At 39.4% G+C, this 144,179-nt stretch overlaps 1 protein-coding gene across 6 annotated transcripts; it reads left to right on the top strand.

The window, feature by feature from the left end:
• Positions 1–46,677: 46,677 nt before the first annotated feature.
• Positions 46,678–134,731, top strand: fhod1 (formin homology 2 domain containing 1). 6 transcript variants are annotated; one of them, XM_041783703.1, is made up of 28 exons: positions 46,678–46,958; positions 60,566–60,672; positions 70,876–70,940; positions 97,653–97,720; positions 97,851–97,956; positions 100,268–100,362; positions 102,251–102,362; positions 102,801–102,895; positions 105,305–105,448; positions 105,524–106,038; positions 107,444–107,551; positions 108,831–108,923; positions 111,513–111,539; positions 114,523–114,573; positions 116,072–116,226; positions 116,401–116,457; positions 119,909–120,061; positions 120,312–120,484; positions 120,863–121,486; positions 121,580–121,735; positions 121,850–122,032; positions 124,097–124,216; positions 128,285–128,446; positions 128,530–128,720; positions 129,574–129,766; positions 130,132–130,303; positions 130,997–131,173; positions 133,924–134,731. In XM_041783703.1, exons 1-28 carry the CDS (start codon positions 46,794–46,796, stop codon positions 134,004–134,006), a joined length of 4,350 nt encoding a protein of 1,449 aa, XP_041639637.1. In that variant the 5' UTR covers positions 46,678–46,793; the 3' UTR covers positions 134,007–134,731. The 6 variants fall into 6 exon arrangements, with proteins under 6 accessions (XP_041639637.1, XP_041639651.1, XP_041639644.1 ...); XM_041783717.1 differs by lacking the exon at positions 107,444–107,551; XM_041783710.1 differs by lacking the exons at positions 111,513–111,539; positions 114,523–114,573.
• The last annotated feature ends 9,448 nt before the right edge of the window (positions 134,732–144,179 follow it).

Genomic DNA, 144,179 nt, shown 5'->3' with positions numbered 1-144,179 from the left:
GAACTTTTTTAAGTATGCAACAGGACTTTTTCAGTTCTCCTGATTTTATTTTTTAATCAAATGACAGATTTGAAAATCCAAAAATAATCAACTTTAAAGCTTTGTATTTCTTGACAGTTATATTTATACAGGCCCAATGATGCATAGATTCAGGGGCGTAGCTAGGGAGAGAATATAACACAGGGCCCCCCTTGACTGGATTGCCAAGCAACAAATGCTGTGCCTTTTTTTTTTTTTTTTTACAAATATCTCTGCGTTTTAATGTATTTTTGAACCATAATTTCCCCATTTATGAGCAGTTATTTTACTATGGTTAAATTAAATTTGCAAGCATCATTTTGCAGTGCTGGCTATTTGGACATTTTAAGGGAGGAGCAAGGCCCCCCAGTACTTTATTTTACACTATTTAATATAAATTTCAGTCTGTTGACTGATTCATTTATTTGCTTTTGATTCAATACTGACACTATTTATAAAAATACACTTTTTATTGCAGGCTTCTCAAGGGCCCCTCCCTACTGTGGGCCCAGGTAATCAGTACCCTTTCCCCCCCTGTGCTACACCCATGCATAGAGTGAAGCATGTCCTGCTTTTTTCTCCTTTTCTCCATTCCTTACTCACTCCTGGGTTACTCTCTGAGGGTCAGACACACCAGGAGCTCTTTACTGCAGCACTGGCGGACCCTCGCGCTCACGTTAAAGGCAGCTGGGCTTCATTCACACAGACAGTTTAGAGGAAGTTTAGAAGGAGTTACAAGCAACTTGACTTGCTTGATATAGGGAAAGTGTTGTTTTCAGATGAAATAAAGTTAGCAGATGTTTTTTCTTGATAAAAGTGTGACAGTGCCTGGTTTTGAATGAGCCGTTTGGCATCAACACAACTCTGACCAAAATATAAACATTTATGACTGGGGTGGCCAGGCTTAGGTCTGGGGTGGACGCAGCCACCCTCAAACCCACATATGGAAAAACCTTGAACTGGATTTTTAAATTTTAAACCTGTAAATTTTTAAACCTTTTAAACAAAATCATGACTAAAACGACATAACATTTTTATAAAAAGAGTAAGGATACGTTCAAAATAAACACTGTTAACAAAAATGTATTTACTTCTAGTAGAAGTTTTTATTAAAAACCCAGGCAGACTGAGTAGATCACATGTTATCCTGACAGACACAGAGTTGCGCCTCTCTGCTTGTCAGGACTTTTGTGATCCACGTAACCGCCTGTTACAGCCTCCAGGAGCCTGGAGAGGCCTGACTGAGGCGTCTCTCTCCTGGTCCTGGTGCTGCTGCTGCCGCCTCTTCTGGAGTTTATATTCACGGCGCCATGATGGAGTTAGGGCCTTCTTCAGTTTCCTCCACGTAGAAACATTTTCCTCTGCTTCTCTTTGGAGGTCGCCTACTTCCTTCCGCAGCACCATGCAGGAGGTCGTCTGCTCCTCCAGCTGCTGGCGGTTCAACAAGGCCTCATCCTGCAGGTCCTTCACCTTCTGCTCCATGGTGCGATCTCTGTCTGCCGCCTCAAGAAGTTGACCTTTGACCTTCTGCAACTCTTTCTCCACAGAGTCAGTCCTGAGTTTTTCACACTGCAGGTGGTCATTCTGGGATGCAATTATCTCAGTTGCGTTTTGGACTTCCCTTTCCAGAGTCTGATTTCTCTCTCTCTCCACCTGGAGTTTGGACTCCAGTTTGTGGATGCTGCTGTTCTTGAGCAGCAGCTGATCGTTTAATTCCTCTACTTTCAGGAGGGTAGAGGTGTTGCGGGAGGCTTTTACCTGCAGGTCCCATATCTCCTGCCTTTGGGAATCAATCTCTGCAGTCACTCTCTGCCGGACTTCCTGGACCTCTTTTGGAGAGAGTTAGACCTCTTCATTTCCTCCTGCAGACGGTCGTTTTGACAGGAAACTAGATCTAAGAGCTCTCTAATCTGTGCAGTGTTATTTGGCTCTTCTTGGACCTCTTCAGGAGTCTCTTTAGGAGCTTTTTGAGGATTGTCAGTGAGAGCCATGCTGGGACTCTGCTTTTGAAGCTGCTTTCGGAGTGCTTGCATCTCACTTTTGATCACTAGACTGGCCTCCTCCTTAGCTTAGAGTTTGGCTGTCTGTTTCTGCAGCTCAGTCTTTAATGCTTCCAGTTGCGTGGTACTGACCTCTTCCTGAATGGTCGAGCTCTGCTCACTGGTGGATGGACTCAGGCGCTCCAGTTTTTCTTCTAGCAACCTGATGTGCCGCTCTCCTGCTAGTCTCTTGTCCTGCTCTGCCATCATCGTCTGCAGAAGATCATAGATTTTTTTTCACAGACGTCATTGTTGTTCTCCGCCTCGATCCTCAAGGCTTTCTCCTCCCTGAGTTGAAGTGACACGTCCTTTAGTTGCAGGAGCTCGTCTCTTAGATGACTTTTGAGATAAGTTTTTTCCTGAAGATGAATGCAGTTCTGCAGTAGCTCGTAGCACCAAATCTGAGCACTCAACCTCAATTTCATTCTACTTGTATAATGACAATAAAGATATTCTGGTTCTGATAAAGATTTTCTGTAACAGGACTCACCTGGGCAACAAAACACACCTGTCAGTCACATGATCCAATACTGTTACTCGCATGAAAAATGTTTAGCTTCAAACAAAAGGTGCTATCTTCTACGCAGTGAATCAGATCCAGGAAGCAAAAGCTGAAATGTTGATCTCTTGTCTCATAATTATCTTTTGATGTCAAACACAAATGTTTTCAGTCTACAGCAGAAATAAAGGAATTGGCCTCACTGTTCCAATAATTCTGGAGGGAGTGAAGATTGTCATTGTTACTGTCTGGATCCTCTGGTTTGCTGCAAAAGTCTTTTTGTATTTCATAGACAAAAATTCATGATAATGGGCTATCAAATGATTAAAGGGATATTTAGGTATTTTTTAAGTTGTATTATTTTAAGTACATGGCAATTAGGCTCTTGTGATTTCAGTTAGCATTGTCCCTTTGTGAATGACTCTCGGGTCAGAGAACAAGGAGGCCATTGAAATCAGGAAGCGGAGAAACAACACCATAAACCGGGATGAGGGAGCTTTCAGGCTCTCCCACACCTGGGACTCTCTTCTCCAGAGACCATCGGGCGGCGGGGGGCATGGCCAGCCTGATAGACCTGTCAGGTCCGTCGGGCTGACCACGCCTCAGAAGAACAGCATATAAGGACACATCACAGCGGCAGCTGATGCTTCTGAGGAAGACTGCAGATGACAGTCGAAACATGTCAAGGTAAAAACATCTCCTACAATAAATTGTCTGAAAAAAAGAAACCCAAGTAGATTATTCAGACTAAGAAGACAAAATGAACTTGCTGGATTTAAAAAACAATGTTGGCTCAATTGTATACTATAGTAAAAAAATTTCAAGCATTTTACTTGTCACCCAGAAAGCCTCTGTGTTTGGCACTAATCTGCAATGCAAGCTTCAGCTACCAGCTATGTGCTCCTCAGCCTCAGCATATCTGATCAGCTGTTTGGGTCTGCAGGCTTTGATAGAGGAAACAGCAAACTAAACTAAAACAAAACTGAAATGGACAACTTCAACTCGAGAGACAATGATGCACTGTGGAACTGTGAAATGCATTAAAATCATGCAGAGTGACTTTACCCGTCTGTAGTGCTGTTTAGCCTAGCTTCTCCATCTGAAGGGGAAACGCTCTGAAATCTCTGCAGGCAGATGCCTCTACTGTCACCAAGCACCTTATGCAATCCAATCTAAAAAAATACTGACATGTCCCTGTAAAATTCTTAGAGCAGTTCATCTCAGAATTTGAATTGCAATTAATTGCATGCTTTTTATTGCATTAAAAATGTTTTTTTGCATGTTTCACTTTGTATTTTTCTACTGTCTTAATAAAATTTGATGCAGCAGCACTCCTTCTGCTATATGGTACCGGCTTACTTTCACCTGGGCTATAATGCATGGACAGCTGAAGGGTGGGTGTGTGCACCCCAGCTGTAAAGAAATGGTTCCACCTCCAATAAAACAACGGTTCTGTTCGGAATAAAAATCCCCTGCAAACATTCATGACTGGTTTGGCCAATGGACTGGCCAGGCTAAAGTCTAGGGTGGTCTCAGCCAACCCCTGTTACCCCTTAAATCCACATATGATTGGGGTTGTAAATCCAGGTTTTTAACAGGGGCTGTGTGTGAGACTTCAGTGCTTCTGTTGCACTTCCACACTGGCTTCATCTTTCAACCACAGAGGTTGTGTCTTAGTTAAAATAGTCTTATTTACAGCTAAATGCATCCTTCTATTTACATCATTTTATCAGTGCAAACCATTTTCTTAGAGAAAAGCAACTTGAGCTTCATAAAAGGTGCTGAAAAAAATGTATTGTAATTATAACCATTATTATTCAAATCAAACACATCAAGCTTAGAAAATGTCACATTCTTCCAGCTGCACAGAAACCAGCAGAGAGGAGAGCAAGATGCAGTTTCATTCATTTTTCATGGGTATCCTATTTTTCACAGCCTAACATGATTGATCTGGTTTGTTTATGTCTGTAGGAGCTCATTATTGAGCTTATCATAAGAACTAATGGGCTGCAAAGAGCATATAGTATCAGCTAAACCTGGGTTAGTGTGGTCTGCTCGGTTACCATCATTGATTAATTGATTGATAGTTCAGAGGGGAAAAAAACACAACGCTGCCTGAGTTTATCAGTTCAACCAAAGTCCTCTGTCTGTGTGAGTGTATGCGTTTCAGCATGTTTCATCACTTTCTTATGCAATCACAGTGCAAGCTCTCAGCACCCGGAACGTAGAGAAACATCGCCCCCTGCTGGACAACGCTGGAACTAAAGCAACACAAGGTCACAGTTGATAAAGGTTTTAATATTCTATGATAGATATACAGTAGCTGAAAGAGCCGATATGAAATGAACTTTAAAATATAAACCCTCAGCGTTTGCAGACAAACGAGTCATCTACATTTTCAAACACTGCACATGATCAGATCATTAGTTCTGATCAAAAACTGACCTCAAATTAAAGGCTACCATAAAATCCAAACCCACACCACCCATTTGCAATCATGTGTTCATTTGCATCGTTGTTGTTTGTAACAGGAGTTTGCATTGTGAGTCTGCATGCATGTTAAAGCTGTTTATTCATGATGTCTGTACTTTCTCTGCATGCTGTATGCTCCCTCTGGAGCATGTTGGTAAGTGTGATGGTTCTGCATTAGATTTGTTTATTTTCTGTGTTGTTTCTGCCCCCCCACCCCCCTCCTTTTCTGTCTTCTCCTTCTCTTCAGAAGGAACTCAGGCTTCTTCTGCTGCAGCACCAAAGGCACACCTTTCTTCAATCAGCTCATCACAAATAATTAGAATAACATCGAAAAAGGGTGATTTTTCCTGTGATTCAATCCAAGAACTGAAACATCCATGTATTTTAGATTAATCAATTCAAAATGAAATATTTTGTTTTAATCTTGATTATGGGGAATGGGATTGGTTCGACACAATGTTTTGTGGGAGATCCTCCATGTTGGTTGCTACCACGGTTCGTCCTTGCCATTAGCAGTGAACTGGCAATAGCAAGTTTTCTCTCTGTTGGCATTACTTTTTTTTCTCATGTTTTGAATTCCCAGGAAGGGTAAGGCATTGTTGTGTGACAGGGTGTACACATGACTGAGATATTTAAAAAAAAAAACAGTTACTGTCTTCTGTCCACGTTAATAAATACATGAATATTTTTTTGTCTTTCTTTCATTAGTGTAAGAAAAATGTTAAACATGCTTGCACTGATGTGTATCCATTTATAGCCTCACTTTACATTTTGATGGATGTTATGTGTAAATAGAAATTGTGTTTGAAATAGAACAAAGTGGAAATAAATTAATATTCAAATATGACAAGTTATTAATGTTACAATTAATCGTGCTAAGCAGATAGATACGCCCATTTCTGTGTTTCACCGGTGAATCCATCTTGCAAAGCTCCCATCTGAACAGTTTTGGCCCGGTCAGAGAGTGATAGGACCAATCAGCATTGAGGGGCAGTACTTTTGGGCGCAGCTGAGTCGAGACGTAAACAATCAGCAACAAGAGGCCGGTGCAATTATGGTGGAAGAGATTAGTGTGGATGCTGCTAAAGCGTCAGTTTTATCAGAACTTGACGATATTTCTTCATTAAAAGAAGAACAAAGAACAGCAGTGAGTTGTTTTCTTTTCAATAATGACAAAAGTCGCGTACTGACATGTCTGCAGTTCTTTATGGAGTTTACTACTCGGTAGCGGCTACGTCAGTGTTTTGTTGCTCTGATTGGCCCGTAAAGATGTGACAGGCAGAACGTTCATCCAATCACCCACTGAGTTTTTTTTCAAAGGCTCTGCAATGATCTGAAATAAAATCCTTAAACAAAGATTAAATAATAAATATGTCTATGCACTTAAAAACATTATACAGGATAATATCACCTTAAAGAACTGTGGCCTGACTGATGCAGAAGTTTGTTTTGTTGTTCTTATTTATCTGAAAATATATCAGCAGAAATTCTTTGTGGTGAATTATTGAATTATTCATCAAAGCTAGCTATGGACTTCTGCAAGGCTCTGTGCTTGGACAGATTCTTTTCCCTGTGTATATAATTATGTATGTATATATATGTAGATGTACATATAAATGTCTCTCCTATCCAATCTCTGATACATTCAACATGTACATAACAGCTGTAAATAGTATTTATATTTTTTATTTGAAAGTTACATTTCTATATTTTCTATTTTGTATTTATTCATTGTACTAACTGAATGCTCTTTTTACTCTCATGTGCTTTGTTTACTCCACTCTTGCTGCTGTAAATTTGGAATTACCCCTTGTGGGATTAATAAAGGAATATCTTATCTTATCTTGTATGCTTTTCCTTCACTAGCTAAGGTTTGGTTTAGCCCTAGTTATTCTGCTATAAGCTCAGACAATTTTCAAATCTGAAATGATTTTTAAAAATCATCAAATCTGGCCTGAAATCAGGCTTAAAATCCTGTAGGGTGTGGCCGGCCTAGACTGCTGGGGATTTTGGCACACTGAGCTTCTGTTCATTTTAATGAACATTTATCTCCCATTTCTTATATGTTTTTCTGGATTGTTGGTGTGGATGACCTGCTGCCAAGCCAACAGCTGCAACCATTAACATCAACCTCCTTTTACCATCATCAATAATGCTAAAGTCATTTTTAAAGCTTCTGGACTCCAACTGCTAGAATAAATATTATCAATCCTCTCACCATCATTATAGTTATTAGACCTGATGATCAGTCTGATTTTATTGTAAATACTGTGCTATCTGTGCTAATATTCTGCAAACTTTTAGCATTATGAAAGGCATCATAACAACAACTCTGATGTTGGTGAGGAATTTGCACAAAACAAATGATAAAAACTGATCAACTCATTAATGGTGCTGCAGCTTTGGCTTTCAGGTACTTATTTTATCTCATCTTGATGTGATTCATGTCACTTTAATGACAAAATAAGCACTTCCCTCCAAAATGTTTGGATTTCAACACAATCCCAAATGCAATGTATAAATTGAAAATCTGTACTTTTGAAAATGTGTCAGGTATATATAACTGTTATATTTATGCAGTTTAACAGTGGTGATAAGCCTGCATTAGCCAATTGTATTGAAGAATTTTTAAGTTGGTATTGGCCGTTATTGTTCCATTCATTATTTGTAATGTTCACATTTAAGTTGAACTTCCATGTCTCAAGTTTGGGTACTGAGGATTCATTCGAACCAGACATAAGCCAGCTGTATATTCATGAGATCAAACCATGGCTTTTGCAGTCTTTGATCATAATTTCTTCTAAGGCAGTAAGAGCTGCAATTGTTAGATTGGTTTTGCATCAAAAATATGAACTCTTTTGTTTTTTAAAACTACTTTCATTCTACTTTTCTTAAACTAGACGATTACTATCGTATTTAATTTAAACCCGCCACCATCCTCCCACAAATAACTATTTCAGTGAAAAAACCTTGAATGTTTTTAGTTTTAATATCAAAACTACTTTTATTCTATCTTTAAATTATTTAACTGGACGATGATTATTTTTTATAATCTAAACCTGCCACCACCCCCCCTCATCGGAGGACAAATAACTTTATTATAGGGGGAAAAAAGGAAAATGTTTTTATTTTTAGAACTACTTTTATTCTATTCTTAAATAACTTAACTATTTGATTAATATCTTTTATGATCTGAACCCGTCATCACTCCTCCTCAGAGGACAAATACTTTATTCTCATGGAAACGAAGCAATATTTTAATATTAAATCATTTTAAAACAAATTATATTTTTAAACTATTAATCAAACAATTATTATCTTTAAAAATCTAAACCCGCCACCACCTTCCTCATCGGAAGACAAATAACTTTATTTTAGTGGAAAAATGTAATAATGTACATTTTTTAATTTTTAAAAACCTAATGTCTTCTATTTTCTAATTATTAAACTAGACAATCATTCTCTTTTATAATCTAAACCCACCACCACCCCCTCATCGGAGGACAAATAACTTTATTATAGTGAAAAAAATACATCTATATGTGTGTTTTCATTTTTTTTAAAACTACTTTTATTCTATTTTTTAAATTATTAAACCAGACAATCATCATTTTTTCTAATCTAAACTCACCACTACCACCCTCATTGGAGGACAAATAACTTTATTTTGGAGAAAAAACACATAAATATACGTGTTTTCATTTCTAAAACTACTTTTACTCTAAAAATATCTACCTTTTATAATGTGTTTATATATATTAGAACTGCTTTTATTCTGTTTTTAAATTATTTAACTACTTGATTATTATTTTTGATGATCTAAACCCACCACCACCCCTCATCAGAGGACAAATAACTTGATTATAGTGGGAAAAAAGCAAAATATATTTTATTTTAATTTTTAGAACTACTTTTATTTACTTATTATTTACTTTTACTACTTTTATTTTTATTTGTCCGTGCAAGCTGTTTTTAGATCGGCGCTGCTGAGTTCGATGGTATTTTTTGCTTTTCCTCATCAAACTCATCAAATACACAATCCAACAACTCCATCACGCTCTCGTGGACAAGTTGTGACCTGCACATTCACCACGCCATGAAATAATCATGGAACATTACGAGAGGGAGATGTTTTAAGGTTAAATACAAAGCCGGAACTACACTCCAGACATGGCTGCTGCACTGCGTCACTCCGCCCAGTGGTTTACTCAAGAAATCATTCCGAGTGTTTGCTTCATGTGTCATAATGTTACATAATTACATGTTATTTTTTCATAGCGTGGTGAATGTGCAGGTCACAACTTGACCACAAGAGCATTTTGGAGTTGTTGGATTGTGTATTTGATGAGGAAAAGCCAAAAATACCGTCTGTCTCCATTGAGTTGGCACAGCAGCTCCAAACTCGGCAGCACCGATCTAAACATAGCTTGCATGGACAACTAAAGGTAACAAACCTATTACTAAGACTATAGGAATTATGGCAATGGGCAAATTTGCCAAAATGTTGAAGTATCTCTCTAACGACATCAAATAAAATCATAATGTAAATAGAATTAGTAGGTATTAGTTTGGCTTTACAGATTTATTATAATGTGGGATTAAATCAGGCTGGACATTGAATTGAGTTGCTCACCAAAGCGAGATACAATGTCTGTGTTTGTGGTTGAGGGACAATTACACAGGGAAAGTGTTAGTTATCCTGAGAGCAGCTGTTTTAATCCCACTCAGGGGAAGAAGTTTGGTTCAACAAGGCAAAAACTTCTGGATTTGACTTTTGTCAAGGCTGTGCAAGAAACTAATCAGAGGTGTGGACAGGAGAAGACTCTGAGAGAGCAGAGGTGATGCTGCAGCTGCGCTCTTTTTAACGATGTTCCTCCCTGCTCTAAATGTTAAGCTATGAATAATTTTCTTTGTCCTGGGGAGTGGCAAAAACACAAGTGAGCTATAACTGTAGAAAAACAAACCTAGGCAAATTCTTGGGGCCCCCCCTTATGGACGAGGCCCCAAGCAGTTGCCTACCTTTGCCTGATGGTAAAACCACCTATGGGCATTGTTGAATAATGGAGAACAATGTTTCCCCATCGCTCATCCTGGGTATGTCCAGCTTCTTGTAACTCAGATGAAGGTCTTTCTTTTTTTAAGGTCCCTATCCCACAGTCCAAAGCCACACTGACAGAGAAAACAATCAACCAGCATCCAGCACAAACCTATCTCATAAACATGCATGAGAATCGAACTCGCTGTGGTTGATGGGCGTCAGGGAGTTTCCACTTTGAGTTGGTCCTGTACGCCACATCTCTGGGGACCACTGCTGCTCCGAGATCCCCTGCAGTTCAGCCTGGGACTGTGACAGACCCAGTTTCCATGTGTGGCCACGAGGAGGCACTACAGAAGTCTTGGTGGTGGACAGTCTGTCTACTATAAGAGGAGGAGTCTACAACTATCACCTCCTCTTTTTTCAGTCTGTATTTAGAAGACTAGCCATTAGCAGCTGCTGTTAGCAGACAGACAGAAATGGAGGACAAGACTAGAAAATACTGACTGAAGACTAGAGGACAGCAGCAGACGCTCCACACACCCTGTGTGCATGCACACCCACACACACACGCAGACAACACGCAGACAACATGCAGACAACACGCAGACAACACACAGACAACAAACAGACAACACAGAGACAACATACAGACAACATGTAGACAACACGCAGACAACACGCAGACAACATGCAGACAACATGTAAACAACACAGAGACAGCATACAGACAACATGTAGACAACAGAGAGACAACATGCAGACAACACACAGACAACACGCAGACAACACGCAGACAACATGCAGACAACACACAGACAACATGCAGACAACACACAGACAACATGCAGACAACATGCAGACAACACGCAGACAACACGCAGACAACATGCAGACAACACCCAGACAACATGTAGACAACACTGAGACAACATGTAGACAACACCCAGACAACACGCAGACAACACACAGACAACACGCAGACAACATGCAGACAACACGTAGACAACACGCAGACAACACGCAGACAACACTCAGACAACACGCAGACAACACGCAGACAACACGCAGACAACATGCAGACAACTCAGAAACAACATGCAGACAACACGCAGACAACACGCAGACAACTTGCAGAAAACACGCAGACAACATGCAGACAACATGTAGACAACACGCGGACAACACACAGACAACACACAAACAACATGCAGACAACATACAGACAACACGCAGACAACATGCAGACAACACACAGACAACACGCAGACAACATGCAGACAACACGTAGACAACACGCAGACAACACGCAGACAACACGCAGACAACATGCAGACAAAACGCAGACAACATGCAGACAACACGCAGACAACATGCAGACAACACGCAGACAACACGCAGACAACATGCAGACAAATCGCAGACAACATGCAGACAACACAAAGACAACATGCAGACAACATGTAAACAACACACAGACAACACGCAGACAACATGCAGACAACACGTAGACAACACGCAGACAACACGTAGACAACACACGGACAACACGCAGACAACACACAGACAACATGCAGACAACATGCAGACAACACAGAGACAACATGCAGACAACACGCAAACAACACGCAGACAACATGCAGACAACACGCAGACAACATGCAGACAACATGCAGACAACATGTAGACAACACGCAGACAACACGCAGACAACACACAGACAACACAAAGACAACATGCAGACAACATGTAAACAACACAGAGACAACACGTAGACAACAAGCGGGCAACACGTAGACAACACACGGACAACACGCAGACAACACACAGACAACACGCAGACAACACGCAGACAACACACAGACAACACACAGACAACATACAGACAACACACAGACAACACGCAGACAACATGCAAGACAACATGTAGACAACACAGAGGCAACATGCAGACAACACAACACAACAAATAATGACAAAACAGCAAATGAATGGACAAAACATGCAACTTTTTTTTATGAAATCACAACACAACACATCACAACACAACACAACACAGCACAACACAACACAACACAACACAACACATTGCATCAAATTAAAACATACTTTTTTTTGTTTTTTGTGGGTTTTTTTTTTTTTTTGGCTATTTTTGTTTGTTTTTTCACAACACAACACGGCACAAGACATCAAATAACACCAAAGCACACTAAATAACATTAAATAAACTCTAAATAACATTAAATAAAACTTAATATTTTCTTATAACATTAAATAACTTCTACAAACATCTAATAACTATTAATGACATCAAATAACTTATAATAACATCTAATAACTATAAATAACATCAAATAACTTCTACAAAAATCTAATAATATCAAAAAATATCTAACTACATCTAATATATATACAAACCACATCAAACAGGGTTAACTGTTTGCATTGCGTTTCTTTGGTGCGCCATCTTCTCGCTCTTCAGCAGCTCTTTTCTGTCCACGCCCTTGGTTTCTCATCTTCAACAGTGCCCGAATTTTCTTGGCCCACTTGGGCACTGGAGCAGGTGGGACTAGACTGCATGGACCCTGCCGTGGAACAGGGTGTGTCTCCTCTCCTTTGACCTCTGGCTGGCTCGTCCTCTTCACCCTTTTAAAAACAATCCTGTTAAGCTCACTATGAGGAACACAGGTCCAGAGCTCATCTTCTGACTCAGGAGGGTGCAGTCCTGGAGGAGAGCTAAGGGAGCTAAACAGGCTTGAGGAAGAGGAGGAAGAAAAACTAAGGGATGAGGGAACAAATTTAGAAGAGGAGGAGGAGGAAGAAGAGGAGGAGGAGGAGGAGGAGGAGGATGAAGAAGAGGAGGAGATGGTCACAGAGAGTGTGTCAGGGGCACCCTTGGGCTCTTCAGCAGCTGTTTTAGGCCCACACAGCTGGCCAGGCTTGCTTGGCATCTTCACCCTTTTAAGGATGACCCTGTTGAGCTCAGAGTGTGGAACACAGATCCAGTGCTCTTCTCCTGGCACTAGAGGGCGTAGTCCTGCAGGAGACCTGAGGGAGCTGGAGAAGCTTTGAGATAAGTTAGAAGAAGAATTTATGTTTGAGGAAGAAAAGGAGGTGGAGGAAGAGGAGTCAAAAGAAGAGGAAGAAGAGAAGGAGGAGGAAGAAGAGGAGGAGGAGGAGGAGGAGGAGGAAGATGAGGAGGAGGAGGAAGAAGAGGAGGAGGAGGAGGAGGAAGATGAGGAGGAGGAGGAAGAAGAGGAAGAGGAGGAGGAGGAAGATGAGGAGGAGGAGGAAGAAGAAGAGGAGGAGGAGGAGGATGAGGAGGAGGAGGAAGAAGAGGAAGAGGAGGAGGAGGAAGATGAGGAGGAGAAGGAAGAAGAAGAGGAGTAGGAGGAGGTCACGGGAGGTTTGTCAGAGGAGAACATGCGTTCATTCCATCGCTGTCGTAGGGTCGGGATGTCCAGGCCGTCGTCTTCCAGGAGTAGTGCTGGTGCTGATGTAGGGCTCCTCGGGAACTGAAAACAGAAACAAACCCAACGTGTGAAAATCTGCTTGTCAACTGACCAACCCACCAGCTGAATATCAGTCAGCTCAGGCAGACATATGAAGTGATACCCATGACACCCATTTTTCCTCATAGCAAAATTATGGCGGGGCATTACACAGATTCAGTAGACCATGAACAACACATTTCTGACTTAAAAAATACACCCATCTCTAATGCAAGCATAGGAAATGTTACTCATATGTCACAATTGACTTTTGTGGTTAATTTATTATCATCTATTACTGGAAAAATAATACAACATAAGTCAAAATCAATTGTATTTAACAACAAAAATCATTTTCAGGAGCTTTTTTCAACAAAAAACTGGTGAATGGACCTCCACAGCCATGATTTATTGATGACATCAATGCATGTGTGCTGGATCGGCAAAATAGTAGCTTTTTAACCCCTTTTCACCACTGTTTCTGTTCATTTATGCCACTTTTTCCCACTCTTTGCCCATTATTTCCACTTTTATTCACTTTTGAACCCCATTTTCCTTCTTTCTCAAGCCAATTTTTGCAACTTAATTCCGCTTTATACCCTTTTTGCCACTTTAATAGCTTTTCACCATTTTGGCACCATTTTTGCATTGCTGTAAGTCATTTTTGACACTTTTCCCCATTTTTGTCTATTTGAAAAAAACATTCTGCAATTGTAGTTCACTTTTAGACATTTTTCCCCACTTGTTCACCAGTTTTTGACATTTTTTTACAAGTTTATCTGGCTATTCTTTTTTTTTTTTCTTTTTTTTACCAGTTTTTGCCTCTTCAAAAATTTTTTTTTTTTTTTTTTTTTTTTTTTTTTTTTTTGCTTTTAACCACTTTTCTCAATATTCTTCAATTTTTTCTCTTGATGTATATATTATTATTATTATCATCATTATTATTATTATTATTATTATTATTTTCCCATTTTATCCCATTTTTGCCTTTTTTGAACCCTTTCCACTGTTGCTTTCACAAGTTATGACACTTTTTTTTACACCTATTTCAGTTTTTTCTACTTTTAAATTATTCAACCAATCACCTGACCACATCAGAAAGTTCAGTGTGCTTCTTTATTAGTTTAAGTGAAGAAAAAAGCTCTGCATGGTCTCTAACAGGACATTTAAAGGTCATCTGACACCTGTGTTACAGTGGGTCCTCATGGGTTAAATTAAAAAGGCCTCTGTCAGTGTGCAGTCTCTTCTTCAGTGGAGAAAATGGAGAGAGAGGAATTACACAAGTCAGCTGGAAACCTCCCATGAAATGAAAACTGCAGTCAGACTTCAGTTTGATGTCTCTGACACATTATAATATCCTGATGGCCATATTACAACAATACTCTGATTTTAGTCATTCAAACATGTTCAAGACTTTCAGATCCAGATGTTAAAGTGACTCTTTGTCAATTATGGTCTGTCTCTTAGCCCAGACAGTCTTTAAATTGTAATTAAGATTCAATCATTTCCAGCCCATAATAACTGAAAACCAGCCTTTTCCTGACTGATCTGACTCTGACATCATAGTGTCTGAAATAATAACCCTTCTGCTAAGAAAATATTCTTGTCACTGATGGATTTTTGCCGTGGCTCTTTTTAAATAAATCAAGTCATTTGCTGAGCATTGCCATGATAAACAGCTTTCTTTCCTTCTATCAGTAGTAACCCTTCTTTAATAATTATTTGAAGAGCTTTGCAGTTCTCATACATGTCTATAAATGATGCTAGCTCACACACTGAGCTCATTTCACCTTGTCTTACACCATTAATGCATTAAAGCTTTGGGGGGTTATTTTTAGGACATTTTGTTAAAAGATTTTGCATTTAAAGGGTGAAATATTGATTATAACATACTGCTGAAGGAGAAATGCAGAAATATCCCTGTATAGCCAAAGAAGCAGTGCATGGTATCAAACACGTGGACCTGAAAGGAGCTTCAGTTTGACTCAATGTAATACTTCTTGTTCAAATGTGGATTATTCTCTCAATATTCTGCTACAACTGTGTAGAGTTTGTCAAATGTCTGTCAAATATGATGAGTTCAGCATGAAAATGTCATTTTTCAGACTTTATTCTCATTGTCAGTAACATCGTTCAGTGAGGACTTTTGACGCCTCACGAGGCTCAACATCAAATCAGATGTCTTACATTTGTCCAGCAGAAATCCAGTTTGTCCATGGTGCTGGTCGATGATCGTCTGTGGAGGTCGCTGTTGTACAAATCTTGCAGTAGAGAGGTCTGCTGTCGCTCAAATCGCTCGTCAAAACTTCGTGACTTTTCTCAGATAACTCCGAGTTTGTTTACGTTCAAATAATCTCATGGCTGTGATCGTCACTCTCTTCCAGACGTCACAGGTTGCCACAGCGACCACATCATCGACGTCACTCACCTGCTGCTCCGTTGCACGTGCATTGACATCAAATTCTCATCAAAATCACGAGGAACAAATAAAGTCACCAGTAGACTGATGCTTAGTTTAGGATCAACGTTTTCAAAGCTGTTTTAATGCATCAAGCAGCCTTCAGATAGACTCATCAGCTCAGTTTTATTCCATTAAGATGAAGTGAAACAGAATCATATCTACAGGTGCATCTAAAAAAAATTAGAATATCATGAAAAAGTTCAATATTTTTGTCACTCTTTTCTGAAAGTGAAACCCATATATTATATAGACTTGTTACACATAGAGTGAAATATTTTAAGCCTTTATTTCTTGAAATGTTGATGATTATGGCTTACAGATAAGAAAACCCAGAATTCAGTGACTCAATTAGAATATTATATAAAATATTCTGTCCATAGATGAAACCAAAATTGAGTTGTTTGGAAGGAACACACAACGCTATGTGTGGAGAAAAAAAGGCACAGCACACCAACAAAACCTCATCCCAACTGTGAAATATGGTGGAGGGGCCATCATGGTTTGGGGCTGCTTTGCTGCCTCAGGGCCTGGACGGATTGCTGTCATTGATGCAAAAATGAATTCCCAATTTTATCAAGACATTTTGCAGGAAAACTTAAGACCATCTGTCCACCAACTGAAGCTCAACAGAGGATGGCTGATGCAACAGGATAATGACCCAAAGCATAGAAGTAAATCAACAACAGAATGGCTTCAACAGAAGAAAATACGCCTTCTGGAGTGGCCCAGTCAGAGTCCTGACCTCAACTCGATTGAGATGCTGTGGCATGACCTCAAGAGAGCGATGCACACCAGACATCCCAAGAATATTGCTGAACTGAAACAGTTTTGTAAAAAGGAATGGTCCAAAATTCCTCCTGACCGTTGTGCAGGTCTGATCTGCAACTACAGGAAACGTTTGGTTGAGGTTATTGCTGCCAAAGGAGGGTCAACCAGTCATTAGCCTAGGGGTTCACATACTTTTCCACCCTGCACTGTGAGTGTTTACATGTTTTGTTCAATAAAAACATGAAAACATATCATTTTTGTGCAGTATTAGTTTAAGCAGACTGTGTTTGTCTTTTGTTGTGACTTCGATGAAGATCAGAACACATTTGAAGACCAATTTATGCAGAAATCCCAGAAATCTCAAAGGGTTCACATACTTTTTCTAGCGACTGTATATCTAATATTTGGACTTTTATCTTATGTTTTGAGCTTTAATATTTATTATTTTGACTTTTTATCCCATATTTTGGCCTTTTACATTTATTATTGGGAATTTTAGCTAACATTTAGGCCTTTTCAATTTATTATTTTTATTTTTATCTCATATTTTGACTGACAATTTATAATTTTGACTTTAGTCTAATATTTTGGCTTTTTTCTATCTATAATTGACTTTTTATCATATTTTGACCTTTTAGGTTCACAGTTTTAAATTTCAGTTTATATTTTGGCCTTAAAAACATGATTGTGACTTTCTGTTTTTGTCTTTTAAAAGCATGATCTTAAGATCTAATTTTGTGTCTTGACCTTTTGCACTAAGTTTGACTTTTTATCTCAGATTTTGAGCCTTTAAACATCATTTTGACTTTATAAATCTCAAAATCATTTATCATCAGTGCTTATTTTTTCCATACAATGTATTACCAGCAAAAATGAGGTTGACAGTTTGGTTTAATGTGGACCCTGTTAGACCTTAATTCAGACTCCAGCCCTTTCTTTGATTGAGTTTGACACCCCTGCCCTAGGTGGACACACATCTACACACATGGACAAAATTGTTGGTACTATTCTGTTAAAGAAAGACACACCCACAATGGTCACTGAAATAAACTCAAATGGACAAAAGTAATAACGAATACAAATGTACTGACAATTTATTCATGAAAATCAGACATTGCTTTTAAATTGTGCTTCAACAGGAAATTTTTTAAAATGGACTCATGAAACTGGCCCAGACAAATAAAAGACAGTACCCCTAGAAAAGACAGGAAAGATAGGGACATGTTAAACTAAGGTGTAAGTAGTCACTGTGCTGTTTGGTATCATGGTGTGTGCCACACTGAACATGGAGCACAGAAAGCTAAGGAGACAGTTTTCCCAGGAGATTAGAAAGAACAAGCATGTTAAAGGTAAAGGCTATAAGACCATCTCCAAGCAGCTTGATGTTCCTCTGACTACAGTTGACTTTTTATTCAGAAGTTTAAGGTTCACTGGACTGTAGCCGACCTCCCTGGATGTGAAGAGGAAAATTGATGACAAATTGAACAGACAGATTACACAAACGGTAACCTAAGAGCCCAGAACAACTTCCAAAGAAATTAGAGGTGAACTCCAAGGTCAAGGTTCATCGTGTCAGAACACACCATCCGTCGCTGTTTGAGCCAAAGTGGAATTAATGGTAGAGGACCAAGGAAAGCAAATCATTAAAAAGCCAGACTGGAATTAGCAAAACTGCATACTGACAAGCCACAAAGCTTCTGAGAGAATGTCCTATGTCCTTTGGCTCTGTTATGTTCTTGGGCTGCTTTGCTGCATCTGGCACAGAGGGCCTTAAATCTTCAGGGCACAATGAAATCTCAAGACTATCAAAGTATTATGGAGTGAGATGTGCTCCCCAGTGTCAGAGAGCTTGGTCTCAGTCACAGGTCATGGGTCCTCCAACAGGATAATAACCCAAAACACAGCTAAAAACAGCCAAGAATGGCTGAGAACAAAACTATTCTGAAGTGGCCTTCTATGAGCCCTGATCTAAACCCTATTGAACATCAGTGGAGGGAGCTGAAACATGCACCCTGGAGAAGGCGACCTTCAAACCTGAGACAGCTGGAGCTGTTTGCTCACAAGGAGTGGGCCAAAATACCTGGGGCAGGTACCGAGTTGTTAAATGTTATTTTAAGACGTATGTCGGACTTGATGTGATTTTTTGTTATTCAAACCTGAAATAGTCTTGTTTATTTCAGTTTCATGGTGCTCCATGATGTGAAAATTCTTCTGTGAAGATTAGTAGACTTTGTTGTGGACATCACTGTGAATTGTGGACTCTTAACAGACCAGCAGGTACAGTATACTCTTATCCAACACACACTGACAAATATAATAGCTGTCTGTGACTTCAGGCCAGTCAGGCCAGGTCCAAGTAGATTTGCCTGTAGCCCCATCTTGTGGATTTACAGAAAAGGTGTGGAGGATTGCAACAGCGTATTCTCAGCAAATGTATACTGTATACTGACATGAATTATGTTTGAATACATATGTATTATTATCACCTTCATAATGAGGAAAAATCATGTGAAAGAGAACTTTGAACAGAGATTACAAGTCTTCTTGTTTTTGCTCTTTCTTATAAATTGAGACCAAGATTTAAAATTTCCCTCCACATGTTAAGTACATAATCATGTAAGTAAGTGTCGGCTTAACACTGAACTTTTTGATAGGTTTTAGAGTTAGGACTGGCTTAGACTTGGACCAGCTTTTAGTTCAAGGCCCATTATAGTGTCATTCTGGACACATGAAAAACAAGACTAGACTCAGGTCCAGGAGTGTGTTAAAAAGGACAGGTGTTCAGTTTAAGTCACTATCACCCATACAAATGAAACAAAAACAGGATCAAAGCTGTTAACACTATCTTAAAGATATGTTTTAGAGAGTTATGCTGCTACAGGCTTGGGCTGCAAGGGGAACTGGCACTAAGCTGGCTGGCTTAAAGGTGTTTTATTTAGACAGGTTAAAAGTGAGTTAGGATGGTCCAAACAAGAGGAAATGAATGCATGAATAATCATCTCCATCTGAGCTGTGGAAACAGACTGAAGTGATGACTCTAAGAGACTTTTAAAAATGTATGCATAAGAAATTAAAGATGTAAATTTAGCCTTTAAAGTTGTAATCTACAAGATTAAAAAACAGGCTTAAAGCGGGCAATTCCGTTATTCTCCGTTATTCCGTTTTTGCTTTAACAAAAATTAGAAAAAAGGAGGAAACAAGATAATTTCATAATAATCCAAGTTTATATGAGTTTATCTATAGAGACTAAATGCCAGGCCTCCTGTTCAAAGATTCTGAAATTATGTTTAAGAAAGTTTTCGTCACACATATGCCCAGGTGTCTCACTTTAACAGTTTATTGGAAGATTAATATTAAAATTAGTGTTTACTAGTTCATACATTGTTGTCCTTCTGTACTTGTAGATTCCTTGGCATTATTAATCCTGATAACAGTAAAAACTACATATCAAAATTTCCCAAGAAGCACAAATTAAAAGCTGTTTAAAATCATAAGCAGATTTGATAGACAGAGCTCTGTGTGTCTGCAGGTACAGGAGAACAAGGGGTTAAAATAATACTGAAAACAGTCAAATAAAAACAGCTTTCTAAACATTAACTTTATTCTGTCATAATTCCTCTTAATGTGAGTATTTAGTCTTCATGTTACTAAAACATTTTTATCTCCTCTCTCTGTGTGTCTGACCGTTCTTGACTGTTTTGGTTCTTGAATTCATTCACTGAGATCAGCTGATCTCCAGCTCAGTGAAGTCCTCTCTGTTTAACATCATATCAGCTGGATCAGACGTATTGATTATGTCAGCTAATCAATCACTCTGATTAACCCCAGTTTTAACTCAGAAAAGCGTTTATGTTCAGGTCTGTTTGTGCAACGTTTAGCGTTAGCATCTTAGCTAAACTTTAGCACCGCCGTCTCAAGATTTATGAGCTGCCGTGGTTCTTAATGGCTTTTCTCCAGAGCGTACAGACGGGCAGGCATTTTGAAAGTTATCCCTCCTTCATATTTAGTCCACATGATTCTGAGGTGCAGAACTGTAACTGAAAGACGCTTCAGTGATGATTGGTCAAACACATCCAGCTACCTAGCTAGCACCTACAGTGAATGGAACTCCCATTTAAAGGTCAAAGGTCACAGTGGGTCATGTGAGAGAGAGAGGAAAGACTCTGAGCCAGAGCATGGCGGAGTGGGCTATGATAACAAGCTGCAGAGCCTCAGTGACCTGATCTCTAACGTTAAACTAGGGCTGGGTGATTATGGCAAAAATCTAAATCATGATTAATTGGGCTTTTAACCTTGATTACGATTAATGAATGATTATTCCACCCCCAGCCTCTGGTCAATGTGCAGGTCACAACTTGTCCAAGAGAGCGTTTTGGAGTTGTTGGATTGTGTATTTCATGAGTTTGATGAGGGAAAGCAAAAATTCCATCTGCTAATATAACGCTCATGGTGCAGCTGGTTTAACGGTCCCCCCAGACGTAGAAACAGCGTGCACCAACAACAAAAGGAAACTGACCTATTACTAAGACTGTAGGAATTATGGCAATGGGCGAATTTGCCAAAATGTTGAAGTATCCCTTTAAGATTCCCTCCTGTCATTGTAGAAAGATAGATGTCCAATATTAGATATGAACCTCTCCTATGAAACTATGAAACTCTCCTTTTATTGCAATATTTAGTACAGCTCAGTAACACAGTCTGTTTCACCTCTAATCACTGACTGCTTTAGCTTTTACACCACTGTTAGCAAACGAAGACTTCTACTACACTGAAAGTCTAGTTAAGTCCCATCTATCTCTCTTTGGCTTCAAGATGTCTCATTGTTCTTGGAACTAGAAAAGATAAAGGCTATTCAGAGGTGTTTTTGGAAAAATGGCAACCGTTCCTGATGTTTTTGAACTCCTTACAGACTTTACCACCAGGCTGAACAAAAACTGACACCCTCTTTTTATTAGCCCTCTCCTATCCTTTATTCTCCTTCTTCCCCTTAAATTGTTATATTTTTTATTTTATTTCTCCTTTTCATCACAGTTATTTCCTTAACAGAATCATCTTAGTGTTTTTTGTGTAATATTTTTATGTATATTTTTATATTTATCTTTATTTTTTGTGTAGAGATGTGGCTCCTCCAAAATAATAATGAAAATAATAAATAGTGAGAGTAGCAATATTTATTTATTTTTTCTTTCTCAACTGTGTTTGATCATTTCTATATTTCATAATGTCAAGAAGATCAAAATGTAAACAGTGAATGTTGAATAAAACTGAATAAAACTTGCGCTCTTCAATAAAGGAATGTGAACCGGTACCTGTAAACCGATACCGGTACACAACGGTACCCATTTTCGGTACTTTTGAGTGTGAATAATATGCAATAATAAATGTTAGATAACCTCAAAACTTCTGGATTTTTAATCAAAACACTATCAAATATCAGTGTTTTTTTTTAAATACTCCAACATGGAAAACCTAAACTACTATAAGTACCATTATTTTTTCTTTATATTGCACAAATTAAAACCCAGCCCACTGACTCCTATTCCTCTAATTTCCCCTCTTGGAAAAATGTGTGTTGGGGTCCATGGAGGTTTAAAACAAATGGAAAATAGAGAATGAAGTCCAAATAAATAAAAGTATAAAATTTTACCACCTACCATATATTTGTAATGAGTGTAGTAATCCAGCAAAGGATAAACAGTTGATGAATGTAGCACAGCCAGCTCTGTTTCCACTGCTGTATATCCCATAGGACTACAAGGTGTGACTCACTTTATTTGGCCTGTGACTGACCTACCTTTAAATTCTCACCAACCAAGGAGTCCTAGGAACAAAATGCAGCAAAAATCTGCATGATGGCATCAGAAGGGATTAAGAAGTATACTAGAGACTTAACGGTAATTCATGGGTTTACTCCATATACCTGTGTGTACCCTGCACTAGAACAAGGGTTTCAGCTAATAAACAAGACACTTAGCTTTTTAAAAAAGGAAGTTTGTGTCAGACTCCCATCTTCAATCAACACAATAGTACATTATGCACAAAACGAGCCACGCTCTGCCCTTTGCCATGCTCTCTTTGTGTTAGGTTGGTATTTGGGGAATTTTTAAAAATAGATTAGCTGAATAAATTAATAAATGAATAAATAAACAGCTGTATGCGCTGGCACACTCCAAAAAGAATTTGGCAAGCTCTGCGCATGCAGTTTTCTAAAATCTCACTCTTAACTTTTCTGGAAAGTTGGCAGCCGTGGTTCTCGCTGCCACTAGAGGTCGCTATCCTCCCACCTCCTCATCTCTCAGGACCTTAAACTGGTAAAAACCCTGGACTGTGGTGCTGTGGATGTCTGATGTCTTCCTCGTGTGTTGTTTTTAGCTGACAAAGAGCAGGTCTCTGAGCCGAGCTGTAAACTGACCTCAGAACAGCTGCAGCCTCACACTGTTTCCATACGTCTCTTCATTATGTCATTCCCAATGTATTTTCATGCTGGACTGAAATGACGTCACGTGGAACGTCCACAGTCAAATTAGCGCACGTCAAAGCGGACGGCCTGTGCCTCTCCTTCAAAATAAAAGTATGGTTATCATTTTATTTCTTAATATCTTTTAAAATACACAATAACAACAACTCAGACAATTAAAGTTGAGTTAAAACCTAATTTTATCACTTACTGAGAGAGTTGTAGATCACTGTAGCAAGAAGAAATAGAACAAGTTCTAAACCTTAAAAGTATTTTCAAGATTTTGGTAGCTTTTTGTAAAAAAACAGTTAAACAGTTACACTTAAAAAATCTGTCATCATCATCATCAGTGGAGTTTCTCCTTCCCTCTGCCAAATCAGGATAAACATACTACCACTAGATGTGCATTTAACAACAGCAAAGCTGTTGAGAAGCTTTAAATTTGATAAATAAGTCTTGGTCAGAAAGGTTTATTTATCTGTTTATTTATTCATTTCAAGGGCATAAAAATAGGAGATTTTTTTTTTAAATTTGCCCACTAACATTACTTATATTTATGTTTTCAATCAACTTTTCAGGCGTCCTTTATATCCAGCTTTTAGTTTAGTAGGCATCCTGAGTGTTTAAATCAAGTTACTGCCCAACTGCCCACCATAAAATTATATAATGTACAGGCTACATAAATATTTTAACTTTTTATATTGCTTTTCAAAAATTTAAATTAGATCGGATTTTATTTTTTATTTTATAACAATATTTAATTTTTTGGTTGTATTCTATTTTAGGTTCATTAAAAGTTAGAGAAGAAAGTTTCATTGCCTGAAATAAGCTTTTAACGGAGCGTAACGTTTTGGTTTGTTTTTAGAACAGAAGCCTAAAATCTTTAATATCATTGAAAACCACAGTGATCAATGTCTGTTTGTAGGGTCAATTATTTTGTGTTTTATATCATCAAGGATTTAGAATAATAGGGGAAATGCCATATGACCAGTTAACCGACTTATTTTGAAAGGCATCATCGGATGTGCACGTGCATACGTACAGTATCTTCAGTACCTGGACCCTCATGTTTTGAATTCCCAGGAAGGGTAAGGCATTGTTGTGTGACAGGGTGTACACATGATTGAGATATTTAAAAAAAAAAAAAAAAAAACAGTTACTGTCTTCTGTCCACGTTAATAAATACATGAATATTTTTCTGTCTTTCTTTCATTAGTGTAAGAAAAATGTTAAACATGCTTGCACTGATGTGTATCCATTTATAGCCTCACTTTACATTTTGATGGATGTTATGTGTAAATAGAAATTGTGTTTGAAATAGAACAAAGTGGAAATAAATTAATATTCAAATATGACAAGTTATTAATGTTACAATTAATCGTGCAAAGCAGATGGATACGCCCATTTCCGTGTTTCACCGGTGAATCCATCTTGCAAAGCTCCCATCTGAACAGTTTTGGCCCGGTGAGAGAGTGATAGGACCAATCAGCGTTGAGGGGCAGTACTTTTGGGCGCAGCTGAGTCGAGACGTAAACAATCAGCAACAAGAGGCCGGTGCAATTATGGTGGAAGAGATTAGTGTGGATGCTGCTAAAGCGTCAGTTTTATCAGAACTTGACGATATTTCTTCATTAAAAGAAGAACAAAGAACAGCAGTGAGTTGTTTTCTTTTCAATAATCACAAAAGTCGCGTACTGACATGTCTGCAGTTCTTTATGGAGTTTACTACTTGGTAGCGGCTACGTCGGTGTTTTGTTGCTCTGATTGGCCCGTAAAGATGTGACAGGCAGAACGTTCATCCAATCATCCACTGAGTTTTTTTTTCAAAGGCTCTGCCCTTTCCCAAACGCCGTCTATGAGAGGTTTACCAGATAGATGTGTGAAACACATCCATCTGGCGTGTCAGGTTATGTTAAAATACATTTGCAACTTAAATGATAACAAAGCAAGAAAAGACGCAAGATAATACTTCACTGACAAACGTTTTCCAGATGTTTTCAACTCCAATCTTTAGAGCTCATGGTTTTAGCTGACCTCAGGTATTCCTGAAAATGGTGGGGAGGATGAAAACAAAATGCTGCCTCTCCTTCTGCCGAACAAAGATGCTTACCTGTGAGCTGCAATGATCTGAAATAAAATCCTTAAACAAAGATTAAATAATAAATATGTCTATGCACTTAAAAACATTATACAGGATAATATCACCTTAAAGAACTGTGGCCTGACTGATGCAGAAGTTTGTTTTCTTGTTCTTATTTAACTGAAAAAATATCAGCAGAAATTCTTTGTGGTGAATTATTGATCAGACTACAGATTGTGAAAAAGAAACTCAATCATCACCTAATAACAGATCTGTGTTAGTCAAAGAAGCACTAGAAGGTCAGGCACCTTAGCTAAGTATAGACCTATATCTAAACTATTTAGCTGCAAAGATCCATGGGAAAGTCGTGCTCAGCAGCTCTGTGACTGTCTTGAAATGAACCCTGCATTAGAGTCTGGATTTAGACTCCAGCTCAGCACAGTGGTTAAAGTCACTAAAGATCTACAGTTAGCTGCAGACGGAGCTCTTTTCTCTCAGCTTGTTTCATTACATCTTAGCGCTGCTTTCAAACACTGACCGTTTAATCTGATTACACAGACTACAACAATAAGGTGACAGTGCAGGAGCTGCTTAAAACCATTTCCATCTGATCCATCTCACTTAGCAGAAGTTCATGATGAGTTCTCTACACACGTCAAAGCTAGCTATGGACTTCTGCAAGGCTCTGTGCTTGGACAGATTCTTTTCCCTGTGTATATAATTATGTATGTATATATACGTAGATGTACATATAAATGTCTCTCCTATCCAATCTCTGATACATTCAACATGTACATAACAGCTGTAAATAGTATTTATATTTTTTATTTGTAAGTTACATTTCTATATTTTCTATTTTGTATTTATTCATTGTACTAACTGAATGCTCTTTTTACTCTCATGTGCTTTGTTTACTCCACTCTTGCTGCTGTAAATTTGGAATCTCCCCTTGCGGGATTAATAAAGGAATATCTTATCTTATCTTGTATGCTTTTCCTTCACTAGCTAAGGTTTGGTTCAGCCCTAGTTATTCTGCTATAAGCTCAGACAATTTTCAAATCTGAAATGATTTTTAAAAATCATCAAATCTGGCCTGAAATCAGGCTTAAAATCCTCTAGGGTGTGGCCGGCCTAGACTGCTGGGGATTTTGGCACACTGAGCTTCTGTTCATTTTAATGAACATTTATCTCCCATTTCTTATATGTTTTTCTGGATTGTTGGTGTGGATGACCTGCTGCCAAGCCAACAGCTGCAACCATTAACATCAACCTCCTTTTACCATCATCAATAATGCTAAAGTCATTTTTAAAACTTCTGGACTCCAACTGCTAGAATAAATATTATCAATCCTCTCACCATCATTATAGTTTTTAGACCTGATGATCAGTCTGATTTTATTGTAAATACTGTGCTATCTGTGCTAATATTCTGCAAACTTTTAGCATTATGAAAGGCATCATAACAACAACTCTGATGTTGGTGAGGAATTTGCACAAAACGAATGATATAAAAACTGATCAACTCATTAATGGTGCTGCAGCTTTGGCTTTCAGGTACTTATTTTATCTCATCTTGATGTGATTCATGTCACTTCAATGACAAAATAAGCACTTCCCTCCAAAATGTTTGGATTTCAACACAATCCCAAATGCAATGTATAAATGTTCCTTGAAAATCTGTATTTTTGAAAATGTGTCAGGTATATAACTGTTATATTTATGCAGTTTAACAGTGGTGATAAGCCTGCATTAGCCAATTGTATTGAAGAATTTTTAAGTTGGTATTGGCCGTTATTGTTCCATTCATTATTTGTAATGTTCACATTTAAGTTGAACTTCCATGTCTCAAGTTTGGGTACTGAGGATTCATTCGAACCAGACATAAGCCAGCTGTATATTCATGAGATCAAACCATGGCTTTTGCAGTCTTTGATCATAATTTCTTCTAAGGCAGTAAGAGCTGCAATTGTTAGATTGGTTTTGCATCAAAAATATGAACTCTTTTGTTTTTTAAAACTACTTTCATTCTACTTTTGAGTTGTTAAACTAGACGATTACTATCCTATTTAATTTAAACCCGCCACCATCCTCCCACAAATAACTATTTCAGTGAAAAAACCTTGAATGTTTTTAGTTTTAATATCAAAACTACTTTTATTCTATCTTTAAACTATTAAAGTGGACGATGATTATTTTTTATAATCTAAACCCGCCACCACCCCCCCTCATCGGAGGACAAATAACTTTATTATAGTGGAAAAAAGGAAAATGTTTTTATTTTTAGAACTACTTTTATTCTATTTTTAAATAACTTAACTATTTGATTAATATCTTTTATGATCTAAACCCGTCATCACTCCCCCTCCTCAGAGGACAAATACTTTATTCTCATGGAAACGAAGCAATATTTTAATATTAAATCATTTTAAAACAAATTATATTTTTAAACTATTAATCAAACAATTATTATCTTTAAAAATCTAAACCCGCCACCACCTTCCTCATCGGAAGACAAATAACTTTATTTTAGTGGAAAAATGTAATAATGTACATTTTTTAATTTTTAAAAACCTAATGTCTTCTATTTTCTAATTATTAAACTAGACAATCATTCTCTTTTATAATCTAAACCCACCACCACCCCCTCATCGGAGGACAAATACCTTTATTATAGTGAAAAAAATACATCTATATGTGTGTTTTCATTTTTTTTAAAATTACTTTTATTCTATTTTTTAAATTATTAAACCAGACAATCATCATTTTTTCTAATCTAAACTCACCACTACCACCCTCATTGGAGGACAAATAACTTTATTTTGGAGAAAAAACACATAAATATACGTGTTTTCATTTCTAAAACTACTTTTACTCTAAAAATATCTACCTTTTATAATGTGTTTATATATATTAGAACTGCTTTATCCTGTTTTTAAATTATTTAACTACTTGATTATTATTTTTGATGATCTAAACCCACCACCACCCCTCATCAGAGGACAAATAACTTGATTATAGTGGGAAAAAAGCAAAATATATTTTATTTTTAATTTTTAGAACTACTTTTATTTACTTATTATTTACTTTTACTACTTTTATTTTTATTTGTCCGTGCAAGCTGTTTTTAGATCGGCGCTGCTGAGTTCGATGGTATTTTTTGCTTTTCCTCATCAAACTCATCAAATACACAATCCAACAACTCCATCACGCTCTTGTGGACAAGTTGTGACCTGCACATTCACCACGCCATGAAATAATCATGGAACATTACGAGACGGAGATGTTTTAAGGTTAAATACAAAGCCGGAACTACACTCCAGACATGGCTGCTGCACTGCGTCACTCCGCCCAGTGGTTTACTCAAGAAATCATTCCGAGTATTTGCTTCATGTGTCATAATGTTATATAATTACATGTTATTTTTTCATAGCGTGGTGAATGTGCAGGTCACAACTTGACCACAAGAGCTTTTTGGAGTTGTTGGATTGTGTATTTGATGAGGAAAAGCCAAAAATACCATCTGTCTCCATTGAGTTGGCACAGCAGCTCCAAACTCGGCAGCACCGATCTAAAAATAGCTTGCATGGACAACTAAAGGTAACGAACCTATTACTAAGACTATAGGAATTATGGCAATGGGCAAATTTGCCAAAATGTTGAAGTATCTCTCTAACGACATCAAATAAAATCATAATGTAAATAGAATTAGTAGGTATTAGTTTGGCTTTACAGATTTATTATAATGTGGGATTAAATCAGGCTGGACATTGAATTGAGTTGCTCACCAAAGCGAGATACAATGTCTGTGTTTGTGGTTGAGGGACAATTACACAGGGAAAGTGTTAGTTATCCTGAGAGCAGCTGTTTTAATCCCACTCAGGGGAAGAAGTTTGGTTCAACAAGGCAAAAACTTCTGGATTTGACTTTTGTCAAGGTTGTGCAAGAAACTAGTCAGAGGTGTGGACAGGAGAAGACTCTGAGAGAGCAGAGGTGATGCTGCAGCTGCGCTCTTTTTAACGATGTTCCTCCCTGCTCTAAATGTTAAGCTATGAATAATTTTCTTTGTCCTGGGGAGTGGCAAAAACACAAGTGAGCTATAACTGTAGAAAAACAAACCTAGGCAAATTCTTGGGGCCCCCCCTTATGGACGAGGCCCCAAGCAGTTGCCTACCTTTGCTTAATGGTAAAACCACCTATGGGCATTGTTGAATAATGGAGAACAATGTTTCCCCGTCGCTCATCCTGGGTATGTCCAGCTTCTTGTAACTCAGATGAAGGTCTTTCTTTTTTTAAGGTCCCTATCCCACAGTCCAAAGCCACACTGACAGAGAAAACAATCAACCAGCATCCAGCACAAACCTATCTCATAAACATGCATGAGAATCAAACTCGCTGTGGTTGATGGGCGTCAGGGAGTTTCCACTTTGAGTTGTTCCTGTACGCCACATCTCTGGGGACCACTGCTGCTCCGAGATCCCCTGCAGTTCAGCCTGGGACTGTGACAGACCCAGTTTCCATGTGTGGCCACGAGGAGGCACTACAGAAGTCTTGGTGGTGGACAGTCTGTCTACTATAAGAGGAGGAGTCTACAACTATCACCTCCTCTTTTTTCAGTCTGTATTTAGAAGACTAGCCATTAGCAGCTGCTGTTAGCAGACAGACAGAAATGGAGGACAAGACTAGAAAATACTGACTGAAGACTAGAGGACAGCAGCAGACGCTCCACACACCCTGTGTGCATGCACACCCACACACACACGCAGACAACACGCAGACAACACACAGACAACATACAGACAACACAGAGACAACATACAGACAACATGTAGACAACACGCAGACAACACGCAGACAACATGCAGACAACATGTAAACAACACAGAGACAGCATACAGACAACATGTAGACAACAGAGAGACAACATGCAGACAACACACAGACAACACCCAGACAACACGCAGACAACATGCAGACAACACGCAGACAACACGCAGACAACATGCAGACAACACACAGACAACATGCAGACAACATGCAGACAACATGCAGACAACACACAGACAACACGCAGACAACATGCAGACAACACCCAGACAACATGTAGACAACACAAAGACAACATGTAGACAACACCCAGACAACACACAGACAACACGCAGACAACATGCAGACAACACGTAGACAACACGCAGACAACACGCAGACAACACTCAGACAACACGCAGACAACACGCAGACAACATGCAGACAACTCAGAAACAACATGCAGACAACACGCAGACAACACGCAGACAACTTGAAGAAAACACGCAGACAACATGCAGACAACATGTAGACAACACGCGGACAACACACAGACAACACACAGACAACATGCAGACAACATACAGAAAACACGCAGACAACATGCAGACAACACACAGACAACACGCAGACAACATGCAGACAACATGCAGACAACACGCAGACAACACTCAGACAACACGCAGACAACACGCAGACAACATGCAGACAACTCAGAAACAACATGCAGACAACACGCAGACAACACGCAGACAACTTGCAGAAAACACGCAGACAACATGCAGACAACATGTAGACAACACGCGGACAACACACAGACAACACACAGACAACATGCAGACAACATACAGAAAACACGCAGACAACATGCAGACAACATGTAGACAACACCCTGACAACACGCAGACAACACACAGACAACATGCAGACAACATACAGAAAACACGCAGACAACATGCAACACACAGACAACACGCAGACAACATGCAGACAACACGCAGACAACACGCAGACAACACACAGACAACATGCAGACAACACGCAGACAACATGCAGACAACACGCAGACAACATGCAGACAACACAAAGACAACACACAGACAACATGTAAACAACACAGAGACAACACGTAGACAACACGCAGACAACACGTAGACAACACACGGACAACACGCAGACAACACACAGACAACACAGAGACAACATGCAGACAACACGCAGACAACACAGAGACAACATGCAGACAACATGTAGACAACACGCAGACAACATGCAGACAACACGCAGACAACACACAGACAACATACAGACAACACAGAGACAACATACAGACAACATGTAGACAACACGCAGACAACACGCAGACAACACGCAGACAACACACAGACAACATACAGACAACACAGAGACAACATACAGACAACATGTAGACAACACGCAGACAACACGCAGACAACATGCAGACAACATGTAAACAACACAGAGACAGCATACAGACAACATGTAGACAACAGAGAGACAACATGCAGACAACACACAGACAACACGCAGACAACACGCAGACAACATGCAGACAACACGCAGACAACATGCAGACAACATGCAGACAACACGCAGACAACACGCAGACAACACTCAGACAACACGCAGACAACACGCAGACAACATGCAGACAACTCAGAAACAACATGCAGACAACACGCAGACAACACGCAGACAACTTGCAGAAAACACGCAGACAACATGCAGACAACATGTAGACAACACGCGGACAACACACAGACAACACACAGACAACATGCAGACAACATACAGAAAACACGCAGACAACATGCAGACAACATGTAGACAACACGCGGACAACACACAGACAACACACAGACAACATGCAGACAACATACAGAAAACACGCAGACAACATGCAGACAACACACAGACAACACGCAGACAACATGCAGACAACACGCAGACAACACGCAGACAACACACAGACAACATGCAGACAACACGCAGACAACATGCAGACAACACGCAGACAACATGCAGACAACACAAAGACAACACACAGACAACATGTAAACAACACAGAGACAACACGTAGACAACACGCACACAACACGTAGACAACACACGGACAACACGCAGACAACACACAGACAACACAGAGACAACATGCAGACAACACGCAGACAACACAGAGACAACATGCAGACAACATGTAGACAACACGCAGACAACATGCAGACAACACGCAGACAACACACAGACAACATACAGACAACACAGAGACAACATACAGACAACATGTAGACAACACGCAGACAACACGCAGACAACACGCAGACAACACACAGACAACATACAGACAACACAGAGACAACATACAGACAACATGTAGACAACACGCAGACAACACGCAGACAACATGCAGACAACATGTAAACAACACAGAGACAGCATACAGACAACATGTAGACAACAGAGAGACAACATGCAGACAACACACAGACAACACGCAGACAACACGCAGACAACATGCAGACAACACACAGACAACATGCAGACAACACACAGACAACATGCAGACAACATGCAGACAACACGCAGACAACACGCAGACAACATGCAGACAACACCCAGACGACATATAGACAACACAGAGACAACATGTAGACAACACCCAGACAACACGCAGACAACACACAGACAACACGCAGACAACATGCAGACAACACGTAGACAACACGCAGACAACACGCAGACAACACTCAGACAACACGCAGACAACACGCAGACAACACGCAGACAACATGCAGACAACTCAGAAACAACATGCAGACAACACACAGACAACACGCAGGCAACTTGCAGAAAACACGCAGACAACATGCAGACAACATGTAGACAACAAGCGGACAACACACAGACAACATGCAGACAACATACAGACAACACGCAGACAACATGCAGACAACACACAGACAACACGCAGACAACATGCAGACAACACGCAGACAACATACAGACAACATGTAGACAACACGCAGACAACACGCAGACAACATGCAGACAACATGTAAACAACACAGAGACAGCATACAGACAACATGTAGACAACAGAGAGACAACATGCAGACAACACACAGACAACACGCAGACAACACGCAGACAACATGCAGACAACACACAGACAACATGCAGACAACACACAGACAACATGCAGACAACATGCAGACAACACGCAGACAACACGCAGACAACATGCAGACAACACCCAGACGACATGTAGACAACACAGAGACAACATGTAGACAACACCCAGACAACACGCAGACAACACACAGACAACACGCAGACAACATGCAGACAACACGTAGACAACACGCAGACAACACGCAGACAACACTCAGACAACACGCAGACAACACGCAGACAACACGCAGACAACATGCAGACAACTCAGAAACAACATGCAGACAACACACAGACAACACGCAGGCAACTTGCAGAAAACACGCAGACAACATGCAGACAACATGTAGACAACACGCGGACAACACACAGACAACACACAGACAACATGCAGACAACATACAGACAACACGCAGACAACATGCAGACAACACACAGACAACACGCAGACAACATGCAGACAACACGCAGACAACATGCAGACAACACGCAGACAACACGCAGACAACATGCAGACAACACGCAGACAACACGTAGACAACACACGGACAACACGCAGACAACACACAGACAACATGCAGACAACATGCAGACAACACAGACAACACGTAGACAACAAGCGGGCAACACGTAGACAACACACGGACAACACGCAGACAACACACAGACAACACGCAGACAACACGCAGACAACACACAGACAACACGCAGACAACACACAGACAACACACAGACAACACGCAGACAACATGCAGACAACATGTAGACAACACAGAGGCAACATGCAGACAACACAACACAACAAATAATGACAAAACAGCAAATGAATGGACAAAACATGCAACTTTTTTTTATGAAATCACAACACAACACATCACAACACATCACAACACAACACAACACAACACAACACAACACATTGCATCAAATTAAAACATACTTTTTTTTGTTTTTTGTGGTTTTTTTTTTTTTTTTTGGCTATTTTTGTTTGTTTTTTCACAACACAACATGGCACAAGACATCAAATAACACCAAAGCACACTAAATAACATTAAATAAACTCTAAATAACATTAAATAAAACTTAATATTTTCTTATAACATTAAATAACTTCTACAAACATCTAATAACTATTAATGACATCAAATAACTTATAATAACATCTAATAACTATAAATAACATCAAATAACTTCTACAAAATCTAATAACTATTAATGACATCAAATAACTTATAATAACATCTAATAACTATAAATAACATCAAATAACTTCTACAAAAATCTAATAACTATTAATGACATCAAATAACTTATAATAACATCTAATAACTATAAATAACATCAAATAACTTCTACAAAAATCTAATAATATCAAAAAATATCTAACTACATCTAATATATATACAAACCACATCAAACAGGGTTAACTGTTTGCATTGCGTTTCTTTGGTGCGCCATCTTCTCGCTCTTCAGCAGCTCTTTTCTGTCCACGCCCTTGGTTTCTCATCTTCAACAGTGCCCGAATTTTCTTGGCCCACTTGGGCACTGGAGCAGGTGGGACTAGACTGCATGGACCCTGCCGTGGAACAGGGTGTGTCTCCTCTCCTTTGACCTCTGGCTGGCTCGTCCTCTTCACCCTTTTAAAAACAATCCTGTTAAGCTCACTATGAGGAACACAGGTCCAGAGCTCATCTTCTGACTCAGGAGGGTGCAGTCCTGGAGGAGAGCTAAGGGAGCTAAACAGGCTTGAGGAAGAGGAGGAAGAAAAACTAAGGGATGAGGGAACAAATTTAGAAGAGGAGGAGGAGGAGGAGGAGGAGGAGGATGAAGAAGAGGAGGAGATGGTCACAGAGAGTGTGTCAGGGGCACCCTTGGGCTCTTCAGCAGCTGTTTTAGGCCCACACAGCTGGCCAGGCTTGCTTGGCATCTTCACCCTTTTAAGGATGACCCTGTTGAGCTCAGAGTGTGGAACACAGATCCAGTGCTCTTCTCCTGGCACTAGAGGGCGTAGTCCTGCAGGAGACCTGAGGGAGCTGGAGACGCTTTGAGATAAGTTAGAAGAAGAATTTATGTTTGAGGAAGAAAAGGAGGTGGAGGAAGAGGAGTCAAAAGAAGAGGAAGAAGAGAAGGAGGAGGAAGAAGAGGAGGAGGAGGAGGAGGAGGAGGAGGAAGATGAGGAGGAGGAGGAAGAAGAGGAGGAGGAGGAGGAGGAAGATGAGGAGGAGGAGGAAGAAGAGGAAGAGGAGGAGGAGGAAGATGAGGAGGAGGAGGAAGAAGAAGAGGAGGAGGAGGAGGAAGATGAGGAGGAGGAGGAAGAAGAGGAGGAGGAGGAGGAGGATGAGGAGGAGGAGGAAGAAGAGGAAGAGGAGGAGGAGGAAGATGAGGAGGAGGAGGAAGAAGAAGAGGAGTAGGAGGAGGTCATGGGAGGTTTGTCAGAGGAGAACATGCGTTCATTCCATCGCTGTCGTAGGGTCGGGATGTCCAGGCCGTCGTCTTCCAGGAGTAGTGCTGGTGCTGATGTAGGGCTCCTCGGGAACTGAAAACAGAAACAAACCCAACGTGTGAAAATCTGCTTGTCAACTGACCAACCCACCAGCTGAATATCAGTCAGCTCAGGCAGACATATGAAGTGATACCCATGACACCCATTTTTCCTCATAGCAAAATTATGGCGGGGCATTACACAGATTCAGTAGACCATGAACAACACATTTCTGACTTAAAAAATACACCCATCTCTAATGCAAGCATAGGAAATGTTACTCATATGTCACAATTGACTTTTGTGGTTAATTTATTATCATCTATTATTGGAAAAATAATACAACACAAGTCAAAATCAATTGTATTTAACAACAAAAATCATTTTCAGGAGCTTTTTTCAACAAAAAACTGGTGAATGGACCTCCACAGCCATGATTTATTGATGACATCAATGCATGTGTGCTGGATCGGCAAAATAGCAGCTTTTTAACCCCTTTTCACCACTGTTTCTGTTCATTTATGCCACTTTTTCCCACTCTTTGCCCATTATTTCCACTTTTATTCACTTTTGAACCCCATTTTCCTTCTTTCTCTAGCCAATTTTTGCAACTTAATTCCACTTTATACCCTTTTTGCCACTTTAATAGCTTTTCACCATTTTGGCACCATTTTTTCATTGCTGTAAGTCATTTTTGACACTTTTCCCCATTTTTGCCTATTTGAAAAAAACATTCTGCAATTGTAGTTCACTTTTAGACATTTTTCCCCACTTGTTTGCCAGTTTTTGACATTTTTTTTACAAGTTTATCTGGCTTTTCTTTTTTTTTTTCTTTTTTTTACCAGTTTTTGCCTCTTCAAGATTTTTTTTTTTTTTTTTTTTTTTTTTTGCTTTTAACCACTTTTCACAATGTTCTTCAATTTTTTCTCTTGTTGTATATATTATTATTATAATTGTTATTATTATTATTATTTTGCCATTTTATCCCATTTTTGCCTTTTTTGAACCCTTTCCACTGTTGCTTTCACAAGTTATGACACTTTTTTTTACACCTATTTCAGTTTTTTCCACTTTTAAATTATTCAACCAATCACTGACCACATCAGAAAGTTCAGTGTGCTTCTTTATTAGTTTAAGTGAAGAAAAAAGCTCTGCATGGTCTCTAACAGGACATTTAAAGGTCATCTGACACCTGTGTTACAGTGGGTCCTCATGGGTTAAATTAAAAAGGCCTCTGTCAGTGTGCAGTCTCTTCTTCAGTGGAGAAAATGGAGAGAGAGGAATTACACAAGTCAGCTGGAAACCTCCCATGAAATGAAAACTGCAGTCAGACTTCAGTTTGATGTCTCTGACACATTATAATATCCTGATGGCCATATTACAACAATACTCTGATTTTAGTCATTCAAAAATGTTCAAGACTTTCAGATCCAGATGTTAAAGTGACTCTTTGTCAATTATGGTCTGTCTCTTAGCCCAGACAGTCTTTAAATTGTAATTAAGATTCAATCATTTCCAGCCCATAATAACTGAAAACCAGCCTTTTCCTGACTGATCTGACTCTGACATCATAGTGTCTGAAATAATAACCCTTCTGCTAAGAAAATATTCTTGTCACTGATGGATTTTTGCCGTGGCTCTTTTAAATAAATCAAGTCATTTGCTGAGCATTGCCATGATAAACAGCTTTCTTTCCTTCTATCAGTAGTAACCCTTCTTTAATAATTATTTGAAGAGCTTTGCAGTTCTCATACATGTCTATAAATGATGCTAGCTCACACACTGAGCTCATTTCACCTTGTCTTACACCATTAATGCATTAAAGCTTTGGGGGGTTATTTTTAGGACATTTTGTTAAAAGATTTTGCATGTAAAGGGTGAAATATTGATTATAACATACTGCTGAAGGAGAAATGCAGAAATATCCCTGTATAGCCAAAGAAGCAGTGCATGGTATCAAACACGTGGACCTGAAAGGAGCTTCAGTTTGACTCAATGTAATACTTCTTGTTCAAATGTGGATTATTCTCTCAATATTCTGCTACAACTGTGTAGAGTTTGTCAAATGTCTGTCAAATGTGATGAGTTCAGCATGAAAATGTCATTTTTCAGACTTTATTCTCATTGTCAGTAACATCGTTCAGTGAGGACTTTTGACGCCTCACGAGGCTCAACATCAAATCAGATGTCTTACATTTGTCCAGCAGAAATCCAGTTTGTCCATGGTGCTGGTCGATGATCGTCTGTGGAGGTCGCTGTTGTACAAATCTTGCAGTAGAGAGGTCTGCTGTCGCTCAAATCGCTCGTCAAAACTTCGTGACTTTTCTCAGATGACTCCGAGTTTGTTTACGTTCAAATAATCTCATGGCTGTGATCGTCACTCTGTTCCAGACGTCACAGGTTGCCACAGCGACCACATCATCGACGTCACTCACCTGCTGCTCCGTTGCACGTGCATTGACATCAAATTCTCATCAAAATCACGAGGAACAAATAAAGTCACCAGTAGACTGATGCTTAGTTTAGGATCAACGTTTTCAAAGCTGTTTTAATGCATCAAGCAGCCTTCAGATAGACTCATCAGCTCAGTTTTATTCCATTAAGATGAAGTGAAACAGAATCATATCTACAGGTGCATCTAAAAAAAATTAGAATATCATGAAAAAGTTCAATATTTTTGTCACTCTTTTCTGAAAGTGAAACCCATATATTATATAGACTTGTTACACATAGAGTGAAATATTTTAAGCCTTTATTTCTTGAAATGTTGATGATTATGGCTTACAGATAAGAAAACCCAGAATTCAGTGACTCAATTAGAATATTATATAAAATATTCTGTCCATAGATGAAACCAAAATTGAGTTGTTTGGAAGGAACACAACGCTATGTGTGGAGAAAAAAAGGCACAGCACACCAACAAAACCTCATCCCAACTGTGAAATATGGTGGAGGGGCCATCATGGTTTGGGGCTGCTTTGCTGCCTCAGGGCCTGGACGGATTGCTGTCATTGATGCAAAAATGAATTCCCAATTTTATCAAGACATTTTGCAGGAAAACTTAAGACCATCTGTCCACCAACTGAAGCTCAACAGAGGATGGCTGATGCAACAGGATAATGACCCAAAGCATAGAAGTAAATCAACAACAGAATGGCTTCAACAGAAGAAAATACGCCTTCTGGAGTGGCCCAGTCAGAGTCCTGACCTCAACTCGATTGAGATGCTGTGGCATGACCTCAAGAGAGCGATGCACACCAGACATCCCAAGAATATTGCTGAACTGAAACAGTTTTGTAAAAAGGAATGGTCCAAAATTCCTCCTGACCGTTGTGCAGGTCTGATCTGCAACTACAGGAAACGTTTGGTTGAGGTTATTGCTGCCAAAGGAGGGTCAACCAGTCATTAGCCTAGGGGTTCACATACTTTTCCACCCTGCACTGTGAGTGTTTACATGTTTTGTTCAATAAAAACATGAAAACATATCATTTTTGTGCAGTATTAGTTTAAGCAGACTGTGTTTGTCTTTTGTTGTGACTTCGATGAAGATCAGAACACATTTGAAGACCAATTTATGCAGAAATCCCAGAAATCTCAAAGGGTTCACATACTTTTTCTAGCGACTGTATATCTAATATTTGGACTTTTATCTTATGTTTTGAGCTTTAATATTTATTATTTTGACTTTTTATCCCATATTTTGGCCTTTTACATTTATTATTGGGAATTTTAGCTAACATTTAGGCCTTTTCAATTTATTATTTTTATTTTTATCTCATATTTTGACTGACAATTTATAATTTTGACTTTAGTCTAATATTTTGGCTTTTTTCTATCTATAATTGACTTTTTATCATATTTTGACCTTTTAGGTTCACAGTTTTAAATTTCAGTTTATATTTTGGCCTTAAAAACATGATTGTGACTTTCTGTTTTTGTCTTTTAAAAGCATGATCTTAAGATCTAATTTTGTGTCTTGACCTTTTGCACTAAGTTTGACTTTTTATCTCAGATTTTGAGCCTTTAAACATCATTTTGACTTTATAAATCTCAAAATCATTTATCATCAGTGCTTATTTTTTCCATACAATGTATTACCAGCAAAAATGAGGTTGACAGTTTGGTTTAATGTGGACCCTGTTAGACCTTAATTCAGACTCCAGCCCTTTCTTTGATTGAGTTTGACACCCCTGCCCTAGGTGGACACACATCTACACACATGGACAAAATTGTTGGTACTATTCTGTTAAAGAAAGACACACCCACAATGGTCACTGAAATAAACTCAAATGGACAAAAGTAATAACGAATACAAATGTACTGACAATTTATTCATGAAAATCAGACATTGCTTTTAAATTGTGCTTCAACAGGAAATTTTTTAAAATGGACTCATGAAACTGGCCCAGACAAATAAAAGACAGTACCCCTAGAAAAGACAGGAAAGATAGGGACATGTTAAACTAAGGTGTAAGTAGTCACTGTGCTGTTTGGTATCATGGTGTGTGCCACACTGAACATGGAGCACAGAAAGCTAAGGAGACAGTTTTCCCAGGAGATTAGAAAGAACAAGCATGTTAAAGGTAAAGGCTATAAGACCATCTCCAAGCAGCTTGATGTTCCTCTGACTACAGTTGACTTTTTATTCAGAAGTTTAAGGTTCACTGGACTGTAGCCGACCTCCCTGGATGTGAAGAGGAAAATTGATGACAAATTGAACAGACAGATTACACAAACGGTAACCTAAGAGCCCAGAACAACTTCCAAAGAAATTAGAGGTGAACTCCAAGGTCAAGGTTCATCGTGTCAGAACACACCATCCGTCGCTGTTTGAGCCAAAGTGGAATTAATGGTAGAGGACCAAGGAAAGCAAATCATTAAAAAGCCAGACTGGAATTAGCAAAACTGCATACTGACAAGCCACAAAGCTTCTGAGAGAATGTCCTATGTCCTTTGGCTCTGTTATGTTCTTGGGCTGCTTTGCTGCATCTGGCACAGAGGGCCTTAAATCTTCAGGGCACAATGAAATCTCAAGACTATCAAAGTATTATGGAGTGAGATGTGCTCCCCAGTGTCAGAGAGCTTGGTCTCAGTCACAGGTCATGGGTCCTCCAACAGGATAATAACCCAAAACACAGCTAAAAACAGCCAAGAATGGCTGAGAACAAAACTATTCTGAAGTGGCCTTCTATGAGCCCTGATCTAAACCCTATTGAACATCAGTGGAGGGAGCTGAAACATGCACCCTGGAGAAGGCGACCTTCAAACCTGAGACAGCTGGAGCTGTTTGCTCACAAGGAGTGGGCCAAAATACCTGGGGCAGGTACCGAGTTGTTAAATGTTATTTTAAGACGTATGTCGGACTTGATGTGATTTTTTGTTATTCAAACCTGAAATAGTCTTGTTTATTTCAGTTTCATGGTGCTCCATGATGTGAAAATTCTTCTGTGAAGATTAGTAGACTTTGTTGTGGACATCACTGTGAATTGTGGACTCTTAACAGACCAGCAGGTACAGTATACTCTTATCCAACACACACTGACAAGTATAATAGCTGTCTGTGACTTCAGGCCAGTCAGGCCAGGTCCAAGTAGATTTGCCTGTAGCCCCATCTTGTGGATTTACAGAAAAGGTGTGGAGGATTGCAACAGCGTATTCTCAGCAAATGTATACTGTATACTGACATGAATTATGTTTGAATACATATGTATTATTATCACCTTCATAATGAGGAAAAATCATGTGAAAGAGAACTTTGAACAGAGATTACAAGTCTTCTTGTTTTTGCTCTTTTTCTTATAAATTGAGACCAAGATTTAAAATTTCCCTCCACATGTTAAGTACATAATCATGTAAGTAAGTGTCGGCTTAACACTGAACTTTTTGATAGGTTTTAGAGTTAGGACTGGCTTAGACTTGGACCAGCTTTTAGTTCAAGGCCCATTATAGTGTCATTCTGGACAAGTGAAAAAACAAGACTAGACTCAGGTCCAGGAGTGTGTTATAAAGGACAGGTGTTCAGTTTAAGTCACTATCACCCATACAAATGAAACAAAAACAGGATCAAAGCTGTTAACACTATCTTAAAGATATGTTTTAGAGAGTTATGCTGCTACAGGCTTGGGCTGCAAGGGGAACTGGCACTAAGCTGGCTGGCTTAAAGGTGTTTTATTTAGACAGGTTAAAAGTGAGTTAGGATGGTCCAAACAAGAGGAAATGAATGCATGAATAATCATCTCCATCTGAGCTGTGGAAACAGACTGAAGTGATGACTCTAAGAGACTTTTAAAAATGTATGCATAAGAAATTAAAGATGTAAATTTAGCCTTTAAAGTTGTAATCTACAAGATTAAAAAACAGGCTTAAAGCGGGCAATTCCGTTATTTTTAGGGGTGTGAATCCCTCCTTCTCGATATGTTTTGATTCCAGTCTCGATTCACAAGCTACGATTTGATTCACTGACGATTCATTAAAATACAGAATGATTTGGTCCGATTTGATCCGGTACAAACTGATTATGGAAATAAAGTTCGTTTTTGCTTTAACAAAAATTAGAAAAAAGGAGGAAACAAGATAATTTCATAATAATCCAAGTTTATATGAGTTTATCTATAGAGACTAAATGCCAGGCCTCCTGTTCAAAGATTCTGAAATTATGTTTAAGAAAGTTTTCGTCACACATATGCCCAGGTGTCTCACTTTAACAGTTTATTGGAAGATTAATATTAAAATTAGTGTTTACTAGTTCATACATTGTTGTCCTTCTGTACTTGTAGATTCCTTGGCATTATTAATCCTGATAACAGTAAAAACTACATATCAAAATTTCCCAAGAAGCACAAATTAAAAGCTGTTTAAAATCATAAGCAGATTTGATAGACAGAGCTCTGTGTGTCTGCAGGTACAGGAGAACAAGGGGTTAAAATAATACTGAAAACAGTCAAATAAAAACAGCTTTCTAAACATTAACTTTATTCTGTCATAATTCCTCTTAATGTGAGTATTTAGTCTTCATGTTACTAAAACATTTTTATCTCCTCTCTCTGTGTGTCTGACCGTTCTTGACTGTTTTGGTTCTTGAATTCATTCACTGAGATCAGCTGATCTCCAGCTCAGTGAAGTCCTCTCTGTTTAACATCATATCAGCTGGATCAGACGTATTGATTATGTCAGCTAATCAATCACTCTGATTAACCCCAGTTTTAACTCAGAAAAGCGTTTATGTTCAGGTCTGTTTGTGCAACGTTTAGCGTTAGCATCTTAGCTAAACTTTAGCACCGCCGTCTCAAGATTTATGAGCTGCCGTGGTTCTTAATGGCTTTTCTCCAGAGCGTACAGACGGGCAGGCATTTTGAAAGTTATCCCTCCTTCATATTTAGTCCACATGATTCTGAGGTGCAGAACTGTAACTGAAAGACGCTTCAGTGATGATTGGTCAAACACATCCAGCTACCTAGCTAGCACCTACAGTGAATGGAACTCCCATTTAAAGGTCAAAGGTCACAGTGGGTCATGTGAGAGAGAGGAAAGACTCTGAGCCAGAGCATGGCGGAGTGGGCTATGATAACAAGCTGCAGAGCCTCAGTGACCTGATCTCTAACGTTAAACTAGGGCTGGGTGATTATGGCAAAAATCTAAATCATGATTAATTGGGCTTTTAACCTTGATTACGATTAATGAATGATTATTCCACCCCCAGCCTCTGGTCAATGTGCAGGTCACAACTTGTCCAAGAGAGCGTTTTGGAGTTGTTGGATTGTGTATTTCATGAGTTTGATGAGGGAAAGCAAAAATTCCATCTGCTAATATAACGCTCATGGTGCAGCTGGTTTAACGGTCCCCCCAGACGTAGAAACAGCGTGCACCAACAACAAAAGGAAACTGACCTATTACTAAGACTGTAGGAATTATGGCAATGGGCGAATTTGCCAAAATGTTGAAGTATCCCTTTAAGATTCCCTCCTGTCATTGTAGAAAGATAGATGTCCAATATTAGATATGAACCTCTCCTATGAAACTATGAAACTCTCCTTTTATTGCAATATTTAGTACAGCTCAGTAACACAGTCTGTTTCACCTCTAATCACTGACTGCTTTAGCTTTTACACCACTGTTAGCAAACGAAGACTTCTACTACACTGAAAGTCTAGTTAAGTCCCATCTATCTCTCTTTGGCTTCAAGATGTCTCATTGTTCTTGGAACTAGAAAAGATAAAGGCTATTCAGAGGTGTTTTTGGAAAAATGGCAACCGTTCCTGATGTTTTTGAACTCCTTACAGACTTTACCACCAGGCTGAACAAAAACTGACACCCTCTTTTTATTAGCCCTCTCCTATCCTTTATTCTCCTTCTTCCCCTTAAATTGTTATATTTTTTATTTTATTTCTCCTTTTCATCACAGTTATTTCCTTAACAGAATCATCTTAGTGTTTTTTGTGTAATATTTTTATGTATATTTTTATATTTATCTTTATTTTTTGTGTAGAGATGTGGCTCCTCCAAAATAATAATGAAAATAATAAATAGTGAGAGTAGCAATATTTATTTATTTTTTCTTTCTCAACTGTGTTTGATCATTTCTATATTTCATAATGTCAAGAAGATCAAAATGTAAACAGTGAATGTTGAATAAAACTGAATAAAACTTGCGCTCTTCAATAAAGGAATGTAAACCGATACCGGTACACAACGGTACCCATTTTTGGTACTTTTGAGTGTGAATAATATGCAATAATAAATGTTAGATAACCTCAAAACTTCTGGATTTTTAATCAAAACACTATCAAATATCAGTGTTTTTTTTTTAAATACTCCAACATGGAAAACCTAAACTACTATAAGTACCATTATTTTTTCTTTATATTGCACAAATTAAAACCCAGCCCACTGACTCCTATTCCTCTAATTTCCCCTCTTGGAAAAATGTGTGTTGGGGTCCATGGAGGTTTAAAACAAATGGAAAATAGAGAATGAAGTCCAAATAAATAAAAGTATAAAATTTTACCACCTACCATATATTTGTAATGAGTGTAGTAATCCAGCAAAGGATAAACAGTTGATGAATGTAGCACAGCCAGCTTTGTTTCCACTGCTGTATATCCCATAGGACTACAAGGTGTGACTCACTTTATTTGGCCTGTGACTGACCTACCTTTAAATTCTCACCAACCAAGGAGTCCTAGGAACAAAATGCAGCAAAAATCTGCATGATGGCATCAGAAGGGATTAAGAAGTATACTAGAGACTTAACGGTAATTCATGGGTTTACTCCATATACCTGTGTGTACCCTGCACTAGAACAAGGGTTTCAGCTAATAAACAAGACACTTAGCTTTTTAAAAAAGGAAGTTTGTGTCAGACTCCCATCTTCAATCAACACAATAGTACATTATGCACAAAACGAGCCACGCTCTGCCCTTTGCCATGCTCTCTTTGTGTTAGGTTGGTATTTGGGGAATTTTTAAAAATAGATTAGCTGAATAAATTAATAAATGAATAAATAAACAGCTGTATGCGCTGGCACACTCCAAAAAGAATTTGGCAAGCTCTGCGCATGCAGTTTTCTAAAATCTCACTCTTAACTTTTCTGGAAAGTTGGCAGCCGTGGTTCTCGCTGCCACTAGAGGTCGCTATCCTCCCACCTCCTCATCTCTCAGGACCTTAAACTGGTAAAAACCCTGGACTGTGGTGCTGTGGATGTCTGATGTCTTCCTCGTGTGTTGTTTTTAGCTGACAAAGAGCAGGTCTCTGAGCCGAGCTGTAAACTGACCTCAGAACAGCTGCAGCCTCACACTGTTTCCATACGTCTCTTCATTATGTCATTCCCAATGTATTTTCATGCTGGACTGAAATGACGTCACGTGGAACGTCCACAGTCAAATTAGCGCACGTCAAAGCGGATGGCCTGTGCCTCTCCTTCAAAATAAAAGTATGGTTATCATTTTATTTCTTAATATCTTTTAAAATACACAATAACAACAACTCAGACAATTAAAGTTGAGTTAAAACCTAATTTTATCACTTACTGAGAGAGTTGTAGATCACTGTAGCAAGAAGAAATAGAACAAGTTCTAAACCTTAAAAGTATTTTCAAGATTTTGGTAGCTTTTTGTAAAAAACAGTTAAACAGTTACACTTAAAAAATCTGTCATCATCATCATCAGTGGAGTTTCTCCTTCCCTCTGCCAAATCAGGATAAACATACTACCACTAGATGTGCATTTAACAACAGCAAAGCTGTTGAGAAGCTTTAAATTTGATAAATAAGTCTTGGTCAGAAAGGTTTATTTATCTGTTTATTTATTCATTTCAAGGGCTTAAAAATAGGAGATTTTTTTTTTAATTTGCCCACTAACATTACTTATATTTATGTTTTCAATCAACTTTTCAGGCGTCCTTTATATCCAGCTTTTAGTTTAGTAGGCATCCTGAGTGTTTAAATCAAGTTACTGCCCAACTGCCCACCATAAAATTATATAATGTACAGGCTACATAAATATTTTAACTTTTTATACTGCTTTTCAAAAATTTAAATTAAATTGGATTTTATTTTTTATTTTATAAAAATGTTTAATTTTTTGGTTGTATTCTATTTTAGGTTCATTAAAAGTTAGAGAAGAAAGTTTCATTGCCTGAAATAAGCTTTTAACGGAGCGTAACGTTTTGGTTTGTTTTTAGAACAGAAGCCTAAAATCTTTAATATCATTGAAAACCACAGTGATCAATGTCTGTTTGTAGGGTAAATTATTTTGTGTTTTATATCATCAAGGATTTAGAATAATAGGGGAAATGCCATATGACCAGTTAACCGACTTATTTTGAAAGGCATCACCGGATGTGCACGTGCATACGTACAGTATCTTCACCAGTCTGCAGCCAAACCAGAGGGGACCCACGGCCGCGTCCTCTTCATTTAAAACTTTCCTCCTGAACGGGAGGGATCTGCAGCGAGTCACACCGAGACTTTTAGCCGCAGTGGAGTTTCGGTAACGCGAACATGGCTTCAATCGTGTGCCGGGTCCAGTACCTGGAGGACACGGATCCGTTTATCTGCACAAACTTTCCGGAACCTCGGAGACCTCCGACGGTGAACGTGGAGGAGAACCTGCCGCTCAGCGAGCAGATCGCCGGGATACACAAGCTGCTGGAGGCGCCTCTCAAGGTGGGTGATACCTGGACCACAGTAGGAGCATCAGGTTGGGTCTCTTTATGTCCTCTGCTGAATAAAAGACCAGATTCACCAGGACACTTTGAAGTTTAGACCATAAATACGGTACTCTGACTGACTGAAAAAGACAGAGACACAGGTGTGATGGATCCATTTCCTCGCCTGTTTATAATCAGGAGTTTTGATTTGTCAGTGCTCCTCAGATCAATAGCCTCTAATGTTACTCGATAATGGAAAATCCTAGATGTAGAAAAATTGAACCAAAGTAGTAAAATCAGCCTCAGGCTGTGTCTGTTTGTCACAGAATTTTCCAGAATAACCGAGTCAGTAAATAAATTGTTGGCTCATCCTGCAGTAGAAGTGGGATTCATTTTAAAAGAAGTGTGGTCTAAGGTTTTTAGTCTGTTTTTCTGGAAGCATGGGAGCTTTAGGTCTACTTTGATAGTAATAACCATCAGAAGGTTTCCCCAGTTTTAGCATGTATTTTAATGATTTTCTCCTTTTTTTTTATTAATTTGACAGTCCTCTGTTTTGACTGAGGTGATCCACTTTACTGGTCTAAAAGCTAGGACTTACTGATCCACAACTGAGACCTCATTGGAGCATATATAATCAGTAAAACATTAACCTTGTTGCCTCTGTAGCTTCAGCAGGCAGTGAAGCATCACTGACTCACTTTGGAGTCATGGTGGCACCTTCTGGACTGAGTCATGATTGAGGAGCGGGTTCAATCTGACTGAGATTTGATTCAGATAAACATGTTTACCTCCGGATGACCTGCAGTAAACTAGGTGATAGTCTGACTTTTCACATGGCATTGGTTCACATTTTAATGTGTCCTTGCTTCCATTCAGACCCACGAGATTAATCCTCATCACTGATAATTCAATAATTTACCTGCTGTTTACTTAATAATTATTTCTGTCTGTATCTAACATCAGAAACTAAGAAAAACATCAGCTTAACTCTGTCAGCTCAACGTATCCAAACTTCAAATTATTATTGAAATGCTAAAGAAAATAAGAACAAAAATAAAGTAAAATATAAAATGAAGAAATTGGTAAAGCCACGCAAGACAAAGTACTAAAAAATCTCTGACCATCAACATGTTTTTGGAAGTAACTTTGATGCTAAGAAGGGCTGAACGATTTGGGAAAATAATTGAATTGCAATATTTTCCCAAATACTGCAGTTTAAAAATGCCATCATTTCTAAAGTTCCTCATCTTATGTTTCTTCCTACAAACACAAGAAACTAATCATTCTATATTGTAACTAACACAATATTAGACTAAATTAGGGTTTAAGTATTTTGAAAAAATATGCCATCGTTATGATTTTGGCTTGTACTGGATATTTTGACTGTCAGGCCAAAGCTACGTTAAATTTTAGTCTAGTATTAGTCATCTTGCCAAATGCTAAACTTAGTTTTTGTCATTATTAGTCATCACAGATCTATTTTTGTTAGTCTTAGTCTAGTTTATGTCATGGAAAAAAATGCCTGTCGATGAACATCTTCAGTCATAGTTTCAGTCGACGAAATTAACACAGTTGACACCATAGCCACAAAATACAACATCACTGGTCTTCAGCTGATACCAACATTGAGGTTTTCCTCTGCTGTTGGGGCACAAAAGGCTATCACCCTAACCTGAAACACTAGATAGACTGTTTTGTATATCCATTGCATGGATATAATTCATATTCATATAGAAAACCTCCCATACAAGGACAGGACTTTTCAGAAATATTCTTAGAGGATGGTCAGATGAACGCTTTCTCTTTCCCTTTTATTATGAGCCAATCAGAGCACCAAAACAAAGTGAGGTAGTAGGCTCCGTAGCTCCAGTTGTAACCTGAGCTTGGCAGGCCGGTGCTGTTGTGGTTTATGAACGGGTGAGCTTGTGGTTGGATTAAACTCATGCTGAGGCCGGTAGATAGACATCCAAAAACATTTTCTCTGCCAAGAAATGCTTTCAGTTTGACTCTTTGCTCTTGTTCTACTAAATAAATGTGGTTCTTTTTACAGTCTCCATTAAATACAAATGATATTTCTTCTAACAGGTGAAGTCTTCTCCCCAATAACAAAACTTTTCTTTGAACTGTCAGTTTGGTACATAATAAAAAAACACATGGACTTCTGACTTTGATGTCCAAAGATACATCAGTGCATCCCAACGTAAACATTTAAGTCTGTTAGACCCAATAAATATGAAGCAAAAGTTTAAAAATACCAAGGTCTCATTAAAGTAGGACCCTTTGTAACTGTGCATTGCTGGGCGCCCTGGGTCAGTTTCCTGTCCAGTGGATGACTAATGATGCGTCTGTTTTTGTCCTGACCGTAGTTTCCCAATAGGAAGTGAACACAGTAACATGCTCCAGAGGCTAACTCAGCATGAAGTCACTCAGTGACATATCAGTCATATTTCATTGTGGCGCTCATTCCACAGCTGTCACAGAGGTTAAAGTACACCGACCCAGATAAAGTCTGCTCTAGTTTCTCCGGGAGTTTCTATTACGTACTGAGAGAGATCCTTACGCAGCATTGTGTGCTTCATGTGTCTTCTTCTTATCAAACCAGAGGTCTCCTCAGCCTTTTTTAACCCCAATTATCCATTTATGATCTTCAGGATACCACAGCTCACTACAAAACAATGTAAACTCCAGTACTTTTACTGCCACAGTACAAACACTTAGCTAGGCACCTTCTTTTGGGTCATTTCCAACTAAGATTGTCCAAATTCTAAAAATGTAAGAACTTTTTTGGGCATCCTCGTGTTTCTGAAAGGATTTAATCTCCATTGTTTTTATGATCCAAAACATCAAAACGTACAAAAACTTTAAAACCCTAAAGATCATCAGTCATATTTTAATCAAAAGCTGCTGCAGGTGCACTGTAAGGAACTAGTCTGTATGTTTTTATCTCAGATGATGGTGTATCTTCTTTTTTATTACTAAGGATAAAGCCTCCTTTAGACCAGATGACTGATTTTTTTGTTTTGTACACTGCAAACTCTGTATAGTCAAATTAACACTGTCAGAGTTAATAATGACACTTTTAAAGTGTCTGTATAGATCCATACAGGTGAGTGTGGATTTTACTCCTTTACGAGTTGGTACTTTGACACAAAATGTCACTATTAATTCTTTTTCAGTAAAAATTGACTCTTCTTAACCCTAACCAGTGTTACTACAGCTCAACACTTCTTTGCAGTGTTAGAAATTTACTCTACCTCTCTGGATCATTCTAAACTACTGAAGTGTCATCCTTGTATTAACACAGTAAGATGTAAATATTTATATTATAGGTAACTTTAAAAATGGAAATATTGCTGCAATAACGATCGAACAAAAAATGTAATATTTCTTTCCTCTTCAGGTGTAAATTTGAAGTATTTATGATTCAAATGATTGACTCATTGGAGTGCACTTTTCCTTATAAATAAAGATTGCTATTTTGTGTTGGTCACCAGTGGCAAGGTCAGGTTTTTTTCTGATATTATGGAGCAACGAGACAAATACAGAGTTGGGAACAACCCTTTGATAAGAATAAGCTCACCACCCTTTGCTTGTAGATGACCTCATGCTACAGACGAGGAGTCTAACTCAGTGGATAACTTCTCTCATGGTGCAGAAGTGTCTGCCATCAATAACACAACAATCCACCAGAAACATGAGCAGAGGAATCTCAGCAGGGATCACTGAGCCAGAAGCAACATCTAAACACATTTAAATACACCTAAACACAGATAAAAACGTATGTAAATACTCAGCCCAAGGGCATGGTGGGAAAACTCTCCCCATAGATTTGAAATTGGAGTTGGCAGAGCTTAGACAAATAGAGTTAAGACCAACTCTGAAATGTTCAACACTAAGTGTTCAACAATCCAATTTTTTGTGTGCAATAAAGGGACAGAACAAAATATCTACACTTTATACAGTGCTAACATTTTGGTAGCTTAAAGTCTCTGTGCTGTTTTTGTCAGTTTCAAAGATGGCTTGTAGTTGTTGATTAGGGTTTTTTTTAAATACCAGATTATTTAATATGATGCTAGAAAAAAGATCAGACTATGTTTTAACCTGTTTCAATATGACAGCAACAAAAACACAAGTCTGTGGCACCAAATTATGCACAATTGTTATAATCTCATCTGCATTCTGATGTCAGGCTGTTCAATTGCATTACTGCATAAAAGGCTGCAATTATCTTAGTATTCAGTAGTACCTGAAAGCTTTACAAAAAAAGACTGCAGAAAGAACTTCAAATGTAAACTGTTGCAATTTGTAGAAGCACTTTATTAAAAAAAGGATAAACTTGTATTTTTGGAAGATAGATTATTTTATAGCAGTGCAGTTAAAACTTCAGGTTTTGTGTTTTTTATGCTACTTGATGTTTTTATGTTTTGAGCTGAGAAATACCACATTAAACTATCATCCTCTGCATTTGCCTTGATAACCAAGCAAATAGACTCATGATAATTTTTATTATATCATAATCCTAACCACAAATTGTAGCATTGTCCAGTATTTCGTTTTTAATTACCAAAAATTGCAGCCAAACTCCTGGACTGTGTAAATTGCACCAATCGTTTCCAAATGAGACAATCTTTAAGGGACATTTTGGTTTACAAGAGATTTCATTCTGTGTTGCCCCGTATGTTGAGAGTATGCTGCAAGCACTGACAAAGTAGCTAGGCTATGCTACAGCAGGGTACAGCTGCTCCATTTAATTTAACTAATTTTACGTTAAATCAGGCCATTTTAGGTCAAATGATGTATCATCCAGCTATTCTGGATTGAGTGTCTTGAGCTCATCATGACAGCTGCTTTACATCTCCATTACAACAGCTTGCACAAATGCTTAGAGCTGTGTTCAAACTTATGACTCCCTTGTTTTTCAGTCTAAGATAATCAAAAACGCTGTTTTGTTCACACAGCAACAAAAATACAAACACAAATACTGCTTTGTTTTCCACCAAAGCTTAGCTCCTGGCATTTTTGTGACACACCGGAAGGACTAGAGAATTGTATTTGCTTACGTGGATTTGAATGGACCACAACATGAGTCTAAAAAACTGAGATTTTGTCATCTTATTGTATTTTTGCCAATGTTCTGTGCATTCATATATTTCTGTGCTCATTTTAGGTGATACCAATACACACCTTTTTTACCGTTATAAACACTTAAGTGTCATCTGTGCAAAGAGAGGCTGAGTAAAGCAGAGCTGAGAGAGCAAGGCCATAGACAGTCTGGATGTTTTATATTTAGAGCTTCATTCAAAATGTTCAGAATACACAGTAGTCCCCCTTGAGTGTATAGCACCCTAGGCAGTAGGGCTGGCAGTTAATCACAAATTAGATTAAATCGCAGTATGGCCTGCTGCAATTTTCAGATCACAGAAGTGTCAATATTTCTTTAACCTGAAATGCGTCAAAATTCCAGTTTAAAAAATCAATTTTTTAGCAGCGGCAGAGATTTTATGAACTTTATGCAAACATTCAAGTGTCAGTTTTTTTTTTATAATGGTTTACAAAAATCCTCCTTTTTGTGATATATATGTGTTTTTCTTAATGAAAATGAGTGACATAAAAATTTATAATGCCCTTAAACAAAGCAAATGACATGACATTTGCAATACAAGCAAAAATAGTATGCTCATTCTATCTAAAACTGATGAAGCCCAGCATTACTTCACTGAAGTCATACCCCAGCTGGTAGCCAGTAGGGCTGGGACGATTCACTTTTCTCCCGATTCGATTTTTTACGATTTTTTTAGGTGCCGATTCGATTTAAATTGCGATTCTACGATATTGCCGATTTTTGCAATCTTTAGTTAGCTTTTTAAACACCAGTGAAAAGATGAATGATAATGATGCCTACAGACTATATCAGAAAAAATACACATCACATGTGTATAACGATACATGACAAAATATGTCTAACTAGAGAATACAAAACAGTTATAAAATGGTCAAGTGCAGGATTTCTCAGTTTATTCACAACAATTTAGTATCAATTTCACAGAATTTGACACAGACTGAGCTAAATACTGAAAATGAAGTGCATAAAGTCTATACATACGTGTGTAGTATATATATGTATAACTTATTATGTAATTTTAAGTTAATATGGAATTTAACAATGTAGAATTAAGCTATTTAAAAAATATATAGTCCTGCATCATCTCGCATTTTACCTATCTTTGTTCAATCTGAAGATGAGGATTTTCCCCATTTGTTGCACTAAATTAAAATGCTACCGTGATTTTTTTTTTAAGAAAAGGGGAATAAATTATTATAGAGTGAATGTACTCCAATCCTTTATATTTCATATTTTATCCGTTTTTTATGTCATCACATAATGTGTTTGTGGAGGGAGATTATGGGAGACGAGCTGATCGTCACGTCCAGCTTTAAGACTGATGGACTGTGTTTTGCGGAGGGCATGACGTGACAGGCCAGTATTTCTTTCTTGTGTTACTGAAGCCGTCATTCTTAACGACACTACACGGGACAGGTCCTTACAAAAAAAACGACTGTGATTATGGTTGCACAAGTAGAGACCAACGGTAGCTTCAACGGGCTTGTTTGTTGCCGTTAGCTGTAGCGCTAACGCGATAGTAGATTCGAGTGTTTTACTCTGGCGTGGCATATCTTGCAAACGACAGTCTAACTCCTGTCTAAGTTTGTGCTGTCTTTAATGTTTTGGAAGCCAAAATAAGTCTACACATCCACTATGAATGCGGCAGAAGTTGCTCTGCTGGGTAGGTACAAGCAACCGGCTCATGCAGACCAGAAGTCTCGTGTGATCTCGTTGTCTCAAGAGAGAAGAGGCAAGAGTCAACTGCCAGCTAGCGATGCCTGCCGCCAACTAGCGGTCAGGGGGTGAAATTACACCACAAACTACAGCACCAACAAAGTGAATTAGCTAATTAATAAAAAATCGATACTGCATTTTAAAATATCGATACAATATCACGCCAGGAAGTATCGCGATATTTCAGTGTATCGATTTTTTGTCCCACCCCTAGTAGTCAGCCTCACCTCCCCCACCCCAGCTGCCTCCTTTATAGTGTAAAGCTTGTTGCATCCCCATATTCAGATTCATGCTACTATGGATTAAATGCTTTGGAAACATTTTCATTGATTCAATACACATGGTCTTACTTATGGAGCTATTTATTGCTTGAATTTGTCAAAAACATACCCACGATTCACCCAAGAATACTCACATATTAATCACAATATTGGGGGAAAAAAATCGCAATTAGATTATTTTTGCAAATGCCCTGATGGTTAGCCATCATACCATCATGGCATGATGGTACTAGTTTTATATTTTACTAATGCTTAAGGCAGATGTATACAGCTGATGTGTACGGCTGTAAACATCTGCAGAAATGTTCATATCTGATATATTTGATACCAATATTTAAGTTTTTGAGCTAATAACTGCTGATATCTGATCTGATGTCATGCCGATAATTTTGTACATCCCTGGTTTTAAAATGTATTTTACTGAAGAGTATCAAAGTATGAACCTTTATTTCATCCCACCCTGAACCTGTCTCCTGTTTTTTACAAAACATTCTTTGTAACTTCCTTGTTAGTTTCACAAAGGAGACTAAAATCAGCCTGCTGCGAGGCGTTCAGGCCCCGCTGGAATCTCCAGCATCAGATAAGGACAGAGCACCGGTCCCACTAGATTACATTCCTTCCCTGACTCCCTAATTGTTCCCATCATGCCCTGGGACTCGACTTTAAGGCTTCAGTGCAGTGATGGGATGATATGCTCTCCAGAATGAAACCAAACATCTCTGAATGCTTCTGCACTGTTCCTGGTTATTGTAAACCACTTTTATCCCCCTCCCTCTTCCCTGATGTGGGTCATGTAGAGTGATTGGGGAGGAAAAGGGTGGGACCTGTAAACAGGAGATAAGCTGGATGGAGGAATGGATGGACAGACGGATGTAATATTACCAGCATCTTGTTGATACGAAGCTAACAGACTTTTCCTTCCGCCCCTGTGAAGATGGCTTTAGCAGATGAAATTCATTTTATAGACTTGGTGTCTTTTTTGTCAAACTCAAAGATATGTTTAGGCCAGCTCAGCACAAAGACTGCCTGTCATATTTCTGGCTGGAACTGCTTCCAAGAAGCCCGTCCATGTATAAATTCCTGAGTTTGAAAGAGCATTGTTCCATTTATACCGTGAGGAATCTCTAAAGTGAAGAAAACAAGTCTTTTTGTCAACAAAATCCAAAGAAATGCAAGCTACCTCTCTGTCTCTGCAAATTCTGAGATTTGGAGTACAGTTATCCCTGAGAAAATATCTTTTCTATAAGGTCGCAATGCATTGGAGCATTTATCCCTCAGAATTGCATGTTCAGGATGCATGTTTGCACTAGTTTACAGAGTAACTCAGCATTGTCTGAGGAGGTAATTCAAGAAGCATCGTAACACTGGTACAGCTTGTTTTTTTATTATTGGAGATAAATATATTTTTGTATGAAGAACATTTTGATCATCATGATTCATGGACAAAGCTACAACGTACTCTCACCGGCCACTTTATTAGTTACACCTGTTCAATTGCTTGTTAACCCAAATGGTTAATCAGCCAATCACATGGCAGCAACTCAGTGCATTTAGGCATGTAGACGTGGTCAAGATGACTAGCTGAAGTTCAAACCAAGCATCAGAATAGAGACGAAAGGGGATTTAAGTGACTATGAACGTGGCATGGTTGTTGGTGTCGGACAGGCTGGTCTGAGTTTTTCAGAAACTGCTGATCTATTGGGATTTCCACACACAACCATCTCTAGGGTTTACAGAGAATGGTCCGAAAAAGAGAAAATATCCAGTGAGCAGCAGTTGTGTAAACGAAAATGCCTTGTTGACGTCAGAGACAGACTGGTTCAAGATGATAGAACGGCAACAGTTACTCAAATAACCACTCAATACAACCAAGGTATGCAGAATACCATCTCTGAATACACAACACATGGAACCTTGAAGCAGATGAGCTACAGCAGCAGAAGACCTACTGGTTGCCAGCTAAGAACAGGAAACTGAGGCTGCAATTAACCATAATTGGAAAACAAAAGACTGGAAAAAAGTTTTCTGGTCTGATTAGTCTGGATTTCAGCTAGTAGGGTCAGATTTTGGCATAAACAACATAAAAGCATGGATCCATCCTGCCTTGTATCAACAGTTCGGGCTGCTGCTGGTGGTGTAATGGTGTGGGGGATATTTTCTTGGCACACTTTGATCTACTTAGTACCAACTGAGCATTGTTTAAACTCCACAGCCTGCCTGAGTATTGTTGCTGACCATGTCCATCCCCTTCCCCTCAGTGTACCATCTTCTGATGGCTACTTCCAGCAGGATAATGCACCATGTCACAAAGCTCAAATCATGTCAAACTGACAGTGAGTTCACTGTATTCCAGTGGCCTCCACAATCACCAGATCTCAATCCACTAGAGCACCTTTGGGATGTGGTGAAATGGGAGATTCACATCATTGATGTACAGCCGACAAATCTGCAGCAACCTTATGATACTGTCATGTCAATATGGACCAAAATATCTGAGGAATGTTTCCAACACCTTGTTGAAACATTGCCATGAAGAAATAAGGCAGTTCTGAAGGCAAAAGGGGGTCCAACCCAGCACTAGCAAGGTGTACCTAATAAAGTGGCCAGCGGGTGTATATCTGTGTTTCTAAGCATAGCACAATGTAACGACTGGAGGGAAACTGTTAGCATAGAAGATATTACTAAACTATTCACCTTGATATTACAGAAAGACCTGTGAAAGAGTATTTCCACACTGAGGTCTTGCTGTTTCCTGCATAACAAATGAGAATCAAAATTTGAATTCATTGAAAAGGCAAACATATCAGCTCTCATTTGAGATCTTTGGATCAAAGCGAACTGTAAGTGAACTTTATTTTTAGCAGTGTTCAGCCCACAGTGCGTCACTCAGACCACTCAGTTTGGCAAGGCTTCAAAGTTTCTGGTAAAAATAACGGGAAGATGGAAAAGGATAAACAAGACAAAAAAAATCAGCATCAGTGATGAAATGAATAATGTCAAAGTTCAGTGTTAAAAACTCTGACTCTGGCTTTAACATTGCATTGAGTGTGAGGTTTCAGGGTGCATACAGAGAGAAATACAGAGTTAAGTTTGGGGGCATAAAAACAGAACTCTTTCCAGGACCTTTAAAAGACATGCAAAGGACATTTAAAAGAAGATTAACAGAGGACCTTTGCTCATAAATAATCCTGCCAGATGATCATACATACAAAGCTGTAATGTTGGTACAAAGGCTAGAAGTAAAGTCATGTGTTGGTGCTCTGCCACCTCACCCTCCACACTCGATCTTTCCAAAGGAGACTGAGCGGGAGGAGCAGCAGCTGTAGAAGAATGTGGCTTTGCTGGTTCCCAGTCTGCAGCCTGTTCAGCAACTCACATCCACCATCAGACCAGTTCGTTTTCTGCCCTCGGTTCCAGCCTCATACCTCACTGTGACTCACGGCTCATGGCCACAAGATGCATTGATGGCCAGGCTATAAATAGACAGAAAACATCCATCAGAAGTCATTCAATCTAAGACGGGCTGTTTACGGCAGTACACATGTCCGCTGCAGAGGAGTTAATTCAAAGAGTAGAGGACACGTCGGACAGATTAGATAATGATGATTGGATGTCAGATGTCCAAGAATCTCAATCTTAAATGCAGGAAACTTAGAGTAAAGTTTTCTCAGTAGTGTTTTTTCTAAATCTAGGAATATGTGCCTTGTTTAGTGAGTGCTTAAGCCTTTATCAGACTCCTTACTTTGCCATGCTGTATGTATTTTTATTTTATTCAGCCAAGTTTCCTGCATCGTTCATTCTAGACATGCAGCTTTGCATCCACTGGTGATTTTAGACTTTTTTTAGAGGGCATGCTAAAGCCCCTTAAAGTTGATCTCAGCACCTCTTAAAATGACAAGGGCACTGTCCAACCAGATTTTTAAAATCTGACAGGTTCTTTGTAAAAAAAAAAAAAATTTCATTTCCCAGCTATTTTACTAAATAAATCATAGTAAAAATCACCACTATGTCAAATTAATGGGCCTTATACAACGCATTCCAAATTATTATGCAAATGATATTTTTCTCTGATTTTCTGAAATATTCATTGCAAATGACAGTAAGTATAATTTTGAAGTCATCAACTGTCAGAGCATAATTCAGAATTTATCACAAAACTCCCATTGATAACTTTTTCAAAAATTAAAAAAAACTCATAATGCACTGTTCCACATGCACCATGAGTTTCTCTCCTTTTATGCCCATAGCAGCCAATGACACAGAGGTATTCTCTGCAGCATGAGATGGTGCAATGTCATGCATGAAGATCATTTTGCTACAGAAGGCACGGTTCTTCTTTTTGTACCATGGAAGAAAGTGGTCAGTCAGAAACTCTATATACTTTGCTGAGGTAATTTTTACACCTTCAGGGACCCTAAGGGGCCTACCAGCTCTCTCCCCATGATTCTGGCCCAAACATGAGTCCGCCTCCTCCTTGCTGACGTCGCAGCCTTGTTGGGACATGGTGGCCATCCATCAACCATCCACTACTCCTCCATCTGGCCCATCCAGGGTTGGACGGCACTCATCAGTAAACAAGAATGTTTGAAAATGAGTCTTCATGTATTTCTGGGCCCACTGCAACCGTCTCTGTTTGTGAGAATTGGTTAGGGTTGGCTGAATAGTAGGTTTATACACGACTGCAAGCCTCTGGAGGATCCCACACCTTAAGGGTGGTGGGACTCCAGAGGCACCAGCAGCTTCAAATGCCTGTTTGCTGCTTGTAATGGCATTTTAGCAGCTGCTCTCTTAATCCGATGAGTTCGTCTGGCAGAAACCTTCCTCATTATGCCTTTATCTGCACAAACCCATCTGTGCTCTGAATCAGCCACAGATTTCTTCACATTGCACTATTTGAGGCTTTTCAGCAACTGAAAAATCCTTTTTCTTTCCCATATTGCTGAAACCTGTGGCCTGCTTTATAATGTGGAACATCCTTCTTAAGTAGTTTTCCTCTGTGATTTTATATTGTAGTGTTAGAGGGTCATTCCCTACAGTGTGTTTGTGACATCATGAGCCCACATATTAGCCCCACCAAAATTAAAAAAACTTTCTTATGGTCTAAATCCAGAATTCAGTTGTATATAAATCTCTCTCAACATGTTCACAGCAACCATATTCCAACATATCTAGTGGGTCTTTAATCTAACTCTATGGAGATCCAAGCCCTGATCCCAGGGCAGAGTTTTCCCATCATGCCTTTGTGCAGAGTGTGTAGATGTGTTTTAGATGTTTTAGCTGCATATAGATGTCGCCTGTTGTGCAGTGATCACTGCTGGGATTCCTTTGCTCATGTTTCTGGTGAAATGTTTGTTTTAATGTAAAACACTTTCTGCACCATGAGTGAAGCTGTCTGCTAAGTTGGTCACTTGCTGACTGTGGTAATCCATGCTCTATGAAAACAGAGTGGCTGCAGACTTTGAACTCAGGGCATGTTATAGCGCTGTGTCCATCTCATTAGTCCATGATTACTATAAGATACCTCACATGGCCATAGCAGTTTGATGCGACGTGTTAATCTTAGAATGTAAAGTACCTAGTAAAGTAATTGGATTACAAATAATTCAGATTTACACCCATTGTGAAAAGAAATAGTGGAGAAATATCATGGATTTTGAATGCCCAATGAAAACTACATTACATTTTAGTCTAGTTTTAGTCATCTTTACAAAAACTCAAGTTATTTTTTGTCAGTTTCAGTCATCCCAGATCTAGTTTTGTTAGTCTAGTTTTCGTCATAAAAAATAAGCTGTCAACGTTAATCATAGTTTCAGTCGTTGACATTAACACTGGATCCAACGATCACTTTAGGAGCTAAACACTTCTGAAGTTCTTGTTCCTTAAATGCTCCTGGTTTCATCTATGAGCTTTGTGTGTTGTGTTGTAAATGACACTAATTCTATTCATGCAGGTGTGTAGTTTCATTTACCTGTATGAATGGAGGATCTGATCTCAGAGACACACCTGCTGGCTGCACAGTCACAGTGTGGGTGTGTCAGATCCACATAAACAAAGCATCTCATTAACATAATACAATAGCAATACAAGCAAATTAATGTTATAGTTTTGGAAACATTCACACTTTCTCTCTTTTAGAGCACTGTTGTCCTAGTTCAAATTTCTCTGCTTTTTTGGATTAAGTTCCTCTTAAAGAAAAGTTTTTACTGAGCAATCCAGGATCCAGGGGATAAAATGCCAAGAAGGCATTTGATATAGGGCCTCAGATAATAATGTGTTGATGTATAAATGACATACAGTAAATAGAGTTGACCTCATTAGAAGAACAGGTTTTGTGGCTTTTGTTTGTGTATCAGTGTTACAGCAGCTGCTGCAGGATCTGTTTATACTGACATTAAAATAAAGCTCACCTGATCTGGTCTCTGTCTCTGTCTGTCACACTGGGATGCATGAAGATGTGTAATAAACTAAATATGACCTTGTGTTGTTTTTCTTTTTTTGTCTTAGCTGGAGGAGTGCACACTTCAGTTGGCTCCTAATGGAAACTATCTGGACCTGGACTTGTCCATGGCTGAGCAGAGAGACGAGCTGGAGAGCTTCTACGAAGATTTGGCGTAAGAACACCTTTGTCTTCTCTACCTGTCTGTTGTTATGCTCCGTCTCACCTGTCATGGCCGCCCAGTGAGACCAGCTCTGCCCTGTGTGTTTAAAATAATGCCCCACCCATCACCCAGTGAGAGCAGCCGCTGTGATCTGCCTGTGATGGAGGTTATTGCTGAAAAGATATAAAGACAAAGTGGATAGCTGTAAACCGTAGAGGTGTACCGGTTCACAGAAGTCATGGTTCAGCTTGGTTTAGGGGTCACGTTTTGGTACGGGTTCATCTGGCTCATTAGTTAGGTCCATCAGTTCTGTCAACATGAGTGCATTAATGTTAACAACATCAAACTGAAAGACAACAGGGGTAGGACCATTTCCTTTTAGGGGAATAAAAATCAAACATTCACAGAAAGTTCCCTGCTGCAGCTCGGTCCTCCTGTCTGTTTCAGGACTGAATCAGAGGCAGAAATATTTCATGCCTGATCTTTGCTATATTTGCATCAGAAAAACACAACTCCTGTGGGAACAATAATGTTGATGACCGCAGAAGATCAAACCAGTAATCAAAAGTTAAAAATCATCCATATGGTCTTTGAGCAGTATTTCTCTTAAAAGGAACCCTGTATGATCAGACAAATTCCTCTTGTTGGATAGATATTTATATCTCTTGTATGTATATTGAACTAAAAAACTCACTAGATATCTGCATTTTAAGTAAATTTGAGTTTATAAACTCCAAGCTGGTGGTGTGACGTCACAGTTCCGCAGCGCTCCTCACCGTTGCAATGCAGTAACCACTGTTTCAGACTGGCAGCCTATAAGGCTGCATCTCACACATGTAGAATTTTAAAATTTGAGGTCTCTTCTATTTTTTATTTGCAGTATGAGCAGTTTATCTGTCCATCTAGACAGGAAGATGATAAATACAGAGCCATATTTACCTTCTTGTAGCAAATATTTGTGTCCACATCTGCAGAATATGTTTGAAATCCGTTTCTTGATGAACCAGATGAACGCCACGAGCTAAAAAGCGTCTGTTTAATAAAGTTGTTCGAAACTTCTACTCTTTATGAAGCTTTGTGTTTCCACACGGTTCAGGTGAAGGTAAAGACAGTATGAAGGCACTTCCAGTTTACACTTTTCAAAGTAAAAGTCCACTTTAGCATTTCTTTGGAGAAACTCCCTTCGTATGAACATAATGCTTCTATTTTGAAAAGCTCACTGCACGCTTCCACTATACACTGAATCCAGTCACTTGTAGGGAGTTTTGTTGAGTTTAAAGTCAGGAGGAATGACAGAGCTTTGACAGCAGGGACACGAAGCTAACACACAGCAAACTCAGCCTGGCATGAAAGCTGTTATGGCAGCAAACCATCTGAAACATGGTTACTGCATAGGAATGGAGAGGAGCACTCAAAGGGAGCACTGCAGAACTGTGACATCACAGTACCAGTGTGTACCAAAACATGGTGGCCTCCTGGTGGGTTTATAAGCTCAAATTTTCTCAAAATGCAGATATCTTGTGAGTTTTTAGTTCAGTGTACATACAAGAGATACAAAAACCTATCCAACAAGATGAAATTGTCTGATCATGCAGGGTTCCTTTTAAGGTTAAGGCTCATATGAAGCTGCTAAGTTTAAGATGAATCACACAGACAGACGAAAACGTCAGCAACAGCTGTCACAGTGAATCACACTTAAGAGTAAACGTGATGAAATCTGTTATCTGGAGAGTTGATGACACTTCCAGCACTTCATAAATCACTGTCAGGCTTTGTGTTGCAATCAGTCCTGTTAATACTACACGCTGATTAATTTATAAGACAGTGAATGATCAATTTCATCTGCCAAAAAAATTAAAGATAAAAAATGTGATCAGGGCATTGCTGGTCTGGGTGCATGAACCAGTGTTTGGAGAACTAAACAGTTATCCTCATCTCTTTATGTAAATTAAAGAACTGTCTCAGAAAAGTATCGGTCACTGCCGTTGAAACTTTATTTGTATACCATCGTTTCATAACCGAAGTTATCTCAAGACACTTTACAAAGAGGGCAGGTCAGGACTACAATCTTTGTTGCTGTCTTTTATAATAGACCACTGTTATTCATTGATATCATAATAAAGACAATACCTCATTATGATAAAGACCAGCGTTAATCACCATGAGCACAGCACTATCAGTATTTAGTCCCGTTACCATGGTGACATGAACCTTCCCTAACTATAGGGCATGACTGTAGAGCAGACTCATGTTGACAGCTGTCTGCTGAAGCTGCACTGGGGTTGGAATGGGTTAGAAGGGGTACTGATAATCTCACAAATATAAGTATTTTAGAACAAAATATTTCGAAAGAATTATATAGACAGTTTAGAGAGGGGAACTGTCCTACAGCACTAAAATAATAATGTTGATAAGGATGTTCTAGGATTCTTTACTGTATCAGTTACCTCCTCAGTGGACTTACAGGATCGTCTCCACTCAGCTGAGGTTCAGTCGTTGTTGTCAGGTTGAGTCGAAGGCAGATCACATTTGTTTCTCAAATCAGAGCCTTAACACCGACTACCTACTCTTTCATTTGCGTGTGCAGACATAACAGCATATCAGCAGGAGTTGCTGTGGTGATAACATAGTATGTTATTAGTAGTATGTGCTGTGTTTACTTATTTTTTTCTGCATGGTGGGGTGGTTATAGAACCAGAATTTTAATTTCATCATGTAGTAAAATCAAATATATCTGTGCATGTTTCATTCACACTAGATGAAATGGATAACCTTGTGAAGCAGATGGATTTGCCAGACTCGATGTCTGTCATCAAGAAAATCCATCTTGCAAAGCTCCAATCCACAACGTTTATGCCGTTCAGAGCACTGTTCAGACCAATGAGCATCATTTGAGGATAACAAGGCGGTAGCTATGGGCAGGGTTTAGTTTTTCTGGAAGCTATTAGCAATGTCTTCCATCTGTGTCTCTGTTAGCTTGAAAGTAGCTGTTGTACAGCAGATTTTTATTAGAACCTGGCCACATTTCTTTATTGAATAAAGTGCAAAGAACATCAGTAAAAGCTTTCCATGACAGAAAAGATTTTTTTGCTCTTCCCCCAGCCTCGGCATGAGTTTGCAGTCGTTTCGGGTGGGTTTAGTTGTATAGTAAGACGGTGTATACAGTGGCTGCTACTACTAAAGCGATTAGCTCAACTGTAGCAGTAGCAATGTGGCTGTGGGTTAAGCCACATTTCTTTATTAAAACAGGAGCAAAGAGACTCAACGAAACTTTTATCCACATCATAGCCCACTGTTCATATATTATGGCAACGTTTTCCTATTCAGGAGCTGCGCATGCGTGCCTTGTTTTGTGTCGTCATTCTGGTTGGCCCGCAATAAATGTGATAGACAGCACGTTCCTCCACTCAGCTTCTGAGGATTTTTCAAAAGTCCTGCCCTTCCAAACACTTTCTTTGGGATCTTTCCCAGATGAATTGGAAATAAATCCATGCCATAGATATATGGAACAGTCTATCTAGCGTGTTATAAAAGTCTGCCCACCCAATATTGGAATATTTTTATTTTCCTAAATATCAACATGACACAATTTCAAAACTTGACAGAGACCCAGTAAAGCATGAGTGATTCCATAATAGAGTTTGGTGATGTGTCATTTAATTGTTTATGTTTAGCTCTTTGCTTTAATGGTATTTTAGGGAAAATGCATTCCAATGCATATTCAGGTGTTACTTCTGCATTTGTCTTCTTGAACAAGCCTGTAATGTTGTACTCAACTCAATACTGTGCATTATATCATAGATAAAAGGTTACTACACCTGTGGTTTTAAGTTTCAGTTATCTTTCTGAGATGTGTTAACCTGCTACTGAAAACACCATGTGGCTCTTCACAATAAAAGTTTGAATAAAGTTCACAATAAAAGATGTTTTGGACAGACTAACAACCACAGACTTTTATTGTGAAGAACCTGATAATAATATGACTATTGTTGATTTAATTTCACTTGAGCAGAGATCTCAGATTAAAATTCAGTTTTTGACCATGTTTAGAGCCACAGCTTTCATCATCCAAATCATTACAGTACTAGGCTCAATGATCCATTCCAGCACAGAAATTGTGTTAAAGCCCCAGACAGACCAACAAAGATGCTCTTTAAAACAAGCAAACACTCTATCTTATTGTTACGGACCTCAAACTTTAAGAGGAAAGGACAAGCGTTGTAACCAATTACTGTGCTGCATGTTACGGCAAGAGAAAGTTAAATGTCTGAGCTGAGCTGAACTGAGCTGTTTTCTGTCACATACTGTGCTGTTATGCTACTGTTTTTTTACCCACCTCTGTGGCTTGTGTTTGAGCTAGTGATGGGATCAGTTTTGCTTTGTGTGGTTGCTACATCACAATGTGTCACACCCCTGAAAAGGGGAGAAATAATCACAACAGTGATTCTGTGCTGTTTCCTCATCAAGAGCATCCTTTACCATATTTACAAGTAATGAGCATTTTACAAAATATGCATGTACATGTACATGTAAATATGCATGCTTGTTTCAACATAGGAAGAGGTAGAGGTAGGTAATACTCATATTTCCTTTAAAGCAGAAAAGATAAACAGTATTAACTGTAATAAATTCTTTCCTTAATTTCCTTTCTTTAAACCAAAAATAGATCTAAAGTGCTCAAAAACAAATATTCCTTCTCAAACTAATGCTAAATATATAAATAAAAACACATAGAAAACAATAAACATCTTTACAATACGTTTCTGCATCAGTTCACACGAGAAACAGAAGAATAATACAGACCACGCTACACGCAGCACAGCTACGGGTCATCCTGCAGCTCTGAGCAAGGGCTCGCTTACTAGCAAAGTTACTCTTCACAAAACACATCTTAAACTTACTCAAAACATTACAACAACATCGTCACAAAACTCTAAACATGTTAGAAAGTAATTTCGGACATGTTAGCTGTACTTTTGACCATAAACATACCTGAAAAGGGGAGAAATAATCACAACAGTGATTCTGTGCTATTTCCTCATCAAGAGCTTTTAGTAGAATGAAGAAAAGACTGCGTATCCCCCTAGCGTTTCTGTGAGGCAAAAGCAATTGATCACAGATGAACTTAGCTCAGCCTACTAAGTAGAGCAAAGATAAACATAACCAAATCTCACTTTTAACATTAAAGAATAAGGTAAATAATGTATTTTAAAACCTCGTTTAGTACTTAAACTATTCCTTGTTACATCAAACTAATTTTAAAAGTATTTTAAATGTTTTTTAATATTTTTAGTCACTTTAACTGAACTGTTCTTGTGCATATACTTTTTAAATAATCTTGCATACCATTAACTTGTTTTTATCCTTACTTATTTAAACATAACTTTTCAACTTGTCACAAATGCATGTGTTTAAACTGCTGATTATGGAGTATAGTAGTACCAGTATAGTACCAGTGATGATATTAATACTAGTTTACCTCCCACCACTATCCCACTGTCATATTTAAAGCCCACTCATACACGAATTCAGCCATATTTCAGGCCGACAGCAACGCCACAGCTCATCATTTAACCTTGGCTGATTATGCACATCAGAAATGAAGAACGCTCTTGTAGTGTGACATAATTAAGGATCTATCCAAGACGCCCCACGACCATGATTTAACAAGACTAGCATGTCAGAATTTTTCTTACATCGTCGTCTAGTTTGCCTCCCTGACCTGACGTCACTCACATGAATCGTGAAACCTACCAACGGCAGAGCATTTGCTACTTATCTCTGTATCATTATTTACAAGGGATCAGTCTGTCAGCCAAAACTAGTCAAGATTTCAGTTGTATGATCTGACATGGTGCTATCGTGAACGACCAATATAATAACGACCAAAAGTGGTTCTCAACTGGTCGGACATCATTACCCACCACCTCTTACGAGAAATTATGACCCATATTTTTAAAGTTTTCAACCCCTCAAATTTATCTAATGAAGAATTTGGCAGTTTGGACCATAAATGAAACAAAACGCAATCAATCAAAGAGGCCAAAACAAACATTACAGAAGGAAATGCCTGCATGCATTTAATTTTACCCCATTTTCCCAAGACAGCATGGAAATTTGGTAATTTCATAAGGAATTTCATCAATATGTTGGAAAAACCTGCTTGTTATCCAGAGAAAAGGAGATAAATAGATTTAAATCTTGAGACAAAAACTGGAATTTACTCCTCATCATAGGAAACCTATAGAATACATGTATGCATGTTCCCTTTGGGCTTCTATACAATAGACTCCCTGCTGGATTTTTTTCCCTGGCACACATTTCGTGACCAACTTGAAAGAGCTCCTCGACCCATTTTTGGGTCCCGACCCACCAGCTGAGAACCACTGCTTCAGGGGACTGACAAGAGGTGGAATTCAGCTTAATGGCTTAATTCAGCGAGCTTGATAAGATGGAAAACTGCAGCTGTGCTGATTTCATTGATGCTTTGTTTAAGTTGCAAGACTGCTCTGCAGCATCCATCTGTAGGCTCTGTTGGGGGGTTAACATGTTGTCTCTTCACTCTTCTGATTCTGCCTGTAACATGAGCCTGCAAAGAGGGATTAGGTTAGAGCTTTGATGCCAGACACAAACTATGTTCTGCTGCTGCCATAAACATTTAAACTAGGGCTGCCATTAATGCATTAATTGAGATTTATTAAAGTCCATAATTAGTTCATCATTTTTTTTTTGGCATGGCTGTCCTTATTTTCTTTTTAATCCATTGCAACTTCCTCTTTCCATTGTTAGGTTCATGTCATAATCTTTAATCCAACCAAAGTTCCTTTTTGTCTTTCAAAATAAAAGCAGATCTGTATCCAAACAGGAAGTCAGTCACCCTTAGTTTAAGACTAAACAAAAACAGTTTAAAATACAAACAGTGGAATTTCAAAATGTGTCAAAATAGGGAGATTAATTGAGATTAACTACAGAAAGTCACTGATAAATCACAATAAAAAAATGTAATTGTCTGTCAGTCCTAGTTTTAGCGATTACAAATGAAAGTTATCTGACTAATCTTTTTGTTTCAACTAGAGATGAGAATAGAAATCCAGTATTGACATGGTACCAGTACCAACATATGCGACAACTATCAGACCAGATTACAATACAGATATCAATGCTTCATTTCAATAACCGAGATTTCCTTTTCTTCCTCTGGCATCTTTTAAAGATATTTCTGCAAATCATTTATGATACCCGGACAGCTTTTATTCTCCCAGCGACTTTCAACACACCTTTTTCTCTCTCAAAAGTATTGATTCAGGCACAGTTGAGGCACCGGCACTATATAAAAAGTATAGATTTAAAAGTGATACCCAACCCAACTTTTAACACAACTTGAAACATCTAACTGGTTTACCCTGAAGGCTTCATCTTATCTGCAGATTTGTTCTGGAGGTTTAACTCCCTCACAGTAAAGCAGTGTTTTAAGACAAAGATGCAGATTGTAATACTTCTTATGTCAGAATAATGGTAAAAAATCGGCTGGGTTTTTCAGTGTCTAGCTGACATGCACAGCTCAGAGTTGGAGCATAAATCCTCCAAAGTCACGTTGAATGACTGATGACTTGGTTTAAGGTTAGGCTGTGCGAGAGTCTCCAGGGAAATGATTTAAATGTGATTATATGAGTTTGGGTTTATTTAAAAGTAGACCTGGAAACTGTGTGAAAAATCTGAAACCCTTATTTTTAGATTCAGAGCAACTCAAACTCTCCTCTTTTTTCTCCCTTTCTCATTCTTTCCATACCTTGTGCTGTCGTTCTTTCCGTCCTCTGATCCCAGCGGTCTCACTCTGCTGCATCGGTCTGGATGGAAACTGAGCGGTTCTGGATCAGTTCAGAGCAGCTTCAGTCGTCTTCACCTGTTGTCAGTCAAACAGGAGATAACACGAGTGCAGAAAAGAGACAGAAGACAGATGTTTAAACTGTTGTTTTTGGTCTGACAGTGATTTATGAATGGAGCTCCTGTGGTGGTGTCTTTGTGGAGCGCTGTAGTTCTGTGGTTTGTGGATTCTGCTCATAGTCTGACTAAAATCCTCTAAATGTGCTACAGCAAAGATAGATGTGAGAACAGCTGTCCTAAGCCAACAAAGGGTTTATGTTAAGGTCATTCTAGTATATAAATGAACTTGCATTAAAACTACAGATTCGATCCAGTTGTCACAAAGGTTTTGTTTATTTCTTTGGCCTCAGCAGACTTTTAGAGAAGCTATCCAATCAAAAAATATGAATGCAGGAGGTTTCTGACAAGCCCAGACTGGAAGCTGGACAGCACCACAAAAGGATCCTGATTATGCATGTACACCACTAATACTGACTAAAACGTTTTCACACTCTTATCACCCCTCTTTAAATGATGCATCTGTGTGACTGTGTCGTAATGTTCTGATCATTTCTCTTATGCTGGGCTCTGCAGATATCTAGCAAGCAGAGTTCCGATTCCAATACCAGTTTTGGAAATAAGTCCAATACTACTTAAAGTGCAGGTATTAGTATCAGCGAGTACACGGGTTTATGCACTGATCCGATACTGTTTGGTTTAATTTCATATTTTGCTTCATTTAGCCATGCTAAATGTTAGCACTATAAACCAGAAATCAGTTCTTCACTGCCTGAAAACACTGCGTGCACAAGCTACTGTTTTCAGAGCAGTGAAGAAGCAGCAATTGGCCCACTGCAGCAGCAATGAACAGTGTCTGTGTGACAGTTTTTCTCTGAATGTGATCGTTAAAATGCTTTCCAGACCAGCACTGTCGCACATGACAAGAAGTGACAAGGTTTATCAAAAGTTGAATAACTTTTAAACCATAAATCGTTGCCTCTTACTTGTTTTACCTCTTAAAGCTAGCCCTTCTGCCTTCCCATTGACACTGTTGATGACTTTGAATCCCTTGTGGCAGCATTTTCAGCGAGCCTGGAACCTGTGTGACTTTTCAGGACTTATAGATTAAATCCACACTAGTAAATCTGATATTAAACGTCTTTTTATCCATTCTAATCCAATTACAATCATTTATTACCACTAGCTCGAATGCTGTCATATTGTTAACCCTTGTGAGGGTCTGTCAGCCAATGGCAGGCTGTTTTGTAATCATGTGATGCTGCCTGAATAGAGCGTAATGGAGAGAGAGACTGTGATACAGCCCCCTGTATTATTGTTATTTTAATATTTAGCAGTAAAACTCAATAATCAGAAAAACAACTTTAGGGTCACAGAGGTGTTGTACATTATGATTCTATTTGTTGAGTCAAATATAGGTGTAGAAAAATTTGCTAGTCTGCACAATCAGTCCAGAAAGTTCACACTGGTATCAAATTAGTACTTGGTATCATCCGAAATGCAGCACCTTGGTATCAGAATCAGGAAGGAAAAATTTATATCGGAACATCTCTACTAGCAAATTTTTTTTGTTTAGCATACATATGAAAGATGCAAACATCTATCCAATAAACTGAATTTGTCTGATAACGCCAGGCTCCTTTGAAGGTTGTGTAAAGTACACGGTTGTTGTGTGTGTTATTCAGTGATGCTGGCCTCTTTTTTCATACCTCTGTGCTGATGATAACCAGGCCTGGTAGCGTTATGTTTATGGTCTAAACAGACAGACAGACATCCCTGGAGAACAATTTGAGGGATTTTCATCAGGCCAGGTCAGGTATGGGAGCATGTACCAGTTCAGGAGTTCAGGTGCTGTACTGCTCTGGCTTCCTGATGGCCGTCATCCAGCCCCCCCCCCCCCCCATCCCCATCCCCATCTATTTTCACCATTATTAGCTTTGTTAAGGCAAGTTTATTGGAAATTATCAACAAATTTGAATTTGAATATTCTGTGATTGACCCAGATTGTTACTAAAGTCACTGGAGTTTTTTCCTCCATTTTTTAATCGATACATTTTTGTTTGTATAGCGCCAATTCTTAACTGAAGTTCTCTCAAGACACCTGACAAAGAGGGCAGGTCTAGACCGAAAGGTGCAGGAGAGAGAAAATAAGGAAGAGGAGAGGGACAGGAGAAACAACAAAACGACAAAGAAAAGACACATTTATGTTTTTGAAACTCTCAGCCTGAAGGTTCAGTCCTGCAGAAGAGAGGCACATGCAGAGAAGTGAAACTGTCAGTGTGGATTCTCTCTGTGGTTTCTCTTCAGCTCTGACTCTCTCTTCTTTTTCCACAGAAAAGGGAAGAAGCCCATCCTGATCCTGAGGACTCAGCTCTCTGTCCGTGTTCACTCCATCCTGGGTAATTATCTCCACCATGTACTCCTTTTCTTTCCTTCTTTCTTTCCACGACTCCATCCCTCCGTCCTCTCCTGCAGCAGACAAGTGATGACTCAGGGGAAACTCTTTCACCACAGTGACGTGTTCCTGAGAGGCAGAGGGGAGGATTTCCTCTCTGGGTCTCAATCTGCTTTTTTACACCAGTCACAGATCATAAAGTTTTCACTTCTCTCTCTGAAATATGGCTGCTGTTTCTGCTTCTCAGCTGTTGGTTTGGAACAGTCTGGTAAAAAATTACATTTCAGAACAAATACTCTTAGTGTTTCCTCACTTAACAAAGTTTTTAAGTTATACATATCTTCTAAAGGTCTTTGTGTCCTGTTTTTCTGAGCTGTGAATCTGTTGAGTCACTGCTTCCTGACTGGTTTGACTTTAAAATAAGTTGGTGTTCACACGTGACCTTCAGAGTGTAGAGATCTTTCCAATTCATTTTATTTATACTGACTGCAGCTTATAAACCAGGACAACTTGTATATCAGTGTAAAGAGCAAAGACATGATGTTGTTACCATAACCCTCAGAGCCCAAGGCTATTTTTTGACCATTTTGTCTCACCTGGATTTTTTGTCTGAAAAAGCTTGTAATACATCAGCCTGTAGTTCACAGTCAAGCTCTAAACATCCTTTTTTTCAGGACTATCTGGGCTTTATGAATATGTGGGCTGCAGCAATGTCACTTAAGTTTTAAAACAGGGACTATAAAGACAAAAGAACATTGGAATTAAACCTTATAGATTTTTATGTATTACACACAGTCAAAAATAATGTCTAGGGGTTATTTTGCGCTAACCTGTTCTCCCATCTCTTGAAGACTAAAAAGTGGAAAAATAATCATTCCTTGATTTAAAAATATATCTTTAAGATATTCACATATTTACAGCAAAAGTCCTTGCACTTTTTGGAATTGGCTTTTTTTTAATTAATTTTTTTTTTAAGATTTATTTTTGTGCATTTTTGTGCCTTTATTAGATAGGGGAGGACAGTGGATAGAGTCAGAAACAGGGTCAAGAGTGGGAGAGAGACATGCGGTAAAGGGCCTCAGGCCGGATTCCCCGCATACATGGGGAGCGCCTTTAACCACTAGGCCACCTGCTCCCCGGAATTGGCGTTTTTTTAAGTGGTTGTTCAAAGTTGTCCTGCCCGCAGAGACACAGAGGGACACATCACAGCTTCTCTGTGTCTCTTTCTCTCCATTATGAGTCATTCAGACTCTCTTCTAGAGTTTCTTAGTGTTTACACATTGTTGCTGTTTGGCAAAGCATAACGTGGCAATTTGCTGTCACAGCCCGTCACAATGCATTGTGGGACAACGATATGGTGGCTAATTTATTTTTTAACATGTATAAAAGTGAAAATAAAAATAATTTAAAAAGTAAAACAAACAAACAAAAAAACAAACAAACAACAAAGAACAATCTGAAATTGTCACCATAACAAATAGTCACCCATGCTTTTGTGAAAAAAAAAAGAAAAAACAAGAAGACTGTTGACAATATCTTGCATTTGACGCATGTTTACATGTTCAAAAAGGATCCTAAGGTTAAGGTTAATGCTAAGGTTAGCAGCAGAAATGATTAAAAAATGGATGATAAAAAGATGTTCAGTGTCGGGGTTACTAGTGTTGAATTCAACTTTAAAGACCCCAGAAAGTCAGCTAAGTTCCTGGCTTACTAGAAAAGCTTCTGTAAGAGCTTTGAAGGCTTTGATAGCGTCATTAGAACGGCAAAACAGAGGGATTCAAGAAAGAGAAAAAGTCAGTGGCTACGATTGATGGTTCAAAAGATATTTAATGTTTAATAACCTCTGTCTCTCCTTGTTAACGCGTGTGCAGCTGCTGCTGTTACACACTGCATGAGATCTAATGTTGCTGAAAATTCATCATTATTCCTTTTTTGCAAGTGGTCACTTTGGCCTCACTGTTCAGAATGTACTTGAATACAAAACATCACAAACCACACTAGTGGGGTTTGGCACCAGTTTTTGACGCTTTCTTACTTGTTAGCTCATAACCATACATTTAAAGAAAACAGGGAGTGTACTGTTAAAGTCTCTGTAAAGTGAAATCCAAACTTTGTGTGTTAACACACTAGATATGATGGAATATGGTTGCTGTAAACATTTGAAAACACTGTGATCTACATACAGTGCTTAACAAATTTATTAGACCACCCTAATCCTAACCAAAGTAAGGTTTATGCCGCAGCTGCACTAAATTAACAGCATTGGTAATTACCAAAATCATTTTTATGTTTCTGCAATGGTTAATACACCAATATGTAGAAGCTCTTTAACCCAAATGATATTTTTAATGCTAAAATATAATTATTATTGTTATCAATGAATTTTCAAATTTACTGATTTACAAAAAACTGAAAAAATAGTAAAGCACATTTATATTTCTTGATTTTTTTGTCAAATTATAGTTATTTACTTGCATTCCTGAGCAGAAAAAATAGTTTTAGTGGTTGAATGTTATGTTTGATTAATTTCTGACTTCTCAGAGAAGCCCAGTGAGCCGGCTCAAATATGGGTGAATTCAGTTTGAAATTCCTCATTCCTGTTCAAAATGGTAAAACATGGAGAGCTCACTGAAAATGAATGAGTCCGCATTAAAGCACTTCATGATGCTGTATGGGGTCTGAGACAAATATGACAGGTGGTTGAATAAATTTGTTAAGCACTGTATGTGTGACTGAATTTTCGATTTAGACCGTTAGAAAGTTGTTTACCTCTTTCCTGGCTTAGTTTTGTTTGGGCAGGGCAAACATCTGTGCCCATGACATCACCAGTCTTGATGGGGAATCAACCTGCCCCCCTAGTGATACAATGATGTAAAATCACCAAACAGTTCATCTCAGTATAGTCTGTTGTTTGCTGATCTCACTGCCTTCATTGAAAGTTAACAGCCAGCTACATGCTGTGAAAACAGTAAATTTAATCCCCAACCAAACGGCAACATCTGGTCCTGTAAAATTAAGCCCATGCAGAAGTGCAAAAAATTGCATTACAGCGAGTGTCCACTTGAGGCTGGCTGCAGGAACATCGGAAGTCCCGTCTGTACACATGTTAAACAGCCGGTTTTTACACTAGAAATAAACTGGTTTACAGCCTGGTTCAAAAAACCGAACATGTCTCATTAGCTAGTGTCTTACTGTGCTCTCACTGTACGGAGGTTGAATTTTTTTGTACCACAATCGTTTGGATTATATTTAGGATAAACCTCACTTCATGCTGATTGGCACGTCTCATTTGATTGACAGATAGCTCGACAGGCAGAGGCTACATTTCTGTCAACCAGAAGGTAGTCCCCCTTTGTGGGCGGGTCGTTAGGTTGATCCAATATTTGGTTGAGACCGCGATTTCAATATGGAAGCCTCCATGGATTGGCTTCAAGAGCTGTTTGAGTCCACCTATTGTAAGCAGACGGCTAACGTCACACGGGGTTTGTCCAATTCTTTCTACAGTCTTTGTCCCCAGTGCCTTCTCTCTCCTCTGGTACAGATCCAGGAAGCTGCAGTCTGATCAGAGGCATTTTTTTTTAATTTGAAAACCTCTTATTTTTCCTTAGGGGGCGTGGCTTCAGCTCATTCAACAGACAAACCCACACCGTCCTGGAGCAGATTTTATAGACTAATTTTTCATATTTTGAAGCTTCATTTTATAAACTAAGAGCTGTTTTTCATGAATCGAATAGGACATGGTGGTTCATAACAAAGTGGCCTGTCATACAATAAACCCAAAATGCAAATTTTTAAAATCCCTTTTCAGGGACTTTAAATAAATAAACCATGGGGAGTTCTGGTTAGACTGAAAACGCTCCTCAGGAAGGACAACAAGTGACAGACGGAGGAAGGGCTGAGTGACTTGTGCGGTGTGAGTCTGACTCATCACTGCAGGCTGAGAGCTCTGCTACTCTATTATAGCGAGGAGATTCTAGAGATGTGTGCGGTTAATCGCGAACAAAACAGAAAAATCACAAAACAGGATCAAATTTAAACTTAAAAAAACTAAACAATTTTTATCCTAACCAGCAAAACCCACGGTACAATCAGAGCCACTTAAATCACCTTTGTTTTGGTACAGATATCTACCTGCCAGGTGGCTCACAGTCCTCTGAAATGGAGAGAAAATCTTCCTGCATTCTGCAGCTACACAGATCTGATTTAGTCCCTAAGATTTAGTCGTGCACACTGTCACAGTAGTCCAATAATCTGTGTCAACACGCCATCATAACTCCATCCTGATAATGTTTACACCTTAGGCTATACTGTGCCATCTGAGTCACCAGAGGATTTCCATTTTCATGTAATTTGGCCTCTCATGGCCTTCTATAGAACTAATCAAACTGTGACGTGTTTCTGTTGTTTCTCTGTTTCGACTTGTCCTCCAGCTGTCAGATTACAGTTATTGATGACTCCTGTGATTTTATGAGGAAATAGATTCTGGGATCATGTTTTGGGTCATGAGACGATGTTTGTCTCAACTCCTCACAGCGGGATCATTCATCAGTTTATCTCTGATCTTCATAACAGAGTCTGTCTGTCAGCTGGTCACATCACTACACAAGGCTTTATTTTTACACTGTAAACAAACAACTACAGTCTAAAATGAAGAAACTGTGTGCTTTTAGTTCATGCTCCTTAAAGAGGACCAAAGTTCGTTTTTGCACCAGGTGAAATTGGTGCCAAGGGCTGCTACACCAGAGGTTGCCGCTTTGGCACCAACAGAAAAGTAATTCCTGTGTTCTGTGAGGTATAAGAAATGCTTTTGTCAGTGGAGCCTGGTGAGAAAATGTCTTACTCTGGAGCTACAAGGTTAGTCTCTGTAGGGATTTTCTCTTTAATATTGTCTAAACTTTAAGAGTCTGAGTCTGCCAGTGACAACACACAACCTTTTATTCAACATACTTTAATGACGTGCATGTTTTATTTCTGCAGGCTGAGGAAATCTCCTAAAGCAGTTCCAACCTTTTTGTCATTTGGTTCTCAGAATGAGTCAGCCCCTTTCCTATTGTGTTGGTTATAAATAATTGTTGTTAACTAAGTTGGGCTCTGGCTCCTCCCTGCAGTTCATCTGAGCCTGAAGAAAGTGATTGTTTTATATAGATTATGTATTCAGTATCCTTCTATAAGTCTTCATTTTCTTTATGAAGCTGTGACTCTGTAGTCATGTTATTATGGAGCACATAGACCACTTGAAACTTGAAATGCTGCAGTTGTCTCTGCTGCTCTTTCATTATTGTCGGCTGATGTTATTCCATGTGACAGGCCGCTACACTCAGGTGTCAGGATGTAGAGTATGGGGCTTGTATCCATGCTGCCATCAGAAGAAGGGATGTGCATTTATCATTTAATACAGGAATTATAACAACAAAGGACTGCAGAGACAGCAGGGCAAAAAAAGAATATCTGTCTTGCATTTGATCTGCGCTCTTATTGTGAAGGAGTTGCTCTGTTGGGTCTGTGTCAGTCCTGTTCAGTTAGACCTGGCCCCAGCCTCTCTGTTTCAGTCCTCTGAGGACTAGCAGGTCTCAGATCAGCTCTCACCTCTTGCCTGCTGCCTAGTTGTGTTGTTTTTGTGTTGTTTTGTTCGCAGCTAGTCTGTTTCCAGCGTTTCTCTCCTGTTTCCGTGTTGCTGTTTTGATCCCAGCTGACCAAACCTCCAGTCTGGTTTCAGGGGTTTTATTTTCAGCCACTGCCTTTTTTAAACCTCCTCTGAGCCTGCTGTGTTCCTGTTCACATCAACACAACTCACAGCTTAAAGCCTCAGAGGTTACACTGGCTCAGATTGTTTCTGCTAGTTATAAAGAAGAAACGGCTGGCTGGGAATCAAGGAGATCCTGAGGTGGGATCACACCTCTAAAGTTAACTCTAATTTTTTTGTCCTGAGAAACTGAAAAAAATACAGTGTGCAAATGAATTATTTAAAACTGCAATTAAGTATAAAATAGGATTAAATAACAGATCTTAAGGATCAGTATTGTCTTCCAAGTGTTCTTTGTGTTATAGATAAAACCTGTCTGCCATATGCAAAGTCCCAAATAAATAGTGATGCACAATAATGGAGTTGCTAGTATCAAATATGCAGATTTGTAGAAATTCTTTGTTACTGATAGCAATAAGGATATTTGAATATGCATATCAGGACTAAAACTTTAGTTCTTAAAACATTCAGGTACGTTAAAAGCTTAAAGCTGAACAACAAAACAAACTTTAGTCCTTAGAACTCACAGTAAAGTAATGGAGGATAAGCAAAGAAAAAGACTTCAGCGAACATGGGTCTGTAAGTACATGCAGCAGATATTTACAGCAGATAAAGGCAATAATAAAAGCCAATATATTTGTTGTAAATATCAGCAGAAATATTCATATCTGCCCGTACCCTTGAATAACTTTTTAGGTTAATATCTGCAGATACCGATGCGTTGACGATCATGATAGCTGTTTTTTTTTTATTAAAAATTGAAAAAAAGCCTGATTTGTACTTCAACAGCAGATTTTCTGTGATCAATACTCTGATTCTTTTCTAAATTGAAATATCAGATTTTAAACCATTTCCTACAGTGTGAGGTAATATTCCAATGAAACATAATAATTTACATTCAGTTTATTATCGTATAAGAAGTTAAATCTAAACTTGATTGATTGGGACGGCACGGTGGCGCAGTGGTTAGCACTGTTGCCTCACAGCAAGAAGTTTCCTGGTTCAGTTGCTCAGTCTGACAGAGCCTTTCTGTGTAGTTCATAAAGGCAGCACATGTAAAGATTCAAAACGCGACATTTTACTAGTTTAAGTCTGTCTCTTTATGTCAGCCCTGCGATTGACTGGCAACCAGTCCAGGGTGTACCCCGCCTCTCGCCCAATGACAGCTTGGATAAGCTCCGAACCCCTTGACCCCCAACGGGATACGCGGTGTAGAGAATGGATGGATGGATAGTTTTCCCTGGGTTCTCCACATTCCTCCCACTGACTAAAGATGTGCTCGTCAGGTTAAATGGTGATCATCAGTTGGAGACCCGGGACAAAATCAGGTCCCCCACGGCTACCCATCCGGCCCCCAGATTATTAAATTCAGAAAATTTGAGAGGGCAAAGTTATGGCATGCAATTGTTTGACTTTTTTTCTTGAAGTTTACATAAAACCTTCAACCTAGCGGTTTATCAGAAAAGAAGAACATTTGTAATTTTACATGATAAAAACATACTTATTATTGTTATTTTGCAAGAAATTTACATGTGAGGCTCTTTGATTGACATCAAAAGAGCTTCAGAAATGTAGCTAAAATATATCACTCGCCCACTTGTGACTGGCTGCAGAATAGGTGATAGGGACTGACCTCACTGTTAAAGGCTTCAAGTTACATTAGTTTTGGAAGGAAATTATATTTTTTAGAATATTAGAACCCAAGTGGGACTGGATGGATGGATGGATGGATGGATAGATGGATGGATGGATGGATGGATAAATGGATGGATGGATGGATGGATGGATAGATGGATGGATGGATGGATGGATAAATGGATGGATGGATGCATGCATGGATGGATGGATGGATGCATGGATGGATGGATGCATGAATAGTACATGCATTCATGGATCCATGCGTGGACAGTTTTCAACAGCAGATTGTTATCATCCTGAAAATGCTTTTAACAATCAGGGAAATTTGAAGACAGAAACTTGTTCATTTAAAAAAGAAAAAGAACAGCTTTTAGGTGTTTATAAATGGAAAACAATGATAGTTGTATGCACAGTGAGAGGTCTGCTAACAGGAGCAGACAGGGACATTCATTGGTGCTTCCTTTTCCAGTTGTGGCTGAAACTCATGCAACACAAACAATCAAGATAAACCAAAAAATTAAATCTAATAAAGTAAATTGATAGCAAGCAAACAGCGATCATAACAGGGATACACTGCTCCATGAATTTGTCCCTACTGTTATTTTTCCAGCCGGGCTGTAGCTCTGAGCAGAAACATGAAAGAGACGGAGAGATGAGACAGCAGCTTAATACAGAGCAGGTTCAGACCCGCAGCTCAGCTTTGTTCACACTCTGGGTTCAGTTTATATCAGGATACACTGTTTGACAGAAACATCTTGTTTATTTATGTGTTCTAACAGTCAGAGAGGCAGTGGGCCTAAACATGCAGAGTCTGTCCTCATATTGGCGTGTGAGGAAACATCATGGAGTCTTTAAAAGCTGCAAGGTGCATCCTCTGTAGAGCAGAAAGAGGGCAGGGATGTGTCACGTGTCTGTCATTTGGTTGTTAAGATTATTCATCACATTCAGCTTTCTTGGGAAACTCTGAATTTTCCCAGAGTTCCTGCTTGCTCCCCCCTCCTCCTCACCCTCTCTGCCTGGCATGGCCCCGCCCTTCCTCGTCTAAAGGGGATTTCCCTGCCTGCTTCCTCCGTCATGCCCTGCTGTGTCCCTTTACTCTCTCTCTCTCTCCCCGTCAGGGTTAAACAAGCAGCACATTGTGTCGTAACTGAGGACTGTGACATGAAGCTGAGACATTCATCCTTCTCGTGTTTCTGCTCGCTCTCATTCTGTGGAAGCAACCACCCATTCTTCATTGGCAGCTGATCGGAACTAGAGCAGCCGCAGGGTGCTTGCAGGTTGCAGTCTGTTTGATGTTAGTTTTTTATTGAGTTACAGGATGCAAAGCTCTTAATCTTGATGTCTAGTTAACTTTGTTTAAGTCTTTGTTTATTAGTCCTATGGGCTCTGCTGCTGTAACACTTTTACTAAGAAAAATGGCATTTATTTTCATGAATGAGCCCTTGAAAACATAATGTATTCTTCTCTGATGTCAGAGGAGGCTGTCAGAGAGGCCATCAGCTAATCCTAAACACATTTACACACCACCAGTGCAGCACTGGGAGCATGTTGGGGTTAAGTGTCTTACCTAAAGGCACATCCACATGTGGCTGCAGGAGCCACGGATCAAAACCACAACCTCCTGACGATGGGACGACCGGCTCTAACTACTGAGCCACAGTCACCCCCAGTCATTGTATATTGCTGTAAAGTGTGTCTTGGAGATTCAAATTGCATTTCAGATTTGTTGGATTTGTACCGTGCATCACATAAATGAAATGGAGCTCCATTTCAAGCAATGAGAGGACAGTGTTTGAATTCCTTATTTAAGCATTTAAAACCTGGCTCTCTGTGGTCTGCTCAGAAAACACAGGAAAAACAAAATAATAAAGCTAAAATACTCCACTAGAGGAGCTCAGCCATGAACTGCAGCTCAGATTGAAAGTGTGTCAGGAGGACGTCAGGTTACCTGATGAATCATGTTGGTTCACGTCCTCATCTCACCTCTGAAACAATGCAGGCAGTCGTTCCATGAATGGTGCATTCAGGGGATCCTTCTCAACTTGTAAAATCAGGAATGTTTGTTCATATTACAGCAGGATGTTATCAAATGAGTCCTTGGATAAAAAGATAAGAGAGTTAGACCTTCTCTGTTGTGAGTCATAAACTGTAGGCTAACTTTTAAACTTGTAGGCAAGCAATTTAAAACTGTTCATCTGGATTCAGTGACCAAGACAATGACTTAGCAATTTTCTTAATGTATACAGACGGCCGCTTGATATCCAATAACTCAGACTACTTTAGTAGGGCTGTGTTTTTCCCCCAGCTTCCTGATACGAATCGTATCATGATACATGTTGATTTAGGGTCATACGCTTTAAAAAAAAAAAACAGTTCAGTTCAGATCCTGAGAAATACAAGTAAATTAAAATGGTCCATTTATAACTGCTTATAAATTTTAGAGTGTTTTTGTGTACTCCAGTTGTTTCCAAATTTGGAGGCCAGGATTGTCTAGGTGTGTGTGAATTCGAACAGCCAAGGTACATGTAAAGACATGTTAAAGAGGAAATTTTGCATGAATATGAAGATGGTTTGGAGATTTTGCCTTGGGTAAAAAATGTTAGAAAATCACTGGTGTATCAGCAAAGTGCATGTGACGATATATTGCGATATTGATTTTTTTGAGCACAGGCCTACATAGAGGTGGTCTGGATTAGGGCTGGGAAATGAATCGCAAATTAGATTAAATTGCAATACCACATGCTGCAATTTACAAATCAGACATTTCAATATTTCTTTAACTTGAGATATTTCAAAATACCAGTTTAATAAATTGGTTTTTGCAAAAGCAGAGATTTTATGCATATTTTGCAAACATTCAAGTGTCATTTTTTTCAAATGGTTCTCAGAAATTGTCCTTTTGTGTTTTTATGTAATGTATTAATTGTGTATTATGTATTAATTAAAACAAGTGACATTAAAACAATAATCCCCATTCAATAAAGCAGTTGATATCAAATCTGCAATATAATCAAGAATAATTATAATTCATTTTTTTTTTTTTATTGGTCTGCCCTAGATATTCAACATTGGTGAAGCTTACTGCTAGTTCACGTAAGTTATACTCCTAGCCACAACTGGCTGATAGCCAGCTGACAGCAGTTATCGCTTCCAAGCTCCTACAGCCAATCCCAGCTCTTTCTCTCAACACAGCAGTCCATTTAGAAATGACGTGCTTGTATCAATGCTGATGCACCACATTGCTGCTGGCAAAGCTTCACCTCCTCCACCCCAGCCTCCTCCTTTATAGCTTAAAGCTTGTTGCTCCCTCCCATTCAGATTCATGCTGCTATGAAGTAATTGCTTCTAAATAATTTCATTGTTTTTAATGCACATTGTCATAAATGCATCTATATGGGGGTTTCTAGCAATCCCTGGAAAGTCAAAGCATGCTGCTAACCCAGGGAGCATCTCTTGAGCAGAGCTTCTGACATCAAATAAAACTGTATACATTTTGCAATAAAAATATCAAATGTATGATGAGAGTGTTCCTGACTAAATGTAGGTCATAATGTAGAATGATTTATTGCTTGAATTTGTTGAAAAATACATGATATGAGGAACCTAATAATAATTGCATATCAAACCGCAATGCTGGGGGGAAAAAAATGCAATTGGATTATTTTTGCAAACCTTCAGCCCTAGTCTGGGTGCCTTCATCCACAGTGGACTGGTCGTGTAGATGCAGCATGTACTGGCATGCATTGAAGACCGTCCTATAAACTGGCCTGGCTAGTCAGCTACTAAACAAAAGCATAGCTTTATTTATTTCTGTCCAGCTTTACTTGGAGTGATGGAAATCACAGCTCTTATTTGCTTACAGACAGTTGGTCTCAGATCAGTATTCAGAGCACTCATTCAGTCCCCAAATGGCTCTTCATGAAGTACCATTTTGACATTTTTATTTCTCAAAACAACAGCAAAAGGTATAAAGGAAGCAAGCTGGAGTCAGTCCCCGTCACTCACAAAAGGAGTCAGCTCTTAGAACCAGTTCAGCTGGAAACGACAAATCCTGACTCTTTTCAAACTTTTCATCTTGAATTGAGTTGCTCTTAAACTATAACCACTACCAATGATTTATCTAAGTCGTCTACACCATGTCCTTTTTTGTGCTGTTTTTCTCCAGAACTGCTACACACTGATGCAGCATCCTTTGTGTGCCTGTGTGTGGTGACATCATGTATCAGTGTTTCCTTCCATGTTTTGTTGCTGCTGACAGTCTGTTGTTGTATTTGGACACCCGGATGAGAAACCAGTGTCTCATGTTAGCGGCAGGTCAGACACAGTAAGGAAACAGTAAGTTTAAAAAAAAAAAAAAGTATTTAAGAAATGCTCAAGTCTTCAAAGACGTTACAGCTCATGTATCAGAACACTGATAAACTAAAGTTTTAAAGCCTTGATGAACAAATACTTAGAGAACTACAATCATGGCTGCTTTTAAATGACTCTTGGATTAACGAGGAAGTGGACTCTCCACTGAAAAAGTTATTTTTCAGTAAAACTGTTGAAACTCCAGAGTGGGACACAATTATCAGCACTAACAGGAAATACCACACTAAGTTTATCTGGGTCACTTCCTGTTTCTGCAGAATAAACACATGGATCCTTCTCTCCTTCTATCCATGTCTTTGTCCCTCCATCCTGCTTTGTCTCCGTCCATCTTTAACGCTACTCACAGTGACCCTGCAAGTGTGCCATGCCTTTAACAGACTAATTATCTTATTTTATGTTTAAATGTTTAGGTGTTTTAAAACATGAATCTGCCAGAATCCTGAGTGTTTGATGTTGGTCTCAGGAAAGAAACAAAAAAGAGATTTACAGACAAAGTAATTTTGGAAACTGTGTTGAATCAGATTTTCTCCTTTACTAACATGTTTGGGGACTGAGGTCAATTGTTGAAGTGGAATTTTATTCCAATTCTTGCTTGAGGTACATCTTAAGTTGCTCAACAGTGTGGGAATTTCACTGTCATTGCCTGAGCTTCATAGTGCACCGTACATTTTTAATGGGAGACAGGTCTGGAGGCATGCATGCCAGTCTAGTACCTGCATTCTCACTGTAAAGCCATGCTGTTGTAACTTGTGCAGAATGTGGCCTGGTGTTGTCTCACTTAAATAAGCAGGAATGTACCTGAAAACAGGAAGCATATGCTACCACAGCACCTGTATGTATCTCTCAGTATTAACCGTGCCTTCACAGATGTGCAAGTGTCCCATTCTGTGGGTTCAAAAACACCCTCACACTATCACAGACACTGGCATTTAGACTTTTTGTTGAGAATCTGGATTATCTTTTTCCCCTTTAGCTCAATGGACTCAACAGCCATCCTTTCCAAAAAAATTGAAATGGGGACTTGTCAGACCACAGCACACGTTTCCATCAGACCATCTCAGATGAGATCAGACCAAAGAGGTGGCAGCACTTCTTAGTGAAGTTGATGCATGGCTTTTGCTTTGGGTGGTAGATTTTTTTTTTTTTTTTACATACATCACCGTTGCCTCACAGCAGGAAGGTTCGTGATTCGCTTCCCGATCAGGGCCTTTCTGTGGGCCATGTTCTCCCCGTGGGTTCTCTCTGGGTACTCCGGCTTCCTCCTATCACCAAAAACATGCTCATTAGGTTAATTGAGCACTCTAAAAATTGGCCGTAGGTGTGAATGTGAGTGTGCCTGTTTGTCTGTCTCTATGTGTCAGGCCTGTGATTGACTGGCGACCAGTCCAGGGTGTACCCTGCCTCTTGCCCAATGACAGCTTGGATAGGCTCTGGCCCCCCACGACCCCCAACAGGATAAGCGGTATAGAAAATGGATGGATGGATGTTCTTGAGCCCACATTTTGATGTCAGTCACAGAATGAAGCTGCTTTTTAATGTATTGCTGCATTAGGGGTAGGGATCGAAGTTCATGGACATTCAGGCCCTGTTTTTGGCTTGCCCCCTAACTGCAGGATTTGTTAGAATGATACAATGACATTTAGCAGACCTTACCCATGGGTCCTTAAAGGATACTGATCATACCCTGACCGGTATTAACTATTGATTTCTTATACCAAAGTCATCAACGTAACCTTCTGAGCTATCTGGCTCTCTTGATTCTCCAAAGCTTCGATGTCAGTATGGACTGTAGTTAGCAAAATCTCTTAGTTCCAACTGCATGTTGAGAAATGGTGTTCATGAACTGTCAGAGTACTTGTCCGTAAAGTCTTTCTCAAAGTGGAGATCATTGCACCATCTTTGATTGTGAACAACTGAGCCTTCTAACTTCCTGTCCTTTTCCAACTTTTTTGGAATGTGTTGCAGGCATCGAATTCAGAGTGTGTATTTTTCCAAACAGACACAAAGTGGATCACTGAGAACAGATACCTCGTCTTTGTGGGCTGACACTCTCCAGTCTTTTGGTCGATGAGCTCTCATCTAGGTTAAAAAATGGATTTCCATAGACTATATAAAAACTTATACAATGTGAGAGCTGTGCTTCATCAGACTCCGAGGGTCTACCTAACATAGTAGACTGTAAGTGTAAATACTGATAAGTCCCTCACAGTCTGATTTCTTTGACTGCTTATCTTAAATTTAGAAAAGCCTGCACGCATTATTACTCATCTTTCCTTATTTTGAATGTGTTTACCACCATCTCACCAAAGCTCATTTTAACGGTGTGTTTGATGACCCATGAATGCAACATGAGTGTTTTGGCCTTGACATAAACAGACGGAGAGTTCCTGCAGTCTATGTGTGGGAGTGCAGTCAGGAGAGAGGAATTTTACACTTGCACAGACTGAACAGGGACGCTCCCTCCTTTAACCTCTCAGCTGTTGTAGTGAAAGTGCGGCTGGCTGGCGGCCATTTTGGGTCAAAGTTGGATGTCAGTGAGTGTGACTCATCGTCCTCTCTGAGAGAAAACACTGACAGACAGATTTATTGTTAAACACAAACATCCAGAAGAGTTCAGGGACACAGCCAACCGCTCTGAGCAGTTTGGAAATGACTTTACAACAACAAATCAAACATTCTACAGATGATAGTTATTTTAAATATGATGTGAGCACAAACAAAAGAAAAGTGCCATAAAAATGAAAGAAGAACCCGAACATTTAGAGGCAAAGTTTGAATGAAAAATAAGTAAAATATGCATAAAATGTAATAGCAAGGAAAATATGAATGATAGAAAGTCTGTTTTATTATAATACGAGCAGCTTTTTATTTCTTTAAGATTATTTTCTGGGCTTTTGCCTTTATTTTGATAGGACAGCTGAAGAGGGACAGGAAGTAGAGGTGAGAGAATAGGGGATGTGGGGCGCCTGCTCTACCAACTGAGCTACAACGGCACCCAGCACAGGATATTTTTTACAATTATCTGAGCACCGCCCCATAGACGGTGTTTGGGTTAAAAACTAAGAGGGTGATTGGGTTGTCACATTTATTATTGGCCAATCAGAGGAACAAGCAGCTGCCCCTATAGCTGCATCTCTGCTAATCTCTTCACTAGCAGCCATTGTTTACAAGCTTGAAGTACAACCAAACCATCCTGTAGCTTCTGCCTCATTCTCCTCAAGTAACACTGATCATCTGTTCTTACTCTGACCATGACAAGCCTATTAACCTGAAATCTACAAGACTGATACATCTCATGACAGACATTTCTGGCCAGTCCATCTGCTTTGCAAAGTTAGCAGTGCCTGTTTTCATTACTTCTGTGTTTTCAGTGCTCAGCATCTTGACTGTTAAAAGGCCCTGCTCTTTTAATGTTGCTGCACTCACAGAACTCGGAGTTTAGAAAGTCACTCATCGATTTCAGTTCTTCAACCTACCTGAAGTTCCTTATTTTCTCTCAAAGTTAAAGCAGATCAGTATCAAAACAGGAATTCAGCTACTTATTTTAAGTAAGTTGAAAAATATAGAATGATAGAAACAATTTGTTAACCCTTTACCTACTGAGTCTAAAAATGTCGATTCGGACATCTTTTGTTATCATGGCTGTAAAATAGTCAGGAAATGCCCTAAGCCGGAGAGCTTTGGTCCCTTTTCCCAGGAGTACTTGAACTTGACTTTTCAACATCTGGTTAATGATTATTGCACATTATATGGAATTGTCAGCAGTTTAAAAGATGAAAAACACAAAAACAGATTTGTTTTTCATGGCTTTTATGAGAAGAAGTTTTGTTATTGCTCATGAAGTTTTGACATTTGAAATGTGAACCGATACATGTTCAGAACAATCAGCAGTCATTTTTTGAGTCTAGGACTCTGGGTGTGCAAAACACAGTGCAAAAGATAACTATATACATAGGAGACAGTTAGTGCAAATAAAGGTGGAAAAATGCATTCTCAACATTCTCAAGTAACATTTTGTCATTGCACATGACAGACACGCACAAATGGCACTAACGCTATTTTTTGAAAACAAAACACCACTCTCGCTCGCTCTCCTTTACTCTCTTCCTTCACTCTCCTTTCTCACTCGTCTTCTGCCAAAGCTGCTGTTTTCTCAGTGCTGTTCGACATTACCATAATATATATACCACACATCATATATTGCCGGAAAGCACAGATTCTCAGCTCTCTGTCAGCCATGGAATTTTTTAGATTGAGCAAACTTTCGAGGAGTTGAGAATCTGTGTAGCAGTCTCGCTATACTTCTGGTGTTTTGCTATGGTGTTTTGCTGTGAACGCCCACGTCTTACGGTTGTGAGTACCGTAGTCAACCATATTTGTGCGCATGCCCACAATTCTCAGCTTTCCAACGCTGTTGGAATTTTTCTGATTGGACAAACTTTGACAGAGTTACGGTAATAATACTCCGGACATATAAAACACAGCGCTGGCGCCGGCTCAGTAGGTAAAGGGTTAAATTGGCAGTTAAGAAGATCCTCCTGTTTTCCAGGTATTACTTCTGTCAGGTTTTGATCAAATCATCCACTTGTTGATTCCCTCATAATTAAGTTTTGAATTACGTCTACCCACAAATGTGCACGTAAGTCTCATTAAAGACTGTTCAGGAAATCTTAGATACACCAATATGCAAAATAGAGATGGAACAGTAACTGGTATTAATTCTAACTGATAAAATTCCCCCACAGTTATCATACCATTCATATTCTAATTATTACTGGAGCTTGTATTGCGTTTTTCTAGTAGTGGGACTCCTACTTAAAAGAAAGAGAGAGTTAGAGTTTTTCATTCGTCATACACTGATGGCAGAGGTTGCTAATGGAGACATTAACCATCAGTATTGGCTATTCCCATTCATAGTGGGAGCAAATTGGGTTATGTGTCTTGCCCAAGGACATGCCAACATGTGTCTGCAGTAGCTGAGAATCAAACCTACACCTTCTGATTGAAGGATGCCCGCTTCTACATACTGAGCCACAGTCACCATAGTGTTCCTCCTCTGCAGTCTTGCCTGCAGCACTCAATCCATCAAAGTTCAAAGCAGAGACACAGACACATAAGTAGGCCTAAGGAGCCAAAACCAAATGTAGTACCTTAGACTAGTGGTTCCCAAAGTGGGGGGTCAAGATCCCATTGGTGGGTCTTGAGACACTTATGGAGGGGTCACAGGATATTTCCCAAAAACAAAGAGAATTTTAAAATGGTTTAATGTGGTATGTTTTATCCATTATTGTACAAAGATCCTTAAATCATTTAAATTTCAAATAAAACCTTAGTTATTATGTGAAATGAGTGTGTAAATGTAAAGAATTTCTACAAAAAAAAACATCCTAAACTGCACCCTGTGGATTTTGCTGGTCTCTAGTGCTTTTATTTTTGGGTCATGCGCTGAAAAGTTTTGAAACCCTGTCTCAGACTTATCAGTTTGATGAACAAAAAAACCTCAGACTGGAATATTACCTTTTAACCAGTGAGTGTGGCTCTCCTTCTGCTCAAAAAGTCAATGATAAGCACTCTCAAACACGTGGTTGTTAATTTGCTCACTTAACGAGCTAACCAGTGGTTATAATGTGCTAAGTTTCTTATTTAAAATGAAAATTGTCAAAATCCATTTGTTAGGACAAGAAACATTCTTGCTTTTTTCAGCAATATAACATAGATACAGATGGAATAACGGCCTTTTTACCTTTAAAATTTAAAAATCCACTTCTAATGCATAGTAAATGTTGTGGTATTAAAGCAACACTTAAAAAGTTAAATTTATCAGAGCGTATATTGGCCCACCCTATACTGGTGTAAAATTTACTCTTTCCCTAGTGTTAAAATTTTAGAGTTAAATTAATTCTACTAATGCTAGTACGGATTAATTGCTTCAGAAATAGTTTCATTGTTTTTAATACTCATGATCCTATTTATGGAATGATTAATTGCTTGAATTTGTTGAAAAGTACATAAGATCAAACCAAGAATAATCGTAAATTAAATCACAATATTTGGGGGGGGAAATTGCAATTCAATTATTTTTGCAAATCGTTCAGCCCTAGTTCTGCATAAGTTTTGAATTTGTGATATCTAGGCAAAAACTGAGATAGTAGGAGACAGAAAATCTACATTTTTGATCCAGTCAATATAAAGAAAGGAGAGGAAATTGTCTGCCTGTGTGTTGGCGCTCATAATACCTAATGACGTAATGTTTTTGTTTTACTGCAGTGATTGAGCCTTGCAGTTTCAATGGTGACGTGTTTTGCGACGGTCTCTGTCCATTCAGCAGCATCTTTTACAGCCCAGATGGTGGGACGGTCTGCGAGTCTTTACATGGACCGATTCATGTGAAACACAAACCGGCCTTTGTTCCTCAGTGACACTCAGCTGCTGTTTAACATCCCCGCTCTGGGCTTTATTTGTCTTCTTGTTAAACATAGAACAGCGGCTCTGCAGGGATCCACATCGTCCTGTTTTCAGCTCCGTTACCTCTGAGCCTCTGACTGTTTGTTGAGAATATCACAGACTCCTCATCTGTCGTGTGTTTGTGTGTAATTTAGTTTGAAATGATACGTCACATCGGCCCTTTTTCTCCCACTGAACAGTTATAAAAACGTGTAATTAGTTTAGCCTCTGAAAGCCTCCAGAGAGGAACACGTGTTCCTTTGTTCAAACTTTAGTTCTTTGTTTTTAGAAATGTATTTTAAATCCAAGAGGAGATCTTTAAGTGTACAGAAATCCTGCATCTATGTGTCTAAAAGATGCAGCAATCCTCTCTGCATTAGTCCTCTCTGGAGTCAGACTGGATTTGCAGCACTCATGGATTGATCTTCTTTCTGCAGATGAATCAGTGATGAGAAATGATCTGAAGTTTATTGTTAATCTCAGGAATCTCACCTGCCTGTTTGTGCTGATGTCTTTATGACTGTCATGAAGATGAATTGACTGCGTCAGGGTAAAAATGTGTCGCCCTCCTGCGACATGTTTGTACAGTCAGTTTACAGCAGACTGTTAGAGTATTCATCATCACCTTGTATAACTAACTGCTATTTCTGTATCATGATGCCTTCCTTGCAGAGCTGCTGAGGTTGTTGAGTAGAAACAAAGGCTGTAACATTCAGGGTTTATTGATTATAGATCATGCTGGAACACTCAGTGGTAAATAGAGGCTGCTGTGCTGGTGGTCATGGCTGTTGACAGACCGCCATGGGGGTTTAAGACCACAGGGTTATCTCGCCTATACCTCGTTACAGAGATTATATGGTAATTTAGTTGCCTGAATTGGGTACCGTGCAATTTCAAGCTGACTCCATAACAGTCATGGTGGAATGTCAGCTCACACTGTGCGTGTGACATGTGACCAACGCTCATGATTTATGTGCTGGCATTGTACCGTCCAACTCACCTGTACTCTAACAATCGCCAGTGGAGTTTTTTTGAATAGTCAGGGCTGAAGTCACATCTGTTGTCTCGTTTTCATGTTTCAAATAAGTAAATACAGCGGCAAAATCTCACACACCATCATACCAGCGTCATCAGCAAATACAACTAGCCGCTACATAATGACAAATATTCTGGAGGTCTGCAGGTAAGCTTGTTTTCTGATTGTTTATTTCCTTTAATAGAGTTCAAGAAGGCACAAAATATAGAAGGCATTCAGACAGGTTCCAACAGTTTACACTGCTCTCACCAAGTGAGTGTGTGCAGTTGTGCAGCCAAAATATCTAACATGATAGAAATTCATCCAACCAGCTGAGAGCAGTTAAATGAGCTGTGGTTAGCAGGTGTGTCTACCTGTACGCTTCACGACAAACACTTGATCAGACTGAAAGTCAACCATAGGTCCAAGTGAGTCGTGCAACTGAATGTTTGGGTCTGAACTGAATAAAAACGCACATTGTACCCAGCTTTAAACACCCATCTTGCCTCTCTAGCTTGTCATCCTGATGGCATGTCTCACATTGGCTGCATGTTTTGCTGCACGTATGTGCCGCTCGTTTCCGCTCCTGCTGCTTTCACACTAAGCATGAGTTTGCTGCATGTTGGCTGCATATCAAGCCCTGCCATTGCTCCTAAGTTTTACCTCAATAATCCCTCCTACTAAGTTAAGGCTGGGCAATTAATTGCAAATCAGATTAAATTGCAATAACGCCCGCTGCAATTTTCAAATCGCAGAAGCTGCAATATTTCTTTAACCTGAATATGTATTAAAATACCAGATTACAAACATTTTTTTGCAGCAGAAACATTATGCATTACATATCATACAATTACTTAAGTGCCATTTTTTGTTGTTGTTTTTCTTTTTGCGTATGAGAATGTGAATTCGATTTACACTAGCCAAATCATCAGAAAATACGTTATTTTTTCAAAATTTTCAGCCCTTCTTTAATGTAATATTGTGTTTGTTTTAATATAGAATGATTCATTGCTTGTGTTTATTGGAAAATGCATAAGATGAGGAACTTTAGAAATAATCACGTATCAAATCACAATACTGGGGGAAAAATTGCATTAGATTTAGATTTATAGATTGTTTTCCAGAATTGTTCAGCCCTCCTACAAGTGATTCAGTGTGTAGTGGAAGCGTGCCAGGAACCCTTCAAATTAAAAGTATTCTGTACAAACTACAGACGTAGACTCAGCTGTAGATTGTTTTGTTCTTTTGATTGATATCGTTTATTTGCTTCTGATTAATTACCAAAAACATGCGATTTACACTCTTTAGCACTCATTTTAATGAATCAACAACTCAAATTGTTGCAACAACCTCCATGTCCTGTGACAACTTTTTTTTTCTCACCACCAGTGCTGAAAAGACATTTTTAAATACTATTTTAAAGTAAATTACCTCCAGTAATGCAATAAATTTTGTTTATTTTAATCCCTTTTAGTTTTTAATGATAAAGAGATGAACTTATCAGAACCAGATCAGAACCAGGCTGCAAACATTAATTTCAGGTGCCAAAATACTGAGGCTACAGTCTTCAATGCACAGGTCACGGGATCGATTCCTGATCCTAGCTCATCTTTGATGCATGTTTTCCCCTCACTCTCACATTCCCTGTCTCTCTTCAGCTGTCTTATCTAATTTCGGCAAAAAGCCCACAAAAACATATTTTAAAAAGACATTTTGAACTAGGACAGAACAGTGGATTACTTGGCTTTAGCAGCTGACCTCAAGTTGATTCTCTAGGAGGTGCATTTGACTCTTTAGTACGGCGTGTAAACCAGTCAGTTCAACCCACCAGAACAATGTTGGGAAGTTTTCAGGAATTACTCTGTTTGTAAAAAGTTGTATCAAGTATTTTTTGGGACTTCATGTTGCAGAGTTAGAAAGAGGGATTTTTGTTGGAGTTTATCTCCAGATTATTAACTCAAAAGTAAACAGGATGCTGGATCTCATCAGTTTATTTATCCCTCATATAAATGTATCTGTCACGTCAGCACAGCAGAAACCAGAGAAGGGCTGCTAAAAACTATTTTATTTCATACTCCAGTCTGTTCAGAGGGCAGCCAAACCTGCATTATTATTATTATTATTATTATTTTTGTTATTATTATTATTATCGATGATATTATTATTAATGATTATAATATTTTTTTCATTAATAATAATCATATTTTTATCATTGTTATTAAATAAAACAGCTGACTTTGCACATCTTTTTTCTTGTTTCATCTCATGATCCTGCAGCCACACATCCTGTTAGCCCACACGGTCAGTTCAGAAGAGCTCCTTTTCTTGACAAGGTTTTTGTTGTTGAAAGGAGTTTTCTTCCTGCTGTATCTGATGTGGTAATTTATGCCCTAACTCTGTTTCCTTTCCACACAAACATCCTGGCACAGATTGGCCTCCCCCATCAGGGCAGTTGCCTCTGTGTGTGTTAAAGATGTGAGTGCTGCACTTCCTTGTTGTCTGGAGCAGTGGTTCTCAAACTTTTAAGCCTGCAAACCCCAAAATAAAGGTGCCAGAGACTGGGGACCCCCACTGAACCTGAAGGTGGTTGAACACAGCCATACACAATCAAGAATGGTCATGTGCAGACAAGGCCTTCCATAAAGGGGGATAAAGGGGAGCGATATCTGGGGCCCAACATGAAGTCAGCAAAATTATGGTCCATTATTATCAATCTTTGATAACCACATTTATTTTTTTACCTGAATAATAGCCACTGTTATCAAAGCAAAACTCTTTTTTTTTTTTTTTTTTGTGTGTGCCATGGTATAGTCATCTTAAAAATGTAAATCCTTTAATTTAACATCAGAAATTAAAAGGGTTAAAAATGACAGAAAAAAAATGGTGGTGAAGGTGGTGAAATGGGATTTTAAAAGTAGCAGAATTGGGGTGCCATTGGCATGAAAGGGCATAAAAAGTGGTTAAAAAAAGAGTTAAAAGTGTCTATATTGGCTCTAAAGTGGCTGAAATGGATGGGAAAAGATGGTGAAATGGGATTAAAAAGCGGCAAAAAATAGGCATGACAAACAATGAAATGTATTTAAATTGGCAAAAATTGGCATAAAATGTGGTGAAAAGGGGTTAAAAGTGATAATAATGGGTCAATAGAGGCAACATTAGGTGGGGAAAGTGGTGGAAAAGGCTTAAAAAAGACGAAAATGTGTTAGAAGTGGGAAAAATATCTAGAAAAGGTGTTGAATATGATTAAGAAGTGGCAGAAATGGGATTAAAGTAGCATAAATGTACTAAAAGGGTCAAAAATCTGCAAGAAAATGTGATGAAAAGAGGTTAAAATGTGGCAAATTTGGTGTAAAATGGCAAAAATGAGTAAGAAGAAGCAAAAATGGCTCAAATTGTGCAAAAAACATTCTTAGTTGCTTAAAGGCATCTGGTTACCCCCTCCAAGTTTCTCACAACCCCAAGAGGGTCCCGACCCCAAAGTTGAGAACCACTGGTCCAGCTGTTGCCTGTTATCATCCAGTAACCAGTACCAGTTAGAATATCTCTAAGCCAATCAGATCCAGTAAAGGGCAAGGCAAAGTTTATTTATAAAGATCCATCCATCCTCAAAGCATTTCAAAGTGCTTTACAGAGTTAAAAATAAAACTTCATAACTTTCTAATCAGACTGCTGCAGCTGTCCTGAGGGTTTTAGCTGATTAATTTATTCTACCATGTCACGGATGTATCTTGGAGCTGGGCCACGTTCATGCACTAGGAGAATTTTCAAGCAAACTCTCAGAGGAACGTGTCGTCGATGTCACGCTGAAGATGCTGAACAACTTGGGAAGCTTTAAGATGCAGCCTGTAGCTTGTGGCCGTGTCAGAGAATAAATGTAGGGATTTTTTAACGTAACTCAATGGAAGAACAGCATTTATTTTCTAGTTCTGGCTGAAGCAACAACAGAGGACACCCCTTTGACTCAAAGCCTGACTCAGTTCACCACATAGAACAACAGCAGTTTAATTATAACCTCACTAAAATACATTTCTTTAACTGTTGAAATCTTAAGTCCTCCCAGGGGTTATCTGAGGTCACAGCAGGCTGCAGCAGCTGGTCAGGATATGATAGCAATGAGATTAAAAGTCTGAAAACATATTAACTTTGCTGCAGAAGAAGGTTTGGTAAGCTTTTAATTTTTCATGTACTGTTGAGTAGAGCTATTCCAATACCATTTTCTTTGTTCTATCGTTTCTGATACCAAGTACTGATCCAATACCAGTGTGCTGTGAACTTTCAGGACTTACTGTGCAGACTAGCAAATTATTTTAGACCTATATTTGACTCAGAACCCGGCTCAGCACATAGAATCATAATGTGCAGAATCTCTGTGATCCCAAAGTTGTTTTTCTGCTGATTATTGAGTTTTACTTCTTAATATTAGAATGAGAATAAAACAGTAATGCATCTCTCTCTCTCTCTCTCTCTCTCTCTCTCTCTCTCTTATAGCACTAACAGATCAATCAGCTGGTTGCCTTCACAATTAAAATTCGGGGGATGCAGATGGCCCAGTGTAGGGGTGAGCCTCCCCCAAGAAGAAATGATTTATCCCCTGGACCCCCACCCCTATAAAAATATGGTTTAAACAACTATATTTTCAAACATATCTCATTTAAAAAATTTTGTTGTACAATTTCTATATTTTTGATGTGTTGGTGTGCTTCTTTCTTTACACTCAGTTGTTTGGTTTCAGTGATGACCTTATTGCCAATACTTATATTAGATCCTTGTGTTCAACAGTGACACTTTAAAGTACAAGCTGATTATTTTCGACATGATCAGGTTCAGAGTAAACTTTAAACCAGGACCTGGATAGAAATCACACCGCTGGTGCAACAGGCTGCAAAATTCAGAGACTAATTGATGACAGTGTTTCTATTCACTCTGAAATCTCAGGCTGTGATTTATGGACTCCCATGACTTATGTTGCTATGACAACCAGTGATTACAGTGTGTCTATGCACGCACGCCTGTGTGTGTTTATTTCTGTTTCAGATCCTCATTTTTTTCTGTGCTTTGATTTGTATCAGAATCTCTCTCTCATGATCTGCCTTAATGTTTTCCTGATATGGTCTCCAGTCTGCAGTTTGTTTGTTTCTTGAACTTTGCATTAACATCACATCCTGTCTGAGTCAGCTCATTGAAGTGCTAAAAACAATGCCTGTAACAAAAAAGCTGGTATCAGCTAAGGCATGCTAGGCTCGGTGACTCTGTACACTGCACTTGGCTGTTTGAGATGCTAACTTGTTCACAATCACTGTTCTTGTTTGTGTTAGCATGCTAAAAGTAGCTAATTAGCAGCACACACAAAGACAGATAGAGGCTTAAGGACTGAAAATAGTTTGTATTTCTAAAACCAAACAACTGGACAATAAAAATGTTTGCCTGATGATGACAGTTCATCCTGAGTGGACCAAAAACAACTGAGCAGTGTTTACACATCAGTCTATCAAATACTATTTAAACACATTTTTATCTGCGTTTTTCATGTGTTACATCACTCTGGTCCTTCTGTCTTCTATGCACCCCCTTTTTTAAACACTTTTATAACTTATTGTGTAAACGCTGATGTCGTCATAGTTTCTGCTGAAGTGCAGAATGAGTAAGGGGTCCTCACAGAAACAAACAGGAAATAGTTTCATGCCTTTCCCTAAGCCCCCCAAATCACCCTCCCCTCAAAGAGGCGGCTCCTTGTTTAGTGTTTCCGACTTTAGCTTTGCCATAGCCCACCCATGGAATTAATCCCAAACCAACCATTAAAAGCTATAAAATCACACAATAACAGCAAACGTAGTAAAAGGTCAGCACGGGTGTAGATCAGAAGTGCTGTGAGGTCAAATCTTTGTCTTTACTAATGTGGTCTAGTGGATTTACAGAGAGCAATAAACTGGCATTCCTGTTAAAGACAGACTGTCTTTCCCTCCAAAATCTCTGTGAAGTTTTTACACACTTAGAACAACAATCTGAGTCTGTCAGTGACAAAAACAACAATTTTTGGCAGATTATTGGGTGTATTTTCTGTAGCAGTACTAAGATGATGTCCTGTTCATCAATTATTTCGAACAGGGGTTCTCAGCCTTTTCAGCCCACAGCCCCTAAAATAAAAGAGCCACTGACCGGGGGCCCCCACTGTACCTGAAGGTGGTGGCACAATCAAAAATAGTCATGTGCAGAATAGGCTGCCCATAAGGGGGTATAAATGGGGGAGTTTTCTGGGGCCCAGCTGAACTGGGGGACCATTGAGGTCAGCAAAATCATGGTCAATTGTAAAGTTAAGCTCTGATATCCATAGTTTATATTTAATCTGAATAATAACAACTCTTTAAGTAATATTTTTTTAAATACTTTTTGCCATAGTAAATAGCCTCTTAAAAATGTAAATCCCCATTTCTTTAAAAACACATTTAAAATGGGTTGAAAATGGCAAAAAATAAATAAATAAATAAAGTGGATATGGTGGTGAAATTTGATTTTGAACGTAGCAGGAATGGGTTACAAATTGCAAAAATCAGATAAAAGTAGCATGAACTGACTTCATAACCCTAGTACTCTAGAAGTAACTTTCTCTCTAAATTTGATGTACAATTATAATCCAGGTAAACTGGGTCACCTAGGGATGGTTTTTACTGTCCATCTCACTCTCCCTTTGCACATACCTGCCAGTCAACTGAAAGCAGGCTCTACAGCAGCTGCCCCGTCCCCCTCGCTGTGCTGCTTTACTCACCTGTTGCTCATCACACCCACTGATCACCTTTGCTCATCACTCACACTTGTCATTTGAGAGCCGATGCCAACTTTGCCTCAGCAAACAGAAACTCACTCTTCACTCCTCAGGAGAGTTAACCTTCAGTTGTGCTAATGCTAGCAGGCCTCACAGCTGAACAAACTCATCATTCAGCTGCTCTACAGACAGGTCTGCTACCCTGTGAATGCTGCAGACGACTGAGTGAGGCTTACTGTGTAATTTTAACAATTCTGATGCAAAGAGACCTAAACAAAATATCTGTCAGGGACTCCATGGTTATTCATTACCTGTTGGCCCAAACGGGTCATGGATTTTTAAACTGGGGATGGAATGACATGGATGGCTAGCTTAGATCGGACGACTAGGAAGTACCCCAGGGTCTTCACCTGCATCAATGTCAATGTGTCTTGGCAGAACACTTACTCCACATTGCCCCCCATGTGTCAGTGACGTGTGAATGTTGTATAATCAAACTGATGGCCACTCCTTTTGGCAGCCTCTGCCATCAGTGTGTGAATGTGGAGTGAATGGATAAGTGTGACCGGTGTGTAAGAAGTAGTCAGAGTACTAGGAAAATGTAATGGAAACTCAAGTCAAGTCTAATCACCATTATTAATACTACATTGTGATGACACTGACTCATCTTTACCAATGAAAAACAGTATTAGCACATTGGTTTTTAGATAAAGAGGCCTCATGTATTTCTTCTTCTGTGTTTCAGAGAAGCTGTATAACTCTCAGGGTCCAGAGCTCCGACGCTCTCTCTTCTCTCTTAAACAGCTCTTCCAGGTAACACACCTTATTTCTAAGCTGTATTGCTGATTTCACACATTTACAAAACAACGAAAACTAGGAGGGTAATTAAAGCTCAAACAGTACAAAACTAATAGATCCTGTCTGTTCTGTTTGTTGTCTGCAGGATGATAAAGACCTGGTTCCAGAGTTTGTGGCGTCTGAAGGTTTGACGTGTTTTATCAAAGTTGGAGCAGAGGCCGACACTAACTACCAGAACTACATCCTGAGAGGTGAGACTCTTGTCCCTGGGAGCTGTAAAAAGCTTGTGGTCTGTTTCTTCCTACTGGTTATCACCACGGAAACACAGTTCACTCCCTAATCCAGCTCTTCTCAATCAACAAATCCTAGCATTTTGAAGTGAATCCTGATTATAACAGGTCCTCAAACTAAGAAACCAGTGAAAGGTTTTGATTCTTCAGGATTAAAAAGGTGTTTAGCTTCAAAGGTCACATATTATGCAAAATGCACTTTTTCAGGCTTTTCTAACAAAAATATGTGAATCAGAGGAGAATCAAGAATCAGAAAAATCCATTCCCTCCTCTGTCTTTCTCCAAATTTTCAGTAAATGTGTGCTCAAACAAGCCGTTCTCAAATTTTCCCCTCATGATGTCATGTAGGGAGTTAGCCCTGCCCCCAGGTTTGGTCTGCCCTCCTTGCTTGGAAGAACGCTCTTCCCTCCTGTCCTGATCCTCAGCTGGAGGTGGATCAGGAGAGCCATATCCATCCATATGGATAGATCCATATCCAAAGCTTTGAAAGAACAACCAAGATGTGCAAGTCATATTACTTGACATGGTGGGGAAAAATATCAGCTTGAAAATTCCATCATTCTTTTACTTTGGAGGAAACTTGAAAGGTATCTTTTGTCACAAGAACGAGGCTTTTTCAGTTGACTGAAAAGAATCGCAACCCTCCTCTAGTCTCAGATTTAGAGGATCACAAATTTCACTTTCACTGCTACTGCAAGTGATTGTGGGACAAAACAAAATCTGAGAATCAACAGTTGCAGATCCATGTGTGAAACCATAGATCCACCAAAACCACAGCGTCAACTCTGCAGTGACATACTTTCCCCAAAGCCTCTTGGTTTATCTTGTCAAGTAAAGTTTAGTTGTAGCAGTCAAAAAGAGGTCAAATACAACAATTTAAAGGGGAAATATTATGCAAAAATCAATTTTTCAGACTTTTCTAACAAAAATATGTGCCCCTGGCCCGTCCACAATCCCCTCAATTACCAGAAAAATCCATTTCCCCCACCCTCTCTTTCTCCACCCTTCAAAAAAATGTGTGCTGAAACAAGCTGTTCTCAGATTTTACCCTCATGACATCATGTGGGGAGTTAGCTCCGCTCCCAGGTTTGGCTGGGCTTCCTGATCTTCCTCCCAGTTGCCAGCTGAGATGCTGGATAGCTCAGTGGGTTTACCCTGCTGACTTTGAACTGGGAGATTGATGGTTCCAGTCAGGTCCTGAACGTTGGATAAAACTGTCTGTAACATCAGGAGTGCCACATCCATTTCCTGAGAGGGGTAGAGTCAGGGGCGGAGTCAGACAGCTCATTAACATTTAAAGCCACACACAGAAATGGCTTGTTCTGAGAAAGGCTGTAACAGAGGAGGTTTTTAGACATGCAAAAATCCAACACTGGAGTGTTTTTTCAGCAACAAACTTCACAGGCATGTTTTGGGGACCTCTGAGAACAATTTAACTTTCTTAAAGAGTAACATATGTCTCTTTTTACATTTAAAATAACCAAGGAAAGCTTGTACTGTATTGATATATGAAGATGAAGCACTTGATAGCACACAAATTAAATGTCTGTTTTACCAAAATGCCACTCTACAGTCCAAAGACCTTCATGTTCATGTGAAATGTTGATAAGGATAAGGCAACTGATCATTAGTGGCTCTAGTCCCAGGATCACACCCTGGGGAACACCACATGACATAACTACTGTGTGTGAATCACAATCCCCTCCAGAGAGAATTAAAAAGTTATTTTTATGAGGAAGAGACCCAAGCTGGTTCAGGCTCAGTTGTTTTAGCCTGTGGATGAGAACATGGTGGTCCAGTAAAAGTCCGATAAGCCAAAAACACTAAAAAGAACCCATTCTAGAGGTATCACAGGGGGATGATGAAGCCTCACAAGATAAGTCTGATAATTACAAGATCCATCTTGGATTAAGATGCTGAAATGTCCACATGGGGAAATTTGTTTTGGACGCTGTAAATGAATAAACTAGTTCTTGTCCACAAACACAAGCCACAGCCATGTCAAGAGCCCACACATCAGTCGAGGCTGATACCCCCACACTCGGAATCCTCCACGCTAAAGCTTCATCAGCTGGGTTTGTGATCATCTCAGCAGCAGCAGCAGCTCGGTGTGATGGAAACTCAGAGCTACAGCTTCACACGTCCAACAAACCCACAGAGAGCTGAGTCAGCCCTGCAGATTACAGGCTCCTCTGGATCTGCTGGAGCTGTCTGTGGAAACCAGAGAGCCGACACTGACCTGTCTCTCTCTTTCTCTCTGTCTGTCTCTCAGCTCTCAGTCAGATCATGCTGTTTGTGGACGGTATGCATGGAGTGATAAACCACAATGAGACAGTGCAGTGGCTGTACACACTGTCGGGGAGTCTGGTGAGTCAGTAAAACACAAAACTAAAAATAATTCTTTCTGTTAAAATCCAATCTGCCATGCTGGCCAGTTTATGTCGGATCATTTGAATCATGTACTGGTTGTACTGATGGAGCCAGTCTGTAAACACATTAAAATACTGCAGGTTTGTTTTTGAATGACATCAAAATAATAACAGCTCACTGCCTAACCCTCTTAAAAATCCCAATTTATTTCAGAATCTAAAAGAAGAAGAATTCCTAAAAAAGTTGGGGTGCTGTGTAACATGTAAATGAAAACAGAATGCAACTTTTTGCAAATCTCATAAATCCATATTTTATTCACAATAGAACATGACAAACATGTTAGCTGTTAAAACTGAGACATTTTAACATTAAATGAAAAATATCAGCTCATTTTGAATTTTATTGGCAGAAGCACATGCCAAAAAAGTATGGACAGGGCCATGTTTACCAGTGTGTAGCATCCCCTATGTTAACAACCATCTTTAAACATCTGGGTAGTGAGGAGATCAGTTGCAAGAGTTTTGGGAGAGGAATGTTGTCCCATTCTTGACTGATGTAGGATTCTAGCTGCTCCACAGTTATGGGTTTTCTTTTGCGCATCATAAATACAAAAATCTTACAAATGTTTTCTGTTGGTGAAAGGTCTGAACTGCAGGCAGGCTACTTCAGCACCCGAACTCTTCTACTATGAAGCCATGCTGTTGTCATGGATGTGGTTTAGGGTGCTAAACTAGTCAAGGCCTTTCCTGAAAGTGACATTATCTGGATAGGTGCATATGATGCTCTAAATCCTCTTTATAATTTTCAGCATTGATAGTATCTTTCCTGCCCACACCATAGGCACTAATGTAAACCCATACCTTCAGAGATGGAGGCTTTTGAACTGTGCACTAAAAAACAAGCTGAATGATCCATCTCCTCTTTATTCTACAGGATGCTGCAGTCAAGCATCCTTGGTTTCCAAAAAAAAAATCTAATTTGCTTCATTTAACCAAAAAACAGTTTTCCATTTTGCCCCAGTCCATTTAAGTTAGTTATGGCCCAGACAAGACGGTGTCATAGGGCTTCTTCATGATGCAGCTTTAACTTGCATTTGAATGGCACAGCAAACTGTGTTGAGCAACAGTGATTTCTGGAAGTGTTCCTGATCCCATGCAGTGATTTCCAGTGCAGAGTTGTGCCTGATGGCCCAAAGTTTACAGGCATCCAGTGCTGACCTTTGACCTTGTCTCTTGCATACAGATTTCTCCAGAGTCTCTGAATCTTTTGATGATATTATTGACTGTAGTGGCAGTTTAGAAAAACATTTAACATAAAATCACATTCTTGGCAATGTGATGTTAAACATTTTTCTGAATTTTTTCCAGTCTTTTCAAGTTTGTTTGTTTGTTTGTTTGTTTGTTTGCCCTGTCCCAACTTTTTTTGATATTTTTTTCTGCCATCAAATTCAAAATGAGCTAACATTTTTCATGAAATGGTAAAATGTCAGTTTGATAATCTGATATGTTTTTTTGGTTTTATTGTGAGTATTTTATTGCAAGTCATTGCATTCTGTTTTTATTGACATTTTACACAGCGCACAAACTTTTTTGGAGTTGAGGCTGAATTAACAGTGAAGCAAATTCTGATTTTCTGGTGATAATGTTACCTGTAACCTCATACATTAAAAATGGCAACGTGTTGCCAAGTAAATGACATGGGAAATTGCATGTCAGGTTTAGAAACTGTGTAATAACCCTTTAATGTTGACATTTAAATCCTGTCATCACTCAGCTCAGATACAGTTTCAAAGTTTCCTCAGTAGAAGTGACTCAGAGGTTTAAACATGAGAGCAGAGCTGCGGCTCCCCCTGGTGGTCAGACTTTTAACATTTCTGTGTCTGCAGTCTCGTCTGGTGGTGAAGACAACTCTGAAGCTGCTCATCGTCTTTGTGGAATATTCAGAGTCCAACAGTCCTCTGCTCATTAACGCTGTCAACACAGTGGACGAAAAGAGAGGTACACACACATGAGACACACACACAAGCTGTGACTGACAACAATGTAATGTATACACAGCATCTTACCTTTTAGTCCATGTAGGTAGAAAACAGAGCCACAGTGAAAGTATTATTGAAACTTAGGTTTTATTTAGTTGCAGGGTGATTGTTTACTTTCTACATGACAATTTTTATGGGAGTGCTTGTCAATGCAAATGCCTATAATGCCATATGCAAACTGTAGTGGTGCTCTTGATATAGTTAGTAAAGGCTGTACAGTGAAGGCTTTTATATAATACTCTTTTTTTTTAATAACAAAAAATGCTGTTTCACCAAAACGTATAGTTTTTCACTTTCTCTTTCAAGGAACAGCAGACATTGTGTCACTGCACCATCATAGAATTCAATCTTTGAATGTGTGTGTGTGTGTGTGTGTTTGTGTGTGTTTGTGTTGCAGGTGTGAAGCCATGGAGTTACCTGATGGAAGTCTTAGAGGAGAGAAATGGCTCAGACACAGAGCTGCTCATGTTTGCAATGACGCTCATCAACAAGGTAAATAAACGTTTATTATGGTTTAGAAAAGTCATCAGCAGACAGTCTAGCAAAGTGTAACATATCTGACAAGCATTTAACTTAAATGTGTTGAACATGATGAAAAAGCAAAAAGACAGTAATGAAGAGATTTAACACAATAATCATACAGTCAACAAGGTTTACAACCAATCACTTCTGCTAACCAATTAACTGCACTGCCAAAAAGCCTTTCCAAGCATTTTCTATCGCAAAGATTAGCATTATTGTGTGAAGGCCAAACTCATTCAGACACTATGTACTGCATTGGCCACAGGGGGCACCAAAAACTATAACTAACTAAGTCTGTCACAGAAACTCAAAAAAAATTAAGCCCAGCTGAGAGAGTAGCAGGGAGGTAGACAGTCTGGTGGCTTTATGTATTTGGTGTTTCATTCAAATTGTTCAGGGCTCATGGTGGGCCCCCTTGAACATGTGGTTCCCGTGGCAACCACCTGTAGCTGATGGTACAGTTGTGCATTTTACTGATATTTAAGGCTAACATATGTTTAATACAGCTGATATGTATGGCCGATATTATATCGGCAGAAATTTTATACCTGCTGATACTGATATTCAGCCTTTTAAGCTAACATCTGCCAATACTGATATTATGCTGCTATTGTGCATCCCTAATCTAACTACTAAAACTGAGATCCAGTTCCGGCCCACAGTCTGAAAATGAAATGGTCTCATCCAAATACCTTACTACAAGCTGAAGTTGTCAAAATGTTCCATCCAAAAAGACTTGTGAACAATGTTATTTGAGGTATTGAGTCTTTCTAAAAACTAGATTTTGGTCAACAGTTTCATAAGACATGCATAGGAGAGGAATGAGTAAATAAAATGATAAAAAATTTTTTCATAACACTTTTGAAAACAAGGGTTTACAAAGTGTTTTGGCATGTGTGGAAGCAAACAGGAGAACAAAGGGCAAAATGGGTTAAAAGTGGCCTAAAGAGGTGGCAAAAATGGGCAAAAAGAAGTGGCTAAGAATTGGCAAATTGGGTTGGAAGAGGCAGAAGTGGCCAACAAGCATTTAAAAGGTGGCAAAAAGGGGTGACAAGCAGCAAAAATGGGGTTAAAATGGGCAAAACAGGGCAAAAAAGGAGTGGCAAAAGTAAACAAAAGTCAGTTAAAAGTGGTAGAAATTGCAGGAGTGGGCCGAAAAGGTGTGAAATGGGCTAACGGTGATAAAAATGGGTTGAAAATGGCCAAAAAGTTGGCAAAAAGCAGAAGAAATTGATTAAAGCAGCAAAACTGGATAAAAAGGAGTTACAGATATTGGCAAGAAGTAGCAAAAAAGTGGCAAAAATGGATGAAAATGGCAAGAAAATGGTTACAAGTGACAAACAAGGGCAACGAGTACCAGAAGCTGGTTCAAAGTTTTAAAAAATAGGTGGAAAAATGATGAAAAGAGTTTTAAAACATAGCACGAATAAATACTTTCAACTTAAGAACTCAATAAGTGTTTGACACCTTTCACTCCAAAATGAAGGGGCTGTTTGCCGTGACACTAGCACTAATGCTCCTGATCCAATGCACATGCTTTGATCAGTAGCATCATTAGTAAATATCAAATGGTGAGGGCCCATTCTCTGGGGTTTTCAGGGGCCAGCCAGTTCTGTGGGCAGGCCTGGAGGCAGGTATATCTAAAAATGCTAAAACACTGTTAAAGTTTTGGTGCAGTTTTGACAGTTTCCAGCGAGCCTACAATTTTTAGCAATGAAAATCATGATATTATTCAATACTGGATGTGGCTCGTTTTTTATCATCATAGTAATAGTAATAATAAAAATAGCTTGGATTTATATAGCTCCTTTCATGAGACCCAAGGTCGCTTTACAGAAGAGACTGAGAAGAGTGTATGTAGGGAGCAGGATTAGGAGAAGCTGTGGTGAACAGGTGGTGCTTAAGGAGTTTTTTAAAAGTGTCCAAGGATGGAGCATTGCGGATGTTTTCAGGAAGGGAGTTCCAGAGGATGGAGGCTGTAGTCCTGAACGCTCTGTCTCCGTAGGTGGTGGGAACAGTGAGAAGGCCACCGTCTGAGGACCGGAGGCTCCGGGTTGGGGTATATGGATGAAGGAAGTCAGAGAGGTACTGAGGGGTGAGGGCATGAAGGGATTTGTAAGTGAGGAGGAGGATTTTGTATCTGATTCGGGATCTACCTAGGAGTGGAGGTGGATGAGGGTAGGGGTGATGTGCTGCCAGAGGCAGCAGAGTTCATTGTATGAAACAGGTTTCTAGTATAGCGTGATTTTTTGGGGAACTATTAAAGTTTCAAATTCTGGTGTTCGGCCTAAGGAAAACTGTTTACAACTCCTACAAGTTAGGACATTTTAAATCCATTTCACCACAGATTATTGATGAACACTTCCATGTTTGTTTCAGACTTTAGCCGTGCTCCCGGACCAGGACTCGTTCTACGATGTGACAGACAGTCTGGAGCAGCTGGGGATGGAGACGATCATCTTCAAACACATGAACAACAGAGGAACAGAGCCCGACCTGAGGGCTCAGTTCACCATCTATGAGGTAAGGAGAAGCTCAGCAACAGCAGTGTCATTATGAAACCACACCAACTGTAACAAATCTGTCTCTGTGCTGCAGACAGCTCTGAGGTACGAGGACGGTGACATGGACGACTCCTCTCCTCACCTCCGTAAAGAGAGAAGGAAGATGGGCACTGGCGAGCAGGAGGGGCGAAAGAATCGCCGCTCCTCCAGCCAAAACATGCCTGACCTCCTCCCCTCTCCATCAGTTTCCTCCCCTGTCCCAACAGCAATCCTCCCTCCCACCACAGAGAATACCTTCCTCTCCCCCTCTGTTTCCCCTGCCATTTCCCCTGCCATTTCCCCTGCCATCTCTCCTGCCGTCTCTCCTGTCATATCTCCTGCCATATCTCCTGCCATCTCTCCAGCTATCTCTCCCGCTGTTTCTCCTGCCATCTCTTCCCCCAGTCCCACGGCAGGGTCGGACAGTAGGGCCTCATCCCCACTGATATCCGAACCCGGCAGCCCTGCTTCCAGCCCGTCCGGATCACAGAGAGGTTCTCCTCTGCCTCCCCACTCAGCCTCCAATGGTACCATAGCAACAGAGCAAGATGTAAAGTCACCGACGAGCCCGTGAGTAATCACTCAAGACAAAATCTATACCTGCCCTTGTGTCTGTCATTTAATCTTTGTTTTTATAAACAATCTTCACTTCCTGATGAAAGCAAACATGTTTGAACCAGGGCATAGGTTGATTCAATCCCTCCTCCTGGTTTTACAGTCAGTCTGTTCGCCCTCTGCGCTCTGAATTTGACCAAGTTTAGGCCGACAGGCTGACGAGGGAACGTGTTTTATTTGGAAACAGATTTTCTCTGAGTTCAAGCAGCAGGAATGTTTGTCCTCTGTGGGCACATGAAGAACATTTCTGCTCATGTTTGCACTCTGCACAAACAGCTGTCGTCTTATCAGGAGTTATGAGGGCCAAATTTTCTTTTTATTTAGTCCAACATTAAGGTTAGTATTCACAGAACAGAGTGGTTGGGTCAAATCTGGACCTTAAAGACTGATGCTGTGCTGCAATCATCACTTCCTCCAGAGCAGGAATTTTTAACTCTGTTGACCTGTTTCAAAGTCTTTAAAATAAGTCTCTTTTCCTGTGTCAGATCCTCAGATTACTGGTAATTTCTAATCCAGTTTGTCTTCAACTGATTCTATTAAATGATCCTTGTCAGGAACTGTTTGATGGATAAGCTTCTCCTTCATTAATAGTGAAGTATGGATGTTTCGGCTTGTTATAGGACATAAATTTACAGCATATTTGATTGGAGTAATCAGCAGATATAGGGCCTAATGTTCATGGCCAGGGCTTATAGAGATGGCAGCACTCACAAAACGAATGCCCTTAGCATCAGCTGTATTTGCACAGCATTCTGGGTTGAAAACAGTCAAAATTTTAAAACACTGCTGCATGCGTCATGTCAAGCTATGTCAGCAGTGATGGTGAAAAAGAAACTCATCTTCTCAGGGGTAAAGTTTCAAGGTCTACAGCTGCTGCTAATGTCAGGACAGGATTCCTTTTCATGTTTTCTTGGTGTTTTTTCTCCTTGAGAAATTATGTAGTAAGAACACAGAACTATTTTGTAGCAATGTTATGGATACTACTGGGAGAAGTGGAAGTCACCTTTTGTAACCCAGCAACAATAAACAGAAGCACTCTTAAATGGAAGCTACTGGTGCTGCCAGTACAAATGGCAGCTGTGGACAATGGCTCTAAGAGATTGGAAAAGTTGTGTGCAGATGAAAAAAAGTGAATTTACCTCACCAGAGTTGGACACATTTATTAAGAAATAAAACTGGTAACAAAATTACTGAAATTTAACGTTAACGTCAGAATTTTACAGTCCAACTGTCTAGTCCTGCTCCTGCTGTGTTTCTGGGTCTGTTCTTACTTCTGCTGACTTGGTGGTGGGTTACCATCTCTGATTTACCTCTTGGTGTTTCCCTCCCCCTTCCTCTATCTCTTCCTCCTGAACCCTAGGGGTCGCTCTTTCCTCAGTCACCACATGTCCGCTCTGGGTCTCGGCAGGAAGTCCAGACTCTTCTCCAAAGCCAGCTCCATCTCTGAAGAGCAGTCAGCCACCGGCAGGTCTGTAACACCTGGACTGACCTGAGAGCTGCAGACAGGAGCTCTGTCTGCGTGGTCTAGTGCCCCCTGCAGGCCTCACTGATCACTACAGTCAGTTTGTCTTGAAGGAGGCAATTAACCTACAATTTCCACTTTCTCTATTCACATCTGCTTCTAAGACTGGGAACTGTGCCTGTGACAGACTCCACAGAAAATCAGGGCCTCTCGGTTCAGTCTTTGTGATTCTACCGCACATATCGTGACCCATGGAGAGTTAGCACTGCCCCCAGATTCAGTTGGCCTTCCCCACTTGGAAGAAGGTTCCGCCCTCCTCTCCTGATCCTTCTCTCAGCTGGCAGTGGAGAGGAGGACTCAGATCCACATCCACTAAGCCACATCCATTTCCTGAGAGGGGCGCGATCAGGGGCGGAGTCAGACAGCGTATTAAAGTTTAAAGCCACAGACACAGAAGCGTCTCGTTCTGAGCAGGGCTGAAATAGAGGGGTTTTTAGACATGCAGTAATCCCATACTGGAGTGTTTTTTCAAAAACAAACTTCCTATGCATGTTTTAGGGACTTCTGAGACCAATATAAACTTGTCTTAAAGGGGTAAAATATGTGACCTTTAAAATGCCCTCTGGGTTAGTCATGCAGCATGCTACAATTTTCCAGGGAGCACATGGCTAGAAACCCCCATATGGATAGATGCATTTTTGAAAATGCATACTGAATACAATTGAATTAGTTCAAAAGCAATAAATTCATAGGTGCATGAATCTGAATATGAGGGTGCACCAGGCTTTATGCTGTAAAGGAGGAGGCTGAGGTGGAGGAGGTTAAGCTTTGCCAGCAGCAGCAGCATGGTGCATCAGCATTCAACACAAGCAGGAGTTAGTGAGAAGCATGTCATATTTAAATACACCGCTGCGTTGAGAGAAAGAGCTGTGATTGGCTGTGGGAGCTGGGAGGCGATAATTAGGAGCAGCTGGCCGTCAGCTGATCACAGCTGGGCGTATGACCACTGTGCCCTGCATGAACTAATGCTAGGCTTCATTAGAAGTTTAGGTGGTAAAAACTGATGTCCCTGCAGCGCCCTGTTCCTCATCTGAGGACTGCTAGACATGATAAACAAGCAGAACAGAGCCTGTTGTCTTTACACACAAACCTACACTCACAAAGTGGCAGGAAACTGTGTTTAAAAATGTTTTCAGTCTTTGCTCTCTACATTCTTGGCCACTCATTCCTTTTGTCTGTTTTGGTTGTGTGTGTGTGTGTGTGTGTATTTGTGTGTGTCTTACAGCTCGTCGCCCTCAGACCTCTCCCACCAAGAGAGGACATCTCAGTCGAACCAGGAGCAGCCGGTGAAGACGGAGACGACTAAAACCAGTTTAAAGTAAGTGAGGTAGACGCTGCAAATAAGCAACAGCTATTGGCTTAGAGATGAGTGTTGTTCAGGAGGATTTACGGTGACAGTTTTTGCTGCAGTTAAACTGACAGTTTATGTTCCCAGTGTCTCATCCATATGTGGATCATATCTTATTTCTTAATTTCCTCAGGTCAGGTGTGATTTATCTGTGGATCCTGCATGTAGCATCATTCATCTTCCACTGTTCTGGGTTTATTATTATGTTTTTTATTACGTTCTGTCATCTTTGGTCATTTGTTTTTTTTTTTTGACTAAAATTTCAGGACACTTTTATAACTTATCTTGTTTGGGAGTGTTCATATGTTGTTTTTTTTTTCTTTTCCTTTAAATTTTCTTTTCTGTATTTTATTCTATAATAACTACAACATAATTACTATTTCTTGATTTCTTCATAAGTGAACATTTTACTATTGTATAGTTTTTTGTTTTCCTCTTATTGATAGAGGATTTATAGCACACCTTTTACATTATATTTTCACTCCAGATAGGTGACAGGAAGTGATTTCTGCATTGAGATACAGTTTAAAAAAGCCAAAGTTTTATGCTGTTAACATCTGTGCCAACCATTCAAACTCCACTGCAGAGGGCCGTCCAGCCTCTTATTGTGATGGGAAATCCATCTCTTTTTAGAGATGTAATCATCTTGCTCAACTCAGAATTAAGAATCTTTTTGGTTCTAAATGGCTCTTCATTTTGTCTCAGTTTGGCTTTTAAATGTGTATTTAAAAAAACATGGGAAAAAAGAAAACTGGCACTCAAACGAGAGCTAGCTACTGTGGCTCTCATAAAAGCTGTTTTATGGATTAGGCTTGCTTGTTTACAGTACATCATTACAGACACCACCAGGTTTTTTTGGTTATTTATCATAATTTCAGTGGTTTATTTGCATGTTTATGACAAAACTAAAGAGAAACACTGTTAAAGGGACATAGGTAGCCCCTAGCCTAGTATAAGACTTGCCAGGACCAGTGTCTGTCATTATCTGGCTAGACTTGTACGTCTACAGGCCTGAATCATGTGATATTGATCCCCTCCACCTCTGATAAATTGGTTAACCCGTGGAAAAAAAATCCCTTTTTTGTGAGGTATAGGGCTCATATCCAATGAATGTATACATTTTCTTGTGAAAATTGCAGTGTGCAGGTCCATTTAAAGCTTTAACGTACTAACTTTCTTCCTGTCTTTTTTATGCTTCTCTGGTGTTCTTCACTTCCTGCCCCCCATCTGACATTCAGCAATCATCCAGATCATGTGACTGCAAACAGCCTTTGTGTTTCTATAAATAATTACTTTTATTTATGTGTAATTGCATAAATTTTTCCATTTATATCTAAAGCTGTGTGTGACTTAAATTTCTCCAATATTACAATTATTCAATGAATTTAGATATTTAATTTCAGTATCAGTAATCAGTATTAATGACATTTTTGAATATAATTTAGTAGAATTTAGCATTTTAAAATAAATTTTAAGCCCTTAATGAGAATATGAAGCAAATCATGCCAGGTTATTCTTAAGTGCTTCAGTGCAAAAGTGCTTGTTCCGTCAAATACAGGATTACACGCTGAAATGTTAAGAAATATGTAGGAATGCATGTACAAAATGACCAATTGACATTCAGTGATCCAGGTTCAGGTTCAGGTTACTTTATTTGTACCTGTAGGTAGATTTTTTTTGTAGTCAGTGAGATTACAACATTCATTATGGTCACAGGACAGAAGCAACATGAAACAAACAGGAAAATTAAGGTTATTTAAAACCTCCTAAGACATGACCCCCCACCCCCCAATCCCCTGAAAAGTGACACAACATGCCAGAAATAAAGGTAAAAGATCAAAGTGCTCAAGGTTTTATCAATAAAGTCTAAAAAGGGTAAAGTATCATGCATTAAAATCAAATTCCCTCTTCACATTTCCACTACTCAGGAATTCAGATTAAGTTTTTTGAGAAATGTTTGTTGTTATACTTTGACCTTGCAGTTTATCCTTATTGAGCTAGGAGTACTTAACTTCCTCTCTGAATTAAAGCATGCTTTTATTTTGAAAGAAAATAAGGCACTTTCGCTAAATAACAGCATTAGCTTAAACCAGGGGTGGAAAATAAGTACATTTACTCAAGTGTAACTGAGTAGCTTTTTTGTGCACTTGTACTTTTTTAGTAGTTTTTAAAACTGGTAATTATACTTTTTTGAACTTCACTACATTTTAAACTACATATTTGTTGGATTGAGGGGTAGAGTAAAGAGCTAGGGGTACATGGACCTTCAAATGGAGATTTTCCAGACACACTCCAAACTGAGTACTATGGGAACTGACTCAATATTTCTGGATTTTGTCTGGACTGAAAATCTTATTCATTACATAATTCAGCTGTAATTTGAAGTTGACAAAGTTTTTATAGTTTAAGTTTATTTAAAGCAGTGAGTTTAACCTGCTGCTGTCTCTCTGAATTTCAATGTTTTTTTCTAACGCTGTTTAATTTTTCCTTCTTCTCTGTCTTCCAATAATCTTCCTCCCTCATCTTTTGTCTTCCTCTCCTCCCTTACTTTATCCCCAGCTCTGGGGAGGATGACCTGTTCAGCTGGTAAGTTTTCGTCTCCTCCTTCTCACCTTTCCATCTCCTCCCCCTCTTCCTCCTCCTCCTCCTCCTCCTCCTGTGTGTTTCTGGTTGTCATTTCAGGCTAAGCTGCATAAAAAGTAAAGTTACATTCAATTTAGATAGAAAATCTTTCCCTTTTTATTGCTCAGAAAATTTAACTTGTTAAAAACAAAAAAAGCTGTGTTGAATGATTTTCCTGGAAGAGACTGCTCACCTGTGTCTAAAAGATTGATAGTTTTACAGTTAATGACAGATGGCTGCTTTTATTTGAGATCTTAGCAGCACTACCTATAAGAAATACAATAAATACTGTAAAATGACAAATACAAATCAGTCAGTTAAAAGTCATAGGAGCATATAACTCATGACTGGAAAATACACATGCTTCTGTTTTGATTTTTTTTTTTTTTATGAAAGTAATATTTTAGTTGATAATATTGCTTCTTGAAACTTATAAATGAAAATAGCTTTATTATTAGAGTTCTTGAAAAGTATTTATGCAGCCAAGCACTTCATTAGTTGTTCTGAGGAATCCAGGTGCGGTCTGATCAGAGAGGATGATGGTAATGCATGTGTGTGCTGGTGTTGTAGGGCTCAAACTGTGTGAGTGGGCTTAAATCAGTGTGTTTTTGTTGCCATGGTGATTGCGTTTTCTAATGACCATTGTCATCTGAGAAAGAACCCTTCACACCTTACCTTACCTGTTTCAGGCTAAGGTAAGATGGTGATGAAGGGTTTATTCTGATTGGGTCCCTTAGTTTGTTTCTTGTCCTGTTGTTTTTGTTCAGCTGTTCATCAATGCAAATATCAGATCAGCCAATCACATGGCAGCTACCCATGCATAAAGGCATGTTATTCCAGGAAAGACGATGCGCTGAAGTTCAAGGGCCATGTCAGAGTTGGGGAACATACATTGCTGCTAGAATGTATTTGTCCCCTTTCTAGTTTTTTTTTTCTTTTCTTTTTTTTTCATATTTCAAACAATTACAGGTTTCAGATTTTTTTTAAAATTAATTTTAATATTAGACAAAAGATAACTTGAGTAAATACAAAATGCAGTTCTCAAATAAAGATTTAATTTATTATGGCTCTTAAACTTTTCAGTTCGTGACCCCCAAAATAGCGGTGCCAGAGACTGGGACCCCTGTACCTTAAGTTTGGTTGAAACATAGTTAAACACATTTATGCAAATTTAAGAAATGTCATGTGCAAAATTACATTTTAAGGATTGTTTTTATTACTTTGATTTCAGCATACATCTTACCAAATGATTTTAATAATTTTATACTTCTGTTTTTTTTTTTGTTTGTTTGTTTTTAAGGTAAAATATATTATTTTGAATTATTTTAAGATATTTTTTGTAAAGCATCTGGTAACCCCCCTCACAGTGTCTCACGACCCACAAGGGGAAGAAGCTGAGCAAATATGGCATCCATGGGAGAGTTCCAAGACCAAAACCACTGCTGAGCAAGAAAAACACAAAGGCTCATTTCACATTTGCTTTAAAAAATTCAGGACAACAGCTTGCAACAGATTAGAAAGTAGATGAAAATAGATAGGGCCAGGTAGGTTGAGATTGTGATGAAACATTTAAAAACTGCATTTTGTTTTTCCTTGGGTTATCTTTGTTTAATATTAAAAGTAATGTAACAAATGTGCAACAAAACCAGAAAATCAGGAAGGGAGTAGGTGACTTAAGTGACTGAACGTGCCATGGCTGTCGGTACCAGATGACTGGAGTATTTCACGATATGCTAATCTACTGGAATTTTCACACAAATCCATTTCAGTCAGGAACACTCTGATCGTACATTTAACCATTTCATTGCAAAATGGATATACAGCTTTACTCGGCAGAGTAGGCTCTGCTCTAAAGATGCTCCCTGAGTTAGTCAAGCAGCATGCTTTGACTTTAGAGGGAGCTACTAAGCTGACTAAAAACTCCCATATAGATGGTTACACTGATGGTAGTGCATATTAAATACAACAAAATTACTTTAAAAGCAATGAATCCGTAGTAGCATGGAACTGAATATGAGGGTGCAACAAATACTATAAATATATATTATACTATAAAGGAGGAGGCTGGGGTGGAGGAGGTTAAGCTTTGCCAGCAGCAGCAGAGTGGTGCATCAGCATTAATGCAAGCAGGGATTAGTGAGAAGTACATCTTGTTTGAATACACCGCTGTGTTGACAGAAAGCTGTGATTGGCTGTGGGAGCTGGGAGCCGATAATTAGGATCAGCTGGCCATCAGCTGATCACAGCAGGGTGTATGACTACCATGTCCTGCGTGAACCAACACTTGTCTTCATTTCTAGGGTTTAAAGAGAAAGGTGAGAAAGTAGAGGAAATATCCAGTGAGCTGCAGTTTTCTGGGGGAAAGTGCTTTGTTGATGTCAGAGGTCAGAGGAGAATGACCAGAGAGTTTAAAGTTTACTGAAAGACAACAATAACTCAAGTAACCACGGGTTACAACCGAGGTATGCAGAGGAGCATCTCTGAACACACAGCCCGGCAGACTTTGAGGCAGATGGGTTACAGAAGACCACACCAGGTGCCAGTCCTGTTGGCTAAGAACAGGAAAATAAAGATAAACTTCACACAGGCTCATCAAAACTGGACAATAGAAAATTGGACTAAAATGTTGCCCAGAGTTATGAGTCTCAATTTCTGTTGCTGCATTTCAGTGATAGGGTCAGAATTTGGCGTAAACAATATGAAAGCCATCCAGACCGCCAAAACCATGGCACGTTCAGAGACAAATGACCTCTCTTCCCCATTCTGATGCTCGGTTTGAACTTCAGCGGATCAGCTTTACCACGTCTACATGCCAAAATTAACTGTTTGCTGCCAGATGATTAGCTGATTAGATGTGTGTGTTATTGAACAGGTGTACCTAATGAAGAGGTCAGTGTGTGCTTCTGTTTGTGTTCGTCCTGCTCAGCTCTGTGTTGTGTCTCTGCAGCTCTGATGACCGTAATGTTAACCCAAACAAGCCTGTTCTGAGGAAGTTTGAGTAAGTACTGCTGCAGCCTCGCTGCATGCTGGGAGATGGCGCCTGGGTCCTGTGGCTCCGTTTGGGACCCCTGTTTGTGTGTGTGCAGCCTGGGTGTTTGTTTTCAGTGGGTCTTAAGCTTTAGTGATGAGAAAGATTTTGCTGGTGTACGTGATAAAAAGTGTATTTCTAATGAAACAGGCAGCTGTTGGTGATGCTTTCATCTTTTCAGCTGCTTTTTCTCCTCCTGCTGGTGGTTCAGAAATCAGCTGATCAGACTCTCTATCTCTTTAGATTTCTGTGAGGTTTAGTTTGATTTACCTAACTGAGAAAACCTCATCTGTCCTGTTTTCTTCTCTCTGTGTGTCTCCTGCTCCGTGTCTGGGTCCATTGTTCTCCTGTAGTTAAGTTTAGAACAATAGAAACTCATAAACGGGGCTAACTGTAACTGTGTGATTTTTCTGGAATCTGCTGCAGCCACTAAACACAGACATGAAGTCCAGACAGCTGATTACAGACCAGGCAGATCTGTGCTGCCTCAGACCTGGACCAGGTCCACCTTCAAAGTTACCAAACTGAACTAAAGCTGAACAAAGCTGGTCTGAAGTGGATAGTGAAAAGACTGCAGGGGTGTAAAACAACTTAAATGTCAATGTTAATCCCGTAGATTATATATTTTATACGATTAAGATGCCATAAGGTACTACTTTTTACTCTGACTACTTGTATTTTTTCTAACTTTTGCAGCAAATTTCCACAATTTAACAGTCTAATTTAAAGTCAGAGCTTGTTGGTGTGAGTTTATTCCAGTTCTGAAGAATCTGAGATGGTGTGTTTTGGTTCTATAGGGTTGAGGGTTTTTTTTTTTTTTTGTTCGTGGTGGATTCTAATCACTGGTGTTTATTCTGCCTGATCTGGTTTGGTTTTGGGTTTGCAGTGAAGAAGAAAGTAAATCCATCCATCTTTGTTTAGTGCTGCTGAGTAGATTAATTTATGGCTTGTTTCTTTCTACTTTCATATGCTGCAGATAAAATTAAATTTGGCCTTTATATGTTTTATTTTGTCTTTTTGCATTGAAAACTGAGACTCTTAAAATATCTGACGTCAGGCTGCTCACCGCTTACCTTATGCCAAATTTGTGAAGGTTCTGTTTTTTCTACACATCTTATTTTTCTGTAAATGGAGTCAAAATTCTAAATTGATTGGGTGATTTTTTTCATGAATACCATAAGCATAAATCCAAACAAATTGATCTTCAGTTACAAATGTGAACACTGTTTTTTCACATTTGGTCATCATAATAAAATAACAAGAAGAAGAAAAATGAGACCAACTTTATCAATCATGTCAGCCAATGAATTGAAACAAAAAATTGACTTATTTATTCTACTACAGTAAATTGACCTCAGCAGCATGTGAAAGTGACGCCTGTTTTTCCCCCATTGCTCCCAGATGTCTGAGTCCAGTGGCGCCATGTTGGCTCTAACTCACCTGCTCTGTTTTACCTGTCCCTCTGCAGAGACACCTTCCTGCACCGCCTAGCAGCTGCACAGTGGGAGAAGAAGAGAAGAAGTAAACACCTGAGCCAGTCCAGACTGTCCTCATCTGATGATGTCATAACCCCGAGCCTGAAGCCTACAGAGGGGCTTGGTGGTGAGGAGTCGTCCCGGCAGGGTAAATCTATTGAAGAAAATAAAACTATAGTCACATTAATATTATAAGGAGCAATATCAGTTTAAAGAAGTATATTTAGATCTGCATTTATGAAGTGTCGTTATTCAGAAAACATCTTTTAAAGAATCCATTTATTTACTAGATCGTCCTCATTCTCATGTGTTTCTACCTCAGTGTCGACCTCCAGCAGTTTGGATTCAAACGGACACTCAGACTCCCAGAATGACCCAGGTGAGCGACTACAGATACCACCAATCTTTTCCTGCCACTTTCTGCTTTTATCACTGAAGGATTAGAGTTTAATGGGAATGGGAGGGTCTGTAGAAATAGTCTTATTTTGTCTGGAAGGTTCCTAACTCAGCTGTTTGGATTATCTTATTTGTACAGACAGGAGATTCATGGCTTCTAATATGCAATGAACTGTCTTTTATAAATGATAACAAAAACATGACCCACAATTCATTGTTTTGATTGTAGTTACAGTAAAGAAAATGTTGAACAAAATAAGACCTTTTTTATACATTATTAAAATAATGAATGAGGAATCATTCATCATCTTTAACTTTAGAAATGTAAACCTGGGGCCCAGACAACTTAGTGGTTAAAGGCGTGCCTCATGTACACAGGAGTCCTGGGTTCAAGTCGTCCTGTGGCTTCTTTCCAGCATGTCTCTCTTCCACTCTCTCACCTCTCCAAATAAAGACATAAGAAAACCCCAAAAATAAATCTTCAAGAAAAAAAACAAAACAAAACAAAAAAAAAACAAAGAAATGTGAACCTTCCAGGTGTTCTCTAACCTTCCAAAGCAGATGGATACGCCTGTTTCCTTGTTTCTCACTGGCGAATCCATCTTGCAATGCTCACATCTGAACCGTTTGGGCCCGGTTAGAAAGTGGCAGGACCAATCAGTATCGAGGGGCAGTACTTTCAGGCAAGATGGAGTCATGACGTAAACAACCAGCAGCAAGAGCTGGTGCAGTTATGGAGGAAAAGATTAGCGTGGATGCTGCTAAAGTGCCAGTTTCATCAGAATTTGATGACATTTCTTTGTTAAAAGAAGAACAAAGAACAGCAGTGAGTTGTTTTCTTTTAAAAAAAGACAAAAGTCGTGTACTTACATGTCTATAGTCGCCATGTTTCGCGTTAGTTCTCAGTAGCTGCGCACGCGCAGCTCGATAGCGGCTACGTCACGTGTTTTGTTGCCCTGATTGGCCCTTAGAGATGTGACAGACAGAACGTTCACCCAATCACACTCTGAGTTTTTTTCAAAGCCCCTGCCTCTTCCTATTGAAGCTTTCCCAGATGGAAGTGTGAAACAAATCCATCTGGCGTTTGAGGTTAGGTGTTCTCTTCTCTGATCCTAAACTGGATCAACAGCTAAAAGCTGCCTCATGCTGATGGCTGTACTGGTTCACAACCTGTAAAAACCTCAGTGTTCATATGGAATTTAAAACTTCTTTTGGATTTATTTAACAGCATGGTAAGAAGACACCAGGCAATAGATGTGGGATTTGTAGTCCATCATTTGTAAATTGTAGTTTTCTCCACGGCTGCAAACTAACATCACACTCAGCTTCATCCTCTGATTCTCCTTCTACAGCAGCTCTCCTTCTATTCTCGTCCTCTTATTCAGATCTCTCTCTCCCTTCAACCTTTGCCACAGTAGATATATGTACAGATACATGTAAGAAATAAAAATGCATTAAATATTTACCCATAATCAAAATTTGCATATTAAATAATTCAATAAATAATCAATGTATAATGAAATAAATCTGATCAATTAGATAAAACCATAAGACTAAAAAAATAATAGAAATAAAAATAAATAAATAAAATTCAGTGTGTTTGTTGGGAAGAGACTGATTGGTTTAACAAGGTCGTAAAAATTGATAGCAGTGTTAATTTTCATGACTAAAAATAGGGTTGAAGAGTTTGGGAAAATAATCGATAACGGTTTGATATGTGGTTATTTTTGAGTTATCTTATCCTATGTATTTCATAACAAACCAGCAATAAATCGTTAGGATTTAAAACCAACACAGATTAAACTAAAGCTAGACAGTTTTGAAAAATCTGTAACTGCAATTGTTTTGACTCATTACAAATTCAATATAAAATGTATTAAACGATGATTTCTTGTGTTCCTCATTTTGAAAAAGACAAACATACAAAACAAAGAAGAGTGGGATTTTTTTGCCAACTATTCCAGAAAAAGCTGACACTTGAATTTATGCATGATGTGAATAGCTAAACATTTCTGATGTAGAAAAGTTTTTTTTTTTTAAATAAACTGGTATTTTGAAACATATACAAAACATACTGTGATTTAATCAGAATTTTTATTAATTGCTCATTACCTAGACTAAAATTATGACAAAAAGTATTTGTCGACTTCTTTTTTTCCATAAGAACGACTAGACAAAGACTAGCTTAAAACAGATCTTGAGACTGAGGCGAGACTTAAATGTAGGTGCTGGACCTTTGGATGTTCAAAATCCCTGATATTTCTCCACTGTTTATATAAGGTATGTCAGTATTTTCATCAGTATATTTTAAAGCATATTATTAATGAGTTAAAACACTCAATATGAAGGTTAACGTGTATTGATTTGGCTGATCAGCTAAATTCAAAGAAAACAAACTTTAAGACTAAAACTAAGACTTAAATGTAGGGACTTCTATTGGCTAAAACTGGACTAAAATATTAAGTTTTCATTGAATAAATCTGGACTAAATTAAGAATAAAGGATCTAAATCTAAAGACTTAGATCTACAGTAGAAAAAAATTCAAATAGTGAGTGAGAGAGTTGGTTTTTTTCCACTTATTCAGACTGCAGTCATCCTGTTTGTCAGCCCAGTGGAGATTGGGCCCCACCTAGTGGACAGTAGGTGTTACTGCTTTAATTTTCTCATTTACCAGTCTGTAGTAACACTGACATGAGAAAAAGCTGACGAAAGTTATCAGCAGTCAAACGGCACGGAAAACTTTGGAGTATTGACACCAAACTGCATCTTATCTCTTTAAAACAATTTTTCCTTTTGCCTGCAATTATCCTGATATATCAGCTACTATTATGTTTAGAGCTGTTAATATTGCCATACATTTGCCTCCTTTCCTACTAAGCTGCAACCTTTTTTTTAAGTAGTGCATTTTACTGACATGTTTTTCTAGTGTCTTTCTTTCTTACAGTTGCTGTGCTAAACTGCCTTTTGTCATTATTTTAACAATGACAATAATTTATCATTAATTCAATCTTTCATTCACTAAAATGCTGAGGAAACTCTTAAATCAAATAACTGAAGCAGTGATTGGTGTATGTGGAATTGCCACATGGATGGAGGCATGGTTGGATTTTTGATAATTGTTAGAACAATTTTAATGATGGGGTTGGGGATAAAAGCACTAATGGCTGCATGGTGTAGTAAAGTAAAAAATAAATTGCCCTGTACAGGACTCAGGTTTTCTGGTCTTCTCTGTTCTCTGTTCTGGCTTATAGAATCTTTGATATTGATTAATAATTGTTGTATGTATCCTTTAATGTTATTCAAAACCTATTTTACACCCTTGGTTTTAAAAGTTTCTGCACAACACTAAAGGAAATGTTTCTAATATTTTGAATTACATCTGCTTTAATCTGAAGGAACTTATGTAAACAAAGTAAGATTTGTCTCTCTGTAGCCTCCTCAGTGCAGCGGCCGAGCAGTACTTTGTCCAGTGACAAGAAGTTTCTGCTGGACATGCTGTACTCCAGAAACTCTGCCTCAGCTCCCCTGAGCCAGACTGCTGCTGCTGCTCCTGACACCACCGAGGAAGAAAGCAGCTTCCAGCCTGGTGAGAACTGAGCAAAAAGAGACCAGTCTGTTAAACACCGAATACACTGAGAAAAGTTTCACTGGTTAAAGGGTTTCTCTGAACCATTTCTCTGCACTATTACTTACACCGCCAGTCAGAAAAATGTAAAGGAAATACAAATGCTTTTCTTCAGCACCATACTTGATATGCAAGACAAAAATGGCACTGACCTGTTTTGTTGCTGGAAATTGAAGCAGAGTGAGACCTCGCGGTGTGTTTTTCTTCTCAGGTGGAGATGTAGGTAGTCGGGGTCGTCTGTTGGTCGTGCGTCTGTCCAGCTTTAATGCTCAACCAGTGGAGCCCACAGGTCCCAGCGAGAGCAGCGCCTCCCGCAGGGCAGAGCTGGAGGGGCTGGAAGGTTCTGCACAAGCAGCTCTGGCCCGGCTGGCTGAAGAGAGACAGGTCAGGACAAAGCAGCTATATTTGATTAACCTTCGGTTCAGTGTGTAATTACTCAACATGTGGAGAAACACAATGTAAGGAGCCTCTGATGAATAAAGGGTAGTTCCACTCTAACAAAATCTAGACTGTAACAAGAACAAGAGCCTGTATCATTACCTTTTTTCAAGGCTGAATGCTAAAATCCTATACTGATGCAATTCTTAAACTTTTTTGTAACCAGTGTTAATTTTGAACCTTAAATATTCATATAATAATAATAATGATAATGATTTAATAATCATATTTATAAGTTTAAAATCCTGGCCTTACCTATGAAGGAGCCTTAATGTAAATCTTATTTGATTGTGCCTTTTCTTTCTTTCTGTTTTGTTTTTTAAGAACCGAAACCTCCGGCAGCAGAGCAGCATTGACATGGAGAGCCATGCTCGCCGTCTGGAGTCCACCCAGATGAGTCCTCTGGGCCCTGGAGGCCCTCCTGATGCCTGGGAGCAGCTGCAGCCAAGCGCCGCCGCCCTGCGCATCAAAGACCTGGACTTCTCGGACCTGCTGGATGAGGAGGACATTGACGTGTTGGACATGGACACCTTTGACTCCACCTCTGCCCCTTCCTGTTATTCTGGCCTCCCTCCTCCTGCTCCTCCTCCACCAGGCATGGCCGGAGTTCCACCACCACCACCTCCCCCTCCCCCTCCTCCAGGCCCGGCCGGACCTCCCCCTCCTCCTCCTGCTCCTCCACTTCCAGGAGGTCTAGTTCCTCCTCCACCTCCTCCCCCTCCACCTGGTGCTCCCCCTCCTCCTTCCTCCCCCTCCTCGGCAGCTTCCACCCAGAAGAAGAAGAAGACGGTGAAGTTGTTCTGGAAGGAGCTGAAGCAGGCTGATGGGCCTCAGAAGTGTCGCTTTGGTCGGGGGACCGTGTGGGCGTCTCTTGACAAGGTGGCAGTGGACACCTCCAAACTCGAACACCTGTTTGAGTCTAAAGCCAAGGAGCTGCCTGTTGCCAAGGTAACCAGGGAATGGTTCATTTCTACATTCCGATTATTGTTAGACCTTTTGTAAATTTGTTTTTAAACTGTTGTTCACATGAAATTTGTGCAGAAAGGACCTGAGACAAAGAAGTCTGAGATTCTTGTTTTGGACCCAAAGAGGAGTAATGCTATCAACATCGGGATGACTGTCCTGCCTGCTATCCACGTCATCAAAACCGCCATCCTCAACTTTGACGAGTTCGCCATCAGTAAGGAGGGCATCGAGGTAAACAACATAACCAGCCAGCATGTCTTTGCTGAAAATACATTACAATGAAACAAGCACCTTAGAAATAAAATCACACTGACCATTAACACCCCCCCCCCCCCTTCTGAGCAGAAGATCCTGACCATGACCCCCACAGATGAGGAGAAGCAGAAGATCCAGGAGGCTCAGCTGGCCAATCCTGATGTTCCTCTTGGCACGGCAGAGCAGTTTCTGTTCAGCTTGGCCTCCATTAGCGCCTTGACTCCCCGCCTGCAGCTCTGGGCCTTTAAACTGAACTATGAGGCACTGGAGAAGGTAAAATACACTCAGACAGAAGACCTGGTCATGGTGAGACTAAATAGAAAAATTATTTTACTGAGGTGTGCAGGAGGGCAGAGTGTCCATCAATAAATCCAGCTAAACTCCTGCATACTGTAACTTGCCAAGAAGGATTTATTTACAACATTTTAGTACTAGACAATTATCAGACAAAAAGTTTTTTTTTTTTTTTTAAAGGACAGGACATGTTAACTTGGAAGTGGCTACAAACCTGCAGCCAATCATCATTAGGACGTCCTATCTGAATCAGCAATTAAACAAAAAACAACAGATTTGTGACTAAGAGAGTTTAACACAATAAAAGATTACCATAAGCTTGGTGAACGTTCTGTCTGTCACATCTCTGCGGGCCAATCAGAGCAACAAAACGTAGCCGCTATCGAGCTGCGCGTGCCCAGCTACTGACGAATAATGCGAAACATGACGACTATAGACATGTAAGTACTCAACTTTTGTCGTTTTTGAAAAGAAAACAACTCACTGCTTTTCTTTGTTCTTTGTTGTTTCTTTGTTTAATGAAGAAATCTCGTCAAGTTCTGATAAAACTGGCACTTTAGCAGCATCCACTCTAACCTCTTCCTCCATAACTCCACCAGCTCTTGCTGCTGCTTGTTAACGTCATGACGCTGCTGCGCCTGAAAGTACTGCCCCTCGATACTGATTGGTCCTGTCACTTTCTAACCGGGCCCAAACTGTTCAGATGGGAGCTTTGCAAGATGGATTTGCCAGTGAAAAGCAAGGAAACGGGCAAATCCATCTGCTTTGCAAGGTTATACTTCTTGGTCATAGATCTTATACTGTTGGAAAGCCTGTTTATTTCCCTTTGTCATATTTGTAAGGAGCATGGATTTGTGGGATGAGCAGCAGAGTTTACTTACAAAGTTATCAATCAAGGTAGCAGCATGCGTGATCATCTCTAGAAGAATCCGTCCTGTTGTGTTCTGGGAAAAGCTCAAGAAAAGCTCAAACCCAAAAATCTTTTCACTTTTTAGACATGTATAACAAAAAGTATTCAAAAGGATCTAGGTTGAGAGATACTAGTAGGTCATAAAGACTGACTTGGCCTGATCCTGTTCTTGTGTAGTGGTGGTTTAATAAAGTCAAGCAGCAGAGGATCAGAATTTGATTCACTAAATGTCACATTAGTTTGTAGGAGAGGGCTGGTTTTTGTTAACCTTGCAAATTAGACAGATACTCCTGTTTCTGTGTTTCTCACTGGTGAAACCATCTTGCAAAGCTCCCATCTGAACAGTCTGAACCCAGTTAGAAAGTGACAGGATCAATAAGCATCGAGGGGTAGTACTTTCAGGTGTGATGGAGTCGTGACGTAAGCGAGCAGCAACAAGAGGCCGGTGGAGTTAAGGTGGAAGAGATTAGCGTGAATGCTGCTAAAGTGCCAGTTTCATCAGAACTTGATGACATTTCTTCGTTAAAAAAGAACAAAGAACAGCAGTGAGTTGTTTTTTTTTTCAAAAATGACAAAAGTCGTGTGCTGACATGTCTACAGTCGCCATGGTTCGCATTATTCCTTGGTAGCTGCGCACGCACTCCTCGGTAGTGGCTACATCACGTGTTTTGTTGCTCTGATTGGCCCGAAAAGACGTGACAGACAGAACGTTCACCCAATCACACTCTGAGTTTTTTTCAAAGCCTCTGCCCTTTCCCAAACGCTGTGTTTGAGAGGTTTTCTGTGTGGATGTGTGAAACAAATCCATCTGGCGTGCCAGGTTAGGCTTTTGAATTATGACGGGGAGTAAATTTAGATATTTGCTCTTAAAATCCAGTAGTTGAACAACAGTTGTCTAAATGTTTCAGGAAATATTTCAATAGATATATCAGGCACTGGGCTGGTGATGGCCTTGTGGTTAGGTCATGTCTGTCAGTGGCCTTCAACAATGGTAAAAAAGCCCCAATATAAATCTTAAAAGGAAAGATATAAGGCAGGAACACCCATAATTGAAATAGTCAAGGCATACTTTAGTTTAATTCAATGATTGATACAGACAGTATATTGACGTTGAAACTGTGTCATCCCCACAGGAGATCGCAGAGCCACTGTTTGACTTGAAGCTAGGCATGGAGCAGCTCGCCTCCAATCAGACCTTCAAGAGGATCCTTGCCACACTCCTGGCCATCGGGAACTTCCTCAACAGCTCCAACGTAAGAACAAAAACAATCACTTTACATGTCTGAGTAGTTATTGTTATTTCAGAGGTAGCTACAGCCTTTGTCCACAGTGTATTAGCATCCTCAACATCAGATATTTTTGGTTGTTGCACTCACCCTTAATTGCCAATAGTTTGGGAATAGCACTGTGCTTGACAATGTCATTTCTACCTCAATGACCAACCAAAATCAAGAAGGAGCAGGACTTCTGATATCAGCTTTGCATGGTGGAATAGAAGAACAAGAGCTACTAAACATTCTGCTATGGGCATTCAGTGAGCCCATGTGTCACCTTGTGATTTAATAAGAAAACTAAATGTTCTCAGTCAGATGGCTTTCCTCTGAGCATTCTTCACACCTTTTTCTTCGTCTGGTCTCCCAGCCCCCTCACCCACGAAACACAGAAATGCAAATGTTAGGTGTTGATTGTGCATCTTCCTATTGATTGCATCCTGTGCTGTATGCAACCTGTAATGCTGTCCTGTCAGTCTCTTTTGATCGGATTTTTGTTTTATCCAAAACCTGCTCTTCCAAAATCCTCCTCTCAGAACAGAGCAGAGGGCTGTTCCAGTCGCACTGTGAGATTCTCCACTGCACAGTAAATTAAACTCACTTAATTGGATTTCAGTTAATTCTTCATCACAACCAAATGTCAGTTAATGAAAGGTGCCAATATTTAACAATCAGCTTCAAGAAACCAGTGGTATCCAGACTGTGGTTCTGTTTATCTCCAGCTCTTTGGCTTCGAAGCTGTTTAAAAATATAAATCAGCTCACAGATGCCTTTGTCATCAACATCATCATATTTAGCACCAAACTACCAAGTATAAAGGGCTAAAACTTAGCCTCTAATTAAAGACTTGAACTATTTGAATTTAGACTTGTGCAGAGAAATTTGACAATTGAAATTAAATATTGAAAGTACCATAATTTGTGTGATTAAAACTCAAATGTAAACTGTCAGCAGCATCAAATTTATACACCTGTTTATGGTAAGATTTCACAGCCTCAACCTACAATAAAGACAAACATCAATTTTTGTGATAAAAGCCACATTTTTTTCATCAGTAATGTGAGTTGAGCCTTTTCCCCTGTTGCTCTCTGCCTGTGTTTGTCAGCTGAGATGCCAGCTCTCTGCAGGTGTGATGAGTTTGCTAATCAGCTGATTAACTCAGCTGCTCTGTGGGTTTTCACTGAGCTTTAGACCAGAGCGACCCATCTGTGTACTCTGCCCAAACAATGCAAACCCCGCCCCTTTCTGCGGAAAAATATCCTTAAAAATGAATAGAAGTCAATGGGAAAGATTGTGTCATTAGGGATTTAAAAGCTTAAAATATGAAACTGTAGGGTTAAACGGTTATTGGGAGTAAAAATCTAATGACCAGTGGAACAAACATAAAATGTAGTCCACTGATCATCAACTGGCGGCCCGAGGGCCATATCAGGCCCCCCAAAGCTTCCTATCCAGCCCCCCAGAAGATCGTAAAATTCAGAAAAGGAGGAAAAGAAGGTGTTGTGGTTTTAAGACTATCTTTTGGCTCTAACTGTCTACAGCGGTTAAATTCACCCCAGAAACAATTAATATTGAAATAGTCTTAGAATGACCTTGCATTTGATCTGTTTTTACAGACATTCACTTGTCTGCCATTATTAGTTAATATTTTGAAAATATTTATTACATTTATTTTTGGCATAAATGTTGCAAAAAATGGACAGATAAAGTAGTGAAAGGGGGTTAGAGAGTAGCAAAAATGGGTGATAAGTGTCAAAATGGGCTGTGGCGTGGCAAAAAGGGACAAAAATGTGCAAAATGGGTAATAGAGGAAAGAAGGGTAAAAGGTATCAAAAATGAATTCAAAGTGGCAAAATAGTTGAAAAGTGGCATAAATGGATAAGAGAGTGGCACAAAGGGGGAAAACATGCAGGAAAAGTGGTTTAAAAGGGGTTAAAGAATGGCAAAAATTGGGTTAAAGAGGCTAAAAGTATCAAAAATGGGTTAAAAGCAAGCAGCAACCTCCGGTCCTGAAAAATGAAGCCAATGCGGAAGTGAAGAAAATTGCAATACGAGTGTCCACTTGAAGCTGGCTGCAGGAACAGCGGAAGTCCCATGTGGACACCTATTAAACAGCCGGTTTTTACACTAGAAATAAACTGGTTTACAGCCTGGTTAACAAACCAAACATGTCTCATTAGCTAGTGTCTTCATGTGCTCTCACTGTACATGGGGTGAATTTTTTTGTACCACAATTGTTTAGATTATATTTAGGAAAAACCTCACTTCAGACTGACTGGAGTGTCTCATTTGATTGACAGATAGCTCGACAGGCAGAAGCTACGTTTCTGTCAACCAGAATGCTAGCTAGCTAGCTGACAGGAAGTCGAGCTTAGTGGGCAGGCCATAAGTTGATCCAACGTTCGGTTGAGACCACAATTTCAATATGGAAGCCGCCGCGGATTGGCTTCCAAAGCTGTTTGAGTCTGCCTGTTATAAACAGACAGCTGATCTCACACAGGGTTTGTTAAATTCTTTCTACAGTCTATGGTTAAATGTAGCATAAATATAGCTACAGTAGCCTGGCAACATGAATAAAGAGTGGCACACAGGGGGAATAATTAAGAGAAAGGTGTCAAAAAGGGGCTAAAGAGTGGCAAAATGAGCAAGAAGTGTCAATAATTGGTTTAGAAGTGGCAAAAATGATTAAAAATGGGTAAAGAGTGGCAAAAAATGTTGCAGAAATGGCCAGATGAAGTATTTTAAAGGGGTTAAAAATGCCAATTCTTTGGGCAGTTTTGTCTCCTTGTGGCCTGCTGCATTACAGATCGGTTTAGATCTCACTAGTAATGCCTAAAAAAGTTCTGCTTTTTGAAATAAAATACTAATACAATAGTATGTTAATTAGCCCAAAGTATTCATTCAGTTTTGGTTTATTTGAAAGTTCGGTCCACAGAGTCTCTGTCGAGACTAAATCCAGCCCTTCCTACTTGATGACCCCTGATGTAGGCCATTTATGAAAAAATACTTTCATCCTAAAAATATGAAATAAACAAATTTATAGATTTACATGAGGGTGTGTTCAGGCTACCTCCGTCAAATTGGACAGCCAGTCCCATCTTGGTGGAGATGTCATAAACTGACATCACATACCTTATGTGTGTTGGATATAAACACTTGAATGTGGTTAATAAGTTAAGGAATGTATGAAAAAACTGTTAACAGGCAGACAGACTACAGCTCCTGCTGTAACAGAGCGATTGCTAGCTTAAAGTCATTAAGAACACAGCACCAACATTTGCAGCTTTAGTCCTCTCTAGTTTCAGCCAAAAGATGCAGAAGTCTTTTTGACACTATGATCAATAAAGAATAACAAAACAAGCCTTGAATTACAGCTTTTAGATTGTTTAAGGCAAAAAAACACATCAAATAGCTTTTAATAGCATTGTTACTGTTTTCTAACCTACCGCCATTCAATCTGAGGGCAAATGGGGGCACGGTCACACTGACAAGTGGGAAGTAACGTTGCATTGCTCTGATCTATTATACTTGTTGGCAGCACAGCCCTCTGAATCTCTGCCACCCCTTTTGAAAGAGCAGTAAAGGTTATTGTGTTTGTTATGCCTGCCAATAGCCTGCAGTTGCAAATGATGGGCTGTATAGGCTGTGCAATGATGGCAGGGTCAATAATACATTTAAATGTTGATGTAGAGTCAGCTAAGTGCTGTCTGGAAAAAAATCTCTGACCTCTGCAATGGGATGCAAAGGTGTTTTTATTTTTGGCAATGCAAAACTTTTCAAAAGTGCTACTTTTCTCAGAAGTAAGGTAGCTGCATCCTCTATTTCACCTTCTCTCTTCATCCTCATCTTCCTCCTCCTCTTGGCATCTCTCCTGTTCTTATTCCTCCCTCTCCTTCTCCTCCTCCTTTTGGGGATGATCTCCTGACTGTCTGCTGATAACTGAGTTGTTTCTGTCAACACAGATTAAAGATTTAGGGCAGAAACTGACCTCCTGATCTGTTTGCACACTGCAGCTTTAACCACATACTGTGTGTGTGTTTGTGCGTGCAGGCTAAAGGCTTTGAGCTGGGTTACCTGGAGAAGGTGGTGGAGGTGAAGGACACCGTGCACCGTCAGACCCTGCTGCATCACACCTGCTGCCAGGTGGTGGACAATTACCCAGAATCCTCTGATATCTACTCAGAGATCCCTGCCATCACCCGCTCCGCCAAAGTAAACCATCACATCTTTTTGTTTACTCTGATACCACATTATAGATGTTCAGGTGATGACCAGGTGAGTGTCTCGTTCTCCAGGTGGACTTTGAGCTGCTGTCTGAGAACCTGGTCCAGCTGGAGAGACGCTGCAAAGCATCATGGGACAACCTGAAGGTGGTGGCCAAACATGAAACCAAAGCCTTGCTGAAGAACAAGTTGACAGAGTTCCTGAAGGACTGCACACAGAGGATCATCATCCTCAAGGTGGTCCACCGGAGGGTCATCAACAGGTACAGCATGCTGCTTCTCCTCTTGTCATCTTTCTCTTTCTCCTCCTTAAGTACCACCTACAGAAGATCATGATAAGACTGGTCATCAGACTGAAGTAGATCCACAGGCGGGTCATTAACCACGTCTCCATTCCATCCCCTTTCTCTTTCTGCTTTTCCTCTTTCTGTCACCCTGCTCATCCTTCTTCTCCTGAAGGCCTGCACAGAGGATCTTCTTATGTTAGCCACAGGAGGGTATCAGCACAGTCGTCTTCTTCCTCTGGTTCTCCCTTTAAATTCCTTGTTTTCTTCCTTCATCTCCTTTTCTGTCTCCTCCTTCTCTCCCTTATTCTCTTTGTTCTCCCCGTCATCTTGTGCCCTGTTTTGTAGAGATGCCCAGATCATTGTATTATTGTCTGCTGATTTTCATCAGACATGGTGCCATTTAACCTTTGTACATTTGCTTTTGGGGCTGCTCAGTTTTGGAAAAGATTTGGCAAATTTTTCATGGGCACAACCCACATTCTCAGCTCTGCTGCTCATTTCAAAAATGCATGTTCCTTACAAATGTGGCATCATTTAAAAAGGAAATAAACAGGCTTTCCAATGGTATAAGATTTATTACCAAGAAGCATTGTTACAACAAAGAAATAATCTACCAAACACAATTTTCCTTACTTTTTGTGCTGAGTTTATTTTCAGACTTCCTACAACCCCAGTACTAAAAAATTGGGGGACTGTATAAAATGTAAATAAAAACAGAATGCAATGACCTGTATTTTACTTTTCTCCTACAGGTCCTACGCTTCCTCTCCAGTCCTGGGTTAGCAGTTGTCTAATTTGTCACTAACATTTCCCCTCACCTCTCCTGCAGGTTTCACTCCTTCTTGTTATTCCTGGGTCAGCCGTCCTCATCAGTCCGAGACATTAAAGTCACCAGTTTCTGTCGGATCATCAGCGAGTTCTCTCTGGAGTATCGAACCACCAGAGAACGCGTCCTCACCATGAAACGGAAACGAGCCGCTCACAGGGAGAGAACAAAGACCCGGGGAAAGATGATCACTGAGGTAAACTTCCTCCAAGAAGAGAATAGAAAAAATAGAAGAAAATAGAAGTATATGGTCATCCATCTTTAATTGAGGCCATTTTAACAGTTTAAGTTAAGTTGTAGAGTCATGTTAGACCTCAAGTTGGTGGCTTTGAAAGGTGTCTTCTACATTAAAATTTGTTGTATGACAAATGTTATAAAGCAAGGAAGGTTGAAAATTTGTTAATATTTGTTCTGAATACATAAAACTTCTAGAATGAAGGTGAAACGGAACATTTCAAACTTTTATATAAACTTTAAAATCTTGTCAGTTTCAGCACATGAAAGACTTGAAGTTGTGTCAGTAAAGTTAAATCTCTTTTATTCTCCTCTTCCTCCATCCAGACGGAGAAATTTTCGGGGGCGGTGCCTCAAGAAGATAGCCCCTCCCCTGTCTCCATGGCAGCAGAGGCAGAGCCAGGTCAGGAGGAGGAGCATGAGAACATGAAGAACCTTCTGATCAGCAGCAGCCTGAGTGCAGATCAGCGAGGACTCAGACGATCCAGAGCCGTCCGCAGTAAGAATCAGTCTGTTCAATCTGAGCATGCTCAGTTCAGCTCCATAACTTTATGGCCTGGTTCACATGCAGACAGGTTTGAAAACTGAGGTGCAGTTTTCACAAAAAGATCTTTGTCCACAAGAAAATGCAAAAACACTTTACTTAATCCTGTTTCAGACTGGATGCATGAGACGCCCGACTTGATTTCACTTCATTTGTATTTTAACAGGTCAGAGATTCAGACTGCCTCTGAAAAGCGTCTGAGTCTGAGTGAAGTAAAAGCTTGTGTACAGTGTCCTCCCCATTTTCCCTCAAGAGTGAAAATTTTTCACATCTCTTTAGGTGGATGAGAACTCAAACAGGTTCCTGATCTCTTTAACATTGTGCTAAAAATTGAGTACATATCAATTTGTTTTTCCCTAGATTTTTCTCTTGCCAAACTCAGCTCAGTAATACACAGCAGAAGCACTTCCTTTACATTTGGTCTGAACTTGGCAGAAAAATTCGGATTCACCGACAGTCTGAGTTCACAGTTTCACACTCAGCTTTCAGGTGTCTAGAATCTAACCAAACTAGCCCAAAACATTTTCTCCTACATTCACTTCAGATCAGATTCTCAGTACACGTTACGACTGAGATTCTGGCCTTCTGTTATATTTGACTCTCTGGTTCTTTCCATAATGTGAATCTGTTTCTGGTTCTGATCCTCAGGTCTGGGTAGAGTGAGTCCATCCCAGATGTCTGTAGCCAAAGAGGATGGGACCAGCTCCCAGGATGATGCCACAGATGAGATCATGGACAGACTTGTTAAATCTGTTACCCAGAATCCCTCAGACAGACCGTCCAGTCCCAAAACTCGCAAACGGTCCCGAGTGAACAGGAAGTCATGTAAGTACCAGGCCTTTTGGGATTTCTGATTTGATACTTCCTGTTGGAGGTAGATGTTTGAGTCTGAGATTGATTTAAATGTTGGACTGTTCCTTTAAGAGTCAATCCACCTTGAGTTTGGAGTGTGTCGCTGCAGGGTCAGACAGTGTGTGGAGACACAACAGCAGCTCTGTGTACAGAACACATTCATATCACTCATCATATTGATATCAGTGTTTTTATTTGCTCAGTAAATCCTCTCCTTATCAGATAATCATTTCATACCAGCGTCCTGATAATGCCTGGAAGACGCAGCAGTCACCCTGAGCAGACATTTCAATCCAAAGAGAGTTAGAATACTAAGTTACCTGGAAGAGAGACCGCCCCGTTTCTTTTTCTTCAGGTTTAGTCAAATTAATTACCGTGAACAGAATTACTTTGAGAAAGAAAAGAAGCCTAATGCGTGGGCAAAAAAAGCATTGAGAAGGCCTTTCAGCTTTCTGTAAATAAACAAGGAGGAAGGACATAAGATAAGAGAGAGACTTGGAATAGGAGGCTGAAGCAACGGTGGTCTGGCATGCCGTTATATCAATACCACAGTGTTTTTGGGATGTTTCATGGTTAAAGTTATCGGTAAAGAAGAGTATGAAACATTTCACTACATACACAATGATTGCACTGCTTTTCCCAGACATCTTATTATCAGCATCTTAAATAATCAGCCAAAAGTTTCTGAAAACAGTGGTTACTGAATATACAACCGCAGTTCCAAAAAATTTTGGGCGCCATCTTAACTGTAAATAAAAAAGAATGCAATGATTTACAAATCTCATAAACACATATTTAATTCACAATAGAACTAAAACAACAAATCAGATGTTAAAACAGAGACATTTTACCTTTTCATGACAAATATTAGCTCATTTTGAATATATCGGCAGCAACACCTTTCAAAAGCATCCCCTCTTTTTTTTACAACAGTCTGTTAAATCTCAGAAGTGAGACCAGTTGCTGTAGTTTTGGGAGAAGAATGTTGTCCCATTCTTGTCTGATGTTGGGTTCTTGCAGCCCAACAGTCCTGGGACTTCTTTGCTGGATTTTAATTTTTATGATGAGCATAATACTTTCTGTTGGTAAAAGGTCTGACCTGTTGGCAGGCCAGTTCAACATCTCACTCTTCTATTGTGAAGCCATGCTGTTGTGATGGATGTGGTATGTGGTTTAGCATTGTCTCAGTGAAATAGTCGAGGACTTCCCTGAAAGAGGATGGATGGGAGCATATGTTGCTCATAAACCTCTATCTGCTTCTCAGCTTTGTCAGCATTGGTGCCTGTCCTCTTTTCTCTGCAGTTCACGGCATTCGTGGTTTCCAAGCTGAATTTTAAATGTTGATTCATCTGATCACAGAACAGTTTTCCATTTTGCCGCAGTCCATTTTAAGTGAGCTTTGTCCCTGAGAAGATGGCAGTGTTTCTTGATTGTGTGCACATATGGCTTCTTCTTTGCATGATACAGTTATAGCTGTCATTTGTGGATGGTATGGTGAATTGTGTTGTTAGACAGTGATTTCTGGAAATGTTCCTGAACCCATGCAGTGGTTTCATGCCTGTTTTTGATGCAGTGTTGCCTGAAGGCCTGAAGATCACCAGCATCCAGTACTGGCCTTTAGCCTTGTCCCCTGCACACATAGATTTCTCCTTATTCTTGGAATCTTTTGATGATATTGTGAGATATTCAAAATCTTGAGGGTCTTCTCTGAAATTGTTACACAATTTTAGACGCAGTTTTTCAGAGATTGGTGAACCTCTGCCCATCTTTACTTAAGAGAGACTCTGCCTCTTTAAGATGCTCCTTTTATTCCCAGCCATGTTCCTGACCTGTTGTCAGTTAATCTTATTAGTTTCCATATGCTCCTTTAGCAGTTTTTCATTACAAACGCTTACTTTTCCAACATTTTGATGCTCTGTCCCTACTTTTTTGAGATGTGTTGCTGCTATCAAATTCAAAATGAGGTAATATTTTTTATGAGACAATAAAATGTCTCAGTTTCAGCAACTGTTGTGTTTTTTATGTTCTAATGTAAATAAAATACGGATTTTCTGGGATATGTAAATCATTGCATTCTGTTATTTTTTCTTTGCATTTTACACAGTGCCCCAACTTTTTTGAAACCAAGGTTGTAGTTTACATGACTCAAAAGTTCAACTCATGATCATTACCAAATACTTGGTTATTTTAAGAAACATTCAGAAGCTTGTAGTCTGCTGTGGACCTTCTTCAGTAAAACAGAAATCCCTGTGCTCCACAGGGAACCAACATTTGTTTTTACAGGTGAAGGTCAGCAAAGCAGTAGGATGCACCCCTTACCAATAGGGGGTGCCAAAATCAACACAAACTGAAAGATTTAAATAGAGTTACTTTGGGAGATAATGCAATCAATTAATTTTAGCTTGTATAGCACTAGAGGTCACTCTGTGAAAAGAGCTGGTCTAAACTGTACTTTTTGCCGTATTATTTACAAAGACCCAGCATCATACCACCATGAACATTCAGCGAAGTTACAGTGGTGAGGATAAACTTCCAGCTGATGGGCAGAAAACTCCAGCAGAGCCAGACTGAAGTTGAACAGCTACCTGCTGAAGCTGTGATGGGAGTTTTTGAGCCGAACAGATCAGACGTGGGAAGAATGGGAAATATTTTGTGTTTGATGCATGAGAAAACAAACCAGATTGGTTAACACATGAATAAACATAAATGTATGTTTGTTTCAGTGAGGAGGACTCTGAAGAGCGGCCTCAGTCTGGATGTCGTTCAGGCTCTCGGACTCAACAACAAGACCGCAGACAAGGTCTGACTGACCAATCAGTGAACAGCACCAACCAAAGAGACTGAACCCAGACCAGCAGAGAGAAGGATGCCATGAAAACAGATTGTATTATGGAGTGTTTCTGCAGGAGAATCTCTGCTGTGGTTGCTAGTTTGTTTTATTAATTTAACTGATGGCTCTTGAACATGAATGTTTCTAAATGTTACACCAAAGATCTGACTGTAGACAGCTGAGATTATTTAAATACATCCAGACCTTTTGAGGGGAAATAAGCTTTTAAATAAAGTTCTGAACAATCAAATAACCGGTCATTTACAAAGAAAGTAAATCATTTGCTCTTAATGTTGTCACTGTTATCACTCCAACATGAGGAGGAAGTCTCTAAGTTTTTGAAAAGTTCTGAGCGTTACCAGAAACAAAGTTCAACAGAAAAACAAAATCATTAAGGTGATAAAGAACTGTTCTACTTTACTGCCACTGCTTTAATGTGTGTCTGTTTGTGAGTGTTTATGTGTGTTATTTTATTAAATAACAGGATGTACAGTCATTGATCTGAGCACATATCTCTGTACAGTCGAGATATTATTTTGCACTTTAGGTCAGTTCGTGTGACTTGTTGGTAATTTTTTTTTCTTCATGTGTTTTAAGAGAACAAAGGACAAAGACTGTTTTAACTTAAAGAGGAGTATTTTACAAATTAGTGTAAGATTGAATGTGTTCCTTCTATCATTAATAAAGGTTTTTAATAAAGATTGAATTGGTTTGTTTTTGTGTTCAGACATTTTCTTATGTTTTGATTCAGTCAATCTTTCACACATGTGAATCAATAACATGATCCAAGACTGAAAGACTCTGTACCAGACCGTTGTGGTGAAGAAGGAGCTGAGCCAAAAGCAAAGCTTTCAATTTACCAGCCACTCTGTGTTCCAGCCTTCACCTCATGAACTCTGGGTAATGACTGAAAGAATGAGATCACAGGTTCAAGTGGTCAAAATGAGATTCCTCAGTTGAGTGTCTGGGTTCAGCCTTAGAGATGGGGTGAGGAGCTCAGATATCCAGAGGGATCTCAAGTATAGCCACTGCTCCTTCGCGTCAAAAAGAACCAGTTAAGATGGTTCAGGCATCTGGTCAGGGTGGCTCCTGGGTTCCTCCCCTGTGGAGGTCTTCTGGGCACGTCCAACAGACAGGGTAGACCCAGAACTCCCTTGAGGGATTATGTATCATCTAGCCTGGGAGCACCTTGGAATCCCTTAGGAGGAGCTGGAAAACATCGCTGGGGAGAGAGATGTCTTGGTTGACTTACTTCGCCTGCAGAAGATGGCTGGATGAATTGAAATAATCAATAAAAGGATCTAGAATACAGAAAAAGAAAAGTATAGATCCCCTTCCCTTTTTCAGTCTTGTTATGTTGCAGGCTCAATGCTACAGTCAATCAATTCATTTTTAATGTCATTAATCCACTGGTTATTGGCAAAGTGAAAACAGTGTTTTAAAGAGATTGGCAAATGTATTTGAAATAAAAAAAAAACTGAAATATCACATTGACATAAGTATTCAGGCCCTTTATGACAACACTGCAAATTTAGCTCAGGTACCTCTCAATTCTATGCATTTTTGCTGAGATGTTTACACACCTTGATTGGAGTCCACCTGTCCTGGAAAAGCACACACCTCTCTATAGAAGGCCTCATGGGTGACAATGCATATCAGAGAAAAACCAAGCCATGAGGTCAGAGGAACTGCCTGCAGAGCTCAGAGACAGGATTGTTGACAGGCACAGATCTGGGGAAGGCTAATAAACATTTCTGCTCCACTGAAGGTTCCCAAGAGCACAGAGGCCTCCAGGATTCTCCAACGGACATTTGGCACAACCACAAACTTGGAACAGTCCTGGTTTTGAGGTCTTCGAAATCATGTCCAATCAGGTTAATTTCCCACAGAATGACCCCAGTCAAGATGAAGAATCATCTCAGCAAAGATCAGAGAAATGGGAGGATCCTTGAGGGCCTGAATACGTATGTCAATGTGATATTTCATATGATATTCTGTCATGATGGGGTACTGGATGGAGGTTAATGAGAATAAAAATGAATTTTAATGATTGTAGCATCAGGCTGCAACATAATACTGAATACTGACTACTTTGTGAATGCACTGTATGTGCTTAACTTGGATCAGTGCAGCGAGTCGTGGAGGCAATCAGCTTGTGGCACTGCTGAGATGTTGTGAAGCCCAGGTTGCTTAGTGAGCAGCTTTCAGCTTGTCTGTATTGTTGGCTCTGCTGTCTCTCATCTCCCTCTTAACAGGTCAGGCCAACTGGTTGGCCAATCAAGTACAGGAATATCACAGTCAGCAAACCACTTACTGGTGGTTTTGGCTTCACTGTGGGTAGGTAGTCTTGCTGGAACTGTGTGACACTGTTTCAGTTTCAGTCTAGAGTAAAGGCTGTGACTGCTGGCCCACTAGCAGACTGTCGGGTTAATATGAACCCTGAGATAGTTGTAAGAAAACCCCTGTGTGATCGTTTTTTTATGGATGAGAGCAGACCCTAATGATCAAAAACCAACTCCTCATCTCCTCATTAAGCTCGGGATAGCTGAATGAAGTAGCCCTCTGGATATATTCTTGTACATTCACTGGTGTAAAGTGTCAAGAGGACTTGTGTTTTTTGCTTATTTGAGCTTGTTTTGGTTAATAAATTCACAACTTTAACATTGCAACAGCCTGTTTTCCTTTCTTTTTTTAAATCACCACCAATGCCAAAAACCCTTTACATCCCATTTATGCAGAATTACCATCAGTAATGCAGCAAGAGATCTAAATGTTGACCTTGTAAAGCCAGTGATCTCAGACAGTGATCATCAACTGGTGACCCGGGGGCTACATCAGGCCCCCCCATGCCCTCCCATCCAGCCCCATTAAAGATTAATACATTTAGAAAATATGCAGATGATAAATGATTTACTGGTTTTTAGGTTATATTTTTATCTTTAACTCTCCTCAGCTCTTAAACCAGTCCCAAAAAAGATCAATATTCCTGATGGTCTTAGCATGAATTACTTAACAGAAATCCACCTGTCAGCCATTTTTAGGAAATATGATGCATGATAAACACATACTCAGCAATCCAGACCTGATTAAATCTGTAGTTTTCTGTGTCAGCTTTCCACTGACAGTGCATTTTTTCCTGCATGAGAATTAATGCCTCTGCATCATCTGTCAAGACAAAAGCTGGCCTTTGTACAGACGTAGTTGAAGACCCCTGATCTAAGATCCAGAACTTTGAAACCTTCCCATCAGAACACACATTTTTTTCACGTCCCCTGACTCCAGGCGTCTTATCTCTTAGTTTGTATATTTGTTTGATGGTTGCACTTCAGCTCACACTGATGGAAAGAAGAATCAAGCACTGGATTATCTGATAAGTGGGAGGGAAGTCTATGGTGCATTCATATAAACAGCAGACATCAGCTGATCCAGTTTAAAGTTGTTCACTGGCAGGATTACTCCAAAGTCAGGCTGCATGAATTTTATCCCTCTGTTTCACCACTGTGTGACGGATGTAAAGTATCAGAGGCTACTGTTTCCCATATATTTTGGTTTTGCCCCTGGTTAACAGCTTTCTTGTCTAAAGTATATGACTAATGTTCCAAAGCTTTAAACAGACCTCTCAAACCAGAATGTGGACTTGCTATCTTCAGCCGCTCACAGTCAACTGAAGGACTTCCCACACCCCTAAAACAGGCACTCATTTTAGGAATGACTGTGGCCAAGAGACTCACTGTTGGTGATTGGAAGTCCTCTTCCCCAGATTCTTTTCTGAAATGTATGTCTAGTATGCTGTCAGTTATACAAACAGAAGGATTCAGTCTTCTGCAATCTTGTCTACCTACACAAGATCAATGTGGGATGAAAACTGCGTACATACAAAAATATATTTTCAATTCTCCGTTTAATTTCTCGTATGTACAGTGCTTAACAAATTTATTAGACCACCTGTCATATTTGTCTCAAAGACCATCCAACATCGTGAAGTGCTTTAATTTTGTTTTTAATGTCTGAGCCCATTTATTTTCCGCTCTGTTCTGTGTACAAGTTGGACAATTAAAGATAAAGAACAAAAAAATCCCTGTAAAGCCATGCAAGACTTCAAGCTGATACACTAGTCCCCTGTCAGTGAATGACCAGACCAGTCAGCATTCAGGCGTGTTCAGACAGAACTTTTGTCATATCCCTCCAAGTTTGTTTTTTTCACAAGTAGCTAATCAGCCAATCACATGGCAGCAACTCAATGCATTTAGGCATGTAGACATGATCAAGACAACTTGTTGAAGTTCAAACTAAGCATCAGAATGCAAATGGGCTACAGGAACAGAAGACCACACCAGGTGCCACTCGTGTCAGCTAAGAACAGGAAACTGAGGCTAAAATTCACACAGGCTCACCAAAACTGGACAATAGAAGATTGGGAAAACATTTCCTGGCCTGAGTCTCCATTTCATCTGTGACATTCTGACAGTAAGGTCAGAATTTAGCGAAAAACAACTTGAAAGTATGGATCCATCCTGCCTTGGTTCAGGCTATGGTGGTGTCATGGTGTGGGGGAGATCTTCTTGGCACACTCTGGTCCCCTCAGTACCAACTGAGCATCATTTAATCACCACAGCCTGCCTGAGTACTGTTGCTGACCATGTCCCTCCCTTTATGACCACAGTGTACCATCTTCTGATGACTGCTTCCAGCAGGACGATGCACCATGTCACAAAGCTCTTATCATTTTAGACTGGTTTCTTGAACATGACAATGAGTTCACTGTGCTCCAATGTCAACCACAGTCACCAGATCTTAATCCAGCACAGCACCTTTGGGATGTGGTGCAACGGGAGATTCACTTCATGGATGTACAGCCGACAAGTCTGCAGGAACTGTGTGATGCTATCATGTCAATATGGACCAAAATCTCTAAAAGAATGTTAGCTGCACCTCGGTCAGGGTCACTGTTTTGAGTTCAGAAAATAATGATTTGTTTCAAACTGCATGAAAAAACCATATCATTTGATTTCTGCATTACTACTGCAGTTTTACTTATACGCCTGTTTACATCATTCACTTAGCAGAGGGTAGTTTGAAAGGATTAAAGTCCTTAATCTGTAATGTTAAATGAAAAGTATTACATAAGAGTAGTTACTGCTGTATTACTGTTGTAATATGACTGAAATATTTCTGTTGTATTACGTGTTGATAATGAGTAACCAGCTAGGTCCCTATGTTCATTATAAACCAGTGTATGAAGTAAACCACCGCTGGGGCTTGTGCCTCATTGAAATCACTTACTGACTCTGCAAATACAGAATAAAAGCATGCAGGCCTTTTTGTATTATATGTGCACAACTGATTTTAAATAATCTGTCAGTAACCACAACAGGTGTCTTTGCAAAGAGTAAAACCAAGAAAGCATTTGTGTTCTTGTACATGTGGCAGTGAATGACTGCTCCAGTGGTGCTGGCTACAGTTACATTCATGCCAGCATTCTTATCAAAGAAAACTAGTGATGAATCAAGGTCAATGTCAAGGTCAGTTTTATTCATGAGGCCTTTTTTTAAAACTGTGCTTGTACCAAAATGCTGTACAGGGAACATAAAAAGACCAATGACAGGACTGGGATAAAACGGGAGCATTGAAGACACAGGCGGCTTAATAGTGTTTATGCCCACAAGTGTTCATGTATATGTACACTTGAATACTACACTGCCATATTTGTAAAGCAAACTTCAACTATCTTAGACAGAACGTGTGCAGCTGCAGGCATCAGAGCAAACACACTTACAAAGGGACTTATCATGAGACAAGCAGGATATTAACATCACCCTCATGCAGGAATCATACAGCAACACTATGCTGATTGCTGCACTGACAGAGTAACAAGGGGTGGAGGCAGTGTGATGGTGTGGGGCAGCATCTCACAGGAAGAACGAGGCTTGTCATCATTGGAGGAAGTCTCCAATGAGATTCTGCAACCAGCAGCAATCCCATATCTCTACAGTCTAGGACTGAACTAACAACGCTGGCCTCCACAGAGTGAGGTTTATCAAAAACTACATGTGTCCGACCAGCAGTCCTGACCTCAACCCCACTGAACACTTGTGGGGTCAGTTTGGGTGCACAGAGAGACCACACTGGCTGACTTGCAGCTACTGCTGGATGAAGAATGGGACGCCATCCCACAGCGGTGTGTGACCAGGCTGGTGACCAGCATGAGGAGAAAATGCCAGGCTGTTGTGGCTGTGTGTGGTTCTACTGAGGCTCCTGTTTGTTCAATGATGAAATTGTTAAATTGCCATTATGTCTTGTTTCTTCAAACCTCAATCATCCAATCCACCAAACACCAAACAAGAGTCAATGGGAGAATCAGCTGTTTGGCATTGGCAGAGAAGATTTGGCAAATTTTTCATGGGCGCAACCAACATACTCAGCTCTGCTGCTCATCCCACGAATGCATGATCCTTACAAATGTGGCACTATTTAAAACAGGCTTTCCCACAGTATAAGATTTATCACCAAGAAGCGTTGTTACAACAAAACTTTAATGACTGAATTGTTTTTTCTCATTGTCACTAAAAACAACAAATAGTAAGGCAACTCCTGAGCCACATGGTGGAAGTACAAAATAAATATGTAGGAAAAGGAATAAAATACTAGAAAGATACTAGAAAATAAAATCAAATTTAAGAATACAGATGCTCTCAGTCCCAATGTGCAGTTCAAAGTGGTGATGCATTAAAAAAGGGCTGTTTTCACACATAAAGTGCAGTTGTGTGAAATGCGTGGTTAAACAGCATGTGTGGAGGCTGCTGCAGGGCCAGGGGCTGAGGGGTTGAATTCAATATTTGGACTGCTTGAGAGGGAAAAACTATTGTTCATGTGTCTTGTCCATGCTTTTATTGACCTGCCTGAGGGCAGGAGGTACAGCAGTGATGGGAGGGGTGCAAGGGGTCCCTGGTGATGCTAAGAGAACGGGACTACAGTCAAAATTTCATTTGCCCTCAGGTCATTTTTTTTTATATCTTCAAATCAGACAGATTTATTTTAGACTTTCTCTAAACCAGTTAGTCTTTTTTCTTTAGCAACCTCATCTCTCCATATTAAAGCCAGGTGGGTTGAAGGCACTGATGTGGAGATCTCAGATGCATGATAGGTTTTGCAGGGGTCAAATCCTGTTCTATTGCTGCTAAACTTTAACTCATCCAGTTTAAAGTTGTCCACCAGCTACATAACTGCAAGACTTAATTCAACAGGCTCTTCCCCCCTGTAAAGGCTGGGTGGTTGAACTCTGTGGTCACATTCAGGACTAAACTATGAAGAAAATTTGGCCCTGGCATTTCCAGCTCAAACCGGCCCCTTACAGCAGGGTTGTACAGTAGATACCATTTTTTTGCCCCCTTAATACAAATGTTTCTTCATCCAAACTATCACATAGCTCAGAGGTAAGTGGCATCAACACCTAATGGTGTGTTTTCACTCTGTTATGACTGGTGGACACATCCCTACTTCAGTAGAAGTCTAAAGTATGTACTTATTCAAAAATCTCTTCAAGAAATGTGTTACATTCTCCAAACTAAACAGCCTTGAGTTTAATAAATGCTTACAATAATGATGAATTAAGTAGATTTACTGAATAATGCCATTAAACACAAAACTGATTTTTAATTACTTCTAAACCACGATTCGTCTATTTACATGTAATGGGTGCTTTATCATCCTACACCATGACACCTCATAAGTTAGTACTGAACTATTTAACAATTAGGCTGTGGCAGATTTTTTTCTAAATTCATGATCTTTCAATGCAGAGACGAGTGGGGAGGGTTAAAATCAGATCTTTAGAAGACATGACAGGGCCACTTCATTATCATTATCATTATCAAGAAAAACTAACTGCCCCGCTGTGTGTGATTAGCAGAATTTAATAAATCCTACCCGTGGCCCCAAAGTAAATCGGCCCTCCAGCACAGTATGCCAGACTTTCAGTCCAGCCCTGGTCATGTCCTGAACTTAAAGGCTTCTAGAACAGTATTTTTCTTCTGTACAGTGTTTTATGTAATAAAGACTTAACTCCTGACAGCCTTACTGCAATCCTGGGTTGCTCCGGTCACTCTCTGACCCTTCAAGAGTAATCCTGAAAGAGTGGAAATCACCACCCCTCCTTGTTTTGAAAATGTGTTAAACTACATGATGTCTTGCCTATATCTTGAAGAAATCAGGTATTGTCTGAAACTGGTTGCAGACTGTGTTGGAAAGTTTTGTATCGCCCCTCACTGTACTCAATCACCATGAGCTGCAGGGTTTGGTGAATGCTGGACTTCACCAGCATGGTTTTTGCCTTGTACTTCCTTCAGCTACAGCCTGGACCTGATGGACTCTCTAATCAACACGTCCTCTGTACGATTCATGGACTTTACTATCTGCTGGACTGACATGGACACACTCACTTTGACTTTCTAGGTGTGGGTGGGGGTTTGTCTTTTTCTGTCTGTTGCTGGTATTTTGTTTTGTGGTTGTCTGTGTTTGTCTTTGTTTAGTCATAATAACAAAAATGTTCATCAATAAAATTTACTTCACTTTGCACTTTCCCCCTTTTTTCTTAGCTTCAGATCAGAGGGCTACAATGGGAGTTCAAATTTCACCAGAGTGGGCAGTTAAGCTGCTGCTGAGCAGAGAACAGGGGGTCGTGGTGGAGCCAAGGCCGTCCATATGGGGGGATAAAGGGGAGAGCTTTCTGCGGCCCAGCCTAATGGGGGGCCCATGGAGGTCAGCAAAATCACAGTTCATTGTAAAGTTAAACGGCTATATCAGTTTGCTATATTTGACCTTAACCTTTGGAGGCCCTTTAAACTTCACACACTTAAGAGCCATTAAGGACCAAAACAGCTCATTTCATACATTAGGCTAGAATTTTTTTATACATTGGTATTTGTTGAAATCTTCTTTATGGTTCATCTTTCAAAGCAACTCCCCCTTCACGTAAAAACCAAATAATCATAACTTTAAAGGAATTTAACCCTTTTCAATCCCAGGTTCTGTCACAATGCCCCCCTGTGTTTTAGATGAAGAAAATGTGAACCAAAAAAAATCATTATTTTCAATATAACACATGCAAAGTATTTCTTTTTCTTCCTGGTCATCAGAGCCTCGTATATGCCAACAGTTTTTGTCAATATTTGACATTATACATTATTTCTTTCTGCACAATGTCAACTGTTAGAAAATGTGACACAAACGCTCTTAAGGAGCAAAAAGGCTCATTTCTACATTAGGCTATAAAATCATTATACATTAAATTTTCTGGAAACTTCTTTATGGGTAATCTTGTAAACCAACTCCCCCCTTACTTATAAAATCAAATAATCATAAGTTTAATAAATTTAACCCTTTAAATGCCAGGTTGTATCACTGTTCCCCTCTGTGTTTTAGATGGAAAATGTGAAAAAATGAGTTATTTTCAGTATAATATATATATTTTTTATCTTCTGCCGTTTTATTTGTAATGTTAATAAAGTTGATGGACACACGGACCAAACCATTTGTAGAGTAATGTCAGACTTCATAGCTAGGCCATGATGACGTTTGGATACCAGAGAATAAAGAAGGAAATGAAAACAATTTAAGAGGAAAATCACTGAATAACTGGAAAATAAAAGCAAAAAAATGCAAAAGTGGCAGAAATGGGTGGAAATAAGAGGTAGAAAAAACAAAAATGGTTAAAAAGGGCAAATATGGGTAAAGATTGGCAAGAAAAGGCAAAAGTAGCTTAAATGAAGAAACGAATATGGAAAAATGGGCTGAGGCAGTGATGAAGGGGGTTTACAAGTGGCACTGATAAGTAATTTGAACATCACATCAATAAATCACATCTGGGGAGGGAGTTGGCTGAGTCCATTCAGGGGCCATGAGGGGCCCTGAATGGATTTCTTACCCTGTAGAAATCACCGCAGATCCTGGAGGATCCAGGATATTTTGATGGAATCAATAAATGATGTGAAAAGAAAGATTAATAGATTTTTTAACAATGTAAAGCAGGAGCAAGTCTGATTCTGTGATATTTCAACCCCCTGCCCTCTCTAAGGGCTTGTGTCTGTGGTTAGGTTTCTATTACTGTAGAGTTTCTGCAGTATTGACTGTTAGTGGCAGACCATGAGTTTA

Source organism: Cheilinus undulatus, linkage group 1, assembly GCF_018320785.1.
Source record: "Cheilinus undulatus linkage group 1, ASM1832078v1, whole genome shotgun sequence".
NCBI classification, from domain to species: Eukaryota; Metazoa; Chordata; class Actinopteri; order Labriformes; family Labridae; genus Cheilinus; species Cheilinus undulatus.
Note: the sequence above shows the minus strand (reverse complement) of the source record. Positions and strands in the feature narration are given on the sequence as shown.

Excerpts from the sequence above, each read along its gene's own strand:
- fhod1 (XM_041783703.1), top strand. The coding sequence starts at position 46,794 with ATGGCTTCAATCGTGTGCCGGGTCCAGTACCTGGAGGACACGGATCCG. Across the intron at positions 108,924-111,512 it reads ACGACTAAAACCAGTTTAAA|CTCTGGGGAGGATGACCTGT; the intron begins GTAAGTGAGGTA and ends CTTTATCCCCAG. Across the intron at positions 122,033-124,096 it reads ACTATGAGGCACTGGAGAAG|GAGATCGCAGAGCCACTGTT; the intron begins GTAAAATACACT and ends TCATCCCCACAG.